This window comes from Opisthocomus hoazin, chromosome 1 (genome assembly GCF_030867145.1).
Source record: "Opisthocomus hoazin isolate bOpiHoa1 chromosome 1, bOpiHoa1.hap1, whole genome shotgun sequence".
Lineage (NCBI taxonomy): Eukaryota > Metazoa > Chordata > Aves > Opisthocomiformes > Opisthocomidae > Opisthocomus > Opisthocomus hoazin.
In genome coordinates this window covers 106,194,826-106,312,850 of record NC_134414.1, presented here as the reverse complement: position 1 = coordinate 106,312,850, position 118,025 = coordinate 106,194,826, and the positions used below count along the sequence as shown (strand labels likewise).

At 39.5% G+C, this 118,025-nt stretch overlaps 1 protein-coding gene across 5 annotated transcripts; it reads left to right on the top strand.

The window, feature by feature from the left end:
- The first annotated feature begins 19,474 nt into the window (after positions 1-19,474).
- Positions 19,475-115,068, top strand: DYRK1A (dual specificity tyrosine phosphorylation regulated kinase 1A). Of its 5 annotated transcripts, none has more exons than XM_075432014.1 (12): positions 19,475-19,650; positions 50,339-50,418; positions 85,565-85,770; positions 95,518-95,610; positions 96,490-96,678; positions 97,446-97,593; positions 102,705-102,991; positions 104,633-104,779; positions 105,159-105,299; positions 105,591-105,897; positions 106,219-106,343; positions 107,616-115,068. In XM_075432014.1, the coding sequence occupies exons 2-12, from the start codon at positions 50,409-50,411 to the stop codon at positions 108,237-108,239; spliced, it is 2,277 nt and encodes a 758-aa protein (XP_075288129.1). In that variant the 5' UTR covers positions 19,475-19,650; positions 50,339-50,408; the 3' UTR covers positions 108,240-115,068. The 5 variants fall into 5 exon arrangements, with proteins under 5 accessions (XP_075288129.1, XP_075288123.1, XP_075288134.1 ...); XM_075432008.1 differs by lacking the exon at positions 19,475-19,650 and adding an exon at positions 20,131-20,309; XM_075432019.1 differs by lacking the exon at positions 19,475-19,650 and adding an exon at positions 20,727-20,745.
- The last annotated feature ends 2,957 nt before the right edge of the window (positions 115,069-118,025 follow it).

The following is a 118,025-nucleotide window of genomic DNA, read 5'->3' as shown; positions in this document are numbered from 1 at the left end:
CAAATATGTTTAAATTGTTTAGAATGATCAGACTTTTATATTTGCCTTAATCCAGAGCTGAAATATATGCATTAACTGGTATAGAATGATAGCATTCATAACTTGGAATAAGCAAGATTTAGTCTATGCAAATTGGGTAGCTGAAACGTACTTTCTTTCCTGCTGTTTGATAGTTTTGAAATCTTTGCTTAGAGAATAGTGGTATACTCAAGGAATTCAAAGGGAGAAGTTGTACAGGTAATACAAAGTCACGACTATAGAAATGTATGTGAAAATTCACTACTTGCCATCAGGAGAATATGGAGTACGTACAACTGAAAGAGATCGGAGATGATTTAAGTCTAATAAAACAGTAATTTCAAATATTGTTCATGTATTTGACAATTTTTAGAGCACTACATTGTTTATATAAGCATATGTTTGATAATCAGAAAAGTGTTTTTTAGAGCACCTGAGTGGAAAGGCTGTTCTTTACTCCTAAGTAACACAAAGGAGTTAACTGAAGAAATAACTGTAATTGATACATTAAACAGGAAGCATACTGAAATTCGTTACCTTTGGTGGAGAAATCATACCAAGTCCCAGCACTGTAACATGTAAGTGATAGTGTTTCTGAATGCCTCAGAAATGAGGACTATAATAAAAAAGAAATTAAAATCTCTGTACTACGTATAGGGGCACAGTAAATCTTATCAATGTTTTCTAAAACATTTCCCATTGGACAGAAATTTCTTTTTCATTAAAACTTATCCTTTAAAGTATATCAGACTTAAAAGAACTATGCATATATATAAACGAGAAAAGGCTACAGGAGACAACAAAATACACCTATTTGTTCTAATAGCAAGGTGGAAAAAGCTAGTCAAGATTAAAATAAACTGAAGAAAAATCCATACAGAAGGTCTAAAGGAAGCCAGATAGTATGTTGTGTTAAAATTGAGAGGTGCAAAGAAGTAAATGCTCAATTACTTGCAAATGAGACATAAGAGAGTAGAAGAATGCAGATGTAGATTCTTTGTCCGTGTTAATTAGAGGACCATATTCAGCCACTAGCAAGTAAAAAGAACAAGGACTAGCTTCTGCGCTGTTGAAACCTGTAGAACTTTTTGTGTCAACTTCAGCAGCAGCATGATGAGGACTCTTTTAAAGAGGGTAAAAACACTGCCAACTAATGCGTCACTGGAAATGTAGAGATACCTAATTTTATTGGTGCCAGGTGACAAAGCAGTGCCGGAAGCTGAGGTGTTGAAAAAGCAGGAAATGATGATAGGAAGGCAAGAAACTAAATGCAGATAATCCCATAAACTAGGTAATATTGGTCAAGGAATTTCAAAGGTTTTAAGCATGAACTAATTCATTTTCCAGCAAAAACGCACAATCTTTAAAGGAATAACCTCAGAGTAAATATCATTAGGCAGTTTAAAAAGGGCTTGAATTGACTGAAAATTGGACTGAGCTTTACTTCCCTCTCATAGCTGATATGGAAAATAACATTATGAAACATGTCGGGGGTGACAAACAACAGTGGATAAAATGAAACAAGTGATTTAGACATTAAAAAAAATTATTCAAAGAGTCAGGCAGGAAAAGAAAACTGTGTCGGGAGAGGCTTTATCCTGAAGAAGAGGTACTTCAGAATCAGAATAAAAATTACAGAAATAAATGGTAATTTTTCCTAGTGCAAAAGGTTGATACTGGGTGTTGTGAGATTCTGTATGACGATGTGCAAATTAATATCTTTAAAAATGTTGTGGAAAAGGAGATGCCTAACAAAACAGTAAAATTTGCAGACCTCTGTGCAAGATCAGATTGATTTAAAGGAACTGTTTGGTCAGTTGCCAGACAGCCTATGGCATGATACAAATATGTAGAATAAAAACAGTAGAAGGTAAGTTGCACACTCCTACTGAAACTCGCATATTCTGCCAGCAGCAATAAATCAAAGTAGGCAATGTTTAAAAAAAGGGTTTTTTTTAAAAGAATGTTGAAATATTAAAATAATCACACATAATTAATGTGTAAAATTGACTAATTCTTTGAGTGCTGATAGCACTTGAAAAAAAAATTGATACTTATGTAGATATTGAAAACATCCATAGTCATATTAACTTAGTAACAGACACTTTTAAATAAAAAAAAGTGTTGCCCAAAATTTATCTGGGTGCTGGATATTCTGTAACTCTCCGTGATGTTTTTTATGACATGTCTTATGTAGATAGCAAAATCTTGGATCAATCAACTCACTAGTTTGAGCTCACTTGATAATTTTTTAATTCCTTTGGTCATTAAGCCCAGTACTTAGGTCAGAGCAGCCCCTCAGAGGAGCAGAAATGGCCATGTTTTCCCAGGAAACAAGCACATGTGCTTGCTAATAATACAATATAAACCTCACATTTTACATCAGCTTTTATAATCAACAAGCTTGCATATCTAAGTTTTGTAGTGGCCTCAAAGGAGACTTGAATGTAACAAACTTTTCAAATTTATTTTTTTTTAAATACTGATTTGGGACTGGGGAAAAAAATGGTGTCACTGACTGATATCAATACTCTCAGCTGTTTACATCTTAATGTGATATAAATAGCTTTTAAAACTCCAAGTCTCAAATTACAGTTTATGGATTAGTTTTTATCCACTGATGTTTCTTTGTGCTAGTTGTAAGGAGTATTTAAATGGGCATGCAGTTTAAGGTATTTTAAGGACTGGATATTTACAACTTTACTATTCTGATTGTTGGACTGTGGAGCTAGCTGACATAGTGCACAGATCTTTTTTAGTTTTCTTCCTGTCACATAAATGTAAAACTATGTAACTTGGTCCCTAAAATAGCTTTCTCCTTTGGCATATTATAGATACGGTGGCAATGAGATGCCGTCGCCAAATGTTGACTGACACTATGCATTTTTAATGACATACCTTTCTGTTTGTTTGGATAGCAATATTTTACAATGGGGTAAGGGAAAGTACGGAAATTATTTTTAACTTTCATATAGATACATACACACATGTACACAGTAAAGTTATCTAATAATTTTCAAAGGCAATAAAGCACGTATATGTATAAGATTCTTCTAAAAAAACATACTAGTTTACAGTTATAGATCTCTTTCAACATTGCAGAGACAGATCCTCAGCTGCTGGTTGAGCAGGAGTTGGCATTGACTAAGAATGTTGGAGAAGAAGGAATCCTTTTGTTGTGGAGAAGAAAATTTCTGTTGACAGGAAGATGCAAAGTAATGCTTCTGCGAGTTAAATTCTGTCCTTTAAGTCTATTCTCTAGTATTCAAGAGAAACCTAGTTTTCATCCTCTTGCTAATAATGGGCTACTCCAGCTTTTCAGAACTTTATAAAGAAAGACGTAGAAGAGGAAGCCAGCATGCCTAAACAACCAGGTAAGGGAGGTTATTAGGAGCAAGAAGGTATCCTTTGGAAACTGTTTTGGAAATGTACAAAACAGATGGGTTCATAGATTCTGTTACATTAATACGATAAGACAGATCCCAGTTGAACTTGAGTAATGACTTGCAAGGGCATGGAGAGAAAAAAATCCCAACAAAACCCAAGTCCTTTTCCGTAAGTATCAGGAACAGGAGGCTTGCAACAGAGTGGCCTGTAGGCCACCAAGTTGTGAAAGGAACACTCAGAGAGAGCAAGACAACAGGAGAAAAGACTACATTCATGTTCTTGTATCTGTGTTCACAGTGCAACAGCTTAGAGAAATCCAGAAATTTGCATTATGGGGAATTTAGGAGATCCATCTCAAGCGTAAGTGCAGGGCAGAAAAGGTTAAAGAAGAAACAGATAAAATAAGGAAGGCATCATGGGGACCAGGTGGCCTCTGTCCAGGAGTTCTAAGAGAACACGGGTGTCAGAAAGCTGAAGTACTAACTGCACTGTGTAACCCTAGTTTTAAAACACTTCCCCATAGTTAACCAGGTGGGGAAGGCAAACATAAACACCCAGGCAACTACGCACAAGTGTGCCTGTTATGTTGTCTGTGCTGGGCAAGTAAGCAGTATCTGTGCTACAGAGCAGAATCAATGGACACATATATAAATGTGACCTATTGTGGAAGACAACAGAGCTTTTGTTACATTATATAATGTATTGCAGATCCATAGTTCTTTGGTGATGTTAACATATATGTGGACAAGGGAGATCTCATGTTTAAGGGCTACTGGGATTTCGGGGGCAATGAGGTCCCTAGACAAAGCTTCATTAAAAAAAAAAAGAACCTTTATGCAGTAAGAAGCAAGATGAATGGATCAAAAAATGGCTAAATGACAGGAAACAGAAATAAAACAGAAAAAAAGGGTCGGTTTTCATAGAAGAGGGAGATCACAAGAGGAGTCTGCAGGGACCTGTGCTCTGACTTGTGCTGCTTAATGTATTCATAAATGATCTGGAAAAAGAGGGTGAGCAGTGAGATATCACAGATTGCTAATGATATTAAGCTATTCAGGTAAAGGAAAGTTAGAGGACAAATTGTGATGCAGTTAAAGGGCTGACTGTGAAGAACTGAAGAAAGACCTTACAGGACTGAGTGACTGGATAATAAAACAGCAGAAAAAAATTTGATGTAGTTGTGTGAAGTAGTGCACGTGGGAAAAAAATTACATATACAGTAATGATGGGCTGTAAGCTGGTTTTCCACTCAAAAATGAGATCTTTGTGTTCTGATGAATATTTCTATGAAACTGTTAGCACAGTGTTCCCTTTTACTCAGAAAAACAAATCAAATATTTGAAATTATGAAGAGTGGAACAGAGAACAAAACAGAGAATATTGTAACACATCCACCCCAGTATCAATCCATAGTTCTCTGTGTATTGAGTAGTATGTACAGTTCTTTTCTTCACATCTCAAAAAGGGCATAACAGAACTGGAAATGATTCAGAAAAGGTTTGACAAGGATAACCAAAGAAACAGAATGGTTCTGGATGAGGTATACCTACAGGCTCTTAACTCTGAAAAACAGATGACTGAGGGAAGATACGACAGAGGTCTACAAAATCACCAGTGGCAGAGAAAAGATGAAGATGGAGACACTGTTACTGTCTTTTTGCAATATGAGTACTCAGAATATTAATGAAGCTGGTAGGAAGCATGTTCAAAACAAAAGAAAACAAAAAAGGGTTCTCTACGTGATTTTAAGCTGTGGAAATCTTTGCTGCAAAATACTGTAAGATGATAAAGGTTTGGTAGATAAACCCAACCAAACAAATTAACAGAAGAAAAGTCTGTTAAACATAAGGGCTGTTAAATGAGAAAACATCATGCACCGTCCGCGCTGTAGAAGCCTCCAAATCACAGATCGCTGCACACTGGGAGTGCTTGGGGACAACACGCTTACCCTGTTTGTAAGCTCTTCTTGGGCATCCTCTGTTGGCTGCTGCTGGAAATCAGATACCAAACTAGATGAGTTTTAAGTTCCCAATGTAGCAGTTCTTCATGCAAATACTGTAGAAAAGAGAAGATTCAGAGGCCATGAGGTTTGCTATTATGATTCAGAGTCATGAAAGGTTAGGAGAAAGAGCAATGACTTCAGGAAGAAAAAATCTTAATCCATGTAGCTGGAAAATAGTGTCAAAACCAGTTAGGCACTGAAGTAGGTCACCCGTGTGTAAAAACCTAACACCAGCCCTCTGCAGGGAAGGCATGCTGGTGTCTGAGGGTTCTGCTGGTGATCACTGGGACAGCTGCTAGCTACAAAGGCGTATCACTGAGCAGAAGGAGAGAATTAACTTAGAAAACAAGAAAAGAAAGAAAGACCACATGGTGGAAGAAAGGCTACCTCCTTGGTAGGAGAAGAAGCTGTGTAGGAGAAGAGGCCATGTCAAAATCCTTCTCCAAAAAGAAAAGGAAACTCTCCATGAATTGTCCAAAATATTTTGCTTTTTTTCAGGTGGCCACTGCATTGTGACAAACAGAAAAGATGAGTGCAAATGTGGGAGGTAGTAATGCAAGAGGGAGCATGACCTTCAGATGAGAAGAAGAAAATGTAATTTCCTCCCTTTGTATTTGTATGCTCAGAACTTTGCTCATTTTAGATGTGTGGTAGAACATGACATAATACTACAATGCAGCCTGAACTAAAACTTTTTTTATTCAGTTGCATAAAGGTAATCTGAAAACAGATTGTATAGAAGATGCTCATCTTACCTCTGCTGTTTGCACATTCACCAGATTGTAATGCTTGCTGCACTGAACTGTATTAGCTAAGGTTGTAGTTGAATGTCCTTTTTTATCTCATTTTTTCATAATTTAAAAAAATTCTTTAGTACTGGAGCTTTGTGTGCTTTGTTTCAGCTCAAGAGTTATTGGAATACTTTAGCAAAATCACTTATTTTTTATTTATATAGCATGAAGCAAAATACATTTTCCATTAGTCTCCAGTTGAAATGTCACACAATCACAATGCAGAAGATGAAATTTGGCTTGTGGGGCCATTAAGGAAAGGAAAACAATCTAAGTCCCAAGAAAATAAAATCATTATTTTGATGCTGCAGTTATTTAAAACTGAAGTATCTGTATTGATGCAGTAAAAACCACTATTCATTCTAGGTGATATATAGCTAAAATTGTTTATAGTGCTATATGAATAGCAAGCTGCTGTAGTTCTGATTACTCTCACCACAGAGTTACCTTACACCCTTATTAATGGCCTTAAAGGATTATTTAGTTCTTACTATTCATACACTGGTCTCCTGCCATTGATGTTTCTGCTGCAAGTGCTGTGCCATTTCGGAGGTGGTAGGTCTAGGCCCCCATGTCTCTCCTGTCCAAGCAGGGGACTGGACAGGTGACAGTATTTAGAAGATGAGGCAGCTAGGAAGGGCTGATGGCTCCATCAGTAGTGTGTAAGCTCTAGAACTTGTGTGATCTGTGTACCACAGGTAGGTAAAACCTGCCAGACAACAAACCTTGACATTTGGCTAGGAATGTGATTCATTTATAAAGAGGTTAATTTGATTTAAAGCAGTATGATTATTCTTCCTATTAACCATAAAATGAAACATGTAAAAGAAGATGTACTTTGGGAGTCATATCAAAACTATAAGGTGCTACTGTTGGCTCTGAAGAAGCAGTGGCTTAACGCCTTCTCTCGCAGAACTAACTGTGGCAGAATTTCACGATAACAGTCAGAACTAACACTGACAGAATTTCACGATACAACTGGAAGCTGTTGCAGAAAGCGCTGTTTTCGTAGTTTATGATACTCAGTTGGGAAGAAGAACAACAAATGCTTGGAAAACTTCCCTGATTCAGAAGTATCTTTTAAGCAGTTTTTTGATCTTCTGTGGAACACATACAGAGACACTTGTCTGTTGTCTGTAAAAAACTGTATATTGTTGTCTCTTTGTCTAAGAAGTAGGTGATACTTAGGGACATGTGGGGATTGGGTAAAAATTAATGACTGGGATAATCAATGGGATATTGACTATAATTTATTATACACTGATTTCACTGCTGTGAAAAACAATGTGAAAAACAACATGAAAAAGACAACAAAAAGTTCTTTCTTGTGAAAATTTAAGCCAGAAATATTTTTCTGTTGTTTTCAGCCTTTTACACTTGCATTTGCTTTGCAGTTGCTTATAAATTTTCCAGACTGAAATATTACCCTTTCCTAAACAACCCCAACGCCTTCCCATTCCTTCCCCTTAAAAAAAAAAAAAAAAAGAAAAGAAAAAGAAAAAAATCAGCCTGAAGCAACACCCAGGACAGAAAACTTTGTCCTAGTAGTTGGCGAACCTATAAACAATGGAAAACAAACAAACAAACAAACAAAAATTAGTTGGTTGTTTGCCTCAGCCTGAATGTTCTGGACACACACAGGAAAAAAAAAAAACAAACTGCCCCAAAACCCAAAAAACAAGGCCAGAAAGATTTCAGCTGCTTCTCAGAATGAAGTTAGGAGGAAATACATTATTTTAAATTTCTGTAAAACCCTTAGACTTTTAACTGAAAACTCAGTCCTGTAGGACCAGGTTTTAATAACCAATATAAGTGCTGCCCTACTGTCAGAGAGAGTTTTTCTGTTCCTTTTAGATTTACCCCAAATCTCATCTCATGAGTGCTCAAGGCTCTGACGACCATGTGTGCAAGTACATCATGTCCCAGGCACCCGATGTATTCCACATGTGTAGAATATGGCTCTGCATCACACGTACAAGAGAGTCTGGCCTCAGTGACTACATGCCGTGTACATAAACTGATTATATTCAATCTCAGGCTTATTGAACACCGGCTTTGGGACATATTTGAAACTGGGACTTGGTTCTTGCCCCAGAGCTTAAAAAGACTCTGCCCTTCTTATTATCCTCCCTAAGCGAAATGATGAATGTCTAAAGAATCACAGTTGCCCACGCATAGTAAAAACTTTGCTAAATTCCCCAAGGTTCCTCCTTCTCCAATTAATACAGCAGCGGGCTAATTGAAGTTGCTCGCTCCAGCATGTGGTGGCATCTGAATTCTGGGCACTTGCAGCTCCAGCGGGGAGGATATTTCTTCTGTCTCTTCAGCACTGCTGCGGCTGAGGTCCGGAGGAACCAAACATCACCCGAATGTGAGAGGACAAGGAGCAGGGTTACTGTGGGTGAGAGGACAGGTGCAAATGGGGGGAAAAAAGATCTCTTGGGGGTAGGAGATGATAGAGTCAGAGATGGTACAGACGAGTTTCAGCCTCAGCAAAAGACTAGCCTTGGGCCTTGGGCTTCTTTCGATAAATACTGCTCTTGCTGTGCTTTATTGGGTTAGTACTGTCAGCCCTTGCTTTACATCTTAGATACATCCTATGATGTTTTGTAGTATTAGGACAGCACAACGCAAATACAACATCTTGTTTCATCTAGTTGAGCATTTGATCAGGGTAGCTGGCTTTTCAATGTATTGGGGAGGGACAGGCTCTCTTCACTGGCCACTGGCATGAACCTAGTAATTCAGAGCAGTATTTAGAGTAGTTAAGTACCGGGAAGGGAGAGTTAGTAATTATAAAACCAAAGAGCTAAGTAACACAATGTTCTGTACTCTGTTTCATGTAGGAAAGAAAACTGTACACTCTGTCCATTCCAGACATAAAGTACCTGTGTAAATTTGAGCACTGGTTTTTTATTAGTCTCCCATGTACGTAATTGGCACTGTGTAATTAGTATTTTATTAAATGAATATAGTCTAGTTCTTCAGAAAATGTATGAATTCAGACTGCCAGGTGCCAAATATAGGGTTTACATTTGATACTGATACACCTAGAATAAACTTAAAAAGTCAGAGTAGGTATGTTACATTAATTTTTTAATACTCTACTACAGATGCATCTTGGCTAGCAAAGATAGGGTTGTAAAACAGCTTAAAAATTAACATGTTTGGGATTTTCTCTGAAGTTAGTGGGATTTTGATATGAGCACTCACAATTCAGTTTTTAGGCACTTTGAATTTTCTATATGCTTGTCATTTAGCTTTGTTATAATTTTTAACTGGAAGCCTTCAGAATTATGTTCTGCCTGAAATTTGGCTACAGTAGTCTGACATCATATACTTGAGGTAATATCTTCCAAAAAATCATCTGTCAATACACACAAAATTCAGCTGAGGTTTATTGTGAAATGACATATAGGTTGGAAGGGTGAAAAAACCTGTGTTTGAAGTAATTTTTCAGCTTTTGTTTTTCATAACTGAGTTTTATATACCAAGAGATAAACTTTATGTGCTGTGAGCATAACTGTTACGTGCTCTGCTTATAAACTCGATGATGTGTGCACTCATAAGCATCATAGTCTGTGCATTCATAAACTTGATGGGCCCTACACATAAAAATATTAGCTATCTGGAGTTATGTTAATTTTATTCTCCAGAAGGGAAAGAATTTATGGGCAATGCACTTAACAGCGAACAGAGAAGTGGTTTTGTGCAACCGCTGGCATAGTGAGTTTCATGCGCAGCTGCTGCTGAATGAAAGCTTTCACATCTCTACAGACTTGCCACCTTTACCCCGTCCATTCTACAATTTAAAAAAAATGACAGTGTTCTTGTGAATTAGACATTTCTTGTGAAATAGTTTAAAGTACCAATTATGAAATACTACCAATGCAAATGTACAAAACCCAGCAACTAATGAAACAGCAGAAGTCCTTTTCCTCCACTCACCATCGGGTTTCACAGCACTTACGCAAACAAACTCATCTCATCTTCAGTGATGCTACTGATGCTTGCTGCATTCCATCATCCCCAATATAAAACATTTGTTCCCCTACACCTTCCACAATTTGTACTGGTGCAGATAAAGGTGAGCTGAAGGAGGTCTATACTATTTACATACACATAATAGAAGTAATGTGATTGCCAGTAGTGGTGGATAAAGTCAAATGTAGTTCAACATGCTTAGCATCTCGAAAGCCAAACCACCGTCGTTTCAGAGCCAAAACGCAGATTTAGACACTTATATTTAAACTAGATCTAATAATTTATTCAGAAATGCACTCCAAACGTATTGACACTAAGAACACTTCACCACGAGCTTAGGCAATCTGTAGTTGCGACTGTGTCATTGTGTAAACATCTCCTAAACAAATCAGTGTGACTGCAAGAGTTTCAGGCAGCTGTAGCACGCTAGCGTTCTAGCTGTGTGTCTTGTGTTGCCATAGATTTACTCAATGTACAAAGCCTGGAACTGGCTTAGTAAAACAACATGTGACAATACGCACTCCTGCAGAGGGCAAACCATGAATAAAGAACAACTATCCAACTATTTATTCGGTAATGCTTATGGGCCAGTTCTTGCCCAGCAAGTGTTGCCAAAACGCAAGCGTCTGGCCCAGCTCAGGATTTCCTGAACTGATTTGGAGACGGTTCAAGCCGTTTTTGCTGACCTCTTTCCACAAACGTATCTGTGCTGAATAAATGAACGATCAGACCTCCTGACTGCAGCTGAGGAAGAAAAACGATGCATTACCCCAGACTCTGTTTCTGTGGAGCTGGACCCCTTGCAAGGTTTTCCAATTTCCTGAGACCTGAAAGCCATCACTTCTCCAACCTTTTTTTTTTTTTTTCAAAAAAAACCCCCTCATCCTGGCAGTTTAGCAGGCAGGTAGTTTAATATTAGAGTCCTAGCACAAGAGACTTTGGGGTGGAAGTCACTAACACTGACACTAGGAGCTAGATAGCCCCATAGCCTCTTTAAAAAGAACGGGGATGGAGAACTGTAAGGGCCGACAGCGTCAAGCCAGCCTAACTCATTGCAAACCATCTAGTGACCTGGACTCATCCCCCCATTACACCTCTGAAGGGAACTGGGAGCTGACTTCACTGCAGGAAGAGCGGGGCCGGCTGACGAGCTAGCACCGAATTGTTTGAATGACATTGTTCTTCCGACGCCGGTTTCAGACTTGTGCCCACAGGCGCGCTTCCCCCACTGCTGCTTGTGGCGTTGTGCCCTCCCCAGACCGTTACAGCCAGCCTGGGGAACCTGCCGCAGGGACACGTAAGGGATATCCTCGCACCAGCAGAAAAACCCTGGCCGGCAGCCAACGCGCTATTTCCGTAGCTCCGTTCTGGCAGGACTGCCCCTGCGGGACCTGACACCGCAGGCCTGGTGAGCCGTGCCGCTGGCACGCAGCAGCGATGGGGATGAGGTGGGCAGGGGCATTCTCAGCATAAGGTCAGCACCAGCCTTGCCTGCCTCGCCAGTTCCCTGGAATAGTTCGCGACGGTGTAACTGCAGGCCCCTAAAAAGCGTGCCCTACAAAAAAGGAGTGCTGGCCCCCATAGCAATTAGCCTACATTAGTGATGCCACAGAATATGTTCGAGGGCCACAACGGTGTGGACAGCCAGGGAACTGAGTCTGAAATCTACATTAGAGGAAGGTAATGTACACACAGCTGATTTGTTTTACGTGCATATTGGAAAGAAACAAACTCTTCTTATTCTGGTTTCATAAGTCTGAGTGTACTGCCTCTTGATTAGACCCTCAGTCCATCTCCTGTAATAGTTTTTTAACTCCTAGTAATCATCGGCCACCTCACGATTTGACAGACCCGTCCTGCGCAGAGATCTCAAAGAAAAGATGTTCAAAGAAGTTCTGTGAAAATTGGCGGCTGGACTGAGGATTGATCCTGGTTAATTAGTTAACTGTTTCTCATTTTGGGAAAAGCTGAACTGTTAATGCTTCTGTTTGGTCAGCTGACTGGCCAAGCTGCCCATGTGTAACCCCAAATAAGTCACAGTTCACAGTCCCCTTTGCTCAACAGATAGTGCACGGTCACATGCTGGAGCTCTGAGGGAGTTCAGTGTCTGATGTTCAAAGGGAACCTGAAAACCTGAAATAATACATTGGACTGGGAGGAGATAGAGGATCCAGGAGGAAAAAGAGATAAACAACCAAGCACTCTTGCTTCTGCTGCTCAAAGAATGATTTCTTAATACAGTGAAATGCCGTAAGCAGCAAGTTCAGAGAAATGTAATTTAAAACTTGTCACAATTTCTTTTTCTTCGCTAGCGGGAAGTTTTGTGGTCATGTAGGCACCTGGCAGAACATACTTCCAAGAACTTTCTTGAACAGATTTGTGAAAACGGGATACTGCAATTATCATGTGTTGGAACCTCACAGACAGTATCCCTCCAGAGGGAGCACAAGAAGCTTTCTCCTGACAACAAGAACAAAGTTTTCATTTTAGCCAGCAAAGACATACATTCTGCTGCACAACTACAGAGTAAGGAAACTGTATTTTGTATCACTGGATAAGCTTCAAAAGAAGCTGCCAAAGAAGGACCTAATTTTAATAGGACTGAGGACAGTTTTTGACTCTTCCAGGAATTCCTACAGAGAAGCAAAAGCTTTATACTGAACAGACGCAGGTAGATTCAAGTTAGCTATGTTACAATCAGCAGAACCAAATACAAATTTTTAGAGAGACATGAGTTATGTTGTACTAGCCTTTTGGATGTTAGTGAAACTTTATGATTAAATTAACACTATGTCTTTTTCATCTTTCCAAACACAAGGAAAATAGGTCCCTCTAGAAGTTGGAAACTGAGGATGTAGAGGAGTTCCCAGAGGTGAAATACTTGACATAGTAGCGCTTAATTTGCAAAATTTTTAAAGAATGGCAATTCTTCAGGATGCCTGATTTTAACAGAAAACTGTTCTACATTCCTATAAATGTATTTATCACGGAAAGTGGGTTTAGGAGAACTTATATATAATAAATACTAAAGTATTTTTATATATATAATATATATAACAAAGATAATAAATACTAAAGTATTTTCCTCTAAAATAAGCAACACAGCCTCTTTCCCAGAGGCTTCTTCCCCCCAGAACTGCACTGTTTTGGGGAAGGACTTTGAAACTGGAACTTGTCATCCTTAGGAGTGTGATCTTCAGCCTGCCTCTTTATAGAGTGAGAACACCAAGGAATATGTGACTGCCATTCAAGAGAATATCGGAGAAAACTCAGGGAGCTGCACAATTTTTTTCGTAGCAAGCCTCAGCCGGCAGCAACAGCAGCAATTCCAGGACCTTCTGGTCCAGAGGCGTGCCAACCTACACAATATGCAGTACTGGCTGTCAATCCAAACCTCGTACTATCAAAGCCGGGCTCTGATGATGACTCAAAAGCATATCTATCCACATTCGAATAGGTTACCATGGCAACTTCTCTGGCCTAAAAAGAGATGGACCACATTAGTTACTTAGCAGCACCTTTTTGACAGGCGAAACACAAGCTGCTCACTCCAGATGATGGTTTGATTTAGAATTAAGTCTGTCTGAGAGCTGCCATGGTGTTCTCTGAAGTGTTAATGATGTAACCCAGAGAGAAGAACTTCTTTTGGGACTTCAGATTGTGGCCTAGTACCAAAGGGCTTGAGCTGTATGGTGGCTTTGCCTGGGAAACACAAGTTAACAGAACGGCTGACATCATAATCGTTCTTTTTATAATATGAAGAAATCCTTTCTGAAGATCTTCTAAGCTGGGTCTGCTGGCCTAAGAAGGCCACTCTTGCAGAGGACATGCAGGATACCAAGGATTATTTGAATTGCTACTGGCACAACACATCATCTGGACTGAAACATCTATTCAAAGTACGAACATTAAGCCCTGGAAAGGCCAGACTGCCCATGAGTGCAAAGGAATCCTGGAGTTCAGACAGAAATGCACACACGCCAAAAGAAAAATTGCACAGCTACAAGGACTTTTTAGGGTTTGGATTACAGAATGAAGACTTCCAGAAGATATGGTGAAGAGGCAAATGGATCCCGCTGCTCCATGTAGGAAGGCTGAAAAGGGAAAAACTGGGACATATTACCCATCATCAGACTCCACTATCAGGCAACTGTGTGGCTGAAACAACAAAGTGAGTATCTGTGTTTGAAGCAGGAAAAGATGGATCCCAGCTGATAAGATACTGAGCAGCTTCCATAGACTTGGGAAGTAATTAACCCTTTAATTAGGAAAACATCGTCACCCCCAAAATGGTAGAGATGGTCTTACTGATGTAATGTGTACTCAGAAGGCCACAAAAATTACTATACTGCTTTGATTCTATGACTAGCAGAACGCTTGGTCGAGTAACTAAAAAGCTATTTTAAAATATTGGTTATGTGAGCAGACATTCCTAACTCAGGAGTTATGAAGTCCTGGTAATCTTCCACAGAAAGTGAGGAAGGTTCTGAAATTACCTATTGCTTCCAACATCTGCGAACCCAGTTAAGTAAATCTGGCATCACATGCAGGCTTGTAGACTATGCCCGTAATTAGAGGCAAACAAATAAACCAACAAATAAATGAGCAGAACTGGATGCTGTGGATGTAAGAAGTGCCACGTTTATCACACCAGTAGTCCATCCTTTCACTACCAGAAACTTAAAATCAATTATAAAAGAAGCAGACCTAACAAGTAATTCCTTTCTAATCTTTACTAGGTAGAAGCCTCAAAGGATGAAAGTAGCGTTATGTCATTTTCAGTTTTCCCTTCTGATTTATTGATCTCCTTAATCTATTTCTTTGATTAAAGAGAAAGTAAATAGGAACACACAAATATTTATTTCTGACTTTATATTAATCTGCCATGCTATATCCTATTGTTCTTCACTTAGATGACAAAGTGTGTGTTTTTTCCCTGTGATACCAATAATAATAATAGCCATCAGTCTGGGAAACCCGTTGTTTCTACAGCATACTTTCTGTGGTAATACTGCGCCTTCAGGAACTCTTGAATTATTTGAGTTCAAATTACAACCATTTCTGCACTGGTCTCAAGTCTACTTTGTTGACAGCAGAGATGTAAATGCACACCAAAAAATAGAGGAAAACAGAAATTATTATATTTATCAGCATAATCATATTGAAAGACAGGAGAGGCAGAACAGTCAACCAAGGTTGACTGTAAGGTAAATTTCTGTCCCATTAAGATACTGTAAATCATGTCTTGAATGTTGTGTATCACGTCACCTTGTACCTGCTGAACTAAGAAAACTTTTATCCTGTTTTGTTGTTTCTTTAACATCTGTTGTATTTCTCTAGACTGTTGTATATTATTTTGTCTCCTAGATCTTATTTGTCCATAGTGTATTTCTTCCTCCTCACTTTTTAAGTACTTTCTTTCTTATTTTTTCTCAAGTTTTCTGCTTAATGTTGTTCTTTTTGGCCCAAAAATATTCAGCTTCCAAGGGGTTAGTCTCTTAGGAAGAGAAAAACACGTATTTCTTAGAAGCCTGTCTACTAATCCATAAAGAATGTATGCAAACTCCTATTTTCAAGTGTGATACTGAAATACTGTCAACCTACTCTAGGTGGTTTTGATGAAGACTTGAAAAATAGGAGTCTCAGTCTTTCCTGTCTTGACAGTCCGTTCCTTCCTAAAGTTAAAAAAAAAAAGATGTGATAACTCCTGTTGAACAATGTAGAAGAAATTAGCAAGTATTTGGATCCCCTTCTTCCAGATCACAAACTACTTCTCATTGCTCCATCTTCAGTCTCTATTATCTCACCTACTTCTCTCCAAAGCTGATCTCTTAGAAAGTAATGTCTCTTGCTGTCGTATTTATTTTTGGCCTGTTGTGTGCAGTTCACTAGCAAAACCAGTCAAAGCGTACCTTCATCTTCTACCCCTTACTCCCACCCCACATCTATGCAATATCGACTTCTTGGTTACTCCAGTACAACCATTTATGGGATGCACTACACAGCAGATCAGGAAGATGACCTGGTTTTAAAATTAAAACAAAACTCTGGATGGAGCATGATTCTGGCTGAGCCCCAGCCTGGAAGACGCTCAGGTCCCTAAACCTACTGGCAGCAGAGGACACAAGTCCTCCTCCCAACGCATACAGATAAGCAAGTCCATTCCGACACCAGCTCTAATCCCAGATTCTGTGGCTGGACCACAGGAATCTGGTAGAACTGCAGTTCGCAACGGCCTTGTTCCTTAATTTTAATGATGACCAGCTTCAACACTTTAGCTGTTGAGGACCTAAATGCAAAGTGTTGTAGACCATTTGTAGTGTGTATGCACGCTTTTAATGAAATGGACATTTAAGAGAAAACTGTTGTACAAAAGAATACAGTTTATTCAGTATCAAGGCAGTATTAACAAGACAAAAATATTTAGTTGTCTGTGCTGGAAAATCAAATTTTAAAAAAGACCATCACCTTTTAAAGGATATTTTACCTGAGCCCAAGTTGCCACATACTGTGAGCTTGGGTATAGCCAGCAAAATAAAAGTAGAGGACTGCTGAGCAAGTGCACAAACACATGAAAACTCTGTAGTATTTTTAAGGGTTAGCAAAAATCCCACTCAAAAAACTCCTCAAACCCCAAGAAGTTCCATGCTGTAACATATTCTAATACAGTAAATGGTGTGACAACTTCCCATGAGCTTTGTAGTTACCTACGCTGAACAACAGAGAAATTACTCCTTCACTGCACATCACCATTCACACGGGATGGCAAAGAGATTTTAGCAAGGTTTACAAAATCCTCATGGGGATGGACCCCACTGCCCCCAAGAGAAGAGGCGCCCTTCCTTACCAACGAGGGGGGCAGAGCATACGCACGACAGCCAGTGCTTTTCTGCGTGCTCTGGTTTTGCTGTGCAACACACTCTGCTTGCAGGTACCCTAGGCCAAAACACGGGGGTACCAACTAGGGAGTCCCTAGGTAAAAGCAGGCGATCCCGTGGGCCTTTGTTACGCTGCAGAACACACGTGTTGGCTTTCCTCATCCTGGGGTGAGGGCTGCATTCTGGTTGTACTCAAAGGCAAAGAGAGAAGTGTAGGGCTACAAAGATGATGAGGGGACTGGAGCATCTCTCCTACAAGGAAAGGCTGAGGGAGCTGGGCTTGTTTAGCCTGAAGAAGAGAAGGCTGAGAGGGGACCTTACAAATGCCTACAAACATCTTAAGGGTGGGTGTCAGGAGGATGGGGCCAGACTCTTTCCAGTGGTGCCCAGCGACAGGACAAGGGGCAATGGGCACAAACTGAAGCAGAGGAAGTTCCGTCTGAACACGAGGAAGAACTTCTGCCCTCTGAGGGTGACGGAGCACTGGAACAGGCTGCCCAGGGAGGTTGTGGAGTCTCCTTCTCTGGAGATATTCAAGACCTGCCTGGACAAGGTCCTGTGCAGCCTGCTGTAGGCGACCCTGCTTCGGTAGGGGGGTTGGACTAGATGACCCACAGAGGTCCCTTCCAACCCCTACCATTCTGTGATTCTGTGAAGTGTCAAAAGCAGCTCAAAGTGACCTCTCAATCTTTCCGGGGCTGAAGGGAATGAGAAACGACTGCTTAAATCATGGTGCTCCCAGACACCTACCACAGCTTTAAGGTGCAATTTCATGGGTGATTTAATCTAACACGGTGCTGTTATTCGGTGGGGTGGTCGCACAAATGCCCCCGCCGGATTCTCCTGCATCAGTATTTCTCCTAGCCATACAGAGAACTTTTTATTTTGGATGGGTGTTTTGGTTAGTTTGACCATGGTAGCATGATAGCTTAGATTGGATATTAGAAAAAATTTCTTTACTGAAAGAGCGGTCAGGTGTTGGAACAGGCTGCCCAGGGAGGTGGTGGGGTCCCCATCCCTGGAGGTGTTCAAAAAACGTGTAGATGTGGCACTTCAGGACACGATTTAGCAGGTGTGGTGGTGATGGGTTGACGATCTTAGAGGTCTTTTCCAACCTTAATGATTCTATGACTCCTGCTGACGTAGAAAAACGAGGCACAGGGACTGCGCGGCTGGAGGTGGAGAGGCTCTGGACAGCTATTTTCATCTGCAACAGAATTTTAGCTTGTTTGAACTGCGTGTGATACTGCACTCGTAAAGCCACGCTTAGATTATTTGGGGGACCTATGACTGGCTGCTGCTGCACCTGTCTCCCTCTCCTTGGCTGCTTATTTCCACCGTTTAAGCTGAGATAAAAAACATGAAAATAGGTAGAAAAGCACAGGGAACAAGAGTTGGTAATATGTCCTAATTTCTTCAAGGAGGCCGGCTGTGGACTGAAATGACTAAAGTATCACGTTAGAATGAAAGTATTAGATACAGGCCATACTCTACTTTTTGATCTTTGTGGGCATCGCAGGGAAAAAAAAAAAAAGAATAAAAAAAAAAATCCCCGTCGCAGATTCAGGCCGGCTGCACCGGCGCCGCGACCCCGCTCCGCAAGGACGAGCGGCAAGGAGCCTTCCCTCAGCCACCCAAGGCCCACCCACCCCGCGCCTGCCACGCCAGGCGGCTTCCCACTCGGCTTTTTTTCCTCTCTTTTTTCAAGGAATATATTTATTTGGGGGGGGGGGGTGTGGGGGGTGAGGAGGACCCCTGCCCGCGCGAGTCGCCCGGCCAGGCCACACGGCTCCTCCGGCGTCTGAGGGCGGCCTTCGTCAACCCCTCCGCCCTCCCGGGGGTCTCCCCACAGCGCGCGAAGCCCGTCCTGCGCGGCCTGGCCTCGCCTCGGGCGGCCGCAGGGCCCCGCTCCTTCCCCCCGCCCGCCTCCAGCGCCGCCCGGCCCGGCCCGGCCGCCGCGTTGCCGGCGCCCCCTGCAGGCCGGGGAAGGCGCGGCGGTGAGGGCGGGGCCGCCTCCTCCCGGGCGCGCGCCGTGCGGCAGGGGCACGGGGGGGGGGGCCGCTCCCCCCGCCCGGCACCGTTACCGGCCTCGCGGACACCGTCACAGGCCGGAGGGCGGGGGGAGAGGGGGGGCAGCGGTTGCCCTGGCGATCAGGTCCCGCCCTTTCACCCGTCGCTCTCTTCCCCGCCCTCCCCACGTCAGCGCCGTCTCCCGCCCGGCCGGGGTGGGGCAGCCGGGCCGCGTGATTGACAGTTGCCATAGAAACAGGCTCGCCCCGTCGCCATTTTGTCAGTTAGCTTTTTTTTTTTTTTTAAAAAAAACCCCTTCTTCCCGCCTAAATCGCGGCTTTTATTTTTTTTTTTTCCTCCCCCCCCCTCCACCGCGAAGGACGTTATCGCACGAGAGAACGAAAGGACACCCTCGGAAAAAAAAACCCCACCCCCGTCCCCCGAGGGTCCGCCGGGGACACGCGAGGAGTTCGCCCCGCGCGCGCGGACGAGGACAGGCTCGAGGCGGCGGCGGCAGCAACAGCAGCGGCGCGGCGCGGGAGGGGAGCGAGGCGCGCGGCGCAGCGGCCCGGCGACGCCGGTTCGTGAGGGAGGGAGGGAGAGAAGGAGGAGCGGGCGGGGAGGGAGGGAGGGAGGGAGGAGGTAGAGGCTGGCAGGCGGGGGAGGGAAGGAGGGAGGGAGGGAGCGAGGAGTTCCCGGGGGCTCGGTACGGCGCTGCGCTTCCCCCCCATCCCCTCCTCCTCCTCCTCCTCCCCCCGCCCGCCGCTGTCCCCGCGCTGCCTGGCCGGGGCTCAGGCCGCCGCCGCCGCCGCCGCGCCGAGCCGAGGTGAGGCCGGGCCCTGCCGTTGCCGCCGCCGGGCGCTGCGCAGGTTTGGAACGCGCGCCATTTTGTGAGCGATAGAAAATCCAGCCCGGCCAGGAAGCGCCGCGGATCCGCCCGCCGGGCCGGGTCCCCCCTCCCTCCTTCGCCGCCCAGAGAGGAAGGCGCGCAGCGGACAGACCCCGCGGCCGGTGCCCCCCGCGCGGCACCGGCACCGCCGACCGGCCGTGCGGGCCCGAGCGCGGCGGGGCGGCCGGACTGCGGAGCGCGCAAGAGGGAGGCGCTGCCGCGCCGGGGCCCCTTGGCCGAGGCCGGGGGAAGCGCTCGCTCCTCGCCCTGCCTGCACCCGCCGCCCGAGGGAAGAGGCCTCAACCGGGAGAAGCCGGGCCGGAGCGCGGGCCCCGCCGCCCCTTGCGCGGGTAAGCGAGACGCCTCAGCCGGTGGCGGGGGGCTGCGCAGCGGGACGAGCTGGTGCCACCTCCCGGCCCGGCGCGGTCGAGGGGGGCGCAGCGCAGGGGGCAGCTCCGCTGCCATCTTAGAGAGAGGAGGTGGGGAGAGCGCGGGGGCCCGCCGAGCCCCGGGCCGGAGCTGGCGGGGCCGGGAGCCGGGCCGGGCTTCGGACCCGGCCTTCTTCCCCGCCCGCCCTGCCGCCGCCGCCTTCTGGGGCAGGCCGGGCACGGCCGGAGGGCAGCGGTGGCGGCCGCGGCCTCTGCGGGCCTTTTCCCTGCCCTCGGCGGCCGGGAGAGGCTGTCGCTGCCGGGTTGGGAAGCGGAACGGCGAGAAGGGGCCGCGGGACCGGCGATGGAGGAAGGGAGCTCGCCCGGATCCTGCCGCTCTTATGCGCAACGCCCTGCGGTGGGCGGGTGCGAGGTCTCGCCCCGGTCTGGGAGCGGGGAGAGGGGGGTGAGGAGGGCGTCAGGAGTTGAACCATCAGCTGAGCAGGCACCTGTTGTGGCTTTAGGTGACCCTGCCTGTGCCCGTGTGAGGGGCTTCGTAGGTGGGGAAGTTGGAGGCCGGTGTAGAAGGAGTACTTGTGGGAGATGCCTGTCATCTGGGTGGGGGGGTGGGGGGAGAAGCCGTTGGGAATAGGCACAGGGACACACAGGCACTTCTGCATTTTAATAGCTGGATGCAGTCTTTCAGGAATCTAGCTTTGTGTCGCTGAGGAAATTGGAGACCTCATCTGATATACAGGGTGCTGCTTCTCTGGAGTGGCATTCCTGCCCGCCACCGCAAAATCAGAAAACGCAATTAAAAGCACTGTAATTTGAAATTTCGAAATTGGTGCATTTTTGAATCTCAGTCAGCTTTGAAGTTTTCAGTTTAGTCTGTCCAAAGACTATGTAGGGGTTCTTTGATCATGTGTCTAGATTGCTGCTGTTACTTAGTTCTCCTATTACTCCACAGTCATCAGAGGAAATAAACATTCATTGTTCTATAAAATTAACAAAGACAATATATCTGACTACAAAATAAATGAACAAGCATGTTTTTGACAACCCACTGTTTTAACCCACATGAGAGTGTGCTGTTAACTTTCGCCAGTAGGTATATATAGTCACACTTGCAGGGATATAGTATCAAGGGGGGTTTAGATAAGTAGAAGTTAAGAACTTGTTTTATTATAGTGTTGGTATTTCATTCTCCTTTTCTTAAGAAAAGGTCTGTGAAGCGGAAGAATACATCAATGATATCTGGTGATAAATAAGCAAACATTTTGTTTGTAGTAGTATTTAACTATCTGCCTGCAACCAAGCAGAATTTAACTTACCTCATTGGAATAGTCCATAGCCCTAAAAAGTTTTGGTAAACTTGTTTCTCTTTTTCTCCACATCCCCCTCCCCCCAACCTCTGCAGATTGGATATTTTTGGAAAATATATTATACTTTATAGAATTAGAATAATAACTCTGAAAATAACTCTGAATATGAGCTAGTATTTGTTAACTATTATCTATGTATGTTTGGTGAACTTGGTGTGTGTGTGTATACATAGACTAATTTTGTAGGCTATGCTTGCCGTTTTTGGCTTATATGAATTATTTAGAACTAGAGTGTTTTTATTTGCGGTCTGAAGTAGAATATATGTGTGATGTGTTAAATTTACATTTTCTGCTGTGAATTAAAAATTTCGTCAAAGTTTATGAAGCTTATCAAGTTTAGTTCATGGTTTTTGAGTATTCTTTGAGTAAAGCGAGTGTATCTTGTTCCAAATTGAATAAAGAGCACAGCCTTCTTAAATCAAGAAAAGAGGGAAATTCTTCTTGTTAAATTATTGTGTGCGCATTTACATATGACAATAGTTTAATACTGTTTCTAGGCAAATAGGCAAGAAAGACAGTTTGTTACGTGAGCAGCAATGTTACAGTTCCTGAATCAATACTTGGGTGGATTTAGAACTTGTCATTGGAATCCCCTCCCCCATGTTGGACAGTGACCGAGAAGCTGCAACGAGGATAATTTTACCTAATAGCAGCCAGGAGTTCTCTATTTCAGTGTCAATTTATGGATAGTATTCTCTTACTTCTGTAAAACAATGAGGTAGTCATCAGGAATTTGTCATTTTTTAAAGTAGGTGGGTTTTGCATAGACTGGGAATTAACATGTGATGACCATAAATGACTGCTAACGAACTGGTTGGTAGTTTACACGAAGTAGAAAAAACATGACTGGTACCTAGTAAAAACTGTTTGCCTCATCCAAGCTTTTGAAGTTACATTTAATTAGGACATACTTGCTAACATATATACCACGTGTAAAAATCTCAATTCTGATAGAGCCTTGCACGGAAACCTGTCTGGGTTAACTATATTATTAGACTTTGCCTTAATGGACTTGCTATGAGATTTTTGTCATTTTAATTCGAAGTAGTTAGTCAACACCTTAACGTGAAATGAAAAAGTCCCTTTTAGGTTATGCTGACATGTTTGAATCTGTACCACCTGGTCACATGATAGTATGCAAAAATACTAGTTAATAAAATGCATGAAAAACTATACCTTTATTTGCTACGATAGCATTTTACAGTTTCATCTGAACTGAAATGGATGATGATTTGAAGACTAAAATGTACTCTTACCAAAGAAGCAATTCTGTTGCTATAATTAGATTCTCTTTTCAGCATTCCTCTTAAAACCTCTTTATTTCAGGTGTGTTTAACCCTGGCTACGGGACTGTAGGTTGAAAGTTGTTGTTATAGCTTATGTTTTTGAGTAAGAGTTGAAGACTGGTATGTGTTTAATCTTTCTGTGGTAATTTTTAATGCCATTTGGAGAACTGTTCTCCAAAATGAAGTCAAAAACTTTCTGATATCTCTGTTTTATGGGGACACGGGAGACTTGTATAACTTCTGAAATCCTGTTGTAAATAGATCTGTTGTTGTGGAATAGGATTATTTACAGAGAACTGCTGCTTTTGTCTTTATAGCTGACTACAGTAGATTATTTGTTAAGTTTACAGTTTCATCCCTTTGGTACGAATTTGGTAAGACATCCTTTTCTTAGTTTTATGTAATAACATTCTTGCTAATCAGGTTTTAAGAAGTCTAGAAGACTTGATATGTTTATGCAGTGAGACTTCTTTTTTTGCTCTAAGACTATTTGAAATAATACAAAAAACCTTTCTGAGCAAACATGCCTTTCTTGTAAGCTGACAAGTGGAGAAAAAAGTAAATGACATTCTGAGAAGGGTAATACTCTCCTTTTCCTTCTTCACCTCCATGGGTCCTTCAAGAGGAGACTTATGGGAACTGTAGTCTATTGATGGTTGAAGAGGACTGGAGAAACTTGATGATTAGAAAGACATGTTCTGTATGTACAGTTATCTAGTACTCTGTCTTTGAGGTGACACAATAGACCAATAGAATTGCAGTGGCCTAATCAGTAGTTGCCTATAACAATTAATGTGACAGTTTGTAATTGATATCCATTAGATATCTTTTTCCCTTACGTGAAAGGAAGGTAAAATTCTGAGTTTGATTCTGTTTTATGCAAGCATGACTGAAAAATAACTCAACTGCTTTTGCTAGTACAAATGTGTTTCATTAGGATAGGTTTCTAGTTCATACTCACTCCAGCTTTATTTGGACTTTAGCTCCATTTTCCATAATACTTATGAGTCTTGTCCAGTATCTGTGGGGGCTTAATTATGGCTTCCTTGTCTGAGAGCACAGATCAAAAAAAGGAGCTCCTCTTTGACTGGAAAGCACATAATTGTGAGACGGGCTAAGTCTCATTGTCTCCATAAGGGTTTCTTTCCCCTCTCTCGCTTCCCCTCTTTTTTTTCATTCCCCTCCCCAATCTCGAAAGAATAGGTGAGTTTTTTCCACAGTTGAAAAGGCTGGAGATGGGTTGGCTCAGTGTGCAAGGTACTGATGTTATCATATTCTCATTCATTCCAAAATGTCCAGTCCATATGATGTACAGGGAGAATACCCACTGAAGGGCTAGGGAAGTGTGCAAGATTGCTCCCAGTCAGCTCTGCGTACTTCCATACAGTGTGAATACTCTGGAGGTCTGAAGTCCAGATAGTAGCTATTTCAGTTACCCTGTAGGAAGACATAATCAATTTAATTTCAGCTCTGAGTATAGCATTTCTTAAAAGCAGTGAAAATGTTTCTATAATTAAAATAACATAAGCTAGCAGTTATTTGTAAACATACACCTTGCAAAGTTTCTAGGGTCTTAGTAGCACTAAATACCTGAAAGTGAAACTGAGTAAATGAAAGTGAAATTACCTCCATAAAGTGTCAATTTTGTTTCAGCTGTGAGAAACCAAAATTTCACTTTATGTGTTATATTAAATTCCAAACGCTTCTATTTCTCTTCCCCCCTCCTTTTTCTTTTCCCCCAGAGGCAAATAAAAACAGAGTGCGTTTTGAGCCTGTTAAAGGATTAGTTAATAATATATTAATGCATCTATATGTTGAAAAGTTTCCTTTTTTTTTTTTTTAATAACTGGGTGGTGAAATAAGAGAGAAATTGAAATGTACGAATTGATTTCTGATGGCAGAGTTATTCTTTCAAAATAGAATTAAAAATTTTAGAGGGAATTTTTATGAGTTAATAAAAAAATCAGACTAGTAGAATGGCTAGTTGGCACAATCAGACATTTTAATGATTAAATTGAGCTTGCCAGTGAAACTTTTAAATCCTAGTGCCCCAAAAACCTATTGGTCATTGGTTTTTTGCTTCCTGGCTTCAAACACAGGTAGCTAATGTTTTTGTTCATTCAAAATCCCGTTTACCTGTATGTGCTCAAACCTTAATTTGTGTTCCTGTGAACTATGTAAACTGCAAATAACTTACCATTTACTTTACCAGTGGACCTGTCACCGAGGAGCCAATTGGAGCACAGCACCTCCACTTCCTTGCTAGAGGAAATAGTTTTGTGTCCATGCTATCAGTTTACTGTTTAAACTGAAGGAAGGAGTAAAAAGAGGATAAGAATAGTGTCAGGTAGGGAAGTTAATGTATTAGTACTTAGTTCTATGTTTTCCTGAACACTATGAATTTCATTACGCTGATATCTATTTGGACTGTATGATTGTAACTACTGCTTCTTTCCTACTTACAAATGTATAACCATTTATATTCTTGGTTTTTAAATACAGTTTTAACAGGAGTTTATATATGAAATTCATTAGGGTATGTGTGTGATTACTGACCAATCAGTTTCTGGAGTTTTTCTCTTTCAAAGTCTGGCGGTTATTGGAAGCTCGCTAACTTTCCTGGTTTGTGTCTGATTCTGGCTTCTTTGTTGTTATTCTTTCTAACTTGTGGATAAGTAGGCATTAATTTAATGGTATGCCAAAATTGCAAGTTAGTGTTTGAAATATATTGATGTCTTTGTTAATGTTACAAGAAGTGATTGTTGCATGAAGATCTTGGCAGTTTCCCTTTCTGTAGAAGTTACTCATAAATGCTACAATTACTGGGTCATAGTAGTGGAGTAACACAGCTAAATGCACATTTTTCACCATGATCAGGTGTTCATAAGCTTAAGATTCTGTGTTCTTGTGTTTAAGTGACTTTCCTGTCAATGTCACAGTGTGCTTTCAGAAGCTGAGAGTTTTATGGCAGGCCCTGTGCAGGAAAATGAGCATGCCTGCAAATGCTGAGCGTGTACATGATTGCACCTATCTGTCTATGTCTTCCCACTGAAACCAGATTTTTGCTGAAATAAAGTTCCAGAGATGCTAAGGCTGCAAACTTACTTTACACTTGCCTTTCCCCACCAAGTCAGAAGCACTAGTAGGTGCAGTTCTGGGAACAGGTTGGTTAACTACGCAGTTACTGCAGCTACATTTTGAATGACACTTGTATCTCCTCAAACTTTTCCTGATGGTTTATTATTTTTAATACACATGGCATTTTACAAGCTTAGTTTCTAAGTGAATTAATGTCTTCTGTGAACTATGTCTACTAGAGACAGCATCGTAAATGATTCATTTCTGTTGAAGGCGGAGTGGAAAGAGTATATATGATACTGTGTTATAAACTATAGTTGAAGTGTGTATTATAAGGGCATAGTTAAAAATTGTTTAGTTGTGCGTTGTTGTACTTCTTAGAGACCTTAGCTGGGATCTGATTTCCATTTTGTTTTGTACCATAGAGCATGAACTAAGTATTACTTCTTTCTGTGTTTAATCAGGATTTCATGACTTTGAGATGCATACCCATTCATTCCTAATGTTCTCCTATATAGTGTTTTTGTTAAGGCATTGTGTAAATGCATGTGTGCTTGTGGTTTGTTTTTTCTTCTGGTAAATAAAAAGGGTTGTGAATATTGTAATTTGATAGTATGTTGTACAGAAGCTTAATGATAGAAGATCTAGAAACCAGTAATGTGGAGGCCTGAATGGAAACTATTAATGGTATCTGATGTGGTCCTTACAAGAGGGTTTCTTTCCCATCTTTGTAGGATTTGTGTTGGGATATTTTTGCCCATGTGTTTTACATGATGTGCAATCATGATTTGCGGTTCACAGTGTCCATATGAGTCTACTTGCAGTCTTTTAAGCCATCAAGACATTCATTAACGTATCTCTAAGGAGTTAAATTATCCAGAGTCATGTTCACAGCATGGACATTTTAAAACTTTGAGCTTAGTTTTGAAACCTTGAGAAATCCAGTTTCATGTGTGGAAACAGAGTACAAGTACTGCCTTACCTTAGTGGTTAATGATAACACTGACAACTTTTGTTGTCATTCTTAAGTCGAGATTGGCTTTGCCTCATGTGGTGGGGAATAAAAATTATGTAATGCTTTTCTGGTGTAAGGAACTGCTAGAATTAGAGCCAATTCTTAAATACGGATTTGAAGGTAACACCTAGTGCCCCTTCACTTAATTTGCATACTGCCAGATAATTGCAGTAAACCAAAACACAAGTTTTTGCTAGAAGATTTCTGTGTCGTTTCTTGTTAAAGCAAGGAAAACATGTTGGCCAAGTTATGCAGTTTATCTTGACTTCTCTGTTTTTAAAGTCTAGTTTAAAAAAAATTAATACCTGAGTAATACACATATCATAAAGTGGGTATATCATTCTGGTTTTCTGCTAGATGTTCTTAACCAGCATCCAGTTATTTCAAGAAATGAGAAAACAAGTTCTCCTTATGGGTCACAAGGTTGAAGTATCATGTTTTGAAATCTTTCTCTCTTCTGCACAATTTGTAAAAATACTTCTCTAATTGAACAGAGATATTTTAAAATACGCTTGTTTCAGTTTAACTACTATTCTAATGGAAGTGAAATAAAATATTAAAATGTGTGTACTGATATACAGGGACATTTAGCTCAGTGTTTTGTATGTGAAGGAAAGGAATGTACATATGTGACAAACTGACATTTTTAAGAGGTCTTCTGAAGCTCTGCCAGGGTATACATGTGGTGCTTTGCATTTGGAAACAGGAGAGATGATCAGTGACCTAAACCAGGCTGTATCCATGATTTGTGTGATACAGACTGTTGGTATTTGTAGGGTGCGGGGCTTTTATTTGATAGCAGGAAAAAAAAAAGCTTTTAAATGCTTATTAAAAAAAATCTTAAGATAAAGCAAACACCAATTTGGAGCAGTTTGTCATAAATATTTTCCTAGTACTGAGAAGTTCATGGTAGACTTACATTCTGAAGCATGGGAGTTTTTGGGTTTGGGGTTTTTCTTCCTTTTTTCCCATTCTGTCCAGTGTAATAATTTCTAATTCTTAAATATCTGATTTTTTTTTTTTTTTTTTAATCAGGGACATGTTCTGAATTAGATCAGTAAGCAGTTTTTTTTTTTGTGTGGGGAAAAAGGTTGCCTTGGCCTTAGTTTACGTTAGTTGCTCATTAGTGTGTATTTCCAAAGTCTGTTAGGAGAGAGGGGGGGCTTAGTTGACCTTCCCTATGTCATTCATCATTTGTATGACTTCCATCACTTTTTTTTTTACTTCATAAGTATCATCTTAGGCCTACATAGCTAAACTAGTATTTTGTTGTACTGTAGGCCTCCCTCTTTTTTGTTAAGATTTTGAATCCCATAGTTCCCACCTGATTTTACTGGAATGTGAGAATATGCAATTATTTATGTATAAGAGTTTGAATATGGGATGAAGAGTTTAATTTTTAGACTTCCGTGTTTGAAAATTTTTCGCTTGGTGTTTTCTGATATACAATTCTTTATATGTTTTGCTTTCATTCTCTTTTCTCTGGACTATTGCTTCTTAAAAAGAAAAAATAATCTTAATTTTAATCTTTCTGTGTTAAAACAAAGTTTTGTTTGCGTAAACCAAAGCAATCTGACATCTGTGGTTTGAGGTGAGGCAGAAGCTCAAAATACATTTTTAGCAAGTATACAGTGGGCCCAGAATACAGTTTCTAAGTTATGTGTTAGTCATTATGTATATTCTGAAACCTGTGAGCTCCCAGCTTGACAGTGCCATGTATTTGCGGAAACAGGTATGCATTATATATAATTAACATATGTTGTAAGCTCAGTCTTTCTCTTTATATTTTAATCTTCAGTAACTCTGTAGAGTTGCAATTGACTTTATTAGTTATTTCCATAAAAATTCCCGAACTAAGTCAAGCACTCAAGCACTGACAAAAATGGGGAAATTATCTGTTGCTTTTGGCACTGACAAAAATGGGGAAATTATCTGTTGCTTTTGGTGATCTGAACTATCTTCTATCATGCAGTAAATGCGTTTTGGGTTTTTTTTTGGTACAAGTTGTTCATAATTTATGCACACTGTCCAGACCTTGCACTTAGTCTCAGGTTTGTGACTTTCTCATAGGCTTGTGCACAGATGTAACATTTAATCTGTGAATCTAGCAAATGCTTACAGATTCTTTCAGCATCTTGTGGAAGGGAAACGTTTTTCAGTGATTAGGATGTAATATACAGACTGGCCCCTTCCCCCCCCCCCCCCCCCCCAACCTAGAAATGTTCATGTGTCTTGCTTATTGTCAGCCCTGACGGAAGGCACTGAGTTCCTGTTTTTTGGAGTGGGGAGAGGGGTTTCAAAGATTTTATGCATTTTGTTGCTTTCCATACACACAGCAGTTTGTACTTTGCTAACGGGAGATAAACGTGCAACGAAGCTGCTTTTTAGCAAGGGGAGTGAAAGCAAGAAAGGTGAAATGACTTGCTCAAAGTTACACAGTGACGCAACGGGTGGAGCTGAGGTTAAGGCTTTATGCGTCTTATGTCTTAATAGCAGGATGCTATGTATTTGCAGTTGCATTTGACCTGAGTTTGTATTCTGAGTGCTTTGTAACTCCAAGAAGCAGTCTATTAAGCTTGGAGAGTGACTCAGCATATCCAGATAGAGGTCTGCTCAAGGAACTTAGGATTTGTTTGGAAATTTTTGGAAATTAAGAGTTTCAACTCATTTTTCCCAAAGGGAGTTTGCTTGTCTTGAAAAGAAAATCTAATTTTTTACTTGCAGTCTTGTTCCTTATTTGATATGCATAGCTCAATTTCAGAAAGAACTGATGGAGTATTTCAGCAAGTAGTATAATTTATAGTATAGCTGGCATTTACTGTATAGCTTTGTTTTCTATGTGCTGTCCTCCTGATGTACATGATAAGCACCTGTTCAATGAATAAAATAGCATTTGACTGTGTAAGTATAGATTGTGTTCCAAAATATATAAAAGAGACAGAATTGTGTATCAGGCCTGCCTGAAATATTTATTAACTTAGTCTGTGATTTTGTGACATTTATAAAACTTTTTGTTTCACGTGGAAGGAGAAGGAGTCACGTATGCTGTTTCCCCAGTCTATATGATTGAAACATTTCCATCTTACTAGCACAGAAGCTCCCACCTCTCCTACCTCATCTGTTGGGGCTGACTTCTCAACCTCATGGGTCAGTCACTTGACAGTGAACAGTTGGGGGAACAGTGGGTTGCTTGTGCAAGCATATACCGGGTGTGTAAACCACGCTTTTGTGTGCTTGGGTTTGGTTGGCTTTCCTGGGGAAAATTGGCTAAAGATCTTAAAGGTGACTCTTCTACAGTAACAGTCTGTGTTCTAGTTTCTGTTGATCAAACTTGTCACAGAGTCTTGAGACATTGGGTAGTAGTGGCAGTGAAGGGAAGCAAACTGACAGAAGCTGATGAGTAAAGACTGAAACTGCTGGTCTTCTGCTACTATACCTTCTTAAATTTGGGGGACATTTGAGAAGAGTTTGTTACCTTATTTTCATCCAAATCAATTGCATCTTCTAGCATGAGAGAAGACTGTAGGCCAGTATATAATTTCAGTGATGGGAGAATGCTGAAGGGCAGCACAGCAAAGAACAGTATATTCAGAGAAAACCACAAGCAACATTGATTTTTCTCCCCCCTTTCCTTCTGCTGTAAACCGTTTTTCTCTTTCCACCCACCCAAATCTGTATGTTTTCCTGGGGCTAGTGACAATTACTGTGCTTTCCCCAAAACTATACCTAAGCCAAATTTGAAATAATAGATAAAAAAGAAGCAAAAAGACAAAGAGTTATTGCTTTTCATATCTCATCTACGAGGGGTGTGGGACATGCACAGTATTTAGTCTGATGATGTTATATGTGTTTGTTTTACAGCGTGTTAGCAAACTGATGTGAAGTTCATGCTACACGATGTAGAGCCACTGAAGCACTTGGAGGGAAATTGTTGAAAGAGTTGTTCTAAGGCAGAGTGCAACAAGGAGTTCTTTGAAGGCAGTTACAGCTTAAGCAGCTCCCCTGCTCTCCAGATCCTGGCTGCTTGTTCCCACCTGCTTTGTGTTGGCACAGCTGTTTGTAAGACCAACCAGCGAATCAGACTTGGAAACTGAGTTGGCTGAAATATACAATTTCATATATATAACATTTGGGTGTGTGTGGGGGTGGAGAATCAGGTTACTTTTCAGTCAGATCGGTTCCCAGACCTGGTACACTGTGCTGCTGCTCAGACGTTTGACAAGATAATGGAATGTGTTGTGTGGGTGGACAGGAACAGGGTACCTAGAAGAGGCAGGGGTTGGTTAACTGGCTCTGATAGCACTGTTACTTAATGGAGAACATAATTCTGAGGAATTTTTGCCACCCCTCCTGTAGTAAATCACTCCCCTGTCAGTCAGTGTCCTCCTTACCCCTCCCCCCCCCCCCCCAACCTACTCTGCCTTTCAGACTTTTGCTTGCAATCTCAAACTTCTGTGCTTATTCCCTCTCTGATGTTCCCACTCTGGTGCTGTCCTGCTTGTGTGCACTCTGAACATGTGCTGCCACAGTCTTAACTTGATAGCAGGTGCTCCTCTAACTCTCCTTACTCCTGATGCATCTATTTTCTTGTGCTCTTTTCGCTTGTGCTCTTCCTCTAGTTTTTCCTCACTCTTGCTTGCTCTTTTTTACAATTTTTTAAGTTCTGCTCATGCCCTTTTTTCTCCCATGTCCTTTCCAGTGCTCGGTCTCTAAAGCTTCTCTTTTTTTATCACTTGCTCAGTCTCCTGCTGCTCAGTGTTTTCTCCTGCTTGTTCTTTCTCACTTGTTCTTACTGTCTCTTCCCCTGTACGAACAATGCTTTTGAGGGGGAAAAAAAAATCCACATTTTAAGAGACTAAGAAACCCGAAGTTTTTAATTTTCTGGTTTCCCCCCTCCCCCAAACATTACCACAAAACAACACAATATATAGATTTCTTCCCAATCTCATGCTTTTCTGAAATTTTTGCTTGAATTCTATATTGTTTAAAGATAGATATGCGCACACAAAGTATGTATTGTTCCTGTTTGGACAAACTGAAAGATGAATAGAAGTTTCTAAAGTTTTCTAATAGAAGGTATTTTTCAGCTGTCTTTATAAGATGTGAACATAGCTTATAGATACTAGAAGCTAAATTGCAGAGTAAAGATGCTTAATTTTCTTGTTCCTGCTGTACAAAGGAGACATGAAAAAATGTTTCTCTTGATAGCCCAGTTTTAACCTAACCACCGGATGGACTGGTTATGTTAAAAAACAAACAATTCTTGGAAATTCCATGCTTGCTTGTCCTCTTAAATAAGTGAGCAGAGCTGATGGGATTATACTGTTATTTCACTTCCATGTATTCACGTATCTAACGTACAAGTTATTTAAATTTTGTTGGTAACTATTTACCTGTTAGTTGGGTAAGTAGACAGGAGTGCTGGTTCCTTAATGTCTGAATCCATGCATATTTTAATATCCATCCATATTTTAATAATCCAAAGTGACTTCAAACAAAAATGTGGAAGATTGGACAATACATTTGCTCTTTATAGCAGGAAAAAAGCAAGAGAATTTTTCTGCCTGTGTCATTTGCTTCTCTAAGTCTTTGTGTGAACTGAGGGTGGGAGCACCTTAAGTACCTTGCAAGGCATGCTTTCTCCACACAAAATGTGATGGACAGTGTTTTACTTTTGCATTCTTATACAAGAGCACACTTAAATTTATCACTTTCTGAGCTTGCAGATTTTTGTTTTGTTAGTAAGCAGCCTGGTATCAGGATGTACATGCTAACAGGGCAAACACTATTCTGAATTACAGTAGTTGTCTTTGGAAATGTTCAGTTGGTTTCTTCTTAATTAGTAAATAAAAGTGTTACTCATAAATGCTGTATCTCTTCAGCGGTTGTGACTTGTCTGATTTTTTTTTTTTTTTTTTTAAATCCCATCCATCTTATCTTCTGCTTTGAGTCTTGTTCCAGTCTACTCTATATTCATCATGTTTGTTTTATGCATGTGTTTTTTCATGGCTAAAGACGTTTGGCTTGTGATAAATAACATGGCATTGCTCAGTTTCTAGGAGTAGCTGAGGTTTCTTAGTCAAATAATGGTTTAGCTACTTTGATGTTTAGTGCCTCTCTTTCCCCCCTCCCATCCCCTTCTTCAGCAATCCATTGCACTTTTCATAAAGCCTTGTTTCTCTTCTTACCTAACTTGCTTTGGGTTCACTGTTCTGCAGTGGTTGTCTTTGTTGCCCTTCAGAATGTCACCCATGCTTTCTAGTATTTCCTGTAAATCCAGTATGAGCCTAACTTGAGATGTTTAGAATAAAAATCTGTCTGAGCAAAAAAGGGAGAGTAGGCCTTGGCTGCTCAATCTATGTGGGGATCCATGTTTCCTCAGATAGATTCACTGTAGCACCACTGAACTCCATGGAGGTCGCTTTCTCATAAGCTCTGAAGCTATTAAGTCTTCTTTATGTTCACTTCAAGTAAAGTCTTAAATTAGCAGTTAAGGAGTTCTGGCTTATTTCCAAAGGTGGTGCTTTCTTGTTTTTAAGGGAGGGGAGAGAAAAAAAAGTGTTGGGAAGAGGGAAGTTCCAATTTTGAAGCCATTAGATGTGGCTTTGCTTCTTCTAACTTACATGGGAAAGGAAGATGTCAGTGTAGTGTATGGTGTTATGAATTGACTCAAGAGTTCTCTGTTGTGACCGTCTTGATGAGTACGTTGTCAAGTTCAGTGTTTCCTTTTTGCCTTGCACTGGAAACTGGTTGTATGAAGGGCTATAGAGATTACAGTCTATTAGGCTGCAATCGGTCCATTTGATGCACCTGTTATGAGCTCTGAATCTTGCTTTTCTCATCCCTTTTGCTATACTCCTGTGATTTCGTACGTTGCTTTGCTATTTCATATGTGTTGAGAAAAATTGTTTTCTTGCTAAGGATACCTCTGCTGGCATCTTCCATAGAGCATGTCAAATCACACTTATGACCTTCTTGTTGTGCTCTTTCACAAAATGGGAAAGAGGTCTAGATCAAAATCTGCCTTTTTACAGCAGTCTGTCTTAAAAACCACAACACATCATTACATGAAATACACCGGTTCAGTAACAGTAGTAGGGAATTAAAGAAAAAAATTTGTTTTGGAGTCTTTCTGTCTAGTGAACTGTTCTTAGTAGTCTGTAAGGACTTCAGTAGGACACTAAGGATTTTCCTGCCTTTTTATTTCCTGGATACCTCAGACGTGGTGATCTTGAGTACTCTTTGGAGGTCTGTAAGGTCAGGCTTTAAAAGCTCCCCCCCCCCCCCCCCCTTTTTTTTTTTAATTTGTCCTCATTTCGTTCCGGCAACCTGCCATATTAAAATAATTTTAGGAATTTTTATCAGGAAACAAAATACTACGGAACCCAAACTCCTCTTGTCAGAATCCCAGCAACTTCTGATGCTGGCAGAGAACTATTAAATAATCAGAAAATTGTATAATTTTAGCATGTCCTAGAATTGCTCAAATGGATGATTTTGTCAAAGTTTTAGTGCAATGTCTGTTTCTTGAACAAATGACAGATAACTCAGCATTAGATTGATCAGTTTATACCCAGTATTTGGATGCTGGAATTGCTGAAATTCATATAAACTGTCCCAAAGGTTCAACTTTTTCTACTTGGTCTCATAAAAGTCTAGTTAGACAGAATTAATCTGAAAGGCCTCTGTTACAGAGAATTTTCCTGGGCTTTTATCTCGATGAGAGATGTCTTTTAGATTTTTGTCTTATGACTGCCATCAGAGAATATTTTGAAAAATGAATTCCATACATCTCCATAGTGACTGTACTCAAAAAGGGATTCAAAACAACATTATCCGAAGTTGACAGACTAAGCTTGAACTACACATTCAGGGCCATGATATAACACAGTTATTAAAAGAAAAGAATTGTACTGAGTTCTTTATTCAAATAATTTGGCATCGTCTGTGTGTGTGAGAGAGCTGGTAAGCAAATCTGAAAAAAGTTGGTTTTCTTTGGGGTCAGTTAGTGCTAGAGCAGTGAGGACTGGGAAGAGAGGCATGTGGGCAGAACAAGCCCCCTCCCACTGCCCCATTTGTGTGTTGTTTGGTTGGGGTGTTTTTTGGTAGCAGCAAAAAAACAGCTTTTTCAGTTGTCTGAGTGAAAGCAAAGTCTCTCACGCTTGTTGTGGGCTAAAGCGGGGGTGTCTGTGTAGATAGATATGTACGTGGTCAGTTACTGAGGATAAGCTGACAAAAGGTAACCTGTTGTAAACGTGATTGTCAATTTGAACAACTGTCAGATCTGGATTGAATTACCTTATGGCAGGGTATCTGCAACCTCTTGTTAGATTCGTAAAACATTTTCCATACCAGAAAGTCCTTGTCTTCTATAATGTTAAGCAGGAAAGAATACAGTTTTGATAGTGCTTGGCAATCCATTCCACTTGATGAAAGTGTGTCATGGTTTCCTGGTCTTGTAATGCTTTTAAATGATTGGATCTTTTTGTGGGGTGTTCCATACATTGATGAAGGCTTGATGAGGAATTACTGGGTGAAATTGTAAAAAAGTTGTGTAGGAGATCATATTGGATTATGATTAGTATGTTCTGGGCCTATTGGTGTGTGTTTGTTTTTTTTTTTTTGTTGCCTTTTATTTTTTTTTAACTTACAGCAGAAAAGGCAATTATTTTATCTGGCAGAACAAGTGTTCTAGAGTCTCCAATGAGCTACCTTGTAGAGGTATAGAGCTGCCATGACTGTTTGATGAAATCTTTGTTCAAAGTGCTAATAAATGTACTTCTAAAGCTTTTCTTGGTTGATGTGTACTGACTGTACTGGCTCTTCTCCCTGGGTATGCGTGCGTCCACATGCATATATGACTTGAATAGGGTGTTTGAATTTTTCTTAATGGATTAGAATACCATTTAAAACTCAGAAAAATTTTGCAGCCTGCTACCTCTGCAGTAGTATCTTGATCTATCTTGGGATATGCCAAGATTTGCTTTAACATTACGCTTAATGGCAGGGATGGATGCTAACAAGATAATAAAATGACCTCAAAGTTTTAAATCTGAAAAAGAAGGTATTTTGACTTCATGACTAGATGATGTGAAAATCTACTGCAGTTTGTTAATTTGTCTCCTTCAGTGAAAGTTTTCTAGGTCACAGAATCACAGAATGGTAGGGATTGGAAGGGACCTCTGTGGGTCATCTAGTCCAGCCCTCCTGCCGAAGCAGGGTCACCTACAGTAGGCTGTAGAGGACCTTGTCCAGGCGGGTCTTGAATATCTCCAGAGAAGGAACCAGATGTTCCTTAACCAGGGAATAAGGCCATGGTACATGAACTACAGATGGAACTTAAAACTGTGTTGAATTATGTTAAATTAAAAAATGTTATGTTAGGATGGTTCATATTTTCTTAAAAATATTTGGAGCTGACACTGATCTATATTCTGAGGAATGTTAGGGCTGTAGTTCTGGAGTGAATGATGTGAGGAAAATACGGAATCTTTATTCATTTATTTATTTACTACATTGAAGGAACAAAGAAGGGGAGAACCCATTTGTGCATGTTTGTTGATCTACTTTGGAGACTTTTCTTTACCATTGTTTTGGAGTGCCATGTGATGTTCCATGCATTGGAGATTACCTCATGAGCAAAATGCAAGAGTTACAGTGGTTTCTTCCTTCAAAGGTGGTTTACGAGACAGAGAAGAATTAAGCTAGCGCCTCAGATGGACTTGTAGCCCTCATCGTTGCAACCCCTACCTCTTTGGTGCCTGGATGTTGCAGGGGAATATGACATGGCTGTTTGACAGCAGCCTAGCTTGGATCTCAAGAGACTGTCCACTTTCTCCCGTGGTTAAGCTTATGTGCAAGTTCACTTCATTGGCATTTTTGCTTTACTTTTCCACACTGGGCCAGCTTTAGAAGTTAAGCACAAATACCTAATAGTGTAAGTAAAGGTGAAAACTTGACTGCCAATTTAGCTACCTAAACCGTTTCATCATGAGGTGGAAGAGTGCCAGGAAGATGAGCCTCGTCTGTGCGCTTTTTTTTTACAACTGGTAGCCCTGAGTTTGGTCAGCTTGTGAAGGCATACGCTTGGTGGGAAGTTATGTGGCATAAACTGAGCTGGCATCTCTTTTTGGCACAAAACGTCGTGATAGCCTTTTTGTTCTTGCTTTGCATTTTTCTTACCATTTGCTGAGCCACTTGAGTTTACTAAATTGGCAGGAAATGAACCTGACAAAGACGTGAACAGTTTTTAAATGGGTCATTGAATTGATTTGTTTTACTGTATATTCAGTGTGAACGCTGAAGCTTTGCAAGGAGGGGGGCACGACTGTGCACCTGAGAGTTAGGAAAGACTGAGGGCAACTGTTGCCTTTCCTCACAGTTTAGCGTGTTCCTCAGATGGAGAGAATCCGAACCCATGTTGTTCAATTCCAGTGGGAATACCTAGATCACCTGGCTTTTCAGATATTCTTGGCAACTGTCCTGGAGTCTCATGTCATCTGTACTATTGTACAAAAAAGAACCAAAGAATCATGGGACAGAGGGAGAAAAAATGAAACTCAACTCCCCAATCCAGTCATTGGTGTGCTTACCGTAATGGAAGAGGAAAAATAAACTTTCTGGGATTTAATCAGTGTTTGCGCATTTTACAGGAAAAGGCTCCTGGATAATGTTTTATTTTCTTAGTGGAAAGATATTAGGTGAATTACGGAAATGTATCACAACCACCAAGTTAGGAATGATATGCAAATGAAGTGGGGAGAGTGTGGGAGAGTGTAGATGGAACATAGAATACTTTGTATCAGTGGGATTGTGTTCTCACTCTTCAGTTACTTGCTAAGGGCCTTAACACTAATATTTTTGTTTTGTAGTGAAATTAAGTTAATTTTCTGAAGGACTTAATCTGATAAATTACGTGTCTTTGTGTTTGTTAATTCATATGTTGAAATACAAGTATTCTGTGATATTTTTTGAAATGTACTTGAGTTTGTGTACTAAGTGCTGTTCATAAGAAACAGATGGTATTGCGCTTATGCTAAAGGTGACTTGAATTTTGAAAACAGTGCATTTCCTTAGCCCCTTTAAACTTGGATCTCCTGAGATGACAGAAATAATGTTCCCTATGCGATAGCTGCAGTCATCCAAAATAGAATTATTTTTGCTTTAGAATTCAGATTTCTCTCCCACTGTTACATTGGTCAGCCTGAGCCTGAATTAGGACTTTATGCATGTTGTGGAAGTCTCTATGTATATTTAGTCCAGGACATTGAGAGGAAGAAATTCTCTGCTCTGAGGGTGGTGAAACACTGGAACAGGTTGCCCAGAGAAGCTGTGGTTGCCCCCTCCCTGGCAGTGTTCAAGTCCAGGTTGGATGGGGCTCTGAGCAACCTGGTCTGGTGGAAGTTGTCCCTGCCCATGGCAGAGGGGTTGGAGCTGGGTGATCTTTAAGGTCCCTGCCAACCCAAATCATTCTATGATTCTATGATGCTGGATTTTACTGTGATGAAAAGTCTTTTTTTGCTCATGTTGCTTTTCAACATCAGAGAACTTTGTAGTTGGCATGCCTGATTAAATTTAATTTCTTCAATTTTATTTATGTAGACTATTATGACAGACACAAACTATATATAGAAAAGCCTGTAAACATTTCACTTGTGTTCTTGAAGTAGAGGTGGGGTCTGTTACTATTGATATCAAACCAGATGTTAGCTGTGGTCTTCAAGGTGCCCTGTGGCAGTTTGGCAAGAACTATTGGAAATACTTCAGCTAGGTTGCTCTTTACTTCTCTGGTACTGTATTCTTAGCCTATACAGCAAACCTTATTGTATATAGCTAAAGTTTGTGAGCTCTCTACTTTTGTCTTTCTGTGTGGGCAAGCATGGTCTGTTTAGATAGTGAGCTTTTTGGGTGAGGATCACCATTTTATTGTGTCACACTGCCTAACGCAATGAGGTTCTCCCTCCGTGAGCAGAATGCCCTGCGTATTACCCCAGCATAGTTGTAGAGCATGGTTGACTCACTTCCAGTGTCAGTATTTGAACTCCTGGCCCTGACCTAAGAACTGTCAGTTTCAAAGGTCCAGAACATCAAAGACTGCACAAAAATGAAAATAAAGTTCTCTGTGATTGAGTAGTATTATGCAGAATGTAAATGTTAGCTGCATGCGTGTGCTGAAAAGAACAATTAAGTTCTTATTTACTGTGTAGATTTTTAAGCTGAAAGTCAGACTTAGGCTCTGGAGCTATGCAGAGTCAGCACAAAACTGATTAAAAAAGGTGAATATTTTACATCATGTTAAATTGCAGAACTGACTCAGCGAGACTGGGGCAAGTGCCAGATGTGGTGCAAGAGATGGGCCTGCACTGAACGGTTAAGGGCAAGGAGGGGTGTGAGTGGGAACACAGCAGCTAAATCTACATCAGCTTTGCCTTTTGGGAAACTGCAGCCTGAGAATTCTTACTTTAATAACTTGGTTTATTCACCATCAATTTTGAATGTGTCTGGTTGTCATAGAGCCTGAACTTGACCACTGTCAATTTTCAAAGCTATTGAACTTCACATGAACTGCTGTTTGAAAGCATGTTGAACAAGATTTTTAAACATGGCGTTTCTGTACTGACACATCTGGTGAAAGCTGGAGCTTGGTTTTTGGTTTCCAAGTTAAAAAAAGCTGGCAGAGCAGTTGTGGTATATGTAGTTTTGGAAATAAGGGGTTCCTCCTCTTTTTCTTTAAACAATTTTTAACTGCTCTTTCCCATCTGTGAGCTTAGGGTCCCTGTTACTTTGTCAGTATCGTAAAATCCTGGAAGTAATCCTAAAATTCCCTTGAAGTGCCTTTTAACATTGATTGATCTAATTGAAAGGCAAATCTGAGTTCTGTAAGCAAACTTAAGTTGTGGTTATATCCCCATTTACTATAGTTGCATGGCTACTCCATATTCCAATTTTCTATTATGCTTGGGATATGTAGAAAAAGAGAAATAATGCGCTGAGACTTTGGGTTGTGTAAATAGAGAAAAAGGATATCCTTCCACTTTGAAGAGTGTATTTAGAGTTACTTTAAGGAATAGCCATCTGTGAGCCAAAACTGCTTTGGTTGCTGCTGTCGGCCTGCTAAATCAGTCTGTTCCCCTTGCTTTTCTGGAGAGGCAGTGTGTACCCTATTTCTGAAGTACTCAGTTTGAGTATTTTAATATAAATGTGAAGCCTGTGAACTTGTCATGCATGATAATCATCACCTGATGATAAGACAAACTGTGTCTTGTCTACTTACCTGAGAGAAGAAAAAAAAGGAGAAAGCTTAGAGCTCAGGCCATCCTCCATGGCAGGCTTCTTAAATGAATGCACTCTAGATATAGTAATTTTAATATTTTTTCCTAGTGACTGTTAAGTTTACCATCAGGGTGATGTTGTGGCTGAGGTCTTGTTGAAAAGACTTAAGATTTGGCTAGCTCATTTATTGGTTTTTGAGGGCTAGAGATTTTTTGTTTGTTTGTTTTAGAGGAGGTTTACATTGAGTTCTCCAGGATTTCTAGGATGATGAAAGTATGTATTTGTAACTGAACAAATTTCTTCCTTTTTCCACTCCTTTTAGATGCAGTGGCTCAGAAACATCTCTGAGCAAGTGTCCCTAGAAAAACCTGTCTGTGTGAAGTCTGATAGATGCATTAAGGAAAATTGTGATGTTTAGGAACTAAATATTTTCATTTAGTTTCTTCGGATAGAAAGTGGAAGTAGGCAAGCTTCAGTTTTTCAGCCTAAACTGAAGCTTGGGCAGGTAAATCTGATTTATCATGCTGAAGTGCAAAGGATATCAGCAGTACTTCTCCATTCTCACTTTTCATATCAGAAGTAAACCTGCTTTGGCAGAAGGTGTGGGGATATATGGGGTGAAGTCTGGTTTAAGACCCAGGCATATGGTTAACATATGACCAGAACGTACCTAGCTATGTGTATGGCTGTCCAGTCTAAATCTTCTGAATAATGAAAGGCAAAGGTAGATTGTGGCATTGCAGTTGCCAATGGGAGCTTTCATATGGGAATCCATTAAACAGCAGTTAGTCCATGGTGCGTTTGAAAAGGCTAAGAAGTATTTAGAAGGCTCACAAACCATGTATGGCTGAAACAAGCCACTTACCCAAAGTCTTATAAATAAGCACCGTCTATTTACAGACCTAGCCAACAGTTTTTATTTGCATGTGGTTGATTGTTGTGGTTTTTAATTTGGAAGACTATAGGTGTGCATATCTCCATGTATTAAAATATTTTGGAAGCCTTGAAGATTAAAGGTACTATTGTATTAGGGCAGTGAACACCTAGGTTGTTATAAATGTACTTGAAATATGTAACTTTAGATTGTCTTTGAAAGTAACGTCGGAACTATCTGCTGGCAAAGTTGAAATGGAAAAGTAGTCTTCCTTCATTTAGACATGATAGCAGCTCTACAGATCATTTCCCAGGAAGCTGTATAAGTATATAAAGTATTTTCATAATAGAATTTGTTGTGGTCGGAGTAAGATTTTACATTCTCTCTGTTTTTGATCAATTCTGTTACAGTAACGTTTACTGAAACACGATGATAACCTATGAATTTATTAATTTCTGGTTCCTGTTGTATGTACTTTGTAGCATGATGTGGAATCTGTAATATTTCAGGGCAGAGGTAAAGGGGGGAAAAGCAAACAGTTAAAACAGGGAGAGAGTAATGATATCAAAACCCACTAACATCTGAATTTGGTAAGGATGTGTCTCTTGGAAAGCTGTTCATCTCTTTAATGTGCCAGAGTATTTTGTTAAAAACCCTGGTAGCTGTGAAAATACCGTACCATTCAGGTGCCCATTTTATTTTCTTTCATTTCTTGGAATTCCTTTTTTTTTTTCTTTTTTTTTAAATAGCTGATTTAGCAAACTTCTGGACAGAAACTGTTGTCTTTGGCTGTTGAAAAATAAGATTTTATGTTTTCATCAGTATAAAGGCATTGCAGTTAAAATAGTCTGTATTTGCAGGGAAGAACAATTGCCCTTACATCTCATGTGTATGCAGTGTACACGCATGTGTGTATCTATACGTATGTATAATGTGAGTCTGAGCTCTTGCAGTTCTTGAGAGGTAAAAGCATTTTGGTACACGTTGGTTGTCTGGAGAGTGCTACAAGTGCTGTCCCAACTCCAGTCTAAGATTAAAGGGTTGAAGTAGCTGCATCTGAGTACTCTTTCTTGCCAGATCCCTGAGAAGTAAAGATTCTCATTTTTAAATAAAGAGTATAACAAAAAATGGAAGTAGTAGTTAGTGACCACTGAATTGGAAGAAGAGTAAGCTGTAGTAATACCAAGATTGTAGTAAAGACCTGCAAATTGAGTAATGTTTGGCTACTTTCTGTGGAAATTGTAGGCGTTCCTTTAATTCTTTGTTTGCTTGCTTGCTTTATAGCTGAAAAAAATGAGGGAAAAGTAGGAAAGTTATACTCTCTTGAGACATTTTAGGTCTAAAGTTCTGAACTGATGAATGCAAATATATATTGACATATGTTTTGCTTTGCATTTTTAAAGTTCTTTTCCCAACCACAAGGAACAGAAACAGTTTTTATAAATGAAATGATCAATCTTTTGGAGGACATCTATAGAAAAATCTGAGCTCTGAAAAGCATTTCACAACTGTGAGAGCAAATTACTCTGGATAAACTAGTTTACAGCCCTCATGGATATTTTACTTTGACATACGACTTTATTTGCACGCTACTGTTTAGTTTATGTTTAACATATTAACTAAAATGGCTCTATTTCTTAGTTGCTTATCAGATATCACCTTTTAAGGAAGTCGTAGGTAGGGTGCGTGTGCTAACATGAAGAAGAATTAGATTGTTACATACATCTGTTTTTGTAAGATGATATAAAAATAATTCAGAAATATCTGGATTTCGTAAATATCCTTCCTTTTTCTGGATTTCTGTTGTCTTCACGCTTGTGTGAATTTGAGGTGGAATTATTTTCAAGGAACTTGGAAATAGTACTCCTTAGTAATCGTATTTACACTCAGTGAGGCCATTAAGCAGTACAGAAGGAAGTGCTTGGTTAGAAGAGTTCAGTGCCATCCAGCAGTTGTGAATGTTTTAGCTGGTATTGCAGGAGATAGGCAACTCCTGCTGTAACATCTCTTTGCTTCTTTTGGATGGGGGAGGGGAATGTAAACACAGTGGCATGACTTTGCTGTTCCAAAACAGTTAAAAGGTAACCACATCTGTTTTGCTTGACACTATGAAGTAGGTGGAAAAAATAACTACTCCCCCCTCTAATTTGTTATTCCTTATATGGTCAGTATGCTGAAAAATATTTAAAGTTTTTGTGTGTTTAGAATTAATATTTTTAGTCAGAGTAAGAAAAGCATATGCAAATTATCTAAAAAATCTGAAGTATTTGAACTTTTATATTAGCATAAGTGTGGGGTTTTTTTCTCTTCCCCCCCCCCCCCCCCCCCAGTTGGATCAGTGTAATTCTTCCTAATACCATAGGCTTTATTCTGGGGTTCACATGAACACATAAATATTTAAAAACATCCTGAATTGTTTGCCTGTATGGGTCAAGTATAAATTTTACACTGTTCAGTTCCTTCGTATACAAGGAAAATAGCACATTTCTTAGAAGTTACGCATTTCTTTTCATAAAAAGTATAGGTTTAAAAAATTATATGTTATAAATCAGCTAGACATTCAGTTTGCACTCTGAAGTCTTACTGAATTAATACTGTTTTGACACCATTGTAGGTCCTCCTATGAATAATTAGGTGCAGTTCGATATTTAGTATTTTGACACCAGTACTGGCCTAAGAAGCCCCTTTTTGTCCCAGCTCTTTTTTCCTGCTCTGCCAGACTGCTGTGCATCTGTAGTGGACCAGATTACAGAACTGATACGGGATAAAAAGTAGCAATTTTTGTTGTTTGTATTTTTCTTCTGCTCCCTGTGTTTCCACCTGCGTGAGTTCCCCAGTGCAGTTTGTTGAGTGGCCCTGTAACAGTAGTGCTATCTCAGCCAAGCAGGTAGCGATGGAGAGGATACAGGCCGCTTAAGCGGTACTGCTGCTGAAAAGAAATTCTTGCTCAACTGCAACTGTAGTTCTGCCTTGGCCAGGTTTGAATTTCGATGAGAAACTTTGTGATTTCAGTAAAGCTGCTTGTACATGCTTTCATACTTAAAGGGCGGGTTCTCACATCACATGTTGTAAATTTAGCAGAACAGTGAAACTGGTCATTCACAGTATATTCTTTTTAGAGGAAGTAGTGCTTTTCGGAACACTGAGAATAATTTTACAGTATACAAGAAAAATGATGGTAGAGTATATTTTGTTTCAGATGCAATTGTTTCATAAGCATCTCACAAATAGTGATCTAGAAGCTAGCATAGTCTTCTAGTTTAGCAGTGTGCATTTAAAACTCATTAGGAGTACAAAGTATAATAGAAGGTCTTAGGATGAATGGTGTATTGCTGAAGTCTAGTATAAACTCAGTTTTGATAGTTGTTGTCTCTTCAGGATAAATTGAAAACCAGTCATGTACGAAAATGTCTTCTTCCCAAAATTTTAACATTCACTTTCTTAAGTGTGGGGTAAACTGACAAATGAAGGTGACTGTGCTCATAGTTCTGTTGAATACGGAAACTAAACTGAAGAGAGGTATATTGTTTTTTTATAATGAAATACGAATTTGAAACCAAAACATAGTCTTAATGTAGTTGCTGACTATTTCAGTGAAAACATTCAGCTAATAGGTTTTCCATAATACCAAAACACTTAAACATGGAAACCGGGATCTGTGACTTCTTTGGGAACGTGCTAAATGTGATACTGGTCATGAATTGCTCATATTTTGCTTAGTACTCAGTATATTGTCTGTCAGGTATATAGAAATGTGCAGATGTCCATAAAAGTGGAGGGATGTATTTGGTTTACATGTGGAAACCATATCTGCTTTTGATTTTATGTATGTGATTTTGTGGGTGAAGCCAAGTACTGAGTTCTGCTTACACAGAGTAGTCTGATTCCTGCCCCCCCCATTCTCGTGAATTACTTGTTATATGTAACATCACATCTGTTGGTCTTAAGTAGAACAGAAGCAGTAAATATGTATGTGTGTGGTTGTTTTTCAGATGTATGTTGATTTGTACATCTAAGCACATGGGATTTCACCTAGTAACAAAAGACACAGTATGTGCTAGGTGCTGTAAGAACAATGGTTTTGGAACTCCTCAGTTGTGTCTCTCTGGGAACTAGTCCTGGAAGTTGACAATTGCTAGCACCCTATAAGATTTATTAATTTATTTATTCTAAATTCCACTGATATTTGTTGTACTTCACATTTTATTATGCAGTATTTTAAATAATACGCCAAATCTAGTGTATTTGGTGAATCTTTTGTGCTGTATGTCTGCATCAAGCAACATCATTGGTTTTCTGTGTGTAGTTCCAAGAGCAGGCTGTTGAGATGCAAAGTAACACCATCTTAAGAAATTGCTATTGTATAGATTTATATATGTCTAGATCCATTAAATTCCAGTATGTTAGTAATCTCTTTTCAGTGGTGTATACCTCGGGATAATTTGCCTCATAAATAAAGTCATATTTTTGCTTCTAAGTAAGTATTTATATTTCATGTTGCTAGCAACAGGCCTGCCTGCATTTACCAAAGGTCAGTGACCTGAATTATGTTCATCTCTGACAAGAGTGTGTGTAGTTACAAGATATGCAGATTTCACTGGTACTTCATGAGTATGACTTCAGAAATTACCAAATAACCTTTTCACAGAGCAAAAAATTCCAGAACTTTATTGTGATCGGTTCGCAAAAATCTTTAATTTTTTTACTGAAGGTGCCATATTGAATCTTATAATACAGTGATGCTGAATAAGGAAAATAAATATATCTACAAAATGTTTTAATAAATAAAAAGCAAAAAGTGTCTGGCAGACTTTTCTTTTAATTCAAGCTCTTGAATGTGCTATTGTTGATATTCTGAAAACTCTTATTTAAATTTGTCGTGGAAAGAATTCTTCATATATGCTTAAAATGAAAGCAAAATTGTAATGAAAATGTGGCCTTTCTTTGAAGTTGTTCATGATAGTTGCCTTTAAGACTTTGCAAATGTGCATTGGATAGAAATGGATAGAATCTTTTAACTTTAGATGCTTTAAATTAATATCTATTATAGAAAATAAACATGCAACATATTATATTACTTAGATACAGTCTTAAGTTTATGAAATAATATAGTTTTAAAAAAATCAGTCTTACTGCTCTGCTGCATCTAGATTCAGCTGAATTGGCTTCCTGCCATGCTCATATGTAGTAAAATTGGCCCAGCTTACAAAAACTCACATTCTGATTGATATTCAGGCAAACATAAAAAAGAGAAATGGGGGAGGATGATGAAACTTCTTAAGAGAGATGGTAGTAAAGTTTCTGGCACTTCAGCTTTCAGTTTCTTAGAAGTATGATTGCACTGAAACCAACTTTGATTTACAGTGAGCCTGTTGATGTCAGTTGGGTATTAAGTGTTTTGAAGGAAGGAGTGGATGCTCTTAAGGAATACAGTGGAATAAAACAGTAGTCCTCAAAGAGGCTAACAGGAAAACTAGGCGTATGATGTAAGGAAAAGCCAGAGACACGTGAAAGCTTTACTTTTTTCACAGTCACCATCTTTATAATTTGGTGGAGTAACCTGGGATAAAATGTGCTCAGCATCTTTGGCTTAATTAGTTAAACATTTTGTAGTAAAGCTGAACTCTACACTTGGAATTATTCATGAATGTGGAGTGGCTTTGGATATGTAATCCCATTATCTGTATTTTGAGGAGATCAGAGGAGCATTGTGTGGGTAGGAAAGATGAAGAGTAGAAAGCAACAGTAATTAAAATAGGAAATAAAAGCATGAAGTAAAGTTTTAGCATGGTAGCTTCGTACTCAGTTGATTTCGAAGAACTGCTCTCTTTGTTTAAATGAAAGACTTCAGCTTTTATTCTTTTGTTTGCTATAACACTTCCAATAATTTGCTTTTCAACACCTTCGTTGTCGTCTCTCCCTCTCTCTGCTTCTTTATTTCCAATTCACTGCTGTTTTATACCAGTAAGTAGATCAAACTGGGTTCCTGAAGTCCAATAAATGTTATTACTAAGGGGATTCTTCTAGTAATGATCTTACAGACTGTGTGATGAGTGGGATTTGTTCTTGCCTCCTCTTACCATCAATTTATTATCTAAACCAGGTGGCCCTTGTACAGGCTGTGTAAAGGCCTGTTGGTTTAAAGTACTTGGCAATGCAGAGACAAACAGAAGACACTCAGTTATTTGAGTTTAATGTATTGCCTGGGCAGCTTTTATATGTGATTTGGTTCTATCTATTAAAAAAAAAAAAAGTTTAAAATGTTACCCTTTTCTTTTGTGTGTCTGTGATACTGTTACCATCACAGTAACTCATTGTCTTTGTTCTCCACTAATGCTTTAAGATGACTTTTTATGTTGTAGATCCCTTCTTTAGTGCTACAATAGACACCTGCCTCTCCACTCCAGGTCTTAATTCCACGCTAATTGTCCAGTTCTTCAGATTGTGATAGTTGCTGGAGAGTTGTAAGGAGACTGAAGAAATGCATTGGTTGGTGGTGGATATGTTTTGCTGGTTAGCTATGAAGTGGGTGGATGTATTGATTTGCTGTTAATAAACTGTTAATGCCTTTATAGTTACATCAGCAACTCTTCATTATTGCCGGCATCTGTAATGTAGTCATCTACATTCTAAAATAATTCTGGTCTGTGTGTGTTACCTTTCCAGTTTGGTTTCTCCTTTGTTATACCTTTGTGAATTCTTTGTGACATAAATACGTTTTCAGAGTTAGTGTTATAAATGATCTTAAAATATTCCGGATTAATTTCCAATCAGCAAAAAGCATAGCTTCCCATATGTATGAAGATGCTTTACTACTTTTACAAAATCAGCTGTGTGATTTGAAGTTCCGTAGCTGTAACTCGGTAGTCTCTGTGTTTATTGCATAGTATGTTCTTACCAACTGATTTCCTCCTCTTACGGGTTGGAATAGAGTTGGCAGTCTGTTGCCCATGACAGCGCTGTATGGTGCTAGCGTTGCAGTCAGTCTGATAAAACATTAGGCTGGAGATGTGCTAATGTGCTGCTTTTGGAGTTTACCGTTCCCATTGTAGAGCTGGCAGAAGACAATGTATGAATGCTCTGCAATCTATTTTGGCTGAAAATCGGCTAGGTTTGCTCAAACTATGTTTGTTGATAGTTGGAACTAAGCTAGCTTAGTATTGGAACTGGCCTTGTACTGATGCAAATGAGAGGTGATACTTGCTGTATTTGAACTACAGGGTAGTAAAGGCAAAAGTGTGATGCTTTCAGTCCTTGCAGCTACTACTGGAAAAGGATTTCTGTAATCTTAGAGACCATAGATACTGCAATTAAAAAAAGAAAAAAAAAAAAAAAAGTCTTGGCTAGAGAGAGCTTTCAAAAATGGGACTATAGGTGTGTAGCCTTAAGATACCCATCCAGGCTGCACATATCTCATGCTCCAGGACTTCTGTTGTTTGTTTATTTGAATCCAGGGACTATTTAGTGTAATGTCCTCCTTTTTTTCTTGTTCTTGAACACAAGTCACTGCCTTTGCTGAGTTTAATGGGACTAAGGTCAGTGCAAGATGCTGTGTTTGTCTGTGCGAAGTATACACCTAGAATTTACCAGACAGAATCGTTTACCCAAATTGAAGTGATTTAGGCATGAGAGCACCTAATTTGTAGGATCTTGTGTAGCCTTGGGCAAGCCTTGCCAAGTTCATGGCTACTGTGGATGTGGCAGTGACATTCTAGGCCTCTATGGAACTTCAGCAGTGAAAAACTAAGGCTGTTGATTCACCACATGGGATGGCCAGTTTTTGTTTGCCCCCTCCATCTTTTGGAGAAGTGACAGCAAGAACTCACCTGCTCCTAAAATAACAATAGAACCCCTGCAACATATACAGCTATAAGTATCACATAAATAATTCTTCCTTGTCTTCCTACCACCCTTTTGTGTGTGTCTCTCTGTGTGTGTGTGTGTGTGTGTGTGATGTTTCTGTGGCACAAGGAAGAAGTCAGCACAGTGACAGAAAAGCTAGGGTATATGCAGTGACAGAAAAGCTTAGGGTATATGCAGTGCTTAAACAGTAGTTGTTAATGAAGAAATGGAGTGATCTGCAATGTTTTCTGCTCAGATTGCAGTATCTAAGTGCATTTTAGGCTAGACACGTCTTGGAGTTACATATATCAAGAGGGGTTTAAATAGTAATAATCTAGACTCTACAATTTAACCTCTTAGGTGGTTTGCAGAGGTTCTCTAAAATTCTCAATAATTTGTAGGTGATTTTGATATTTTCTTAGGTTGTAGAATACCAAAGATATTTCGTTGGAAAACAAGTGAAAAGCAAGTACTTGAAAAACCTTTTCACCCAGAGGTTGGTTGGTTGGTTGGTTGGTTGTTGGGTATTGTGTTTTGGGTGTGGGATGTTTTCTGTTTGGTTGTTGTTTTTCGCATAATCCCACCATTCTTTTTAACTTTGGTTAGAGGTTTCTTCCTAGAAACTCATGTGTTTATATCTCTTTGTCTTGTGGAAGGTTATAATTTTATTTTTGTGAGCATATTTTAATTTGGTGTAAGGTGAACCTAATTGAGTTTCATGTAAGATAAGAGGAAAAAATGGACTTGTACATTTATGGATTTATATGCACTTACAGTTCTATAGTTTGATTTGGTAAAATCCCACAGAAGTTCAGTCCTGTTTTATAAATATTGTCCTGAGTTTATGTAAAAATCCACGTATTTAAGAGCTTTGCAAAGATGGGTAACTATCAGTAATTTCACTTTTGCATGTTTGAGAACTGTTTTTCTTGGATGACCTTAATTTTCAGAACTGTTCAAAGACCAGTTGAAATTTAAGTTAATCCCTGAAATTTCGAGACTTAGATTTATTTTTTTTTTTTTCCCTAACAATAGATGTCAGTGGAAGATAGTCTGTGTAATGTCTGTCTCTCCTTTTACTGCTGGAAGCCTTCCATCTTCTGTTGGAACTTCCTTGGTTTAACTCTGTGGTTATACCTGAGAGCCAGGGGTGAACTAAGCACTGTGTGGATCTAGTAGAATGGAGGTTTACGGGTTTTTTTAGATATCTTATTAGTTTGTATTTACATTCACTTCTTTTTTTTTTCTTCATTTTGCAGTGTTGTTTGCTGCTGGACTCCCCCCGTCCCCCACACCCCTGCAGGATGATATGAGACTTGAAAGAAGACGATGCATACAGGTGATTTTATTTTCAAGAGCTTTTAGAGGGGAAAATCTTTGATGTTCTTCATCTACTTCTTGTTTCTGTTCCATTCTCTGAACACCCAAAACTATGTTGTTCCAGCGTTAGTGGAATATTTAAGAACCTGTGGAATTTTGAAATCTCTCTTTGCCCTTTGAAACTCTTTTGCAACTGTCCAGGAAGAAAATGGTTTCCCTTAATGGAAATATTGTTTCCAAGGTTTTTTGTAAAAAAAGGGTTTGCTTTTAAAGTTGCTAACTAAATGTACTTTTGTTAGTCTTGTTGTGTTTGTTATTACCCCCTTTTAATGCCCCCACTTGCCAACAGATGTATGTCACCTGTTCCGTGACACACTATTTCAGTAATTCATCAACTTTCTTTTAAAGAAATGTTATTAATCCATCTGAAAAAGAGCATAACAAATTAATAGCTAAGAGTTCATTATGCTTTATTATTATTATGCTTATGTCAAGTTACTGTAAGACTTCTCAAGAACTAAGGATAGAATCTTTGAATGTCTTTGAACGTTACTAGCCGTTCTTAAAATTGGTGTTTTAGGAAGTTCTTCCAATTTTTACTAATCAAAACACTGTAAGCACCAAGTGTATTTGCAGATTAAATAGCTTATATTTAGTGGTACTGTTTTGCTGGAAATACGGTTGATATTTTGACATGAAAAATCATGATCAGCAGAAGTGGAATAAAACTTGGGCTATACAGGAGGATTGGTGTAGTTCTTTATACTGAAATGCCCTTATTTAAGCAATGAACAGTTCTGTGACTTATGTTTTGAGGCCTGTAACAGTGAAGTACACCTAAGATCTTTCATTTGCTTGTTCAGCTTTAAAACCCATGAATCCTTGGGGCTGGGAAAAAAGCTAGATAGATTTACGTATGCATGCAGGTCATCTCTTGATTGACAGTTTTCAGTTGCATCAGCTGTTCATGCATAAACAGCTTTAGAGGGTATATTTACATGGAGTATTTTGGATTAAGGCCAAGATGCTGTAAGTGGATATTTCATTCTGTGAAAACTAAACATTCGTTCATTTCAGTTGAATGTTTGTAAGTTGTATGTTGATAGTTCATGTAAAACTGGGTCTACAGAATTCTAAAATTAGGTGGGGCAAAGAATAGGAGAAAGAAAAAATATTCCAAAGGGATATTTCATTTGGTTTAAGTGTATAAATTTAGACGAATAGCATTTAAAGTCTCAAAATTGAGTCTTTCCATGTCCTGTCAAAGGAGCTCTGTCTAGTAGGCAGTCATAACAATTGGTAACATTGTAGATCATTTGCTTGTTGCAGTGTAGATTAAAATATAGCCCAATTTAAATACTGGGAAAATGGTTTGAAAGCTTTAAAAGTATTCATCCCACAACTGAAAGGAGAGATAATATTATGAAATAGTACCTTATGTATCTTACACTTTTTGAGAGAATTAAGTTTCGTACTGTAATACATTAACCTGATTTAAAACTTCAGCACTTTCAGTTTTGGTCAGGATTTCTGGTGATGGTGAGCTTGTAGAATCGTGAGCTTGAAGAACAGAAATGTATACAAGATTCTGAATTTTAAGTAGCAATTCTATCTTCTAAAGCCCAACTTCTTTGTTTAGAAGTCCCATGATAAATATAGAGTGAAAAACAGTAGTACCTTGACAGAGACTTTCAGGCTTTTGACGTGTCATGTAAGTTGGAAGTTAGACAAGTAAGATTTATTTGCAGTTCTCTGTTTATTAGGAGAGCCAATATTAGTATGCTGAGGTTCTGAGAATTAACACGATTTGCATGCCTTAAAATGAAAAAATGTACTGTAATTATTTTTTAATGCAGTAACAGCAAGAGTCATATGACGACCCTGCTGATATCTGTCTCAAGTTCAAAGTAGCTGGTGAGAGTTCAGGCCAGAAATGGGAAGGTTTTGTCATTATTGAGGACAGTTCTTTTGCATGGTCAACAAGGCTTGGCTTCTGAGGGTGACTGATGTGAGTGACTGATCAGGGATGCCTGGTAATGTTTAAGCTACCCTTGGCTGAAGGATGAAAGCTTACATAGGGTAAATAAATTCTTTGTTATAATGGGCATCACTTCATTTCACTGGAAACTGACCTACTCTAAAACCCTAAAATTAACCACAGTGTAACTTGGGGAAACAATCCTCTTGAGGAAGAGGATTTTTTCACTTTTTCTATCTTGGAATTCTTGAATTTTAGATCACCACTTAAGCTGAACTGGTCCACTGCTTTTAAAAAAAGTGAAAATGTGAAGAAATGGTGATATTGAATCTTATTTTCCAATGTCACTAACCAGGAAAACAATTTTTACAGTATGTCTGACTTCTCTAAGATGTGTAGGACACATACAGAGAAGGGCACTTTAAGATGCTGTTTGGAGGACTGAAAGATTCTCAATAATTACTTTTTGTCAATCTTGTTAACTTGTAGATTTTGTAGGATCTATACTGCTTTTCTTCGAAACACTCTGCAAACAGCAAAGCTGGGGATTCAGCTCATTATAGGAAAAGCTAAATGCATGTTGTGATAACAAAGTTAATGCCTTAGAATGTGATTTGTGATAAAATATTTTCAGAGTGTGAATTTTTCTTTTTTACTTCTTCATACTTTGAGAGTCGGTCTCTTCAGGACTTTTTCTGAAAGGAAGGAACAGTAAGTGCCAATGCTATTACTGCCATTATGGTTGTAGTTGTTACACTGATAATTACACTAGGAAGTCTTTACTTTTTATGGTGTAGTGGCATCAAATTTGGGCTTGAGCTGTGCACTTACAAGCAAGGATTCATCTTGTGTTTAAAAATTCATGTTTTGAAAGTGATTGCTACATCTTTCCTGCACCTGTTAAGCAGAATATAACTGTGTGGTTAGTTGTTACTTTTTTGCTTCCTTGTTGTGGAGGCTACCTTATAAAAATGGCTTGGTTTTGTAACAGAGAACTTTCTAGTTTTGGCTTTGATTTTTCTAGTTAGCTGTAGCCTAGGAATATGTAACTAAAAATAATTAGTTGTCTGATCTTTAAGCTTTGGAAGAGCTTAAAGCTACTTCTCTTTACTTAACCTTTTGTAAGAAAAGGACTCATATCTCAGTTGAGAGTATAAGGAACCAGTGTAGATCTACTAAACAAAAAGTACAAGTTCCAGAAGGATCCATTCCGTAACACCACATGCTGATCCTCTCAGAGGAGACTAACTGGTAACAGTTATTGTTGAAGTATGGTTCTTGAAAGCAGAAGGGAAGGAAAAAGAGTCTGCATGTTCTGAACTGCTTTTTCATGATGATGCACTTTATATTGAAACACAACAGATATCTCTTCCTGGTTTAGATCTCTCACAAGACCATTGAACAACATTGTTTGGGATGTTTCTGCATACTAGGTGCAGCATGGAAACAGGGCAACTGTTACCAGTTATGTCTTAAATAGACAAATATAGTATATAAATATTACAGTGTTTTTGTCCAATTCTTATGCCTGTATAAACTGATCCAGAGGTCTGATCATGTAAAATCATTAAAAAGACTTGTGGGGCTGTTACTTTATCTTTAGTTGTGTGGTAGGATTTCTCATGTATTAACTTAATTTTTTTAACACATTCACATTTTCATGGGTAGATTTGAATGTAGAAAACAGATCAAAATAATAGTTGTATCAAATTATTCTCTTCATCAGGAATGTCTATTGAACGCACCAGAGATGTTGAGAACCAAGCAAGGGATATAAAATGTGAAAGTGGTGTATTCAAGTTTGATAGAACATTGGAAGTGATCCTATTGAGCTTAACTTAAAAAACTGTTGTCCATGTTTGGAAAAGAAAATAAAAAAATAGCCATTCCAATACTATTCAATAAGAATAGTGCAAGAAAGTGCAAGAACAATGAAACGGTCAGTACTAGTGTAGCTACTCGCCCCCCCCCCCCCCCGCATCCCCTCCCGCATTGCTTATTAAAATAAAACAAATGCAGCTAAAGACTTCTGGGAAGTTCTTGGATTGTGTTGAGTTTATACTCTTGAAAGTGTTCAGGTGTTAGTTTTATGTAAGAATAGAGTGAAAATTTAGAATTGGGCCATGTTTCACAGAATCACAGAATGGTAGGGGTTGGAAGGGACCTCTGTGGGTCATCTAGTCCAACCCTCCTGCTGAAGCAGGGTCACCTACAGCAGGCTGTAGAGGACCTTGTCCAGGCGGGTCTTGAATATCTCCAGAGAAGGAGACTCCACAGCCTCCCTGGGCAGCCTGTTCCAGTGCTCCGTCACCCTCAGAGGGAAGAAATTCTTCCTCGTCTTCTCATGTCTCATATTCCTAATATTTTAGCTACTGATTTCATTGAGCCTGTAGCTATTTTGAGGAATGTTTTTATGTGTCAGTAGTAAAAAAAAAAACAACAAACCAAAGCAAAAAAAAACCGCACTGTTGTTCTGTAGTCAGAAAAAACTGTGTCCAGTATTGCTGCTTCTGTATTTTGAAGTTCATCTGTATTACGTTACACCAGACCTGCTGATATGCCTTTGAACTAGGTTGTTGAGAGCTACTTTAAGTTTTACCAGGGAATTCCAGAAACTTACTGGGCCATCACCTTTTTATCACTTACCTGTATCTTCTTGTGGAGATGACTGTACTATCTATTGTTCCGCTTAAGTAATTGCATGCCTGGAGTGTCTGTTGTGAGATGTATGTTGTTGGCATAAAACCAGAACTGTGTTGTAAAGGAGCGAACGTTAGGCCCATGTGCTAATTCCATACTGAAGCAGGGTATATAGAGCTGGTTCTGGTTTTGTTTCTGGTTGGTGGCTTTCATTCCAGTTACAGTGATTCTGTCCGTCAGTAACTTGCTCACATACTTGACTGTGTCATTACAGGCAGTTTTTGTTGGATATGCAGGTCTTGGCTGGGCAGATAAGCAGAAGTTTAACATAAACAGAAGATACCAAGAAAATAATACAAGAGACCGGGTTGCTCGTTAGTAGTGGAAGTTTTAAATATAGATAGCTAATGAGCACTTCGCGTGAATAAGAATGCTTTTAGGGCTAACTACTATTTTTACATAGATAACTCCCTTCGCAGGAGTTGTTCGTGCTGTCTTTCTGCCTGTTAGTTTTTTGTCAGCAGTTCTGAGAAAGCAGTCAGGAACGAGTTGATCACAGTTGCTTACTGAAGGGCAGCAGTTATCATACTGAAAGTGGAAGTTCTGCTTTTCAGAGATGGAGTCATTGACCTCAATGAATGATAACCTTGAAGTCAAGAGACTAGATTAGTGCTCTACTTTCTGTATTTGAGATCAGAAATGTGAAAACCTGGACAGCTAAAGTTAGATTCGCGCATCCATATTTAAAAAGGAGTTGCCTATTTAAAAGAAAAGGGATTCTTTTTTTCCCCTCCTTCAAAATTGCTCAGTACCTGTGATAGAGAAGATTTAAGTTTTCAGCCTCAGTCCTCATCTAAGAGGAAACAAATGACAGAAACACCTGTTCCAGGGTTTTGGCATGGAATTATGGCTACTTTTCTTATTCAGGAACAGACTGAAGCATCTGAAACAGAAAATCTTTGAAGACTCTGTTTTTAATGTGCTTCCTCTTAACAGAGAGCAACTGTCTTCCTCTTAAGAGAGATAGGTGTGAATTCCTGTAGAAAGCCCTGTTAGTAGTTGTCTAGGTTTTTTTTTCATGTCTGGAAGTTTAATTTCTGTTTTGCAACAAAAGTAATTGAAACATTCTTTCTTAGGCTGTTCATAAGAGTGCTCAGTGGGGCTCACAGGGGCATTGGGTGACTGTAGTCAGCAGCAGCTTGTTTCTTCAGGAGGCAGGGAGAGGTAGGGGATGCAGAGCTCCAGCCACTGCAGCTGAGTCTCCCTCTCCTGTGTTGATGGAGTTGGGATGTCAGCTCAGGGTGCCATCAGGAGATAGGAGAGTCAGAGGAGGTTTGCACTTTCAAAAGCATTACGTTGCTGCATAATGCTTGAAATAAAAGTATCATGAAGATACACATCTACAGTTCTAATATTTTTGAGAAGTAATTTCTATTCATTTTGTATCCTGATTTATGTGGTCCTCTTTTAAAAGGTAACTTTTTGAGGTAATTTTCAACAAAGTGTTAAGTGATGAGGACTTTTCTTCTTAATGAACAGTAGAGCTCCAGCAGCTATATTGCGAGGCTGAAATTTATTTCTGTTACCTATTTCTAAGAGCAAAGGCTCACTTAGACTTCAGAAAAACTTGATTTTGAAGAAAAAATTCAAATTCAGATTAAGAAGTAGAATCTTAACTATTATAAAAAATCTTACACATTTCCAGAATTGTTGGTCAGTCCACTGAGAATGCTCGAGGTCTGAAGTGAACATAATGCTACAAATATAGTCTTATAGCCCTTAAAGTCATCAAATGAGCAGCTATAATGAAAAAGCCCCTGTGGTTTAGTGTGTTCAGTGTGTGAATGAAAAGTAAAGGTTCTCTTGGGTAACACAGTAATGGGATGGCTAGACTGCATTTAGAGCTGATAATATAGTCTTGGCCTCGTGCTATATCATGTTGACTTACTGGCTCAGGTGTTTGCTAGTGTAAGCGTTCCTGTCTTATGCATCATATTGTATAGCAGACAGCTTTTTTTGTGCTGTTTCGGTGCTTTTGGTGGCCAACTGCGTTCATTGTGTGATACTGTTTGCCTGGGTTGGGAGGTTTTTGAGTGAAGTTAGGAGTGGGGATGGGCTTTGAAGTGAATCTTAGCCCCATGCTTCTTGGGGGAAGGCCATTGCTATCTGTCTGGAGGAGGCTTCTTACCTTGAACTCAGCAGCAGGCAACACCAGTTCAGGAGCTTGCCTTCACAGCTTTCTAAAAATCACATGTGAAGTCTTGCATTCCTAAAGTACATCCCAGAGTGCAAATCTTTCACTGCACACAGCAATAGCTTTGTTTGGGTTTGCTGTCTTTGGAGACAGAATACCCTGAATTAATTGACCAGCCCTAGCACTAAACAATCTTAGTAGTGGCATAACTTAAACATGCACCACTTCAATTCCTTAGCATATCCTATGTAGAATCCATAAGCAGTGGAGTAAATGTTTGTAGGAGGCATCCTGTTTTATAAATCATGCAGTCAGATGTAAATGAGCTCTTCCTCCATCCCTGAACAATTATATTCTTTTGGGGTTAGGTTTTAAGATAGAGAGGGGCCAATAGGATAGTGCTCTCAACAGCCAGTCCTGAGTATTTCATACTTCTTGGTAGGGATTCTGTTGATAATACTTGATAGGGTAGGTGTGGTGCAAGAACTATACAAATGTTGTTCATAAATCATAGAATCGTTAAGGTTGGAAAAGACCTAAGATCATCAAGTCCACCTGTCGTACTATCTCTACCATGCATGCTAAACCATGTCCCAAAGTGGCACGTCTACCGGTTTTTTGAACACCTCCAGGGATGGTGACTCCACCACTGCCCTGGGCAGCCTATTCCAGTAGTTGATAACCCTTACAGTGAAGAAATTTTTCCTAATATCCAACCTAAACCTTCCCTGATGCAACTTGAGGCCATTTCCTCTCATCCTATCGCTAGTTGCTTGTGAGAAGAGATCAACACCCACCTCGCTACAACCTCCTCTCAGGCAGTTGTAGAGAGTGATAAGGTCTCCCCCCAGCCTCCTCTTCTCCAGACTAAACAGCCCCAGCTCCCTCAGCCGCTTCTCATAAGACTTGTTCTCCAAGACCCTTCATTAGCCTCGTTGCCCTTCTCTGGACACGCTCCAGCACCTCAACGTCTTTCTTCTAGTGAGAGGCCCAAAACTGAACACAGTACTTGAGATGCAGCCCCACCAGTGCCGAGTACAGGGGCACCATCACCTCCCTACTCCTGCTGGCCACACTATTCCTGATACAAGCCAGGATGCCCTTGGCCTTCTTGGCCACCTGGGCACACTGCTGGCTCATGTTCAGCCAGCTGTCAACCAGCACCCCCACGTCCTTCTCCGCTGGGCAGCTTTCCAGCCACAACTCCCCAAGCCTGTAGCGTTGCATGGGGTTGTTGCGACCAAAGTGCAGAACCCGGCACTTGGCCTTGTTGAACCTCATGCATTGGCCTTGGCCCATTGATCCAGTCTGTCCAGATCCATCTGCAGAGCCTTCCTACTCCTGAGGAGATCGACAGTCCCACCCAACTTGGTGTCATCGGCAAACTTACTGAGGGAGCAGTCAATCCGCTCGTCCGGATCACTGATAAACATATTAAACAAGACTGGCCCCAAAACTGAGCCCTGGGGAGCACCGGTTATGACTGGCTGCCAACTGGATTTAATTGTGTTCACCACAACTCTCTGGGCTCAGCCATCCAGTCAGTTTTTTGCCCAGCGAAGAGTACACTTGTCTAAGCCATGAGTTGCCAGCTTCTCTGGGAGGATGCTGTGGGAGACAGTATCAAAGGCTTTACTAAAGTCTGGGTAGATAAAACATCCACAGCCTTTCCCTCATCCAGCAGGTGGGTCACATGGTCATAGAAGGAGATCAGGTTGGTCAAGCAGGACCTGCCTTTCATGAACCCACTTGACTGCCTTAAGACAGCTTAAGGACATACTTGTCAGCTGTTTTGTCACTAGATGCAGTTCAGCCATAAGGAAAGTGGGTCTAGTAAAAACCTTTTGTACTGAGGAACATAATTAAGCTTGGAAAATATCATAAAACTGAGAATGTTTTAGTTCTCAGATTGCATCTTGCCACTCTATTCTCAAAAATACGTATTTATTGATAAGCTGTAATGGACAATGATTAGATTAGAGAGCAAGAAACAATCGTTTGTTTTTATGAGTGGTGGTGAGACATCAAATTTGCAGTTTTGACCTTTCAGTTATCCTGGCAACAGAGTTAGTCCGTAATATGCAGCACAACACGTATTGATCAGCAAGACTGATATTCCGAAGCCTTGTTTCTGAGGCCCAGCACTTCATTGATACTTACATCTAATTCCTGTTGACATGTTGCTGAGTTAAGTACCTAAATATCGTTGAAGACCTAGATTTTAGTATATTGCAGATAGAGACCACTGTTGAACGTATTTGCCATAAAGGTGGAACAGGTGGCAGCAGTTTTGTTCCAGACACAGAAGAGAGATCTGTTCTTGATTTCCTCCTCCCTACCCCATGGAAATCTATTGGTGCCTGTGTTATCCTAGCAAATTGGTTAGTAAGGGTCCCCTAAAAAACTGAGGATACAAGCATAGTATTAAGTTGTGCTTGTACTGGTTAGTTCTGGTTCTTTTCCTTTTTTGCATACTCCTGACTTCTGTTTCATTGTCTTACTGAATCGACTTTTATGTGTGAACAGAGAATCCAGCCTAAAGTTTGGTACACCACTCAGCACTGCTACCTGGTCTCACAGTGTCTTTATTAACATCACAGAGAATTTTCGTATTTGTGCATCTTGCCTATTTGAGGTCAATATCTTGGAGTGAACTTGCCACTTGTTTGCACTGCCTCTGAAATGTAATGTAGAAGGATCAATAGATGTGCTCTGCCAGGAAATGGAGTAGAAGGTTCGTGTATGCAAAGGTGGGTGAAGTTCATATCATTCTTACTTGGTTTGTGGAGACAAGTGATGTTTTACCTGGTTATGCAGGTAGTAAGGCATTTGAATAGAGAGGAAGCATTGTAATACTGTGATTGTAGTCCACAGTTCCTCAGGGCTGTCTCACCATTCCAGAAGAATAAATAACCATTTCTGGCAATCCATGAAGATCCCCGTACAGACAGCAGCGATTACAGAAGCCTGAGAAGTGGGATGAATACAACCACGTTTTGATAGATTCTTTTTTAAATGCTAGCTTATATGTAGTAGGACTTTCATCAGTCTTCAGGCTCCTCCAAGGTCAATGAATATGCCTAGATGGCTTGAACTGAGACTGCAAGTTTTTATATATTAGTAAAAGTATATGTGATTTCACCTGTCGTATTAGTATGTGTTCTGACTTGTTAGTGATGTCTCAGAAGTAGATCAGATCCTTCTCTGTGAATTGGGCTGAACAGAAAACTGGTGTTATCTTTGTGTATGTATGGAATACTGGCTTACATGTATTAGATCACCTTATTTAAAAATATATTAAAAAAGAAACAAAAAATATATTTACCAAGTTCTGTGTTTTCCAGTAATACAGAGACTTTGTGCTAGCTTGGAATGAAAGGGTGAGTTTGCCTGTTGAAGTAATTCACTTACTAAAGTTTATCAAAATATCTGTGAAAAGCAATGTATGTCCTTCATACTTTCATTTACAACTTTGTTTTATGTAGTGTTCCACATTTTTATGTTAAGATTATGCTTTAAGTGGGCTATCTGTTAACTCCTTAAAGACTGTGAAAAAGCAGTGATCTATTCATTGATTTACTCTGGTTTCTTAATATTAAGTTACACATTTCTAAAACTTTCTGCTGTAAAATTAAGTAAACTTTTTACAGTGCTGAGTAGTTTTTGGAGACCCACCTAAGTAAAATGATGTATCCATAGCATATAGTTTATTTCTGGTGTTTAGTCTTAGAAAGGTGGTGTACAAAAGCTAGTGTTTCTTTTACGCTAAATGTTCACATCTCTGGAGTTTTCTCCAAAATTCAGTTTTTCAAAATGGGCATGTTGAGATGTTGAAGGAAAATTTTGATTCTAGCATTAAGATGATTCTGATAACTAACTAACTAACTGAAAAAATAGAAGGTGGTCTTGTGTACTCTAATTTAGACTAGTTTGTGAAGATCTTTGCATGTATATGTTTTGCACTTGGTGATTCTCAGGATCAACTGATTGTTCCTGTCCTTTGATCTCACTGGGCAGTTGCCTGATTAGAGCACTTGTCTTCTTTTAAACCAAACACGTTGCAAAGAAACAGATTCACCAGGCCAAAATCTTCCAGCAAGCAGTGCAGTTTTTAGATGATAACTTTTTGACATGTCTTCCTTCCTCATTCTTTGCACCCTAGTATTTTACAAAAAATGCATTCACAGTTGAACCTTTTCTGTTTTGCTATTTTTCACAATTTGGAAGGAAATTTTATCAAGATAGGTAGAAGACACTATTTGTGAATTATGCCAAGAGAGCTGCAAGAGCAGATGTAGTCAGAAGAGATTTAAGAATAAAATTTCACAGACAAAAAGGCCCACTTCTCCGTTAGTAAATTGAATGTTCTCAGCCACTGAAGCCAATCACATGGAACAGCACACATCTGTGCTAGTTAACTGTCCTAGCCTGTAAAACTGGGTGGCTGCCTGGAAGCTGCCTATTGGGAAGGATTCCTGGAACATGCTGACTGCCACACATTCCCAGGAGTTACTGGGGAAGAGTGCTAGTTGGAATGGATGCTATGAATGCTCTAATGTTTTACGAACACAGTGGATCATAGTTCTGTGCTAAGGAACCTTCCTGGGCCTGGCTGAATCTGTTAGATTAGATGTACACAGCTGCTAGTTCCATGTTTACTGAACTATTAAGTCCATTGTTGTCTACTAGTCCTTAATGGAGGACTGGAAAAATCCTTTTTCCTTTACTGTTGTCTCAGAATAAGATTGCTTGCTTTCTTCCTGGTCAAAACAAAGAAAATGTTGTTTTATCTATTGTTACATATACATAATATATGTATAAATATATATATGTAAATAACTATTTTTCCTGCCCTAGATCTGCAGGAATATTCCTTTGCTTCCTTCTCACTTACAAAGCCCGAGAGAATTTTGCGTTGTTTTGCTGTAGGATTTCTTCAAAAGTTCTCTTCCATATTCTGACAAATTGCATATGTAAAGTTGTTCTTATCCTCTGGCTTAGGCTGAGTTTATGGACTTTACGGGTCTTCATCACTTGTCTTCTGAAGAAAAGAGATCTTCCTCAGAAAAAGAGGCTGTTTCACACCCAAATCAATTGGTCAATTTTCAAGTGAGGATTCTGCAATTTCAGTTTAGAGTGCTGTGTTCAGCTTTGTGTTCCTGCAAAGACCACTGGTAGTGAAAGGCCCCAGGCAACAACTGTTTGAATCTTGAGAAAGGCAAAAAGTAGTTGTTGTGGTTTTTGTTTGTTTGGTGTTTTATTCTATGTCTGGAGGCATGTGGAGCTCCAGGGGAAGACAAGAAGCAAACCTTCATTTTTTTCTTGGGAGAAATCCAGACTCTATAGGCTGCCATCCAAATGCAAAAATTCTGACACTCTGTTCAGAAGAAAGTGCCACCAAAACGTAGCTAGCTGAGTACTCCACTTTTTCAATAGAAGGCAGCTTCTTTAAATAGAATTTGGGAGCTAACTTTGTCTGGAGCAATGGTTTGGGTTAAAAACACCACCGTGATGTCTTTTTGCTTGAAGTTTTTCTCTGTGGCTACAGGTATTCAACTCAGATGCGTGTAAACACTCAATGTATATTAAGATAGATTGGGACTAATTTGTGCCGTGTAACTCTGTGATCTATAGTGTATATAATATGAATGAAAAGTCTACTTCACCGTTTTTTGGGGGAAGGAGAGGAAGGGGTTGGTAGAGAAGAGAATGGAGTTCTTGTTTTGCACAAATTTACTTGCTTGTGATTTACAGCTTGGTTATAGTTTAAGAGTATTTTAATATAGTATTTTCTTTTTTTACTTTGTATCTCACTTTTTTCCAAAGACGTGAGTTTATTAGCAGTATCTTTTTGCCATCAAAAATCCACATTACCCTTGATAACAGATTAGCAGTAGCTTCGTCTCTCCAAGAAGCTGCAGTAAACCATTAGAAAGATGGTTAATCTCCGTCTTATCGAAGCCTTTTGATCAATTTAGAGAAAAGTGAATTGGTCTCTTATGAGCAAGTCTATGTAGCAGTGTACTTAAAGAGATTTGGTCTTCTTTCAAGATTAGCTTCACAGTTATGTAATGAATCAGCTGAATTTCATCAAAGACCAAGCAATTAGACAGGTATTACACCTTTTGGATTAATGGGACCTGTGACAGAGGTCTGTCTTCCTTTCTGTCTTTCCTTATTCAAAGAAACTCTGCAAGAGTTGATCAGTTTTTGAAAATAAGAAATGCCTTGGAAAGTTATTAGAAGCGTCTGTATAAGATGCTCCATGGAGAAGCATCAATATGCTCATTTTTGAAGAGTCATGGAGTCTTTTTTTTCTCCAGCTCATTCTAGGGTCCTCAGTACAGTTACAGGGGAAAGGGTGAGCATGTTAACTTCTAAATGTGAATCTGTATGCCTAACATGCTTCTGGCCTTCAGTAATTAAATCCTGTCTGTTTAGGTCCTCATCTGAGTAGACAGAATTACTGTAGTATCTATCTACTTGATTACAAAAGGGAGTTGTATGCATGGGCCCACTGACTTGATCTTTCTTCAAGTTACATCCTTGAGACTCTGTGATCATTCCTTCAGAATTCAGAAATAAACTATGTGTGCACACACACATGCGTTTCTTCCATGCAAATTGCCCCTTCTACTGATGAACACAGAAAAGATAGCTTGGATTAATTGTTTCCAGTGGGTGAGCTGAACTCCTGTGTCCACCATTTTGGATATACATAAATTGAAGAAGGATGGAAAATCTTGCAGTGTTTCTCTAAAGCTTTTCATTATTTGTTTGAACAGAGTGGAGGAAAGTGGAGTACGAAGTGGCACCATTAAGAAATAGTAGCTTCTTTTATCAGAGTTGTCAAAAAATAGCTGAATTTTGCTGGGGAAACTCAAGCTAACATATGAACTAAGAGAAGGTGGGAAGGTGTCCGTCTTTCCCCAGTTTTGGAATTGAGTCTGGTTTTTAGAGTAGCTTTGCAAACTTTATAGATTATATACATAGATAGTGATTAAAAGTATTTGGTAATAGTAAATAGATTAACTCTTGGCAGCGTATTAAGTTAAACCAGAGGCAGGTAGAAACAGATTGGGACATATACGCATAAATTTCTATTCTTATTTAAGAGCTTTTCAAAAGCATTATTTGCACAGCTATGCGTCTGAAAATCAAATGATAAAGCTCCACCTTATCGCAGTATGAATTTTGGTCAGTATTGAGAACTTCTAAAAATTCTGTTCCGTATGCAGAAGCATGTTTGTATGGTTTCTGTAAAGATGATGATAGCTGTATTGTCCATGATAAAGAAAGATAGGAGAATGCCCAGTGAGAGATAAAAGAGCAAAGGTAAAAGTGGAAGTTTAACCATTTCTTTTAATTTGGGGACTTTAGTTGATCTGTGATTTTTGTGGGGTTGTTTTTTGTTTTTACTTTTTTTCCCCCTCATAATAGTATTTAATACAAAGTTTACATTCTCACTTGGCACATGTTAGCCTAGACATACTCACTTTAACATGTCAAGGTTACTTAACGTCGACTCTTTAACACGTCAAGGTTAGATAGTTGAGCGTTTTTCTTTTGTCATTACTAAGCCAGTATACTGAATTTTTTGATGCTGCATTTCTGTAGAAGAATTGTGGCTTCTCACAGCAGAGTTCTTTCCTTTTCCCTCTTCAAATAGGATACTGGAAACTTTGAAGAGAAAATGTGAAGAGAAATGCTTCAACATAGACTAAGCAAGGCTGTAGGAACCTATTAGGTCACATTCTTGTGTGGAAGGGTTCTCCCCATGACAGGAAGATACACTGCCTCTTTTTCGATGATGAACACCATCTAGCTCAGTCTTATATTTATTGGAGCTTTAAACTCTAGGCAAGACAGGAGCACCAGCAAGTTTCAAGGTTCTCTTCACAGATAACTTTTTTCAGCCTCAGAATCAAGCAGACACATAAGCATCTTGAATCTTGTGCCTTTTGAGAAGGGGTAGTTAGCTCCTGACCATTAGTCTGCAGTGTGCCCAGGTGCAGACCTCTGATTTGCATTGTGGTCAGAAGACTAACCTCCCTTTTTCCTGTGAGGTGTCTCCCAGGTTTTTTGGGCCTGCTGAGAATTCAAGATATGTTCACCATAATGTCATACTTACAGGCATGGTAGAGACAGACCATTTAGAAAAGTTGTGAGAAAAACAGAGCATATGCAACCAAAACTGCAGTCTCTGCAGTTAAACTCTGGGCCAACTGTATGACAGTTTCCACGTCTATAGAAAACACAATGCTGTGACCGAAAATGAATATGCTTAGTAGTTCACTCCTGAGGACTTTGTTTCCCTTGAAAATATGTGGAGGGTGAAGCGGAGCTGATTGGGGACTTCATTGCTACTACAAACTTCTTTCTCATGCCCAAGAAGATGGTTTGGCTTGCTTCGTCTATTTGATACCATGAGCATTTCAGAGAAATCCCTCCGTGGCCTTCGGGACATGTTTGTGTAGGAAGACAGATCAAGTTACATTATTCTCTACAGTTGTGGAACCCATAGTGAAATAATTATCAGCACATGAAGAAGGCTGTCTCTGACCTGAGTCCTTTTAATGCTGTTTGTTCATCATTAGTCTCTGTGCAGCTCTACCTTTCTATATGATTCCCATTTTGTAGCATAAAGTTTAATCGTTGCTGTCATTTTTAAACATTGGATTATTGGCTAAAGATGGCCAGTACCATGTCAGTCTCAAGACCCTACCATGCTGCCTTCTCACGAATAATGGCAAAGGCAATTTTTCCATTTCTGTCCACCTTCTTTTGTTTCTAGAGATGTTAGGAAGTCTCCCCTTATGCTTTTGTGGGGCAGAGGAAAAAGGGGGAAGTCCTCTATGGCACTTCTGTTTGTACATGATAGGGCTCTCTGAAGGTGCGAAGAATTACAGCATTTCTGCAAATTCCTAGAGCAGTCTTGAAGAGCCTGTCTGAGATTGACTGACATTTTGAAACGGTTTTGTGCTAGCATGTACAGCAATGCCAGCGAACAACACCGTATTGCTTTCAACCCAGATGCTTTGGCAAATAGTAGCTTCATGTATTGCCACTGCTTGGCATAATGACTGATGCTACAAAGCAGTAGCAGGTGGTTTGGATTTTTTCTGCTCATTCTGCACCAAGTCCCTATTTTTTGCAGTGGCTTTAGAGGATGATAAACAACATTGCTCTCTCTTCTGGTAAGGATTTTAGACTCTGAGATGCACTTGGTAAAAAGTTGGGCTCAATGGCAGTCTACTGGGTGAGGGTACTAAGTTACTCAGCTCTCATTTTCTTTTACAGACATGGGTTACAGATACTATGTTTGTTTTATACTTTCCCCCCAAAATTCATCACTGCAGTAACAGAAAGTCATAACGGCTCTAGTTTATGTCCTGCTGTCAGTCACATTCCTTCTATACCCCTTTTCAAGCATCTTTTTCCACAATAGTTTAACATAGCCCTCAATCTAGTATGTCTGCTTTTTCAGTCATGGGGAGGAGGGCACTTCAAACTTCTTCCCTGTTGTCTTAGCATCTACTTGGTAGAGAAGAGTCATGCTGTTTGAAGTGCGCATCTTCAAGCATGTGTTTGCCAGAGTCCTCACTGGTAGCTGCCTGCCATACATGAAGTAAGGTGTTACATAAGCGTTGGCTATATGTGCCCACTCATTCCATAGAGCTGAAGGGATAACGAGCCTTATTACAATAATGCTTGGATTAGAAAGTTTCCTGTTTGGTATATTTTTTTTCTTAAAAAAAAAAAAAAGTAATGAGAGATTTTGTTGTTTCTAAGTCAGGTAAAATTATGTTTCATTATCTGACTTCATTGAGAACGCACTTCTAAAATTTACTGTAATGCTGAAGCTTTGAAATGCATTGGTACCTAACCTTTTAAGATAGAGAGACTGTGTGTTTAATTGTTTAACTTTTCTTGGCTTGCAATGCCTAGGCCCTTGGTGACGTGACATGTTAGATCATGGTTCTTTTGCATTCTAGTACAGTCGTGTCTGGTGCCTATACATGTAATGTTCAGTATGTGCTTATGAACTGGAAGTATACTCTGATGAGACCGCTTGCACAGTTGTGCTTGAAACTCCGTCAGAATTAGAAGCCTGAAGGGGTTAGAACTTTGTTAGCATTTATGCTATGAACTGAACTTGTGATGATCCTTTCACAGAACACAGTTGTTAGATGAACCTTGCAGAACTGCTTATCTGTTTAGCGTTTGGATCCCGTTAATATTTTTCCGTAATCCCCTTGCCTTAAAAACATTGAAGTCTTTCCTTAGGTGGAATGTTGTTCTCCCTCTGCACCTCTGTGGAGGCAAAAAACCCCACAACAAACCCAAACCCATGTATAACCATCTGGTCAGATTTTCCTTGGCCTAGTTTGTATATCTGTCAGGGAATGGTGGAATGGTTTCTTCCCTCCCTGATGCATTTCTGCACCCCCTTTGAAGTAACCTATCTTTTCTGGCGGCCAGAGAGTACCTCGCTACCTCTACATTGCCCTGTGTATTGGTGTTGCAGATGCGTGCAATGGGCAGATGTCTCAGTAGCTTGCTCTGAGAATTGGCATGTAAAACCAGAGACTAATGGGAAGAGCGGCTTAAATGTTACAGTTTAAGCATGGCAATTGGAACACATTGTCTTTGGTTTATGCATCTTTGATAGTGTCCCTAGAGGAGAGAGGTGGCACTTTGCGGAAAGGAGGAGCTCAGCCATGGCAAACGTGAACGCTAGTCTCTGCCTACAGAGCTTTTGTAACCCAGGAGTTAGACTTATAGATGCATGTAGGTGAAGATACAGACAAGATTTAAAGGTTTTGGATTTGCACAACTCTGATACTTGAATGGTGTTGAACTCATCATTATTATTGGTGTGAAAAAAACCCAATTTTAATAGCTAGCTGTAAGTTTTTAATACATACTGCTTCGTTTACACTAGAAAAAGTAAAGCCTTTGAAGGAAATGTTTGAATTATACTTCAGAAATAATTTTCTTAGATCACAGTATTATCCTAAAGGAATCTTGATACAGTCTTTTTGTTTTGTTTTGTGGGTGTTTGTTGTTGTTGCTGTTTAGGGTTGGTGTGGTGTTTGGTGGTTTGTTTATTTTTTTAATTTTTCTAGTTTTACGTTTGTGCAACTTGAGAGTAATAAATGTAATTTACAGTGACCCCCGCTTTGTGGTCGTATTGTTGTTTGGATTAATGAATCCTGGCATCACTGTCTTTTAGTGGTTGCTAGTTTCAAATACGTATTCAACCATATTTGAGTTTTTTCTCACTGAAAGCTAGTATGTCAAAATGAGACAAATCAAAAGAAGTAATTACTTCAACTTAGAAGTCTGTGTGCTAAATACCGATATTATTACAAAGGCAGGAAATTGGTCTTTCAAATAAGTGCTTTGGAATTGTGAGGTTTCACTGTACTTGTGAAAGCTTGGTTTTATTTCTGATTTTAGTTGGAGTTCTCTGATTAGCAGCAGCTAGATATGGAAATGTTATCACTTTTTACTGGGGAATGATTTGTTGTTTAATGACTTAAGTCTGAATGCAGTTTGTCAGGAGGAAAGGACTGGCTTGAGATGGCTATTGTAAAATGCTGGTGTCAGAATATCAGTTATCAAATCATTGAGAACACAGCAGATAAATGACTTAGTTACAGTTTACAACTTGTGAATATTTTATAGAAGAAAATAGTTCTGGTGCTTCCAGTCTACTTTGGAATTAGGAAAAAACCTTTGTTGTTGTTTTTGTGAACTATAATATGGATTAATATGGACAGCATGCCTAGGAGTTTAAGTATGCTGTTTTTTAGAAACTATGTCAGAATTTCTGTTTTTAATACAGAGTATAAAAACAGTGTACTGTCTCCAAATGCAACGTTAACTGCTCTGTTAGTTGCCAAAACTGAGTATGTATTATAAACTTCTGTTTGAGTGAAATTAACTGTATTAAAATCATGTATGAAATCAGCCATTGAAGGCATTCCCTGGAATTGTGACACCAGCAGATTCCCCGTAATCAAGATAAAATTTATAATGGTAGCTATTTTTTTTGTTGTTCAGTTTGTCACTTAAAAAGCCTTCTATCTGTTTATCTAAGTCTAGAAAAGGCTTCTGTTTGACATGAATTAAGTGTATGATATGTTAATTTTTTGCCAGCGTAGCAATCCCAAATAAAGTTTTGTACAGCCAGTTTGAAATTAGTAAAGCAAAAAGACTTGCCATGTCAATAGGTTTATGCGTTATCAAATCCTGCAAGTGGAAGGAGGGGACGTAGCATGAATTCTGAAAATACATGCTTGCTGATGTACCGAGTAATTTCATTTTCACAGTCGTTTTATTTTAAAATTTTCAGCACTATATCGGGTGAAATCTACCTTTATGGTAAACATCAGAATACAAGTTGGATTGATGTAACATAGTGAAATAGTTTGAAAATCCATGCCATTCTTTAACTGTGATGTAGAGTTAGAAAGATTTTGCATCAGTTCATAATACTGTATTTATTCAAACTGCACAAGTACTTTCAGATCCTCCCCCTCTCTCCTGAAAGCTGTTTTCTTTGGTCAGGTATTGAATAATTTATATCATGTGAGACTATTGCACATGATGTATTCATCCCTTGTTTAGCTCTTACATTAATGGTTTGGCATGCTAGCTGTACATTGATATGGTAGATGCTTTCCATTTTTTCTGTACCAACTGTTTAAATATATCTTGTGCCTCAGTAACTACAAATGGGAAATGACTTGAATTATTCTATTTCCCTTGATGGTTTTTATGTGTAGGAAAAGATTCCTTTTTTAATATGTATGTATTTGTACAAGAGATTAAAGGAGAGCTTTAAAAATGATTCAGATATTCACACGAACCTTATATTATGTTCAGCTGGAAAAGCATGTGGAATCTGAAAGGTGAAGTTTAGACCTTAGGCTAGCTGTTAGCCACAGGTATTGATTAGGTACAAAGTATTTGGTGTTTTTCACCTCCTGTACAGATCATGTGGTTTGATGTGTTGCCATGTAGCAGGTAATTTGTATTCAGTCTTTAATTAGTTTTGCACTATAAACTGAAAATTGTAAGTAATGTTATTTATATTCTCTTTGGAGGTGGCGAAAGAAGGCGGCACTGCACCAATACAAGAAACTCTTATTTAACTGCTGATAAAAGTATTACTTTGAGAGGACAGTTGAGCAGACCAGGAGAAGGATTAGTGCTGCAAAGTACTGGCCCAGGCTGGATTGCTTGGAAAATCTTGTAAGCCTATGGTCAGATAATGCTCTGCTGCTGCTGCTTACTGCTCTTGGCTGCTGCGCTGTTGTGGGGTTTGCTAGATGAGCATAAATCAAAAAGCAGTAATTTAGTTTGAAAAGCTAACATGAGATACAGAATAGACGGCATTGATTTTTTTTTTTTTATGTATCAGAGGGGTTAGTGCACATACCAAGATAACTGTACGTATTTTAGGACATACAAGGAAATATTTCAGTAGTTTTACTATTGATAAAATTTCCAAAATGAAGCTGTTAAATTTTCTAACCGCGAGAGCCAGTAAAACTTTTAATTTCTGTTAGCATCAGGCTGCGGAACTGACGCTTTGGGCACTTTTATAAAAGCAGATTCCGTGATTCAGATCTGAAAAGTTTTGAGTGTCATAGGGATTGATAAAGAAACACAGATCCTCTCTCCTCTCTGGCAATGACCCAGGCTGGAGGCTGACAGACAGTCATGGCCCTCCTGTAGCCAGTCGGCGAGCGGAACAGTGTCGCGATCCTTGGAGGGTCTGAGACACCGAGGCGGCGGCTGCCGCCGTCGCCTTGTGCCCTGTACGTGGCCAGGCGGTGTCGGGCACCTTCCACACGCCCTCGAAAGCAAGACGCACCCCAGCACCCATCTCCCAGGTGAGTGAGCTGCAGCAGCGCTCCCACACCGCTGTCGGGCTGTGGGAAGGGAAGTAAAACACGCACAGGAGCACTTGCGTCTGCCGCGGTGTAGGGGGAAGCTGTGCGGCTGCGTTCTGCTTCCGAAGAGAGAGGCGGTCGTTTCCAGAGCAAGCCTGTCGGTCCGTGCCCTGGGAGGCTTCGTGTGCAGGGCGCCGAGCGGTGCCGGCTCTCCAAACACGCGTCCGCGCGGGCGGGAGGGGAGCCTCCGGGGCAGCGCTGGAAGTGGCCATGGTCAGGGGCTGCTGCGCTCTGCGCTCTGTTCGCACTGTCACAGCACAGGCGCGCAACGACAAACGTCCTTTCAGATAAGCTTGGTTTTTTAAAGTGGTGGAAAAAATTTGCCTGTTTCTGGTACGATACCTGTGTTTCTTACGTTCCATCTTTAGTGGCGTTTCAGTTTGGTCAAATGGAATTCATTTACTTAAAATCTGCCAGTAGGGTAAATAATAAAGGACGTTCCTTCGCCAGTGTTCTTCCTTAAAAGCAAAGAATCAGGAACTGAGTGCCTGTGGGAAAGGGGGTGGTAGGAGCAGCAGGCGCTGCCCGGTGCAGCCGAGCAGTCCGGATCGTTTTGTGCGTCGGGTGAGCCGGCCGGCCGCGCAGCGACCTCGGCAGAGCTCTCCGGGGGAGAGACGGCCCCGCAGCGGGCCCGCCCGCCACTTCCCCGGGCCCCCAGGGCGCGTCGTGCCGGCCGTCCCGGCGCGGAGCTGCCGCGCGGGAAGGGCGGTTTAACTCCTCGCGCGGCGCTGAGCCCTAATCCCCGCGTATCATCGCCGCAGCGCCCTGCCCTGCGGTGGGGGTGAAATGTAGAACATGAGGCTAATCCTCGGCGGACGGGGCTAATTTCGCTTTAAACCCGAAAGCGTTAACAGCGACTCGAAAACGTGACAAAGCTCAATCGCGTTTCTTGTTTACTGCTTGTTTTCCGATTGGACAATAGGCAGCGGCTCTGCCCTGGCAACTGAGGGCCGCGATTTGCATAGCCCCCTGTGATTGGCCGCCCGGCTGGCGGGCTCGCCCAATCAGGCGGCGGCGTTTTGGTGGTAGGCTATGCTAATTACGCGCTGTTGCTGGGGTTCGGGGTGGTTTCCGCGCGCCGTTCTGCTGCATTGTGTTGCCTGGTGAGCGGCGTTGATAAATGAGCAGTTAATGATCTGCAGCAGCGCCCGCGCGCTGCGGGCGGCACGGGCTGCCCAACGGCCGCCGGGGGGGGGAACTGCTGTTCCATCTCTCGCCCCCCACGCCCCCCCGGGCCGTGTGGGTACGGGTGTGTGTACCTATACTTGTGTTAAAAGATGCGTGTGCAAATGCACACCGCGTTCATTTAATTAAAAAAAAATCGTCATTGGACTAGCTTGAAACCAGGAAAGAGTGCTGTGTAGATGGCAGAGGACTGCTCTCGCTCCTTCCCTGCTTAATTTTTCTTCTTTTTTTTTTTTTTTTTTTTTTTTTAATTAAAGTGCCTTGTATTGAAGTAACCAGATTTATGCAGAGAGCATGGCTGTGGAACGTTAATAAAGTCAGCTTTAATATCAGCACTGCCTAAAATGCAGTAACCTCTGCATCTGAGATAAGTATCTGTAGCTGGTGTGGATACAGAATAAGCTATTTCTAGAGCACACACTCGCCTTTTAAAAATGGTGTATTCACATGTCTTCTTCCCCACCCCCCAAACCCCTCCCCAAAAGCCAAACCCCACCTCAGCTGTAATAGTGGAGTCTGGATTTTTTTCTGTCCTATGTATCATTCCTGCCTAAGAGTACTGGGAAATCTGATCTTAAAATATTTTTGTTGCACTGTATCTGTGTCTGTTTCTTTTTTTGCTGCTTTCCAAACCTGCTTTTTCTCCTGTTCAGTCATGGGTTACTTTACCTTCTTCAGTCCTCCTCCCCAGTCCCTCTTGCTGTCTTCCTTAGCTGTCCAAATTGTGGGCTTTCTTTGCAATAACTACTCGCATTCTTTCTGTCCAACTCAGTAAAACTGACTTTTTAATAAATTATTTAACTGAGTAAGTCCATCTACGTAGCTTCTGTGGGGTTTTTTGTGTGGTGGTGGGTGGGTGTTTTTTTTTTTTTCCCTTCGCTTCTCGCCCTTCCCTTTAGCAGAGATATCAGTGTATGTCTGAGGTTTGATACGACCTAGCATTTACTAGTAATAGTGGAAATTACTGGCACATTTCTGACCAGGTATAACCCTTGTGTCAGCAGATTTGGAATCCTTTTGAGTTCAACTGGAATTGGAATTTTAGTAAAAGTGGTTGCATATGACAACTTTGTGAAATGTTTTTTGAAAAACATCTGTGCATGTATTATTTTTCTAATTTTTACAAATTTGAATTGGTACCTTAATACCAAGAGAACAGACAGTGTTTTCATGATTCAATGCTTATTCTTAGGACTGAACAAGTTTTGTTTTTTTAAACTAAACATTGTAGCACGTTAGTTCAGATGAGTGATAGTCTGTAGCCATTTTCAAGTTGCGCTCATAACGAAGACCAAAGCTTACTGTTAAAAAGCAGCCTATGATTAAATCTGATTTTTATTTTGGTGGAATTTTAGTTTTTTGACTGTTTTGTAGACCCTTCAGAAAACTGACAGCAGAGGTAAATCTAACTGCTATTGAATAAAGCAAAAGTTTCCTTTTAATATGGAAACTTGATGATTTCTAGTGCATTCTAGAAGTCAAAAAATAAGATAAAATGGAATTTGTGTGTACGTGGAGTTGCTTGAAGCCTTCTGAAATGTGAGTGTAGAGATTCTTTTATAGCATGTTTAATGGAATGATTTTCATAAAATCATGTGAATTTAAACTTTATGTCACTAGATTTCTGTTGTTTGTATTATAAGATTGCCATGACTTAAAGTATTTTCTCCTTTATGTTTTTTTACTTACTGAATTTGACAGAACTTTCTGTATAAACAGTGTTTTCTGCTTGTATTTGTGTTTTTCACAGGTTGCACTGGGAACTGAAGGACAGGTGTGGGCCTTTCATCTAGATTAAATATACTTACATAATTGGAATTAAGTAGTTGTTTTTAAACCATTGTTTGGAATAATACATTTCATTCTTTGTTTCTATTCTAAGAGCTCTTACAAACTTTCACTGTGATCATAAAAACACATCTCTGTTTTTCCCTCTTACTTCGTAGGGGGAGAGAAAAAAAAAGTGTCAGAACCCTAACCTTAGCACATTTTCACCAGCATTGGTGTCCTCTGAAAAATGAATGTTTTTATGCTTTTGAGTATTTTAATAAAATGTTGGGGTTTTTCAGTTTTAAAGCAAATGTTAATCCTTTTCTTTAAATACAGTTTATTGTATATTCAATAATTAAGTATTGATTGCTCAGCTGTTCAGTTTTACTTACTCATTTGACATAATACAAATACCATGTTGGGCTGAGTCATCAGCCACACGAGTTGAATTTGACCAGTGTTTGTCAAGCAACAGGTTTATGACAAAGAGTTGGACAGGGTTACAATGTGGTAGGAAAACTTCTGAAGAATGTTAAATGTGTGTTAGAAAAAGATAAAACCTTCCATAATAAATGTGTTGGCGTGTATGCAGTTGCACAGTTGAGAATATCTTCTCTTGGAGGATCACATGAAGGCACTGCGTCAAAAGGGAGCTTACAAAAAATATAAATCAGCCACCCAATGGTAGAATAAACAAAATTGCTGATGTGAAGCTTCTCCATTCATTTCTTCATGTCAGTAGAATTGCCTCTTTGTGGGAGAGCAGCCTTAATTTTTGTTGCTACTCAGCAGAGACCATCGGATGAAAAAGGCAAGCTCACAACAAACAAAGGAAGGTGATGCTTAATGCCGCCTGTGAGTAAGCTGTGGAGTCTTTTGCCATGCGATCTTCTGGATGCTAAAAGCCGAAATGCAAAAAGTGGTTTAGAAAGTCCATGGAAGAAAAGGATGCATGATATGTATGTGTATAGATACATGTTAATCGCAAAGACTCTGCTTCATGTAGTTCCTGGAGTGGAGACTAGGAGAATATGCCAGACAGCTACTGTTGTGTGCTTGCCCTCTTGTCTTCCTTCCAGGATGACTGCTGTTGGCCACTTCCAGAGACAAGACACTGATTTGAATGGATCTTTGGTTTGATATATGAGTTATTTCCCATGTTAGTGCCCCCTTGCTTGAAAGAACTATGTTGCTTTTCAGTCCTTAGTCCAATGTGAATCAAGTACCTCTTCTTGTTTGGTTTTGTTTGCAAGCAGAAATGAACATTTGTTTCAGACTTCTCTCGTTTGGTTTACTTTTCCCAAATTCTTGAAACCTAACCTGTAAAGCTGCTCCTCTGTGGAGCTCTGTGAAGCAGATTTGCCTATTAGTATATGTTCCTTGTCTTCATAAAGTCTTCAAATTCTATATACAAAATCATGGAACCTTTTTGTGTTTGATCTGTCTCCCCATTTTTTCTGAAGAATAGGATATTAAGTCCAGTCTCATAAGAATATTGCAGAAGGAAATTGTTCGTTGTGAATTACATAGATACAAAAACAATGACTACTCTATAGAATATATATGCAGACAGTAATAATTTTATTTGGTGCACAGTCTGAGGAGTGTCAAGGGATATTATGTTAAATACAATGAAAATAAAAAGATCCATTGTATAGCAACCTATTCTGTGAGCGCTACTTCCATTCTGTGCCTTAAAATAAATAGGGTATTCATGTAACTAAATAGTATCATAACTTATTTACATATAGGCACTAAATTAAAATTGTGGAAGTATTCTGATGTTTCCTAGCTTGTGTGCAGAGTACTCTTCAATTTTAATGTTCTTTTCAGGCCAGTGTATGCCTAGGTGGAGGCTTCTGGTCTATGTGAAGACCTGTACATAGGTTCAGTTCTCACTGTTTACTTGTGGGGTTGTAGGTTTTTTTCAGACTTGCTCTTAGGCAGCCTGCTTCTCAAGAATAGAAATGTGAAAGCAGACTTCTCATAGAGCTTAAGATTTTGACTTTGAAAGTTTGAGTACTTGTGTTTCCTGTAGGTTTTCACTGAGAATTTTGGCAGTCTTGGGCTTCATTTATAAAAAAAAGTAGTTTCACAGAATTTTCTTGGTTCCAAGATTCTCCAGAGTATACTCAAAGTAATATTTATATGTTAATGAAATATAGGTTTATATAGTGTTGCCAGTGGATTAAATCAGAAGTTGCTCTTGAGTTTTAGAAGTTTCCTTCTCCTGTTGTGGGAGGATTATAGTGAGCAGTGGCGTTTTGTCTTTCTGGTACCAGATTTTTGAAGTGGCTAGGGAGTGATACATGCCACAGTCTCTCCCTGTCACAGGTCTTAGCCAGCGTATTTCTGCAGTGAACTAGTGTCCCCTGAGTGCAGGCCTTACGGCACAAAAGCAATAAAGCACCTGCATGCAAGTCCTGTCCAAAGTCCACCTCCTACTGCAGCTCATCCAGGGAAGATGGTAGCCAAGGCAGGCACAACAGCATCGGAACAGTTAATGAAGCCTACTATTGGCCTGTCTTTTCTCCAGGTTTCTTGCTTCATCTCAGCCGTATGACCAAACATGTGACAGGCAAGTCATGTCAAAGGTCTGCAAGCTGTTGGGAAAGATGGCACCCAGAAGTAATTTTGTCACCCCCTAAGCACCTTGTCTTCTCTTCAGCTCTGTCCATGAGAAAGGATCACAATCAGGAGGATTCTGTGGGCTGGGTGTATTGGCCTAGTGAACAGGACTTGGGAGGGCGGCTGTTTCTAAGTTTAGGGCTTAATTTTGCTTTGAGAGAAAGCAGTGTTTGGCATTTCTGTAGAGGGAAGTTGGCTGAATAGTTATTGTAGAATAGCTTCTGAAGTAGCCATTCTTAATAGTATAATTCCTCGACAATAATATAGTTCCTCCAGAGGAGGAACTGGTGTGGGATATTTATAAAGGAGTTATTTGTTCTACAGTAGCTGCTGCAGGTAATTTCCCTTTGTTCCCTGGGTTCTCTCAGCTTTCCTCATTCCAGAGCGAGCTGAGTGAAGTCCATGTACCTTTGCATTCTCATGCAGTCATTTTAAATGCAGTGCGTGAGGACAATAGGCAAAGCAGTGTTTCAGTAGAGCAGTAGTTCACTTAGAGTTCAGGTTGGAATTCGGTTATTGCACTAAACTCTGAAAGCCCAAGTGCTTGACATTTATTATGCTTAGACAGAAGTCAGGTAAGTCTAACTTGTCTTAAATGTGGGTTTATTTGAACAGAGAGTTCTCAAGATACAAGTGTTTGTTTCTGTTGCTAATTGCTCACTGTCTGTTTTAGGATGTGCTAATACAGTGCAGAGGTGGTTCGGTATCAAAGCAATACAGAGATCAGCCTTCTCACTTTTCCAGGCTCATTTCTTAGAGGTATACTCAGTGTAATAGCTGAGCTATCATAGTGATCATTGGTACTGAGAACTTTTCCAAGCATGGATTTTGAAAAACAAGGTTGACCAGAACTAGTGAGGCCTCATCTGGAGTACTGTGTCCAGTTCTGGGCTCCCCAGTTCAAGAAAGATGAAGAGCTACTGGAGAGAGTCCAGCGGAGGGCTACAAGGATGATGAGGGGACTGGAGCATCTCCTCTACGAGGAGAGGCTGAGGGAGCTGGGCTTGTTCAGCCTGAAGAAGAGAAGGCTGCGAGGGGACCTAATAAATGCTTATAAATAGCTGAAGGGTGGGTGTCAGGAGGATGGGGCCAAGCTCTTTTCAGTAGTGCCCAGCGACAGGACAAGGGGCAATGGGCACAAACTGAAGCAGAGGAAGTTCCGTCTGAACATGAGGAAGAACTTCTGCCCTCTGAGGGTGACGGAGCCCTGGAACAGGCTGCCCAGGGAGGTTGTGGATTCTCCTTCTCTGGAGATATTCAAGACCCGCCTGGACAAGGTCCTGTGCAGCCTGCTGTAGGCGACCCTGCTTCGGCAGGAGGGTTGGACTAGATGACCCACAGAGGTCCCTTCCAACCCCTACCATTCTGTGATTCTGCAAAACAATTCAGTGTGTTAAAAAAGTGGATCTTGTGTGAGGGAAGAGGGCTGTAAAGTTCCGTAACTAATACAGGATTTTCTTTGAGGAGACATTTGGCTGTTTTCACATTCAGCAATATGAATACAGGAAAAAAATAACAAGAAGGTGGATACCTTCATCTGTGGTTGCATAGCAGGGATTGGAAATTAAAAGATTTGAAGTATGAAGCAGTCGTATGTGGTACGACAAACTACCATACTTGGTCTGTGGTGTAGGCCCACGAACTCTTGAACTCACTGTGGAGACGAGAATACCCATTGTGGTGAATGATACAGTTCACACATTTTATTCTCTGGTCGTGTTTTCTGGCAGATTCTCATTCATCTGTGAACGTATCACTGAGGTGGTTTACCTCTGCACGTTACTGAATGACCCGAATAGTAGATAGCAGAGACAGGATAGGAAAAGGGAGGATGGGGCAGGAGGGAGAGGAGGTGAAAGGAAACTCAGAACATTTAGGGTCAAAGCAATGATCTTTATAGGGAAAATGTTGAAGAACACGAAGAGAAGTACGAGCAATGCCTAGAGAATTGAGGATGAGTTGTGCGTGGGAGGAAGTCTTATACTTCAAAATGAGATGACCTCACAGTCCAGGATAAATCCCCAAGGAATATTGCCACCGATTCCAATTTAGTTCTACATTATTTCTGCCAGTCAAATGCTATTGTGCCATACTTTACTGGTTTTTAATTTATGGATCCGGTAAGAAATTCTGCCTCTTCTTTGAGCTGAGTTGGTTGAACAAAGAGGTGGGAATATGGGGACAGTGATGTTGTTAGGAAACAGCCAAAGCATTCTGCGGAAGTAATAATCACTGCCTGGAAGCCAGATGCAGAGGACTTGGGTACAGAAGGGGCTAAGAAGCTGTGATAATTTTAAAGGAAATAAGTTACCCAGATAGCAGGCTAGTGGTAAGTTTTCAAACATGGGGAAGGGCTACATTTGAACTTTTGAAAGTATGAAATAGAATGCTGATGTGACTTTCACTGCTTTTACCTGCTTCGTCTTGCACAACAGTCAATAGACAGTGAAGTAGTTTTAAGGCATTTGCAGAGATTGTGTTATCAAGGAGAGAACTCTTGTCTCCTGGTGTCATGAAATCAAGATCAGCTGCTGTGCTGGAAGATGCTTTTGTCAGTCTTGAAGACAAGCGTGTATAACTCAAAGGGTCAGAAGTGTTACAATGGTCCTTTTTTGGTTTTAATTTTTGATTGTGAGGTAAGTAGGTATGAAGAAATATTAAGGAGATGTCATTTCTTTTAATGTTCTAATGATTTTAATGGCTAAGTTTGTCTCCTTTTTTGTCCTTCACTATGAGTATACATAAATAGAGTACTTTAGTAGAACTGTGACAGAGAGACAAAGAGAGACATACATACATTGAGAAGCAGAGTGTGTATTTAATGAGTCGGGTGACAGAAATGAAAAGAAACTAATTGCTACGGGGATTTTCAGATGCAGTCCCACGTGACAGAGAGGCTGAGCTAATGACTCTTTGATTCAGAGAGGGAAATCCTGTCACTTACTTTGTGCCGGCATTTGTGGCACAGAACCGTGGAGGCTGGAAAGGAACTCTGGAATCCAGTCACCTGGTCCAGCCTCCTCTGCTCAAGCAGGGCCACCTAGAGCAGGTTGCCCAGGAGTCTGCCCAGCTGGATTTTGACAGTCTCCCAGGACATGTTATCCACAGCTTCTCTGGGCAAGCTGTGGCAGTGCTCAGTCAGTGACTGTGGGAAAGGCTGTAGCATGGCTTCCAATTTTATTAGACACCGGTCAGGCTTGTCCAGAGAATAGACTTTACAATGACCCAGCTGTAGGGAAAACTTAATTGAAATTTTCATATTCTTAGATACCAAAACTGAATGACCACAAACCACAAATTTTTTCAGAAGCAGTGATCTACTCTTGGGGTTGCGCACTGTCAGCTGAAACTCTTTACAGTCAATCAGTGAGTATTTGTGCCTTGCTTTATGTTGAAAGGAAAAGGCCAGCAATGCATTGCACCATTTGGTTACCTTGTGATGCTTTTTTTGGGAGGAGGTAATGTTTAAATGAGTTATGTAGACTGATGTCAAAATGGGAATTACAGAATCTAAAATGCATGAAGTAGGAAATTGAATTTTGAAACTGCATTGAGTTTTTAAAAATCTATGCAAAATTGTAGCAAAAAAAATCCTATATTTAACCAACTGTAGTTCATTTATAGACTGTTTAATAACTACCATTTCAAGTATTTTCTGCTTTGAGTTACTAATTTCTTTGGAAGAGTCATTTAAAACAAACCTGTTTTGAAGGAGAGAGATATTTCCCATCCTCCCAAAATAAAGAAATGTATTCTTGAGCTTATGCTCTTCCATTGTGTTAAGATGATGCTTTAAAGAAATAAAACCTACCTTCTTCCATATGATAGCGCAATCCAATTTTGCAGTGTCTGTATTTTTAGATAGTTCCGAGTTACAAACCTCTTTTGAGGTTATAATTTAAGTTTTCTCTATCGTCACATTTATGCTATTGGTCCCCTTTTAAACATTTTCTTTGGTTATAGCTACAATGGTTTGCTAGTACAATAGTGTAGCATTTTATTAATGCTCACTTCTTCCTCACTTGTTACTTTCCAGAGACAGTAAATTTACAAAAGTCAAGAAGTTACTTATTGTTATCATTTATATTTTGCTTATATTATGTTGTATGGAATGTCACTAATGAAGTAGAGTGTTCTGAACAGCTTCACTCCAAAAGAGCTGTTGCATTCATCACTGTAGGAGAAAAAGGGACATACTCTCTCAAGGCTGAAATAAAGGAGGCCTTTTGTAGCTGGACCTTCTTTATGACAAGTTCTGATTTAATCTCATCACAGGAAAATAAATGGTTGTGGTAAACTGTAAAAAATTAACTGTGAACATACATAAAGCTGTACATTTTTATGCTATTCCTTCAACACATTAGGTAAAGCCCATTCGTAAGATAATTCTACCCACTCCCAATCTGTTACTTCTTCCCTTAGTGTTCTTCACGCGTAGAGTTCTTGACATACTTTTTGTTTTCTGTCATTTTGTTTCCTTCCAAAGGTGCTTCACAACATGTGATCATTTGAACTTAAGGTGGTTAGAAAGGAAGATTCATGATTGGCTAGACCTTGTTCCTTAGATATTTCTATCCTGTAGAAGTTACGGATGTGACATGGTAACGAGCTCCTGTGGATTTTAGTATTCCTGTGGTGGTCAGTAGATCACTTGCTTTTTTGAATGTCTAGAGCTCTCCAAATGAACTTGAGCCACCAGGGGTTTTGTGAACCTCGCATTTCTATAGCTGACTGGCTTCTCAACCTGAAACTAAAGAAGGTCAAGATTGCTATGCTAGCCAATTCTTCTTTCTCCCCTCGTTTCTTCCTAACATGTCATTAGGTGTTTCTTGGCTCATAATAGTAGGTTAGGAGTATTTTCTTGGGATTAGTTGTATTGGGACAGGGATTGCAGGTATCATGGAACAAAGTTTGAAATGTGGCAAGGGCAGGTATTTCATCAGGGACCACAGCCTGAACATTACTTGGTTTTGTTGATATCTAAGACTGCTTTCAGCAGGAGAAGCCTGTGAACTTGTGTGCGTCCGTTTCAGTGGCAGTAAGAAATCGTAAAGATGAAAATCACTTGACTACTGATCTTTTAGAGGCTGTAGTTACAGTTCTTAAACTTCTGACCCAGGTAGTTCTTGCTTATTGCTAGCATGGTTAAGGGTTGATACCACCATGTTCACAGAGACTATTAAAATGCCTTTCTGTTTGGTGTAAGAACATGCTGTGTGAGCTAGCCAATTTCCATCCAGCTACTTGTAACAGACTTCGGGCCATGAGATGCTAGTCAGACTCTTGTCTCTAATAAATATCCCCTTTTCTGAGATTCAGTGCTGCTCTGTGAAATCGGTTTATGTTTCTACCAAAGAACAATGATTTTTATAAAAAGTTTCTTACTGCATACAATTTTTATCCATGTATGTTGGCATGGTAGGTTCTGTATGACTTACGTCCGAGCAGATAGATAAATGCTTGTTAGTCACAAATGCTGAATCTTAAAAAAAAAAAAAAAAAAAAAAAAAAATTAAATTGGATGAATAAAATAAAACAAGTTATTGTCAAACTCATTCTCAGAGAAACTTTATTTGTGATTCTGCATTCCAGTCACCTTGTAATAAATTATGAAGCTCTCTTTTCTTGGGTGTTACTGTTGAAAACTGAGTTGGTCCAACTGACCGTCATCAGTTTGGAAGACCAGGAAAGCTACAGCCTCATTGTCCTGCTGGTGGACTGAGGAGAGAAAGGACATGCAAGCTTCTGAAGTTTAAAGCTGAAGTGAAACATCAGTATTACAACTGTTCTTTTGTAGGCTAATTATAATTCTAATACTTTTCTACTTTTTTGCTGGTTTGTTTTTTTTTTTTTTTAAAGAAATGTGTGGGGAGTGTGTTACTCAGTTTATCCTCAGATTTGTTGTGATCTTTTGAGTGAGTGTCAGAAGATACTGTGAAGTCAAATTGGAAATGAGAACTCCATGCTACCGGGGTTTTTTTGTGTATGTATGTGAGCTTTCTGCTTTTTTAGGGATACATGCAAGTGCAGAATTATTATTTTTGTTTTTCTGAAGTTATCAAATTTGCTAGATATCTAGTATGCTATTGGGAAACTGTGGCCTGTGGTAAAAAAATACAAGAAATAAAACTTTTAAAGTAATGTTCTCTACAGTTCAGAATTAATGGCATTTTTTGACTATCTGCCTTAAATAGTGTTCTGACTTTTAATTCCGTCATCATGATGTTGCTAAATGAGTTTGGTTCTTTTTCAGGTTAAGCAGAAAATAAGCAGAAATTAAAAGAGCAGAAAGTAGATATACCAAATAATGTCTGACGTGTTCACCTATTCTTACAGAAGTGTTCAATGTATCTTGAAAAGTAAATGTACACTAAATTTACCAGTTTGTATAGAAGGAAGATTAACTCTGATTCTCTAGTAAAAATGGAGTTTAGATATTAAGAAAATACAGTAGTGAGGAACAAATTATATAGCTTTTGCATGATCTAAGTTACAGGTGCATTAATATATAAAGAAACCGTATCTTTGACAGAGATCAGCTGATGCATTAGAATCTTTGCATATATTTCCCCCCTGTATTTAAATGCAAACTTGTGAAGTTCATAATACATAATTTTAAATTTAAAAAAGGCAACAATCTGTTGCCCAATTCATAGGTGAACCTAAAATGTTAATTGGAATGAAAACAGAAAAAGATGCAAGTGTTTTAAAAAGTTTACACTCAGATACTTAACTAATATTTTCACTGTATCTTTAAATGTTGGAGTACAGTTTTGCTTTCAGAGCTTATTAGGATCTTTATTTGTGTTAAAAACACAAAATAGCTTTTAATGGACATTTTACAAAAGACATAGAGTCATTTTCTCTGCAATGTTGACTTAGCTTATAATGCTTTTAGGTCAGGAGTTTCTTTATTTTGTTTCCATTTGTAAGGTCATCTTGATATTTCATAGTGTTACCAGAGGAATCATAATGTACACAAAAAAAAAGAGTTTTGTTATAGCATAGTTATTTCTGAAGGTTGTTTTTTGTTTGTTTGCTTTGTTATGTTTTTGTTTAGTGGTTTGTTTTTTCAAGTAAAATGTTTGAAGATTTAATGAAACATCGTGAAAATATGTGGGTGCTTGTGGGCAACTAGTTCATTTTCTGGAGCATTTTGTTCTGTTAGTCTTTTAGTAGTACTGAATTGCAACATTGGACAAAAATACCAGTGGTCTATGAGTGGGTATTTCGCTGTACAATTTTACTTCACCCCTTTTAAAGTAATAGTGATTATACTATATTTAGCTTTCTTATTTATAGCTGTTTGAATAGCATTTTGACTGTTTTTATTGAATGTATTTTTCTAAATTGATCTTAATCATAATTGGTGTTTGATTTCATCCCATATGGTTCTACTGCCCTGGTAGGTGCTGAGTCAATGACACAGTATCATTTTCAATATTTTATTTTTTCTTAACTTAGAATAGGTGGCGAATTGAGCAGTCGGTTATTTTTAAGACAGTCAAATTGATGGTCGGTGTTCATCTACTGTTTTCTACTGATTGATTAGATTTTCTTGGAAGGTTTTGATTGTAAAGGAAATGGGGATTTCCCTTGCTGGTTAAGGTGCTTTATTAATTCGCATCTTGCTTCTAAATTTAATCTTTACCATTAATTGTGTGTTCAGATTTCAGCTTCTGATTCCACACATATACCTTCAGTGTCAATGTGTTGGCGTCAGTGTGCCTGGCTGCTTGTCCCATCCTGCTCTGTCTCTTCATGTTGTGTCAACAGGGCATCCCCTTAGAGAGTTTCCCCCTTCTGCCATAGTCAGCAAAAAGCAAAAGGATAGATGTTAAATGTGGAATGTGATAAACTTTCATTAGCAAACAAGGAAAACCAAATTGTACTTTAGTCTGTCCTCCGCTGTTAGAGGACAGTGAAGATACAAGTAGACTGTGAACCAATTAGATGCCATCTGATGGGTGTCTGAAAGAAAAGCTGAGAGATATGGGATCTGTCCCAGTTAGAGGCAGATTCTGTGCCTGTGGAGTTTGGCATTTTTCAGGATGTTATGGAATCTAGTACTTTGGCCATGCGGTTTGCCATTCTCCTGCAACTTGACATCAAGTGTTTTGTTTGTCTTTACTTTGGAGTTGCTTTGCAGTTGCTTCTTGCAGTCTGATTTCACCTTTCCGGAAAGGGATTAATTCAAATTACAGTGCTTGCTACCTGTAGCTTGATGAAACTCAGCAGTAGGAATCAGGAAGCTGAAAGTACAGTGTGTGTTGGAAGAAGGGTGGAAGTTAAAAACGTAGGCTAGTGAGCTAAGCAGTTTGTAGGAAGGCATAAAGATTGAGGCCAGGGAAGATGAGCTGCTGAGGCTGAGCGCTGGCTTTTCTTTTCTTTTGGTACAGGCAATCCAGAAAATTGCTGTGAGCAACCTTGAAAGGCTGAACTTGTTTGGTTTTCTGGCTTTCCTGGAATCCATACATGAAATTCATATCTTTGAAAATAAACCATGTTAAATTCTAATTGAGTTATGATACCTAGGTGAAGATGATCAAAAAGGGATGTTAAGGATAGACAGGAATAAGTGATTAATAAATAATTTGTTACAATGAAGTGGGAAGAAGCACTTCAGCTAGGTAATCTTTAAATGAGGGTGATTTCTGGGTTCATTGTATGTGAAAACTCTTGTGTATGTTTAAGTGGTGAAACTATTGGTATTTATAAGCTTCGTAAGCTAGGAGACGGAGGCTAATTGAAGTAAATATTTTCAAGCCATTAACTGCATTAAAAACTCACATTGTCTTTGCAGGAGGAGAGACTTCAGCATGCAAACCTTCATCTGTTCGGCTTGCACCATCGTTTTCATTCCATGCTGCTGGCCTTCAGATGGCTGGACAGATGTCCCATTCGCATCAGCAGTACAGTGATCGTCGGCAGCAGAACATAAATGACCAGCAGGTTTCTGCCTTATCATATGCTGACCAGATTCAGCAACCTCTAACGTTAACAAACCAGGTAAGTGGTAACAAAAATAGTCATTTTAGACGTAATAAGTCTCTCTCTAAATATATTATACACCCATAAATTACAGGATCAGGGCATGTGTTTTTGTGTAGTTTGTTTTGTTTTGTTTTCTTTAACTAATTAACTCCTGGCTCTTCAAGGACGGGTGGACGAATAACTTTCTGGAAGTTGCTTTTAAACATCTGGTACATATTTTTTTTTTTTAGTGGATGTTTGATGTTAGAATGTGATTGCATTATTACTTGTTCTAATGAACAGTATTTTAATGCAGAGTCACTGGTTAGTGTGTTTGGAATAGAGAGGTTTGCACAAAAGACATTTTTTTTTTAAGAAAGATGCTTTTTGGAAAAACGCAAAGTCTAGGGCTCTGCTATCATTAGGGTTTTACTACTGCTAATTTACTACTTAGTATTGCAAGCAGAGAAAATTAACATGGGGATTATGATGGTTATGGATGCTTGTGAACTGTCAAGATCAATGTTTCTTCCTTACTGCTTTTGAGTTGCTAGAACTACTGAAGTAGCTTCCTCACTAGTAGTGCCAGTTTGCTAGACACGAGAGCTTGTATTGCCCTGTACAAATTCTGTTGCTTTCTTAAAAATGGTGCAGCCCAGTTGTGGAGATGTGAATGCAGATGGGTTCCAAAGGTTAAAATCCGTAAGTCTGTAAGTCAGAGCTTCAAAATTTGGTGCAGGCTGATGAGGCATGTTCCACTTAAAGAAGATCAAGAGTGAAGTCTGCTGCTGGTGCTACAAGATTCAGATCTGTTGTGTGTTCGAGGTGGCATCAGTAGAAAAATCTACAGTACCAGCAAGAGATGCTCTGTTGGTACTGCTCTGTAGGAAGGCACTTACGCAGAAAGAGAGAAAGATCAGAGAGGATGAGAATGGTCAAACTAAGTGCCAGGATACTTGATAGTAGGATTTAGAGATCTGTAATGACTAGGGCTCTGTGAAGACTGGCAAGGTGGATGGACGTGGCAAAGGATGTTATTACTTTCATGAGAGCCACACAGTAGGAAGAGTAAATCTGCTTGTATGTAACAGTATTTAGCTCGAGAAATCTGCAAAGGTATTTTAAGTGACTTTTCTTAGATTAAAGGTACCCCCAAACCTCCGCAATGAGGCTGGTGAATCAGTCTGCCAATTAAGAAAAGTTGCTGTGTTCCTTTAACCTTTCAATGTATTTACCCAAGCGTTACAATCTGGCATCACATTTGTGAGCTGTGGTGTACATTGGTGTTTAGTTGTTTGTGTTTTCAAACCAAAAAGCAGAGTCGAGGAAATGTAGGATGTATCACCATCCGCTGCTGTTTTTGGTCACAATGGCTTTAAAATGGTAACTGAATAGTAGAAAAATGAAGAATAGTTTTCAGAGAATAGCCAAGAATTGTCCACCAAAGAATGCAGCCCACAGAGCGGAGGAGGTAAATGTAGGGAAATAGCTGTGGTTGGCTCTCGGAAGTTATCCGTATGAAGAAATAATCAGCTGGCCACCTTGATAATGGCAATTGACTGTCTTTGCACCACTAACACTATTTTGTAGAATCAATGTTTTTATTTTTCCAGTTCCATCTTGTTTTTTCTACATTGTAGCTTCTGTCTTCCTATTTTACTCTGATGGCATTGTTGAAGTCTTTATAGTCTTCAAGCAGCTCAGAATTGTTACTCCTTTATTAATTGTGAGCTGCTTTCAGCACCCTCGACTTAGATGGTGGGCCACTTTTTGGTCTTCTGACTTTGCCTTTTGTGACTTTTTCCTCCTTTGAGTTCTTGTGCTTCTCCCATCAACAAGTCTATAAAGAGTTCTTCTCATCAGATTCCAAGTTGATATAGAAGTTCTGTATAAGCCTCTGTTGGGGAGTCTCAGTGGCTCTTTGCACTTCGGTTAACCTTATCAGCAAAACCAAATCCAGCTAACTTCTTCATGCTAATGAGTCAGTTCATCTGCTCTAGACCTTGTCTCTCTGCACAAAAAGTTTTCTTGCTCTTTCAATAGTCCGTTTGCCAGCTCTAGTTAATCTTGATTAAAACACAAATGTTACTCATTTTTCTTTTCATAAAAGCCATGACCCTCTATTGTTGAAGGCTTTGGGCTGTCTTACGTTTCTCCGTTGCTGTGGACTACCATCTTGCCTTTCACTCCAGGTGTGATCTGCATGCCATCTAGGTTTTCCTGTCGAAATGATATATACATCTTACAGATTCTTGCTTTATGACATTTCTACAGGAATACTTTTATTCAAGGTATTGCCTTGAAGATGCTGTAACTTGTTTCTCTCTGTCCTTGATAAAAGTAGTTTTGTCCTGTATATGTCAATTCTGAAAAACTCTTGCAGAGATATTTTTCTGAACCGTCGTTGTGTGGCTGGTTCATTCCTCTGTTGGAATCCCACCACTAGTTCTTTCTGTTGTTACGTGCTTTGTCTGTTACTAAAGCTTGTAACACCAGACTAACCTTTCAGTAATGGCAAACTCTCTTCAGTCGTGTAAGGTGACATACTACTGTGTTTTCAAGTACGTATGGTCAAGTACGTATGGTCAAGACATACTACTGTGTTTTCAAGTACGTATGCCCAAGTTTTTAACCTGGGCAGCAAAAAGGATGGGCTGAATGCCTGTTGTAGAAGGCTTGATAGTTTGATCTAATAGCTGTAAAAAATAGGAGAAAGAAAAAGGTGACTTTTGGCAGGTAAAGGAAGCGTAGTTCTTAAATGGTACATCCTTCTAATGCCATGTCTTGCATCCAAACAGACGAGAAGTTAGATTGTGTCAGGGGAGGTTTAGATTGGGTGTTAGGAAACATTTCTTTACTGAAAGAGCGGTCAGGCATTGGAACAGGCTGCCCAGGGCAGCGGTGGAGTCCCCATCCCTGGAGGTGTTCAAAAAAACATGTAGACATGGCGCTTCAGGACATGGTTTAATAGGCATGGTGGTTTTGGGTTGACGGTTGGACTTGATGATCTTAGAGGTCTTTTCCAACCTTAATGATTCTATTCTGTTCTCTGTCTCCGAGCTTCAGTTTCCCAGAATCTCCTAACGCAGCAGTAGTCATCCAGCAGCCTGGACCACTGGGTCAGCTTCGGTGCTACCGCTTTCAGCAGCCTAGAAGTCTCCCGTCTGGGTGCGGGCGTCCAAGAGTTAACGAGCAGCGAGCTGCCAGCCGCGTTGCTCCCGAGCGCCCCGTTACCTCGCCGGTTCGGTAGCCGGCTGGCTGAAGGCGGCGGGACCGCCGGGCGGGCCCTTCCCCGGGCTCCAGCCCCCCCTGCCGGCCGCGGCGCCGCACTGCACCGCCAGCCGCGCCGGAGCGGTCCCTGCGGCCCCTGCGCTGCTCCGTGCCAGCTGCGCGTCTGCTGGATGCTGTGCAGGGCAGGTTAGCATCGCTGCGAGACCGTCCTTCATCGGCGGGCGCGAGAATACAAATGTTAGAAAGGGTGCTTCCTTGATTGCCACGCTTGCCAAACTTCATAAACAGAGTGTTTTGTCCAAATCCAGACAAAATCGACTTGCTTGAAAATAAAGCCCAGGATGAAGTCTTGGCTTGTGGGATGCTGAAATTTTCTAGAAGTGATAGGTAGTAAGTAAATTTCTGCAAGCTGCAGCAGGATGCATAAGGACACTGCTTGTCACTTGCTGAAAGTAGCTGTTAAGCTTTAGCATGTATAACAGCAGCATTGTCTGTAAGTGATGTCGTTTTGATAAATAGCAAAGATGATCTGCCTTATTATGTTTTTTTTCAGGTTATTTTTGTGTCTTTTTATTGAGGACTGACTCCTTTTTTTGAGGAGTATTGTCTTGTTCGAGTTCCTGTAATGATTTTCATTCATAACCAAATAATTGGGAAGCTAGGCCTTGAATGTTAATTTCTTGTTTTTATTCGTGCTCTGTCCTGCTTGTTTTTTGATTTCTAATGGCTTGCAGACCATATTCTGGTAGTTTATCAATCCTTTGCAGTTGCAGATTAAAGGTTAGGAAACAGTAATGACAATTTATATTAAAGTTATATAAATTATGTGTATTTATGTTATATGTTACCCTTAAGGTATTATTTATGTAATCTTCTCTTGCACCTATTGCTTTATGGCTATGGTGGCCAAAACTCACTCATCTCGTCATTGGCAAGGAACAAATAACAGGAAGATACTTCAAAGCCAGGCAGATTGCTTTGTTTTTCATTTATTTATGAGGTTTTAAATTACAGTTAAAAACTTCCAACTCAGTCCTTTTTTAATTTTTTTTCTTCGGTAGTTAGGCTTAAGGCTTTTGTTTCCCAAAAACTGCTGGATGGATAGTAAAGGTTTACTTCAGGTCTGTGATTCACGAAGTCTGGGCCTGCTGGCTGGCTGGGGTCCTGCTTTTGGTTGTGTGGTCTTACCTCTCTGACAAGTGCCAGAGCCAGCTTCAGAAAAGCAGTAAGAGTGTGTGGCCTGTAATGAATAAATAAGATGGGATATGTGGGACCTTTCTCCTTTAGCAGTAACAAACAGTAATATTTCTTTGTCCAGTTTCATCTGGTTACATCTTGGGAGTTCAACATAGCCTGATGTGAATATAAGATAAGAGCTTCAAAATTTTCACAACTTCAAACAAGCATTTCTTTTGTGTTGCGCTAATGTTTATCTTCATCATGGATGCTCAGATTGCCTGGAACTTCTTTCAGTTAAGTACAAAAGATCAAAAAAATTGATTTACCTGATAAAGAAGTTGAGGTGAGATTCCCGAGCAGGTTTTGGTAACAAATTCCAACAGTTTAGCTTTCACGGAGCACCTGGAATTCAAAGGTCAGGCTGACTGCTAAACATCTTTCTCTCCATATGTATCTAAGATCACTTATCACATGCAAAGTTCTAGGTTTTATTCACCAGATGTTGGCCAGAGATTTCACTGGTGGCAATTGGATCATTGCAAAGTTAATGTGTTCTAGCAGGTAGTAGCAAATCCTTAGTTCAGTTACTTCAGCTCCCTAATCAGCGACATTATTGTTAGTGATGGTCAGACTTCACCAGACTCTGTCATGAAGGTGAGCGTGCAATTCATTTCAGTGAAAGCATTTCTCTCACGTCTGGGACATTTTTTAAAAAAATATGTTTATGCTCTGGCAACAAGAATTTGAGTAGGGTTTTTCATTCCCTTTCTCCCCATGCTCGCCACTGCTTTTTTTTTTTTTTTTTTAAATGGTTGAGCTGAATCAGGCAGGATAAAATCTTGGCAGATGACCCTTCTCTCCTTGTTTTATTTATTTATTTATTTAACTTTAAGCATACCTGTTTCTTGCTATTGCTTTTATTCAGCAATCTTATTTATTTGGGGAAGGAGGCCAGAATAGTAGGGAAATACTCACAGAACACAAATCAGTGAATAAATTGGCCTGAAATTCTGTCCCTACCTGCATACAGTTCTGGCTCCGAGTACAGTCAGTTTGAAGAGTAGTCTTGGATTTCTCTTCTTTCGTTTTCTGGCACATACGCTTTTTTCTCTTTGGTCATTTTTCTAAAAGTGTGGTTTGCTGTATATGATGAGGAAGTGTTACTGTGGCTTGTGGTTATAGCAATTAAACATCTGTTTTATTGACCCTCTGGAGACACCATCTATTATGTAGCTGCCCACTATGGGATTAGCATTGACTGCATATCTTATATTGTTGTGATCCAAGAAGGGTTTTGAACAGCAAGTGGTGTAGGAGATGATACTGGTCCATTCAGTTCTTTACTATGGGAGTCTATTAAGTAGGTCCTTACAATTGGAATTCTTGCTAAAAGTTACTCTTATAATATAAAATCTTCATTATTTATTCTGTTTGTAAAATGGAACGTGTAATATACGCAAGCAGTTTTTGTCTTTTTTCCTTTTTTTTAATGAATGTGGGTGGTGATGGATTTTGCTTTTTTTAAAAAAAAAAATCTGAATTAAAGCATTCCATTGACAGAATATATATATCTGCTCAGAATTTCCCGTAATCAAAATAAAATCCATTTAGTAAGGAACAGTGCCATCTGTTTTTTGGATAACAAAGCATATGTCCCAAGAGAGAAATATGCTGTCTGTTCCATCATTCATTAAACCTCAAAGACTACACTAGTTAAAATAACATACCTGAGTTAAAAGTCATAGTTTCCTTAAAACATGTTTTGTCTCAAATGTGTTGTATACACACAGGTGGGGCTCTTGGTTGCCTTTTTTTGTGTTTATTAGATTCTTCTTTGTTTAGACGAGCTATATGTATCGTCTCAGCACTATGTCATGTGTGCTTAGTTAATAGATAAGAAAATAAAATTTTAGTTTCTTACTTGTAATTTTCATCATGGTACCGTCGCAGGTAGCTGTACTGTACCTATTGAACCGTAAGTGTGGACCAGTCAGAATGTGATGGGTACTTACTGACATACGTAATTCTAATGAAAGTAATTTCTTGTCTCTCAGTCTTGAAATACAAGTGTGTCTTTTGATTTGTGTTCTATCTTCAGGAAGATCTGAGGTTGCAGTGTTGCTGTCTGGCCACCAGATAGAGACTGAAGCTTGTGCAATAGGATTTTTCTTTTTCTTTCCTTTCTTTTTCTTTTGTGGTTGAGCAATCTTTGAAGCCAAGAGGGAAATCAGTATTACCCCAATGATAAAGGATTTGAGAGTGTCATTGTATAAAATGGATAATGACCACTTTGTTCCATAGTCTTCCTTCATCAGGAACAAGGGAGCAAGAGTCTCCAAAAGGATCTTGGAAAAAGAAGAGAATGTTGTATATATTTTGCAATGTAACAGAAGGAGGAAGAAAAGATCAGTTCTTTCTCATCTCCAACCCAAAACTTTATGAACCCAGGATAGCAAAATAGTACTTGTTAAAAAGTTCATGCAGGTTAGTGTGTCCTCAGAAATGTGTGACTGTCTAAATGAACAATTAAAAGTGCAATTTTCAAATAAGTTACTAGCTGCAGGCAACATAGGGTTAGCCTGCATAATTTTAACTATTTATGATTAGGGAACAGCAGCAAATTAGATTTTTGGTTTTTTTAAGCAAGTAAGCAACTTTGCATTATAAATTGGAAATTAAACATAAATATATGATCTACAAATTCCCTTTCCAAATTAGAGCAACCTTATGTCTGAATAGTTGATCTAGACTCTGAACTGTGGAGTTCATCCACACTGAGATTCTTTCCTTGAAACTTGTAACCTGCATATCTGAGAGCCTGTGCTGGTCATGTCAGCCTAGGACAGAGGCTGGTCCCTGCCAGTATTTGTACACTGCAGCATGTTTTTTTTTACGAGCAAAATGTACTGGTATACAGTGTTCCAGTAACCTCTTCAAAATCAGATCAAGAAATTTAAAGCAAATACCTAACATTTGAAAAGCCTGTAACAGCGACAGTTGGGGTTGGGACTAGATGTAGTTTAGTTGTTTAACAGTGCCATGGGACAGAACCAAAAAGATTGTGTTTAGGTGTGATTTGCTTAATGGTTCACATTTGTTTGACAGATGAAAGGAAGAAACAAAAATGTTTTGTAAATGTTAAATAGTTTGTTTAGGAAACTTTAAAACCGACTTTCCTGATGTTTATAGAATGGTTGTGCTTGTAATAAAAAAGAATTAAGGAATTAATTTGGTAAACCTGCTTAAGGGAAGTTGGTGTTGGTGGGCATGTCCAAAAGTGAATTGACTGGAAGAAACACCTAGAGAATGACTTGGGTTAAAATTCCCTGAGGGAAGCTCAGCTGTATCACTGAGAAACATTCCCTAATCAAACAGACCACAAGTCATCAGTCTTTCAGGGGGGTAAAAATGTTTTGTGGGTGTATTTGGAGTGGTGTGCATCAAAGCCTTGAACTGCCGTCTCTCAGGAGCCTTCAGCTCCACTGAGTTTTGTACCTGTTGGGAGTCCCAGCCTCACGCAGGTGCAGGAAGCTTACTGGAAGTGTCTGTCTTGCCTTTCCCCTCCTTCAGCTCTCTCGCTTGTTCATGCTTGGTCTTGCTCTCTCACTCTTGCTCATGCTCTCTGTTTTCCCCCCTCTTGCAGTCTGCATGTCCACCGGAGGAGAGCGTGGGCTTAACGTTAGAGTGTGGTTGCTTGTGTGACTGAGTTCAGGTCCAATTTCAGAAGCACAAGCTCTCTTTATTGCTTCTGTTTGTGAGAACTTTTTTGGGTCACTTCAACGCGCTTTTTTTAATCTGGTCATTGAGCAAAAAGAAATGAGTTATTTGCACAGTGACCCTTATAAGTATGCACTAATACCATAAAAGATGGAGAGGCAGTTACACTTTTCCAGTTTGTTGATTAGTTCAGCAATACTGATACAAAAATCAGTTTCATTATTTTTGTTGACGGCTTATGCTCCTTCCTCAGCTCTGCAGGAGGCTGCATATCGGTTTAGCTGTAATAGGAGGCAGCAGATGATGAGATTAAGCACTTGGAAGTGAAGAGAGTTATGAGCATGAGCATATTTGATGGCATGAGATGAGATAGTGGCAGATGAGAGTTTCAAGGCTGAGTGTGGTGGCACTTGGTCACCTAACCCTCTTAATAAGGAGTAAGGAGGTAGAGGAGAAGCTTTAACATACATGAAACAAGCTTTTCTCTGATGGAATTGCTTGCAGTTGCCCTGTGGTTTTCTGTCATTGGGAAGAGAGGGGATAGAGAGGCAGGCTAGGGGACCAGTCACCCGAACCTTACAACTCTTTCTCCTAGCTCCCCATCTGACACTCTCACTGGGTGAGACAGAGATACCAGAGCTTGTCTGATGGTACAGTTGTGCTGTTAAGTGTCTGCGGAGCAGGCAGTCAGCTTTAACCAACTGAAATGGTTTGTGACTCAGTTCTTCCTGCCTTCTCTTTGCTGGGGATACTACTCACCTCCAGCTTGCCACTTGGAACTGTATCTTTTCAGGAACTTTATCTTCTCAGATTCCAAACAGATCTTAAGGAAGAATAGAAGTGGATTGGTAGATCCAGAATTTACATCATGGTGTATGTGTGCAAAGGAAAAAAGAGGCACTGAGTAATTTTAGCACATGGAAGTCTTGTTTCTTCAGGAAACCGATTTAAAAAATGGCCTGCTGTTGAAGATGGTTTTGTATTAAATGTAGTCAATTTTAGGAAACGCAAGTGAGGAGCATAACTACCTTGTCAGGGACGTTATTTTAAAACTTTGAAAGTAGGTATGGTCGTCATGTGCATGCTTTATGTTTCTTTAGATTTTCTTTAGGATTTAGATTTAGCCCTGGATATTGCAAAGCATGGTAGATCTGAGGGTTTTTTATTTGGAATTTAATACAGTTTAAATGTGGCAAACTGCTACGGTTCTCCAGTAGTTATTACTGTTAACTTCCATTTGTAATTTTAAGGCAGCTATACATTAAATTGGTTACAGTTCATGTATCAGTCATGAGGTAGAGGAGTAAAGTAAGCAGAATGTCTGTTGTCAAAGCAGCTGTATTTTTAAATGAGGGAAAAACTGTACTGGGATTAAAGCTGTTAGGCATAATGGGAAGAGATAGGAATGTTGGGATTTTTTTTGTTGTTGTTGTTGATTAAATATATTAAAAAGTAACTTAAGTGTTAATTTCTTTTGATTCTTGTGTTTGTTTTTTTTTTAATACCAGCTTACAGAAAAAAATGTTGCAGTAAAATAACTGATTTCTGCGAGGAATGTCGCGATTTGGTGTAGTAATTATATCGTTATTTGGTGTAGTAATTATATCGTTAAGGTCCTAGCTTTTTTTTGTAAGTTATGATATGGTTGTATTACAGAGGCGGATGCCCCAGACTTTCCGTGATCCAGCCACAGCTCCATTGAGGAAACTCTCCGTGGATTTGATCAAAACATACAAGCATATTAATGAGGTAATGGCTCTAGCTGTCTTTATAATGTGTGTTGATGTGAAGTTTTGGTGTATGATACATTGCTAAGTATATTTTCTGTGAATTACCTGGTGAAGAGATAAGAAAAATCAAGCTTTCTCTCTGTTGTTCACATCTCATTTGAGATCACTGATGTCGTGGTCCTGCTTGCTGTCCAGCACATAGGAAATTTTTTATCCTGGAATTTATTTTCTGTTGTTTTATAAATAAAGGTGGAGCTTTTCTGTTGCATGATTAGGAAATACAAATGACACAAACACTCTTTTAGCTCATGCTATAAACCTTTATGAATGTGTCTAAGGACACTTAAGGAAAGTAGTAAAGTGTTTTCCCTAAATTATTTAATTAAATACTATTGGCAAATGTAAAATGTAAAAATTATATGGTTAATATAGGAAAGCATCAGGTAGTTTCTAACTCTTTGGCAACTGTAGGGAATGTGAAGGAATTTCTGCAGTGACTACTGACTTGCTTGGAATTCTTCTTCTCCAGTTTTATGGAAAGAACAACTGATAAGTCTTGTTTCCAGGCTACTTACCATTTTTAATTCTGCTTTGTGTATAGTGTACTGTGATGTGTCTTTTATTTTTGCACCTGTGAAATCTAGGGATCAGTGTTATTAGTACATTTATTTAGATCTGCTTTCTGAGTTTTTAAAATTGCTCATCAAGACTTTGCTTTGGTAAAATGACTTGATTTCAAATACAGTGATAGCAGGAGAGGATTGATTGTTTTTCCAATAGTAGAAGTTGCATTTTAAAGATGATAGGGTTAGATATGATGATTATAAAAGCTCATTATATTCTTTATTGAACTGATGTTCTAAAAAGTGCTCTTAAGCAATATACTTTTCATGTTTAGGTTTACTATGCAAAAAAAAAACGGCGGCATCAGCAGGGCCAAGGAGATGATTCCAGTCACAAAAAGGAGAGAAAGGTTTACAATGATGGCTATGATGATGACAACTATGACTATATTGTAAAAAATGGGGAGAAGTGGATGGATCGTTATGAAATTGACTCTTTAATAGGCAAAGGATCCTTTGGACAGGTAATGTGTATCAGCTTAGCAACCTGTAATTCACGTGAATCGTAACATGTATTTCATTTGAAGTGGTATTCCTGTTTGATTTTGAAATTAAACTCTTTTTTCTTAATCCTGTTGTACTGGGTGCCTGCTCAAGACTGCTCAAGTATTTTGTGTGCTATTTCTTGTTACCACGGATAACATTTGAATAGACTTCAGTATGTAGATCTGGTAAAGCATTTTGCAGTGGGCAAATCCTCAGCCTTTTTGCTATCAGTTCACGTTTTCAGCTGTTTGTCTTGGGTTTTTAAATTAAAACGATTGTCTAGTGCTAGGGATTACCTATTACAAATGTTAATGTTAGTTAGTAACGTTTGTTTTGACTGTTTGTAGCCGAGGCTTGAGAAAGAGGCTGGAAGGAGTATGGAGCTTTTCTTTTGTTGTTCTTGGTAGTTTTTCTCAGATTTTGCCAATCGCTTGACAGTATTGTTTTTGATGATTTGATATGGCATTTGACTATAATGCTTGCCTTAGTGAAGCCTCAGTGAAGCTCAGTGGAGCCTCGGTTCTGTTTTGTGACATTGCTGTAATAAGCACCACATGATCTATTGTGGCTTTATTGTAGTATTAAGTCAGAGAAGAAATTTAAGAAAATAAAATCCACTGGAAAGAACAAAAGTTCTAAAATGTTTTCTCTGAATTCAGAAAGTGAAGAAAGTTTAGAAAGTGAGTTTTGCTGTGTTTTGAAAACTCTAGAGATTCTACTGACGTATATGACTTTGCTCTTTCAGGTTGTAAAGGCTTATGATCGAGTGGAACAGGAGTGGGTGGCTATCAAAATAATCAAAAACAAGAAGGCTTTCTTAAACCAAGCCCAGATTGAAGTGCGACTGCTTGAGCTTATGAACAAACATGACACTGAGATGAAGTACTATATAGGTATCTGAATAGTTATTCTTCATTTTTATTTTATCAAATTAGGAATATTTTAGATCTTGCTATGTATGGATGCTTCTGGTGCTAAAGAAATGAAAATAGCAATACAACTTTTCAACTTACTAATATTATTTAGTGCAAATTTTCCAGTTTGCTTTGCAACAGGACCAGATCCAGAAGAATAATATATAAAACTATTTGGAATAACAGCCTTCTCACTTTGTAGTGTTGAGATCTTTTGTAGAATTTTCTTATTCCAGTTAATGATATGGACACCTGAAGAAGTTGCCATGGACTGGCTTTTCTACAGAAGCTGTGATCTGTGGTAGTTTGCATCTTTTTCACTAATGTATCTTAAATTATCTCAGAACTGTCGTGGATAAGAGCATGTATATGTAACGTAAACCAACATCATATAGTAGTTTTATGGACAGCTTATTCATTATTTTTAGATAGTGCGTGTTTAAAAAGCTCTAGATTTTGTATAACAAAATTGAGATAAGACTTGTGTAAATGTAAAGACTTGCCCCTTTATAGCTTAGAAAATATTTTAAAGCTAATAATTTTGATGGTTCCTGTAGATTGGAATGCTGTTCCCTTGACTTATTATAATGCTGCTTGCACTTTATAATGATGAAATTAAGTCAGCTTGTATAAAAAAGTTTATTAAATCCTGTCTATCCTTTGGAGTGGAGAACTGGGCAAAAAGATGATGGAAGGAAAGCAACAGCATGTTGTGAAGAGAGGTGGAGAAGTGTGAAAAAGTGATTAAGGAATATAAAACTGATTTTCAGCATCCTTTAGTTTGTAGAAGCTGAAATACTAACTGCTGTGCTTTTCTGATTTGTGTATACATATTGGATTACTAATTTTTCTTTCTGTAGTTTAGAAAGAAACCTTTGAAATAAGGTTAATATACAATGGTATTAAATAAACTGCTGAGTATTCAGTTACACTTCAACTGGTTTTATAGAACATTATGTTTAGAATACATTTTATGTATTCAGTGTAAATGTGTTGAAGATACTTTTAACTTAAATTTACTAACAACATATTTACATAAAACAAAACCTAAACTTCACAGCGTACTGTGTCAATAAGATGTTTGAGCAGTGTTAAGGACATGACCAGTTTCAGACTAATACGCAGCAAGCAAAGACACTATAGAGATCATCAAAGAAGCTCTTGGAATTTTAAATTTTTAGACAGTCTGTCTGTAACATCAGGTACAATGAAATGGACCAAAATGTCATATAATGTCCCTCTGTGACTTAAGACAGGATGGCTTTTTATAGAGAGCAGCGCTGAAACAAAAAAAAGGGAAAAAAAATAATTTCTGATAATTTTGAACAGCAGAGAAATACTATATACTGCCTTTGCTTATACAGGTGATTTTAGGCTTGTTTTAGGCTTGTTTCAAGTTGATTTCCAAATCTATTAGTGTATATTAGAATAGTTCCTCTTTTGTTTAGCACAGTATTTAATCATAGAATCATAGAATGCTTTGGGTTGAAAGGGACCTTTAGAGGCCATCTAGCCCAACCCCCCTGCAATGAACAGGGACATCTTCAACTAGATGAGGTTGCTCAGAGGCCCGTCCAACCTGATCTTGAATGTTTCCAGGGATGGGAGGTCTGCCGCCTCTCTGGGCAACCCATTCCAGTATTTCACCACCCTCATGGTGAAAAATTTCTTCCTTATATCCAGTCTAAATCTGCCCTCCCTTAGTTTAAAGCCATTGCTCCTTGTTCTGTCACAACAGGCCTTGCTAAAAAGATTTTCCCCATCTCTCCTGTGGGCCCCCTTCAGGTACTGGAAGGCCACAATAAGGTGTCTCTGGAGCCTTCTCTTCTCCACGTGGAACAGCCCCAACTCTCTCAGCCTTTCTTCACAGCAGAGGTGCTCCAGCCCTCGGATCATCTTTGTGGCCCTCCTCTGGACCTGTTCCAACAGGTCCATGTCCTTCTTGTGCTGAGGGCTCCAGAGCTGGACCCAGAACTCCAGGTGGGGTCTCAGTAGAGCAGAGCAGAGGGGCAGAATGACCACCCTCGACCTGCTCGCTGTGCTTCTCTTGATGCAGCCCAGGATACGGTTGGCCTTCTGGGCTGCAAGTGCACATTGGTGGCTCATGTCCAGCTTTTTGTCCACCAGTACCCCCAAGTCCTGCTCAGCAAAGGCTGCTCTCAATCCCCTCATTCCCCAGCCTGTGTTGGTAGCAAGGGTTGCCCTGACCCAGGTGCAGGACCTTGTACTTGGCCTTGTTGAACCTCATGAGGTTCACACAGGCCCACTTTTCAAGCTTGTCCAGGTCTCTGTGGATAACATTCCGTCCTTCTGGTGTGTCAGCTGCACCACTCAGCTTGGTGTCATCTGCATACTTGCTGAGGGTGCACTCAAATCTTGCTGTCTATGTTATTGATGAAAATATTAAACAGCACTGGTCCCAGAACGGACCCCTGAGGGACACCAGTTGTCACCGGTGTCCATATGGACATTGACCTGTTGACCACTACCCTCTGGCTGCGACCTTCCAATGAATTCCTTAGCCACTGAACAGTCCACCCATCAAATCCATATTTCTCCAATTTAGAGAGAAGGATGTTGTGAGGGACCATGTCGAAGGCTTTACAGAAGTCCAGATAGATCACATCCGTAGCTCTTCCCGTGTACACTCATGCAGTCACTCCATCGTAGAAAGCCACTAGGCTGGTCAGGCAGGGCTTGCCCTTGGTGAAGCCACACTGGCTGTCTCAAATCACTTCCCTGTCTTCCACGTGCTTTAGCATAGCTTCTAGGAGGACCTGTTCCATGATCTTCCCAGGCACAGAGGTGAGGCTGACAGGTTGGTAGTTCCCAGGGTCCTCCTTCCCACCCTTTCTAAAAACGGGTGCAGTTTCCCTTCTTTCAGTCACCAGGGACTTTGTCTGACTGCCATGATCTTTCAAATATCATGGAGAGTGGCTTGGCAACGACATCAGGCAATTCCCTCAGAACTCTGGGAAGCATCTCATCAGGTCCCATTGATTTATGTATGTTCAGGTGATCTTCCCTTACAGTGGGTGGGGCTTTACCGTCCTGGCCACGTCTTGTGGTCCATCAACTCTGGAGGGGCAAAGAGAGAGGTTGCCAGGGAAGACTGAGGTAAAAAAAGTTGTTGCGTACCTCAGCATGAGATGAATGCACATGACAACATGAGTAAATGATTAAAAAACCCAAATAGATAATGTTTTGAATTAATACCTTATTTTGCGTGCTGTGAAAAAACTGACCGTGGAAAACTGAGATCTCTAGACACTTCAGTGAAAAATATTTATAAGTATAGGAGCAGCTGCTTATGAGCATGCTTTTGCGACAAGACTTAATTGAAACTTTCTGCATATTAATGCAAAAAGTAAGTTGTCTGAAGGCCATGTGGACGTTTCACCCTCACATAGGCTTTCAGAGACATGATGCTGAGAATAGCTGAATAAGGCTGAAAGCATTGCTAGTATTACAATATACTGTGTGATGTAAAATGTAGACTTCAGGGAAAATGTGGTTAAATACTGTAGCCTGATTTTTAAGGACATAAATTTTTACTGCTTATGCTTCTGTCAGATCTCCTCTAGTACTTTCAAACCTTCTGACTGGTCTTCTGCAGATCTAACACAAGTGTAAGAATGCATTAAGGTCTTCAAGTTTTGTGAAAATTAGTGGCAGAGTGGAGGAGAAATGTTCAAATGGTCATGTCTTCACTGAAGGAAAGATGTGGCAAGTTCAGCTTTTATCCAGACTATTTGAGTTGTATGGTGGTTGCAAGTGGCGCACTAGCTGGCCAGTAGCACACTGGTAGTTACAAGTGGGTTGGAGTAAGTGGTGGTTCTTGCCAGGTTGGCAGGTCCATCAAGCTTAGGTGGTGTGGGGAGGAATTGGAATCAAGTGTAGGAAGACCAGAAAGACATGAAAGGATGCTGGTCCTTTCATAGTGGGAGGATTGTGGAAATATGGCAAAGATGAGAAAATATGAAAAGCCTAGGCAATGATGTATTGCAGGACCTGACATCTGGGTGGCAGAAAATGGTATTGTTACAGGTAAGTTGTAAGGGACACTGAAGAACTGACGTATGATAATGGATGGGGAAAAAACAAATCCATAGGACATGAAGTAATGACCATAATTGAAAGTCTGAATTCTCATTGTGCTAGTATTGCTTCAAGGTTTTGTTATGACAAAAAGGAGAATGTTGCTTTTTATTTGAGGGCTGAAGTGCTTTTCTTATTTCAGTTTTCTTTTACTTGTGGCAACCAATCTGAATAATTGACTTGCTTGCCTCTAAACAGATTAATGTGGTGAATTTTTCACCTATTTAGTGAAAAAAATTGATTGGATTTGGACGGGATTGGTTGCTGTCGGAAACTGAGATTATACCTGATTGAAATGAATATAACGCCTTTGTGATATTGATCACTTTTATTAATTGAAGTAATCAATTGAAGTCACGGCTTATAAATTGCAGTGATGCCTTAGTATATTTTAAATGAATCTGACAGTCAGATATTTTCCCTGTAAATGTAAGGGAAATTCCTAATAAAGAATACAGTTTAAAGTGTGATACCCGCTTTACTGTTGAGAATGCCACTCTGTGTGCACTTTTTCCAATCTGCTTGGACTTCAAGACAATTTGAGCTTTAGGAGTGTGGAAATATGAACTCTCCCCTGAAAAAGATCATAATTGTGACTAAAGTTGCGTTACGCACAGCTTGCACTTCCTGTCTTTTTTGTTGCTATTTTTATTTACCCACAAATGTGTTTTGCCTTTGCTAATAGGGGAGTGATAGCTTATTTCGACAAAAATATCTCTTCTATCTTTTAAATCATGTTTTAGTTAATGTAGCTTTACTGAGGTACACTTGAGGACACTGCAGATGTGTAAAATGTCCCCCTGTACCCTAGGCATGGCAGCAATATTCTGTAAATAACCAGAGATCTGGGGAAAAAAAAAATAACGCTGTATTATTATATTAATCAATATGTAGGAAGCTGACCTGTGGGTAAAATACTTAAGCATTGTGTTGTAATTAGTATTTAAGACTTACCACACAGGGTGTTAATTATTTTCTTCCCCTTTTTAAAGTGCATTTGAAACGCCACTTCATGTTCCGAAACCATCTCTGCTTAGTCTTTGAAATGCTGTCCTACAATCTGTATGATCTGTTGCGGAACACCAACTTCAGAGGTGTCTCGTTGAACCTGACACGAAAATTTGCACAGCAAATGTGCACTGCACTGCTTTTTCTGGCGACTCCTGAACTTAGTATCATTCACTGTGACCTAAAACCTGAGAATATCCTGCTCTGTAACCCCAAACGAAGCGCTATCAAGATTGTTGATTTTGGCAGTTCGTGTCAGCTTGGACAGAGGGTGAGTATTAGTAAGAATTCTAATTATGCTACTGTTGGATACATATGAAAAATTTACTATTTTTAAGTCATAATACCTACATAGCCAATTCAAGCTTTATTAATGATGACTTAAATGAGATAGTAACTAACTTTTACGTAGAGAGTTAGACATCAACAGTCTGTAGGAGCTTTAAATACGAATTTTAGTGCCATAGTAGATAAACTTTTGCCATAGTGATAAACGTTCCATCTTTGTTTTCTCCTTGGTTATGTTTTTATGCTATGTTAATGCAGAGCGCATCAGCACTTGATTGTAGAAGTCTGCAGTGCTGTTAAATAAAATACTCTTTTATTATTTTCTTACTCCGTATGTATTACTCCTTTCACTTTAGCATATCCTCCATTTAGTGTGCCTTGAGGGAAGAAGAGATTTAAGGGTCGAGACAGTGCAGTAGCTGGCTCTTAAAGATACTGGGTGTAACTAGCCCATTTTTAGAAACACTTCAGCAACTGTGGAAAGACTGAATTGAGTTTAGTGGTGGTATTACTATAAGTAAAGATGCATATGTGCAGAATATTTCCAGGACAAAGGACCAGATTGTTTTCTGTTGATGGTTCTTCAGATTAGGATAGATCTGTACAACTAAATAGTTGTCCAGAAATTTGTAACTGTGTCCTGTTGTTCATGTACTTTGAAGATGAGTGCAATAGTGAACTATTAGAATCTGCTGAGCATAGTTTATCCAGCATAGCCAATTAGCTCTATATTTGCTTTAAGAAATGTTAAAATATATACAATATTAATATATTAAGGTCATAAATAATTCTCCTTGGATGCTAAAGCCTGTTTTCTTTAGGAAGAGCTTTGAATCATACTCCTCGAGTGTTTGATTTGTGCTGACAATTTGCTCACTGAAAAGTTACCGGGATATACTGTTCAGTTTGCACCTTATAGTCTAGTACAAATAGACTCTTTCCTAGTTGAAAGAATAATATTTGACTGAGCAAGTGACCACTTCCATTCAGGGTACCTTTGCTTTAGTTGTTTGCACTGAAAAAAAACCTGTTAGCAAGAGAGGTAAGGAAGACTTTTATAGATAGAAGTTAGATTTTAGTGTACCTGTGGCAGTTTTATCTATAAATTTGTGAATGATATCTTTTTGCTTGGAGAAAGATGGGTGTTAAAAAACTCAAGCAAACCAACCAAAAAACCTCTCTAAAACATGCAACGTTTGCAAAAGAGATGAAGCTTCATGAGTATGACTAGTAATACTCCAGATGGGGTCACTGTCTGAGAAGAATTAAGAAATTTCATGGACTAACTTTAACAGACATCCCCCAATTCTCTTTGAGGAGTAGGGACTGGCCAGTAGCACCTAGTTGCTTTTTCACATAGTAAGTTTGAGAAGAGGAGGTCAGAATATTGAATACAGTACTGAAAGCAGTATTTTTTGGGGAGAGAGTGTGAATGCTAATATTTTCTTAAGAGTAATCATTTACATATTTTTATAAATGTAATGTATGGATACTTTTTAGTATCACTGAGACATTGGCTTTCCCTACACTAATCATGTATTTCATTGTGGTTCTGTTTTGTAGTACAGAATCATAATAGTGCTCTTTGGATGCTGTGTATTATCTTTGGATGCTTTTATTTCAGATATACCAATATATCCAGAGTCGTTTTTATCGATCACCAGAGGTGCTACTGGGAATGCCTTATGATCTTGCAATTGATATGTGGTCACTTGGGTGTATTTTAGTTGAGATGCACACTGGAGAGCCTCTTTTTAGTGGGGCAAATGAGGTATGTAGCTATATTACAGTACAAATAATTTGATTTTTTTTGTTCTTATTCATTCTCATCATGACTTTCATCTGTTTAGTGGTAATGCATAAATTAGGGAATTCTAGCAATTCTAAAATGAGTAAACGTGAATGACAGCAATGTCTTTTGTCAGAGTTCTAAATTGCCTATTAATAATTTCCTGTTTCTTTGTGCCCCCTTAGTCCTTTTTCACTGATTTTTTTTTTTGTACAGATTGGATTTTTCTTAAACTCACAGTTGATTTACAACTTGTCTGAGTAGTTAACATTTGTTTCCCACGTGACTATAGAGTATCACTCTGTCACATTGCTCAGCTGTCTGTCACGTGTTCTGCACAAATATTCTTTGTTTGGAACAGGTGGATCAGATGAATAAAATAGTGGAAGTTCTGGGGATACCACCTACCCACATCCTTGACCAAGCACCAAAAGCAAGAAAGTTCTTTGAGAAGTTGCCAGATGGCACTTGGAACTTGAAGAAGACCAAAGATGGAAAAAGGGTAAGTTACGTAACTAGGATGAGTATATGGACTGTCTCTTTAAAAAAAAAAAAAAAAAAAAAAGTGGTGAGATGTTACTTTGCTTAAAGTCTTGCCTTACTGAAAATGTAGTTTTATTGTTGTTTATTATTGTTCCATGTTGTAAGACAGGTTGATTAAATAACACTTTCTGTATTGTTGAATAGTTTCTTAATTTTGTTTGACTGACTTACTTTTACAGGCTGTATAAATTATGCACATGCAAGGCTTACTATATAACTTGGTTTCAAGCAATTTCTATATTCCCAACAGGAATACAAACCACCCGGAACTCGTAAACTTCACAATATACTAGGAGTTGAAACAGGAGGACCAGGTGGACGTCGTGCTGGGGAATCGGGTCATACTGTAGCTGACTACTTGAAGTTCAAAGACCTCATCTTAAGGATGCTTGATTATGACCCTAAGACACGAATTCAACCTTATTATGCCCTGCAGCATAGTTTCTTTAAGAAAACAGCAGACGAAGGTACAAACACAAGTAATAGTGTGTCTACGAGTCCTGCCATGGAGCAGTCACAGTCTTCAGGAACCACCTCTAGTACATCTTCAAGCTCAGGTAAGTTTTTTCTCATTAACAGATAACAAAATTGTATTTCTTAATCACATCAAAGGAATCTTTCCCAGATAAATGTAATCTCATTTTTATTGTTAAAAAATAAATATGTCAAATCATACCCGTCAAAATAATTATTCTAATCAGCTGGAACAGGTAACTGCTCCAACAAAAAGTTAAAAGTAAATGAACAAAAATGTGCGTGCTTATCATACGTCTTGTATTTTTACCTTGAAGCAGTTTAAATATCTTCATGCTGTCATTGTTTTACAGCTTACTGTAAATTTTGTGTCTCTAATTATTGTGCATGTTCCAATTTTATAGGTGGGTCTTCCGGAACAAGCAACAGTGGAAGGGCACGGTCAGACCCCACACACCAGCATCGGCATAGTGGTGGACATTTCACTGCTGCTGTTCAAGCTATGGACTGTGAAACACACAGCCCACAGGTATGCTTAAGTGTAGAGTTTTGGTCCATTTGATTTATACAAATTTTCTGATAAATCCCTAAAACTAATTAACACTTTCATGTCAGGAGTGGTGCAGACATAGAACTAGCCATCAGATTTGGTTTATTTTTTACCCCTAGCTCTTGTATAGTCCTGTGTATGTTAGGTCAGTCACTTAGGCAAAAGTACTGCAGGCAGCTGTAAAAATTGCCATAGATTTTGCAGAGGTGAAGGTTTTGAATCAGTAGCAATAGGTCAGGTGGAGCTGTCAGTGCTTCATCTTACACAGGGCATATGGGTACACAGAACTATGCATTTTCCAACCCAGTGAAGAACGAGCTTGTACTTCAGTGGACTTCTGCTGGAGTTCTTACTTCCATTTTATGGTGTTCAGGTACTTCACCAACATGATCGTTGGTGGAATTAGTGTTTATTCGGTACTTCTTGGAAAGAAGCAACAACTCATTTATTAACTACAAATAATTCAGTGATACTTCTGTTTTATTAAAGAACAGATAAAAATATTAATTAGTGTATGTTAGCTTGTTTTATTCCTGGAAGAGTAAAACTGAAATGTGATAGTGATTTGTCATTTCTGTTCATCAGTTTTACAAATGTAGAATCGCCTTTACAGATGTAAAGTAATAGCTTCCAAGCGTTACACTCACAAGAAAACAAAAGAAGATCATATGTGCTTCTTTGCAGCTGACAGAAAACAAACTTTTTCTCCCAAGTAGACAATGTAATTTGTGCAACAAATCAGTGTTTAGCTAGATCTTGCCATTTCAGTAATTTTTCCTCAGCTGTATTCTTCCAGAGGAGTGGGTAGTACTCTTCTAATGATGTTGACACTGTTCAAAATAGGAACTACAACATATCAATTTAGCTTTGTATGCTAAGTGAATGCAGAGGTCTGAGTCAGAGATCAGGGCCTTATTGTTCTTGGTGTTGTACAACTATTATGTGGTTTTGCAACTATTATGTAAAGCTGCTTCTGTAATTTTGACAGTAAGGTCACATATTGGAGTTACTTAAACTGTTTGAAAAAAGTATCCAGAATGTGAACTTGTTTTTCTGAAAGCATGTTTAGGAATGTATATTAGAAACACTTCTTGACTACATGCTTACATTTCTAGAATAATTTTGCAACTGCAAGGTTTGATTAACTTTTTTAAAAGTTAACATACACCTTAAAAATTTAGCCTCTCGCATATGTTGCAAATGGACAGATTTGCTTAAGCATTTTAATTTTTATTTTGCTTAATAACATAGGTTCGACAACAGTTTCCTCCTCCAATTGGTTGGACAGCCACTGAAGCTCCGACACAGGTCACTGTTGAAAACCATCCAGTTCAAGAAACCACCTTCCATGTAACCCCTCAACAACAGAACGCATTACATCACCATCATGGAAATAGCTCTCACCACCACCACCACCATCACCACCACCACCACCACCATGGACAGCAAGCCTTGGGTAGCCGGACCAGGCCAAGGGTCTACAATTCTCCAACAAACAGCTCCTCCACCCAGGATTCTATGGAGGTGGGCCACAGTCACCACTCCATGACATCCCTGTCTTCCTCAACTACTTCTTCCTCTACATCTTCCTCCTCTACTGGTAACCAAGGCAATCAGGCCTATCAGAACCGCCCAGTGGCTGCTAATACCTTGGACTTTGGACAAAATGGAGCTATGGACATGAATTTAACAGTCTACTCTAATCCGCGCCAAGAAACTGGCATAGCTGGACATCCAACGTACCAGTTTTCTGCTAATACAGGTCCTGCTCATTACATGACTGAAGGACACCTTGCAATGAGGCAAGGGATTGATAGAGAAGAGTCTCCCATGACAGGAGTTTGTGTTCAGCAAAGTCCTGTGGCTAGCTCGTGACTAAACTGAAACTAAGTTTGTTTCTTGTGTGTTTTTATAGAAGTGGTGTTTTTCCAAAAACAAAGTGCAAAGCTGCTTGAATCAGAAGGAGATAAACTCACTGAACCGCTACAGGAGGGCAAAGCTGACTATTTTTTTAAACTTGAAAAGATTGCAAAGGGACAATGAAGTTTTTTTTGTTGGTTTTTTTTGGGGGTGGGGTTTGGTTGGGTTTTTTTTTTTTTCAAGAGCCATGTCCGGACCCACCTTAATGGATAGCTTAGTGGTGTTCACCTTTTGCTTCCCCCGTTTTAACTTGCCACAACCTAGTCATAGTTCGGTTTTTTGGGGAGGGGTTTTTTTGGTCTCGTTCAACAAGGGTTATTGTTCAAATGTTAGTTGTAGTTGCAAACTAGTTTCTTTTTAAAGGCATTGCACATGATTTATAAAAAGGCCCTTTGAAGTTTTTGGGTGGGAGGGGAGTGAGTAATATATATATATATTTTTTTTAGTTCCCCAAACAAACATGGGCACAGAAATGCAGTACTGTAAGAAAGAGGGACCTTCAGATTACACAAATATATATTCTTCAGCTGTAAAAAGGGACGGTTGTAATGGAGTTTGTAAGGCACATTAAGCATGCTAAGTGGCGGTGATCAGAACTCTCCTTTTCTGAATCTACTGAGGATCAAAGCAGCAATTGTAATGGGATTCTGTGGGTCTCGTATTTTGGAGACCACAGTCAGTTAGTATTGAAATATGACTGGTTTCGTAACTGAGGTGCACTGAGAAGCAATCAACGGGTCGGTCCTGGCCAGTCCTGGGGAGGTCTAAGTGGTGGTCTTTGGGATAACCTTTGGCCTTATGGATTTGGACTCTTAAGTTAGAAGAGCCTACCATTTCAGATGCAATCACTTTTGGACATGCTTTTGCAGACAGTCCTTAATGCTGAAAACACAGAGAATGGGTAATTCAAGAGGCCTTTCTTTTAAAATAGACTTTTGTGACCCACTTATTGTAAGGTATTGCAAGGTCACTTTGCGTGTGTCATAAAGTTGACTTCCTTATTGGTTGAAGGTCACAGGAGTAGTGGTTTGCGTTTGATGGAAATAGCTACAACTGTGTCCCTTCCTGCTTTTTACTTTTTTCTTTTGCTTTTTCTCGGCACGTGGTTTCTCCACCATTACTTCTGCACAAAGACGTCTTCTGTTCATCCTGAACATTTTTAAAAATGCAGAATTTTATGTGACTGCTTTTTTGCCTCACAATTATGCTGTGAATTTTACAAAAATTTATTTTCTTTTTTGATAATTTATTGTACCAAAGCTGTTTTTATAGCACATAGATGTCTGTAACCAATAATGTAGCAGTTCTGCACTTTGACACAAGGTGTAACTAGACCATTTTTAAATGTCAGTTGAAATTATGGCTGTACTATTGCTTAAACAAAACTGGAACTGTTGTTGAATTCATAGCCAATACATTTACAGCAATCTGTGTACTGAACATAATAGATTGACATCTACTTTGAGACTATAACATCTGTTACATTATAAATGTGTTCAGGCTTCTGAAGGTAAAAGGGACACTAGATCCAGAAGCTATGAAACCAGCAGTTGATTCTTGTATTCCTTATTAACATAATTGTAAACTTGAAGGCAAGACCTTGATTGCATGAACAGGTCCAAAATAATAGTCTGAGTAAAGCAAAACACTCACATGAGACCTGAGGTTAGCAGGCTGTATTTAACAGGTGCCTAATTTTTGGGTAATGCTGCCTTAATATAACACAGTCAGCATGGCAGTTGCAAAATTTACAGGCCCATTCAGAGATCTATTTATATGAAAAGTAAAAGCTCCATGAGAAAGATTTGAAAGAATTGGTGGGCAATTGATTGCCCATCCCAGATTAACATTGTTTGCCCATTATGTAGTACAGAAGCAGTGATCTACCTCTGCCAGTGAGCCCTTCTAAAAGTTAATTTAGCAGAAAATTCAGAGTTCATACTGCTCAATTCCATGTGGCTAAGTAATTTTCTCGGACTAAGGAGTGGAATTTTTTTATACTTAAGAGTGGCAACGCAGCAGCTGACTACCATGTAAATGGGAATGAATACCTGGGATTACCATTTTTGTTGTAAATTATGATTTTTTTTTTTTTTTAATCAGATGATCCATATTTCTTTTATATTGACACATCAACCCTGTGGATGAAAGTGTTTTTTTTTTCTTTTTTTTTTCTTTAACCTCATAATTCAGAGAGTTTACAGGATTTGGAAGGCTGTCACCTTAGAAACAGGATGCTGAGTTTAGCAATATAAAAAGGAATCCAGTACTTACTGCTGTCTAGGAATATAAGGGTAATATGAAATCTGGGTAATTCTTTGTGTGCGCGGGTTGCCACACCTTAGCAAGCACCAAAAAATAAAGCAGTTAAAAATATCTACATGAAGAGGAAATCATAAAATCCAGTGCTTCTGCATACTGTGTTATGTTACAGTCCAGTTTTGTGTGCTTTACTACACAGTTTGGTTACAGGACTTCTGTGCATTGTAAACATAAACAGCATGGAAAAGGTTAAATACCTGTGTTCAGATTGTAAGATCTAGTCCGGACTTGCTGTGTATATTGTAACGTTAAATGAAAAGACAAGCCCTTTGTATTATAGTCATGCAGTCTTATGTATGATAAACAGTTGAATAATTTGTCCTCAGACTCTTTACTGTGCTTTTTAAAAAAAAGAGTAATTTAAGAAAAAATGTAAACATAGTAAATCTTCCTATGCAATTAACCTACTCCAAGCCATGGTATGGTAGGTATAATTATACTATAACATGTAAATATCAGATACATTGAAACAGACTTAAAAATATGAAAGTAAAAGTTGGAGGCATAACAGATAATTTTGAGTTTTTAATTGAAACAGCAAGGTATACAAATCATTGATGTATGAACACAGCTCTGCTTGATTCTGATGGACTGTACTTGTAGTTTGAGTTCTTGATATTATCATCTGTTAGTTTGAATGTTCTTATATGCACTGCAGCTTTCTACCTATTACAGACTAGCTGATTTTAAGGCCAGAAGTGACCGTGGTTATGAAATAATCTGACTGGCATGCCATTATCCCTAGAATTCAATCTAGTTATTTCTGCATCATGAAGTCCGTATCTTTTGGGTGCAGTAGAACATACCTTTGAAAAAGTTAGCTGATTTTCATGTAGATTCTTCAAGTGTGAGGATTTTTCCGTGTCTCTTGAGTGATTCAGCTAGTTGATTTTCCATACTCTTAGTCCTCCTTCAGGTTTAGGACTGTTTAGTTACAGCTGCTGGCCATCAGATAGCTAGCTGCCGATTAGAATAATGAATAACTACTCTAGTTTTAAACTATTTCACTTTATTCACATAAAAGTATGTTAACTTTAATAACCTATATAGATGGAGTTCCTTAAATCTCTAACTGTAAAGCTTTTACGGCCCTTCTGAAACTTCAGATGTTTTAAAATCCATTCTAAAGCGTGAACATGAGAACTGCATACAGCATCCGGTAGTGATGTCAGTATTGCTGTGTGCGTCTAGTATGTGCAGGTACATTCTTGAACCTTTCAGTTTATATCTTCGCTTGTTTGTTTATACTTCCAAGGGTTGCATTTTTAAAATCTTTCAGTCTCATTTGCATTAAAAGATTGTAAATTTAGATGATTATCTATCATGATTCCTAAGTCCTTTTCAGAACTGCTGCTCTTCCAGGATGTAGTCTTCCATCCTGTAAGTATAATGATGTCTGAACGGGACTGGTTTACACAAGGGTTGGATTCACCTATAGATGTGACTTGTCTTCATTGTTTTTCACTCTACCATCGCTATTTTCATTAAACCATCGATGTGCTTATATTTTATTCTTGATAACTGAAAAATCTTAAATATCTTTGAAGATAATTCCTGTTGAAATCCATGTGAAACATCCTTTTTTAATGAGGAGGTAATCTAAAACTCTAACCTCCTGACACAGAGTGGTGAATATGTTGTGTTGATTTATAGAACAAATATATTTCAGTAAGATCATTATGAGGAACTTCTGAATAGTATGGAAGTGTCTTTCTAGTCAAAATTACACAAGTAACAGACTACAAAGTAGAGTTATTGCTGAGTGTTGATCTCATGAGGATAGTTTGTATGTGATCCAGCATGACTTTGGCAAGTGATGTATTTTACTTAGAAGGATGGATATTAGAACTGCACAATATCTTGCATCTGTCAAGCAAAGAAAGTCACCTTGACAAATGGCAGTTTTCTGTTATATATCCCTGGTTTTGTGGGGTTCTACAGAAGCAACCTCATGTTGAAAAGTTTGCAACTGGTATTTATTTCTCCACTTCATAATGGTAGTTGAACTATTTTTTCCTTATTGATGAAGATGCCTTGTTTTTATTCAACAGTTATCCATACTAGCCCTATAAAATATATATTCTTTGCCTAGACCTGAGAGGATTTGCAGTTTCTGTTGTTTATTATGTTTTATGCTAGATGTTACAGAGCATCACAATCACAAGACGGTCACTGTGACTATCCTTGAGAACCTGAATGATACGAGGATGCAATACACTTCATAAATCAGACGGAAGTGGTAGTTAAAATTTTAAGCTTTAGGCTTCTCTGCTGAATGGCAGAGGGAACATCTAATTCACTTTAAGCAACTTTTGTAGATTCTAGAGGGAAAGTGAGGATAGAAGATTTAGAAGAGGTTAAGGGTTGGAATTGGAAGGGTGTTTTGTGTGGGAGGGAGTCTAACCAATATGAATAATAGCATAGGGAGGGGAGAGAAATACCCTTAGCTGGAGTGGAATTGTGCAGACCTTCATTGAAAAGAGACTGTGAAAAGTTTTTGTAGAATCGTAGAATGGTTTTGATTGGAAGGGACTTTTAAAGGTCGTCTAGCCCAACCCCCTTGCAGTGAGCAGGGACATCTAGCACTAGATCAGGTTGCTCAGAGTCCTGTCCAACCTGACCTTGAGTGTTTCCAGGGTTGGGGCATCTACCACCTCTCTGAGCAATGTGGTCTTGGTCCTAGGAAAAGTATTTGAGGGAAGCTAAATGAAGAACTTCATGGCCATGTTGTATAAGGCTTAGCAGATCTATTTTGAGTGGAAAATAGGCTTTTCACAGAAGGTTGCATTCCAGTAATTAACGTGAGAGATTTCTGGAATGTGGCTGTGTGTTTTGTTTCAAGGTGGATTTGAATCCAGACTATCAAGACTTGGGTCAAATTTGGTAGTTCGCAAGAAAGCAGGCATGAAAGTTGGGATGGTTTTACTGCAATTCAGAAAGGTTGAATTGAAGAAGGCTGCCCAGGGAGGTTGTGGAGTCTCCTTCTCTGGAGATATTCAAGACCCGCCTGGACAAGGTCCTGTGCAGCCTGCTGTAGGTGACCCTGCTTCGGCAGGGGGGTTGGACTAGATGACCCACAGAGGTCCCTTCCAACCCCTACTATTCTGTGATTCTGTGATTCTGTGATTTCTGACAGCAGACCATACAAGGATATGCTGGAGACATCAGACTGACAGAAACCGCAGTAATGGAGTGGATCGTCAGCATGTAGGCAGCTGAAGGGATTTTAATTTGTTTACTAACTAGGGCTGAGATGTATAGTTTAAAATGGGCTGAAAGCAAAGCTTAGTGAGACCTTGAAAGAGGCAAACCACAGCTGATGTTATAAATAGAGTTTCAGAACTGTAGGAATAAAAAAAACAAACCCCCAAGTAGTATATGTTTTTGAGTGAGTGATCACCAGTTAAAACTTCTACATGCGTTTAGTAGGGTGAGAACGGAAGCAAGACAGACCAAAGGCATCCTTAAAAAAAATTGCTGCCGTGGAGTAGAAAGGGCACAGGATCTATATAGCCTAGAAGATGTTTTATTGTGGATCCACCTTAGGTCCTCATTCCCAGAGCAGGACTTCTGTGTTTCACAATTTTCTCAGTGAGCAACAGTGAAAAGTATCCCAACTAAATAGTGATAAACAGTGTCATAGTGAAAAGCTGATAATCTCAAACAGAAAACTAGCATGTAAGGAAAACACCCACAGTATTTTTAGTCTGAATAAGAAAAAACGCCAGCTATTTTTTTAAAATGAAGGCTAATAACATCCTTATTGGTAAGACAGAACTACCATTATTGTAAAATGTCATAAATCTTTTCAGGAGCAGTGTATGGACCAGAGTTGGCTTTCTAAACCAAATTCTAATCAGTCTAAAGAGCAGATGCATCCTTGGTCTGAATTTCAGTAGAACCTATACTGAGAAATCCACACATAGATTGTGCTTTTTGGACAACAGAATGTAATGTGGCTTTAGGTCAGCAAGGCAATGCAGTTAAACTTCTTGTGTAGTACACTGGACTTTTCTTGTATTTCTCTTTCCCGTACGTCTTCGCAAGAGGTATTTCTCATCTCTGGTAAGTTGTGCAGTCCAGCTCTTAGTCTCCAACTACTCCGTAGGAGCAGCTTCAACAGGAATTTCTGCTTCCCTCTGCTGCAGACTCCAGCGTCCTGGAACAACAGTTGTCACGATGTCTTGGCATATGTTTTGGTTATAAGGGCATTACATTTTCTGGAACACTGCATCTTACATGTCAAATTTAGTTTAAAGATACTCAGTTAACAAAGAACTACAAAAATGTTTTGACAGTTTGCTTACATCATTGTTTCGCATGCAAACAGACAAATCTCATGGAATTGTTGTGTACCATAAGGCAGTGTTGCAGCGTCTCCTAGAATCATGTTGGTCTCCAATATGAATGCTTTTATAATACATGCGATGTTCTCTTGAATACATTAGCCATTTGGATTCTTCGTTGTTGCAGCCTCCTTCTAGCGTCTGTCACGAAAACTTTCTGAGATGACATTGTTATGCCAGTGGGGTGATAGATGAGCAGTTTTATTCCTTCTAGGAAAAACAATTTGAGTCTAAAACATTGTATATTTTTTTTAATTGTGTATATGTTGCTGTTTATGATTTGAACCGATACCAACATTTTAATTCAAAGCATTTATTTGTTAAAGGGTGTTGAAGGTTCGTGTGTTTGACTAGGAAACACTTGTCTTAACATGTTCGCACTGCCTTTGTCCATTTATTTTTTCTGCATAGTGTCAGCCCGTTCTCACTACTTAAAGTGATGGTGTGGCAGTAGCTTATAATTTTGAAGATCTGGCTTGGTAGCTTTCTTTTGGGTTTTTCAAAAAGGACTCCAGCTTTCCTATTGCTGTGGTAACTTTGATGTGTATATAAAGAAATTTGACGTAATTTTCGAGGCAATCTACAGGTTGATCCCTAAAAAAAATAGCTACAAGCTGAGGAAAGAGTTAAAAAGATTGCTTCTCAAATCCAGTTTTGTGTGATCATCACAGAGATGAGTCCTGCTGAGATTTTAAGAATTTCTTGAAACTTCAGATCTTACAGGCATTCCATATGGTTTTGAGTAACAAAAAGAACAGTAGCATGGAAAAGTCAATACATAATTAATAACCAAATCTACCTCCTGTAAGTCTCCCCATGAGAAATGTGAGGAAAGAAGATTGATGTGATAGATGTTGACTGTCAAAAGACAAGTAGTTGGTTAGTGATTGGAAAATGATACATGAAAAAATAAAAGCTGAGACTGTTTGGAAGAAGGTAACTGAAGATGTTAAGCAGAAAACCTCTCCATCCAGACTGCCTCCTTCAGGGTCTCTCTTGCCCCTCACCGGTGGAACAGGTCTCTCATGTACCACTTGCTGCCGTGTTCCAAAGCCTTCCTCTTCCTTCAGATTTTCCTGCCAACTTGTAGATCATTCAGGACTCACTTCACAACTCCTTCCCAGCATAAAATGCCAGCAGTTGGTAGATCGAGTTAATTGTTTTGAGACTGCGAGGATGATGATGAGGGTGGTGAGGCACAGGCACAGGTTGCCCAGAGAAGCTGTGGCTGCCCCCTCCCTGGCAGTGTTCAAGGCCAGGTTGGACGGGGCTTTGAGCAACCTGGTCTGGTGGAAGGTGTCCCTGCCCATGGCAGGGGGGTTGGAACCAGATGGTCTTTAAGGTCCCTTCCAACCCTTACAATTCTATGATGAAGTGGAGTTCTCTCTAGCTAAAGCAGGCAGAAAGGCTCGTCCTCAACACGGCACATTCTGAGCTATTCTGCATTTTCAGGGCAACACACCCTTTCATAATGTGCACACGAAGGAAACTCCATCCAGAGATCTTGGAGTCAAGAATAAGCTAAGGGAATTTAGTTTTCAAAGCTTCAGTCTCACTTGTCTTTCCAGTGCAGGGGTAGCGCAGGTTAGTACCAGTGGGATTCTTCCTCGTTGCTGCCGTGTGCCAGAGCACTCATGCATTATTTTTTTTTTTTTGTGTATGAATTGGCCTCCTGCCTTTATAAAATCTTTGCCTTGTGTATGAGGAAGTTTTATCACTTTATTTGTGCACTTGCTAAATTAGCATTTCTTTGAAGAAAAATGCTGTACAGAAGTTTATTCGATACTGAAATAACCCACTGTATTGTACTCTGTATGCGATCTGGTGTCAGTCTGGTAACGTCAGTACACAGAGTTGGTACTGTTCTGTGTGTTGGTGAAGGGGCATTTGCTCTGTAAACAGAACATGCTACAAGTAGAAACATTATGGTGGCAGTACCTTGAGGTCAGGTGTGTCCGTAGAGGTCACTTTGATATTGTGATAGTATGAAGGTTTGTGTCCTAAGTGACCTGGGAAGACAAATCCGGAAATCTCAGGAGCCAGAGCTTTGAAAATCAGAAATGTCATGTTCTGAGTTCTTTCATGGGGACAATGAGAGCTTTTTGTCTGAAGTAGTAGTCAAACATAGTAACTTTGGCTAAAATCAGTTTAGTACCCTTTCCAGTAGAAGAAACTGTAGTTCATTTCCCTCTTCAGAAACAGTAACATCGCATGGCCTTTTCTTCCCCCCAGGTTCCCATCCCTTCTCAGTGCTCCTCACTCCCATCCCCTTTGCTGCTTTCCACTGCAACCCTTCTCCCCACTTCCCTATGCTTTTCACCTTTTGCTTCTCTCCTTTTCCCATCTTTCAGCCTTTTATTTTGTCCCTGCTTTTCATTTCCCTGCTTTTTGTTTGTCTTGTCCCCGCTGTTGCCACTGCTTTTCCCTACTTTCCTGTTGCCTTTCCAGCCTTTGTTTTTGCTTTTCACCTTATTTCTTTTTCCCGCTGCTTGTCTTCCTGTCTTTTCACAGTTTTTCCTGCCTTGTCCATTCTTGTCTTCCCTGCTTTTGTTTTCGTGCCATGCTTTCCCTGTTTGCCTTGCTCCCCCCACCCTCTTCTTTTCAATACTTTTCAGGTCTTTCATCCCCTTCCCCTGCTTTTCCTTCCCTCTCGCTGCTTGTTGCTGATTTGGCTTCCTCTCAGGTCTGTTAGCTTCCCCCCTTTATCTTCTTTTTGGTGCTTTTCGTTATTCTTTTCTGTGCTTTGACTTTTCGTTCTTGATTTGAGTTGTGTTCTTTTCCAATCTTTTCCCAGGTTTTCAGGCTATTTCTTTTGTCCCACTGCCTTTTCACTGCTCTTCACTATGCTGACTGCTTTTCACTGCTTCTTTCCTGCTTGTTTTTTCCTGCCTTTTGCACTTGCTTTTCCACCTTTGTTTTTCATTGCTTTCCCTGCTTTGCTTTTCCTTCACTGATTTTTTCACTCTTTCCCTTCTTTCTAATGCACTTCTGTTCTTTCCACCCTTCTTTTTCAGTGCTTTCTGTGTCTCTCCCTCCTTCTTTGCCTATTCTTTTCAATGCTTATCAGGTGTTT

What these genes read in the sequence shown, in the direction of transcription:
- DYRK1A (XM_075432014.1), top strand. An exon ending in TTTTTAGTGGGGCAAATGAG is followed by an intron (nt 104,780 to 105,158) that starts GTATGTAGCTAT and finishes TGTTTGGAACAG; the next exon opens with GTGGATCAGATGAATAAAAT. An exon ending in TAGTACATCTTCAAGCTCAG is followed by an intron (nt 105,898 to 106,218) that starts GTAAGTTTTTTC and finishes CCAATTTTATAG; the next exon opens with GTGGGTCTTCCGGAACAAGC.